Source organism: Podarcis pityusensis (assembly GCF_964106645.2).
Source record: "Podarcis pityusensis genome assembly, chromosome: 4".
NCBI classification, from domain to species: domain Eukaryota; kingdom Metazoa; phylum Chordata; class Lepidosauria; order Squamata; family Lacertidae; genus Podarcis; species Podarcis pityusensis.
In genome coordinates, this window is record NC_138027.1 from 9002774 (window position 1) to 9146023 (window position 143250).

The 143250-nt window shown below is 47.1% G+C and overlaps 2 protein-coding genes across 10 annotated transcripts; one reads left to right on the forward strand and one right to left on the reverse strand.

The window, feature by feature from the left end:
* Nucleotides 1-50540: 50540 nt before the first annotated feature.
* Nucleotides 50541-67427, reverse strand: THAP12 (THAP domain containing 12). The gene is made up of 5 exons (XM_081002020.1): nt 67242-67427; nt 60807-60927; nt 57842-57949; nt 55619-55655; nt 50541-53707 (listed from the first exon to the last, which is right to left on the reverse strand). Exons 1-5 carry the CDS (start codon nt 67328-67330, stop codon nt 51768-51770), a joined length of 2295 nt encoding a protein of 764 aa, XP_080858146.1. The 5' UTR covers nt 67331-67427; the 3' UTR covers nt 50541-51767.
* Nucleotides 67428-75522: 8095 nt separating this feature from the next.
* EMSY (EMSY transcriptional repressor, BRCA2 interacting) lies at nt 75523-121514 on the forward strand. Of its 9 annotated transcripts, XM_081001775.1 has the most exons (24): nt 75547-75672; nt 82036-82164; nt 83529-83637; nt 85090-85189; nt 86813-86887; nt 88168-88349; nt 89801-89953; nt 90994-91253; nt 92517-92811; nt 95642-95950; nt 97673-97822; nt 98758-98931; nt 100090-100125; nt 100689-100825; nt 101554-101727; nt 102945-103143; nt 105291-105455; nt 106739-106894; nt 108874-108933; nt 110400-110550; nt 111248-111398; nt 112830-113414; nt 117821-118327; nt 119725-121514. In XM_081001775.1, exons 3-24 carry the CDS (start codon nt 83568-83570, stop codon nt 119914-119916), a joined length of 4281 nt encoding a protein of 1426 aa, XP_080857901.1. In that variant the 5' UTR covers nt 75547-75672; nt 82036-82164; nt 83529-83567; the 3' UTR covers nt 119917-121514. The 9 variants fall into 9 exon arrangements, 8 of the variants coding, with proteins under 8 accessions (XP_080857900.1, XP_080857902.1, XP_080857904.1 ...); XR_013985099.1 differs by lacking the exons at nt 82036-82164; nt 119725-121514 and adding an exon at nt 116947-117044 and having other exon boundaries at nt 75523-75672; nt 117821-117960; XM_081001774.1 differs by lacking the exon at nt 82036-82164 and having other exon boundaries at nt 75523-75672.
* The last annotated feature ends 21736 nt before the right edge of the window (nt 121515-143250 follow it).

The following is a 143250-nucleotide window of genomic DNA, read 5'->3' on the forward strand; positions in this document are numbered from 1 at the left end:
CTTGTTCCGTTGATGCACGGAGACTAGGAGGTCACCACAGAACATGAAGGGAAAAGACTTGCCTTTGTGCTATCATTGGGGATGAGTAATAGAACACAGAGCTGCCCGTTTCTCTGCCAAAAAGAGCCCCTTAGGTGGAGGCAGGTTTATGGCAGGTGGGAGGGACAAGATTTAAGGGGAAGAAAGGTCCATTATGGGTCTGAAGCAAGAGAGAGAGATTTTGAGGAATGCTCCCAGCTCACGGAGAGAGGAAATGGCTTTTAAAAGAGAAGCAGTAAGCAAAGCTTCCAGCAGGCCGACTCCTAAGCCTTTGAAAACCTTCTCACCTGTGGGGAACAGCTTCAGGGTCCTCTGGCTTGGCAGGCTTCAGCTGTTCCTTCAGAATTCAGAAGGTTGAAGAGGTCTTCCTTCCCACCCCTTGCCCCTCCTGAGTTTTGTTTTTCTTTGCTTACATTTGCACAGGGTGGGGAGTTAATTCCTTGTTGCCGCTGCTCGTCTTCAACTGGCAACGGTCTTAAAGACTGCAGCGTGACTGATGAGCATCGCAACAGATTTTTGTGAAGTTCAGCTTCGTGTACAAAAGTACAGTGGTAACTTGGTTCTCAAACGCCTTGGTATTCAAACAACTTGCAACCAAAACACTGCAAACCCGGAAGTACCGTATTTTTTGCTCTATAAGACCCGCTTTTTCCCTCCTAAAAAGTAAGGGGAAATGTGTGTGCGTCTTATGGAGCAAATGCAGGCTGCGCAGCTGTTTCAGAAGCCAGAACAGCAAGAGGGATTGCTGCTTTCACTGCACAGCGATCCCTCTTGCCGTTCTGGCTTATGAGATTCAGAATATTTTTTTTCTTGTTTTCCTCCTCCCAAAACTAGGTGCGTCTTATGGTCTGGTGTATCTTATAGAGTGAAAAATACGATAAGTGTTCCGGTTTGCAAAGTTTCTTTGGAAGCCAAACGTGCTCCGTTTTGAGCGTTGCGCTTCCAATTTGAGTGCCGCACTCAAAGGAGAGAGAGACATGACAAACGAGGATCTGGTACAGAGGACAACAAAATTCCATGTGTTTCTTTTGGGGGGGGAAGCACCCCAAACTAATGTTTACCAAAAAAAAACCCATTTTGCTCAGCTATTGGAGATGGGTGGGCAAATACTGAGCATCCTGCCACCAGAAATGTGGCCATCTCCAACATCCCCAAATTCCTCCCAACCTTTTGCCTCGCAGACAAAAGAGTCTGAGGACAGGAATCACAGCCTGGTGGGGTGTGTGTTTATAATCACTAACGGCTTGCTTTGCCCTTTGGAAAGGACAAATGATATATACATTTAAAGGCACGCTGGGGCCAAGAGACTTTGGCGGAGTTATTTATATTCTGCCATACAGATGGCATCCCTCGCTGCGGCCTCAGGAATCTATCGGGGGGTCTGGCTGGTTCAGAGATCTGTTAGGTTTCCCCACCCCACCCCCCACCCTTCTAACGTCTGCATATTTCCAGGTGTTGGATATATGATTTTAGAATCTATTCCTGGCACTTCAAAGCCCACATCTTGGGGCTTTAAATGAGTCTCTACGGTTGATATTCTGCTGTAAGAAACCCCCAAATGTTTTAATATTTTTTTTGGTTCAAAGAAAGCACTTCATCCCACAGTTTAGGGAGGGGGGTGACCTCCCCTCCCCTCTCTGCCTACTTTGCATACAATAAAAGCAAGCAAGAAAAACCATCGATTGGGTACTGATTAAGACATTGCCAAAAGAGGGCGGGGATTCCAACCCCCTCAAAAAAGGACACAGGTTTACCGTACTTTTCTGTGTATAACACGCCCCATGTATAAGACGTCCCCTATTTTGGGGGACTCAAAATTAAGGAAATGGGGGAAGATTGCCCAGAGTTGTTGAGCCAATGCTGCCAATAACACATGTAGCAGAAGCCACAAATCGTCTGCTCACTCACCGCCACAAGCCGCCAATCGCCCATCCAATTGCAGCAACAACAGCCAATCAAGAGCAGCCCTCGCCACAGCCACCAGTCACACAGCCTGGAAGTCATTTTGGACTCTCAGCTGTCCACAGAGGTGCAGGTCAATTCTGTATCCAGGACAGCTGTCTACCAGCTCCATCTAGTATGCAGGTTGAGACCCTCCCTGCCCACAGACTGTCTCGCCAGAGTGGTGCATGCTCTGGTTATCTCCCGCTTGGACTACTGCAATGTGCTCTACATGGGGCTACCTTTGAAGGTGACCCAGAAATTACAACTAATCCAGAATGTGGCAGCTAGACTGGTGACTGGGAGCAGCCGCCGAGACCACATAACACTGGTCTTGAAAGACCTACATTGGCTCCCAGTACATTTCTGAGCACAATTCAAAGTGTTGGTGCTGACCTTGAAAGCTCTAAACGGCCTCGGCCCAGTAGACCTGAAGGAGCGTCTCCACCCCCATTGTTCAGCCCAGACACTGAGGTCCAGCTCCAAGGGCCTTCTGGCGGTTTCCTCTCTGTGAGAAGTAAAGCTACAGGGAATCAGGTAGAGGGCCTTCTCAGTGGTGGTGCCCGCCCTGTGGAATGTCATCCCACCAGATGTCATACACCTATAAATGGGACACAGGTGGCACTGTGGGTTAAACCACAGAGCCTAGGATTTGCCGATCAGAAGGTCGCGGTTCGAATCCCCGCGACGGGGTGAGCTCCCATTGCTCGGTCCCAGCTCCTGCCAACCTAGCGGTTCGAAAGCAAGCCAAAGTGCAAGTAGATAAATAGGTACCGCTCTGGCAGGAAGGTAAACGCCATTTCTGTGCGATGCTCTGGTTTGCGAGAAGCGGCTTAGTCATGCTGGCCACATGACCCGGAAGCTGTACACCGGCTCCCTCAGTCACTAAAGCGAGATGAGTGCAGCAACCCCAGAGTCGGTCACGGCTGGACCTAATGGTCAGGGGTCCCTTTACCTTTACCTTTACACCTATAAATTTGTCTAAGCCTCTTTTGAAACCCATCCCAGTTGGCGCCCATCACTGAGGGAGTTCCATAGCTTGACTGTCAGAATGAACACTCTAATCAAGACTGCCCGTAGTCTAACCTTCGTGTAAGGTTTGTGCAAGCAAAGCAAGATGGATGCTCAGGAGATAGGTCAGCGCTATCCTTCACCTGCAGTCTGCAGTGTCCCTTTGCATCCAACCTCCTCGGCTCTCTTCCACCTCCTTCCAGCTGCTCTTGCAGCACTGAGCTCAGTCATCAAGGCCGCTCACAAACCGGGCCCTGAAATCCACCAAACTTGTTTTGAGTTCTTGAAAACCCTCTTCCAAAAGCCTCTTTTCCTTCCCTTTGCAGCCTGGCCCGGGCAGCACTGCCAAATTCCAAGGGAGAAAGTTTGCTCTCGTAATTATTTGTTTACCTTTTTAAGGCCGGGGCCAATTCTCCTGCCAGCCCGTCCTCTGTATGTGTGTGTACTCTGGGCCTTCTCATGTTATGGGAACTCTCCGGTTTTTGGAAACGGTTTCGGAGGGACCTTGTAAAGCGATGCTTTCACATTTCTCCCCCTTTCACGGGGCTGACGCTGCCTCTTTGTGAACTAATCCGGGGGACCGCCTTAGATCTTCAGACCATCCCGTAATTGGGGAGGGGGGGTGTCGTGACCCCGCTGTAGCTTTCATTTCTTGTCCCGGTTCGCTTTGCATATTTGCCTTTTGTTCAGGCTGGGCACGGCTCGGGTGCGACCCCCTCACAAAATTCAACAAACTCGGGCTTTGTGGAGATCCTTTGGCTCGGAGATGTTAAAATGCACTAGCAGTGCATGCTGTTTATAAAGCATTCAAAGTGCTGCTTTTAAATTTTAAAAAAACCTTATAGTATTAAAAGGACAAGGAGGGGGTGGTGTTGGGGAGTGGAGGGGGGGCGGCGGTTAATACAGAAGCGACTAGAATTTGTTTGAAGAAGAAGCCAGCTTGGCTGTCCTTCGCAAACACACTGCCCTTGGCTATTAAAGGAGCCCACTGTTGCAGGTCCAGGCAGACTGGGTGGGGGCTGGATGAGGATGGGCTTTCATCTACCCACTTTGGAGCTGGCTGGGAGTCGCAAGGGGGGGGTGGAGAGAAAAGTTAAGTGTCAAAAGGACTTCTGTGGGAAGTTGCATCGAAAGTGCAGAGGCCCGTCTGGTTCCCAGCTTGGGGCAAGTCACCAGCTTTCGGTCTGCGGTTCCCAGTTTGCTTGGTGGAAACAGCAGAGGCGACAGGCTCTCTGGAAAACGGGTGACTTCTCAGCGTCCCCTTTTCAAAAGCTTCTGGGGTCTGCCCACGTTGTTAAAAGGGCTGCTGCTGGCATAAGAGGCCGTTTCAAGAGAGTCCGAGAAGGACAGAGAGAGAAGAACGATTTGGGCTGCCAAAGACATTCCCCGTGCCCAAATTTCCTAGAGAAATCCGAGACGTTAAGAAAATAAGAAGAGCATACCTTCCCACGTTACTCTAACAAAAATTGGGATGTGTGTCTTTTGATGTGTGTCTGGCGCTGGTTCATTTCCAGGACATTCCAGGATCAAATTAGAAGCCAAGATGGCTTCTGTAATTCCGTGAATGTCCTGGGCAAATAGGGTTGGTTGGAGGGTATGAGATGAGTCTGCTGGATCAGGCCAATGGCCCATCTAGTCCCATATCCTGTCCTCGCAGATCCGAGCAGGATCCGAGCACAAGAACCACTCTCTCCACCTGCACTCTCCAGAAACTGGTATTCAGAGGCACTGCTGTTGAGGCAGAGCATAGCTAAATTGCTTGCCCTCCTAGCATTTTTGAGATTCCATCTATTTCCCTGTATAGGGAAGCTTTTTAAGGTTGAATGTTCTGTTATGTTTTTATATATGCTGGAAGCTGCCCAGAGTGGCTGGGGCAACTCAGTCAGATGCGCAGGGTACAAATATATTATTATTATTATTATTATTATTATTATTATTATTATTAGCTACTGTAGCATGGTCAAGATCTTGTTGCTAATATAGAAAGCCCTGAACAACTCGGGACCAGCTTACCTGGCAGAGCACCTGACCCTGTATAGACCTATAAGATCACTTAGATCAGGGATGTCCAATTCCCAAGAGACTGTGATCTAGTCACAGAATAAAAAACTGGCAGAGATCTACACCTTTTGGTGGCTGGGGGGGAGGGTTTCAGGTCGAAGTTCAGCCTTTCCATTATTGTTTTGTAAGGAACAGTAGCGACGTCTTCAGGCGCAAGGAGAGCCCGGGCGATTTCGAACGTCTCCTCTCCGCAGACGCTGAAGAATATTGCCCTCTTCTTGGTGTCTTCTTCGTCGGTGACCCCTTTGGCTTCTAGGAGGAAGGTGAAATGGGAGGCGTACGCTTCCCAGTCTCCGGATGCTGGGTTGAAGGGAGAGAAGCTGCTGTCGGTTGCCATTCTGAGTTCCTTGGGTCCTGGAGCTGAAGCCTGGATACACGGTGCGAGGCAGCGGTGCGGCAGGTGGCGGTGCCGTGGTGCTGTGTGTGACGGTCAGCTCAGCGGGATCCCACCTTCGTCACCAGTGAAATATACTCAGAGTCGAGAGTGGATTTCATGCTCTTTATTCAGCTCATAGTGGTGAGGAAGAATGGAAGTTTCCCCACAATATCTGCTTTATATACATTATTTACACAATGGGTCACACGTGATTGGCTAATTCCGGGATTCTCCTGTGGGCCAATCAGGTTGTGGATTCACTTCCACCTTGAGCTGGATTGGGTGGCTGCTGCGGACCAATCATACTGCTGCATTTTGGATCCTATTGTTCTAGGACCAATCAGACTGCTGCATTTTGGATCCTATTCAACTCAGTACATAACAAAGTTGTTGAGCTTTTCTTAGGAGAAAACTCAAAGTTGTTGACTTTTTTTTAGAGCGGCAGGTAAAACATCTTTAGCTTTCTTTTGGGGGATAAGGGGGGAATCGCTCACCAAACGGTCAAACAGGATACAAACAGCCTCGCAGCAAAAACTCCGTCTTCCGTTCTAGCGAGCATGCGCAAATGGAGGACAGGGTGAAGGGGCGGATCCTCTTTTTCCTCCGCCCAGGGATCGACCAGTCAACCAGTTGGACATCCCTGACTTAGATTATCAGGGAAAACTCTACTCATGGCACCTGCCTTCTCTTTTGCTTCTCTCCCCAAACCTCATGCAAATCCAGTATTGTGATGAAATACTACAAATCTTCCAATGGGGGCTGCGTGACGACAGTGTTACATATATATATGTATATAGGGGGGAAAGATACATGTTGATATTGCATGTTCAAGTTACATGTCCAGGTTGGCAGCACTGAACAAAAACGTTGTATCAGACGCCAAAAATAGTGTTTGCCTTACCCTTAAAGGGCAGGGAGTCCCAGGGCGTAGGTCTATTTTCGATGGGCCAACATTCTTTCTGCGTACCTTAGAAAGAGCAGCGGGTGGGAGAGGAGGGACATCGATTTATTTAAAAGCATTTATAAATCACTTAGCATTGCAAAAACTCTCTAAAGGGTTTACAACACCAAATGATAAATAATGTCATTAAAAGAGCAACATAAAGACAGCGAAAACAAATGAAAAAGAGGACGTCGGGGAATTCAGAATTCAGGTAGGTCGCCTGACAGTAGGTAGGTCTGACACAGTCAAAATAAAATATTAAAAAATAGTCCAGTAGCACCTTAGAGACCAACTAGAAGATCAAACCTCTCCATTCTGAAGGAAATGAGCCCTGAGTGCTCACTGGAAGGACAGATCGTGAAGCTGAGGCTCCAGTACTTTGGCCACCTCATGAGAAGAGAAGACTCCCTGGAAAAGACCCTGATGTTGGGAAAGATGGAGGGCACAAGGAGAAGGGGACGACAGAGGACGAGATGGTGGGACAGTGTTCTCGAAGCTACCAACATGAGTTTGACCAAACTGCGGGAGGCAGTGGCAGACAGGAGTGCCTGGCGTGCTTTGGTCCAGGGGGTCCCGAAGAGGCGGACACGACTAAACAACAACAAGGTGCTACTGGAGTATTTTTTTAAAAAATTATTTAGAGGGAAATCAAACAAATGAAAACCAGGAGCCCATCCTAAGGGTCAGAAAAAGCTTGGGGAAAACAAGACATCTTTTTACAAGATGTCTGAAGCAACTGATGGTTGCAGCTTCAAGAATAGCAGAAGGAAGGACATTGCACAGTATGGGAACAATAGCAGAAGATGCTTAATTTAGGGTCAGGGAGCTATGATATTTTCAGGTGGGATTCAATCTCATGCCAGTAAATTCATGCTCAGTAATCGCTTATTGGGCGGTCCTGCGCAACAAACTGTTACAGGAGCAACATAACACCCATTCCACATTTGTGAGAACTCAACCTACCTGTATAGTGTGGCAGCAGCTACACTTTGGAACTCCCTGCCTATTGATACCTTCCCTGTACTCCTTTTGGCACCTGCCCAAAACATTCTTGGTTAGACATGCCTTACCCAGATGTTTAGAAAGCTGAAGGGATTTTTAATCTGTTTTTAGTTCATTTTAACTTTCTGAAAGTCTTGAATTATTGCTGTTAACTTTCTTTAGTGATAACTTGATCTCCTTTAAAAAAACAACTACAGTGGTGCCCCGCAAGACGAATGCCTCGCAAGACGGAAAACCCGCTAGATGAAAGGGTTTTCCGTTTTTGAGTTGCTTCGCAGGACGAATTTCCCTATGGGCTTGCTTCGCAAGACGAAAATGTCTTGCGAGTCTTGAGATTTTTTTTTCGCTTTCCCCCCCTTTTTCTAAGCTGCTAAGCCTTTAATAGCCTTTTAGCAGCTAAGCCGCTAAGCCTTTAATAGCCGCTAAACCGCTAATAGCGCTAATCCGCTAAGCCGCTAATAGGGTTGCTTCGCAAGACGAAAAAACCGCTAGACGAAGATACTCGCGGAACGGATTAATTTCGTCTTGCGAGGCACCACTGTATTTTGAGGGTTGTTGTCTTTTTCCAAACAAGCAGCATATAAATGTTATGAAATAAATACAGTGGAACCTTGGTTCTTGAACAGCTTAGTTGACGAACAAATCGGCTCCCGAATGCTGAAAACACAGAAGTAAGTGTCCCGGTTTGCGAATTACAGAAGCTCCTGCAGCCAATCAGATGCCGAGCCTTGGTTTTCGAACAGTTTCAGGAGTCCAATGGACTTCTGGAGCGGATTAAGTTCGAGAACCAAGGTTCCACTGTAAATGTGAGCGGAGCAACGAATCCGAATTTCACCTTTGTATTGCAGGCTAGTTTCTACACAGACTCCGCCCGAAATGACTCATTTCTTGCAGACATTTGTATCCGTCAGGCATGACATACGGAGACTCTGCTAGATGGTCCCTTGAGTTCCCAGCCATCTCTTTGGTTTCAGAAACCAACATGGCAGCGCTGATGTTCCATTTGAGCTTATATTGAGTTTGCCAGCCAGAACGATGTCCCGAGATGGCAATCTCTGGGGCTGCGTTTGATTATTCTCATTTTCAACCTCGGCAGGAGTGCCGAAGTTCACATTTAACTGGGTTGTTTTCCCCACGGAGACATTTGCTTTTAATTAAGGGACGATATGTGAGCGCTACCAGAAATCTAATCCGGAGTCCGGTAGAAAGGAGTTACTATATAAAATAGAGTTCTAAAGGAGTGATTCTCGCTCCTGATAACATTCAGCCTCTCTGTAATTATTTATAGGCCGGTAATGGAAGAAGGGAAGACTATTTCACATGGGTATGACCCTTGCCGCCTTCCCTCTCTCCATCCTCACAAAGGCAAGAGGAGCTGCCTTGGGTTCCTTCATCCCCACAAACAATGCGGAGAAAGGTAAAGTTGCCAGATCAGGCTCTGAGACTCCCCTTTGGAGGATGATTCTCAGGGCCTCAGGGCAGCAACGTAAGGACATAAGAGGCGCCTGCAGGATCAGGCCAATGGCCCATCTAGTCCAGCATCCTGTTCTCACAGTGGCCAATGCCCATGGGAAACCACCAAGCAGGACTCAATTGTTGGAGCATCTGTGGTTTCCTAGCATTTAGAAGCATTGCTGCCAACGATGGGGGGTGTACTGGGCCCGGGGGCAACCCGAGCAACGCGGTCCAGGTCCAGTCCCAAATCCGAAGGTTCCGTTAGGAGTCAGTCCAACAGGGCCAAGGCAGGACATGAGGCAGGAAACCAGGCAAGGACAGGTACAGGATCTCAGGCAGGATCTGGCATACAGCAATGTTGCTCCCGCAACCTGGGGTCTGACAGTCTTTTATCTTTGTCGGGGTAATGGCCGGTCCTGAAGGGGCTCCGTTCCTCCTCCCGCTTTGCTGAAGGGGCGCTGCGCAGCTCTCCCTCTCTGCGCAGCGCCATTCGCTCTGTAAGACGCACTCACATTTCCCCTTACTTTTTAGGAGGAAAAAAGTGCGTCTAATGAAGCGAAAAATACGGTAAATATCAATTCAAGGCAGCTCAGAGAACCCTTTTTTTTTGCTCTTAATTCAGCTTCAGCAGAACCTTCCAGTTAAACCCTTTCACCAGTATACCCGGGCGTTCCCCGTTTCAGTGTGAATTAAACCCATTTGCTGGGAATCACAGGATGGGAGTTCGCTGTTGCACTAGAGTCCTGCTTACAACAGACTTCCCACTGGGACATCTGCTTGGCCACTGTAAGAACCGGATGCTGGGCAAGATAGTCCATTTCACCTGATGCAACACCTGAGCTTTTCTTCCGTTCTCTCTCTCCCTCTCTCTCTGTCTCCGCCTCCCACACAACCTTCCCTAAAGCCCTCGTGAAACCCGGGACGCGGATAGCCTTTTGCCTCATTCCTGGCAGGGCTTCAAAGGCATCCCCCCCCCCCACCTTGAAGTCGAACATTAAGGACGGCTACAAATGGACTTGAAAGAACAGGAGCCTGAGGCGGGAACCAATTCCTGCGGCATCAATGACTTCTTTGAAGTCATCTAGATAATGTGCTCCTAGGTGGACTTAAAGGCGCTTTTCTGGGTGTGTGTGGTTTCTTTCTGTTATTATTGTTATTCCCGAAAGAAGTGGAGTGAAACTAATTGTTGAAGCTTGTAATAATTACCTGCTGTGCAAAAAAACAGGGACCGGGGGGGGGGGGAGAGGAAAGGGAAATGGGACAAAAGGTAAGATGGAGGCGAAGATGTGAATACGACAATCTCCTTTCCACCGTTCCCACAGAAAAAAATTCAGCACGGCATTTTCCTCCCCGCTGTTCAAAGTGGCAATTCAAGAGGTTGAAGAGGAGGATTATCACAAGGGGAGCAGTTTAGTGGGATAAGGCTGCTGGACCCGTCTAGAGAGAAACATTCATTCCGCATCTAATTTTAAACTGTCTTTACTCCACCCCCAGAATAACTCCAAAGATTATTAGGCCTTTGCGGAAGGTGGAATGTTTGAAGATTCAGCACAGGCAAAAGCAAGAACTTTTTTACACTCTGCATATCACTAGATTAGGTAAAGGTAAAGGGACCCCTGACCACCAGTTCCAGTCGTGGCCGATTCTGGGGTTGCGGCACTCATCTCGCTTTATTGGCCGAGGGAGCCGGCGTACAGCTTCCGGGTCATGTGGCCAGCATGACAAAGCCGCTTCTGGTGAACCAGAGCAGCGCACGGAAAAGCTGTTAACCTTCCCGCTGGAGCGGTACCTATTTATCTACTTGCACTTTGCTGTGCTTTCAATCTGCTAGATTGGCAGGAGCAGGGACCGAGCAATGAGAGCTCACCCCGTCACGGGGATTCGAACCGCCGACCTTCTGATCGGCAAGTCCTAGGCTCTGTGGTTTAACCCACAGCGCCACCCAAGTCCCTTATCACTAAGTTAGGGGTCCCCAAATTTTTGGCGGTTCCATAAACTCATCCCCAGGGCCCCCTATCCTATGCAATGTATTATTCAGAATAGCGGTTTGCGTGGTCTACTAAGGACAACAATACAGTGGTACCTCGGGTTACATATGCTTCAGGTTACATACGCCTCAGGTTACAGACTCTGCTAACCCAGAAATAGTGCTTCAGGTTAAGAACTTTGCTTCAGGATGAGAACAGAAATCGTGCTCCGGCGGCGCGGCGGCAGCAGGAGGCCCCATTAGCTAAAGTGGTGCTTCAGGTTAAGAACAGTTTCAGGTTAAGTACAGACCTCTGGAACGAATTAAATACTTAACCCGAGGTACCACTGTAAAACAAAGCAGGAACAATTAATTGCACATTTATTACAAATCCTGTTGGAATTATTTAGTTTAATTAATTCAACAAAACTAAGGCACCTGATCCAGTGATACCAGCGTTTCAAAGTCTGGTTGTCATTCACACTTCCAGCACCCTTCCTGCCACGCCTTTACCCTTAGATAATCCCACTGAGCTCCCTTAAGCATGTCAAAAGTTACATTTCCAGACACTCTTCAATCAAGCACGTGCATTTTGTGTCCACGCTACTTGGCTGGAGAATCGTGTTGCAAAATTCAGAGAAGTACAAATTTCAACAGATCACTGAGTTTCGGTTTGCACCTTCTTTCAAAACGTGCAAATTAGGAAGCGTCACCTTTGCATGCAAAAACTTTGTCAAATTTCTGCCCGGTCCCTACAAGAAGGACGGAAAGGGACGTCTTCCCTTCCGCTGTGAAATTTTCAAGACTCTCCCTTTCTCGTGGCGACTCGTGTTTCTTGCCGGGACCTGTCAGCCCAAAGAGCCTCCAAGTTACAAGTTTAACAACCTGCGAAAAAGTGCACGACAGAGGGCCAAATCGCTTCACACGTCATTGAAACACAACCTCTGTCTGGGGCTAGATAGAGGCAACTGTTTTAACAGCTACGCCGTGGTGATTAACGATGTGGGAGGAGATCGACAAGCACTATCACAAGTCTTTGGAAACGCCGAGGGGCTAATTTGCGTTATTTACTTATTTTGGCTCCTGCTTTCGTTCCCCAACGTGATGCTGCTTCTCTGGCAAAGGATTTAAGCGGGGCGGAAACACGTCGGGGATAAATACGAAGAGGAGAGGTGATATTTCAGGTCGTCAGAGCCCAGGTGAAACTTGACACGCCTCTGAAAGGGTTTGAAGTTTGGAAGCAGAATTTCGAATGGAGAAATCTGATGGTTCTGGTGGTTATATGGGGCTTTCAGGTTCAGAGACTGCATCTCATATATATATATATATATATATATATATATATATATATAGTAATTTTATATTGTGAACCATCCTGAGATCCACAGGTATAGGATAGAATAATCTTGGAGGATGGAGGATGGATGGCGGCTAACAGATTGAGGTAGAATCCTGACAAGACAGAAGTACTGTTTTGGGGAGACAGGGGGCAGCTGGGTGTGGGAGACTCCCTGGTCCTGAATGGGGTAACTGTGCCCCTGAAGGACCAGGTGCAAAGCCTGGGAGTCATTTTGGACTCACAGCTGTCCATGGAGGCGCAGGTCAGTTCTGTGTCCAGGGTGGCTGTCTACCAGCTCCACCTGGTACGCAGGCTGAGACCCTACCTGCACACAGACTGTCTCACATGGTGCATGCTCTGGTTGTCTCCTGCTTGGACTACTGCAATGCGCTCTATGTGGGGCTACCTCTGAAGGTGACCCGGAAACTACAACTAACCCAGAATGCGGCAGCTAGACTGGTGACTGGGAGCGGCCGTCGGGACCACATAACACTGAGAGATTTGCATTGGCTCCCAGTACGTTTCTGAGCACAATTCAAACTGTTGGTGCTGACCTTGAAAGCCCTAAATGGCCTCGGTCCAGGATACCTGAAGCAGCGTCTCCACCCCCATCATTTAGCCCAGACACTGAGATCCAGCGCTGAGGGCCTTCTGGCAGTTCCCTCATTGCGAGAAGTGAGGTTACAGGGAACAAGACAGAGGTCCTTCTCAGTAGTGGCGCCCACCCTGTGGAACTTCGGATTTTCCTTCAGATATGAAGGAAATAAGCAACTATCTTCTCTTTAAAAGACATCTGAAGGCAGCCCTGTTTAGGGAAGTTTTTAATATTTAATGCTGTGTTGTTTTTAAAACTCAATTGGAAGCCGCCCAGAGTGGCTGGGGAAACTCAGCCAGATGGGCGGGGTATAAATAAATTATTATTATTATTATTATTATTATTATTATTATTATTATTACATAACAATAACAGAAGAGTTCTGCTGGATGTCAGGGCCTGGTTGGATGAGGAGAGCTGGGAGCCACCAGCCCAAAAGCTCCCAGCTCAGAATGGCTGGATGAAGAAGAGTCGTGGAAATCTGCCTCCCACAGCCCACCAGGAAGGGCTCTCAAGATGACACCAAGGATGTTAATAAAAGACCAGTTGCCTTCCATGCCTTCCATGTGTGTGCCTGCCCTGTGGATGACCTGGCTTGTTGACAGCTCCTTGACACTGGAACAGGCCAATGGCCCATCTAGTCATGGAATTATAGAATTGTAGAATTCGAAGGGTCCCCAAGGGTCATCAAGTCCAACCTCTTGCATTGCACCCCACAACTGCAGACCTTCATCTGCCCCAGCTGCAACAAAACATGTCTCTTCCATATCAGTCTCCACAGTCACGGCTGGTGCTGTAACTCTCGAATGGTTTGACTTTGTTAACGGAGAAATCTGAGGGCTCCCTTGGACCAAAAACAAGGACACCAGCCAGGAATACCAGAGCAAAACAGCAGCCAGTAGGCTTGGTCTTTACTGAAGACTGTTGCGACAGGACTCCAACCAGCCACAAGGTGGAACAAGATGGAAGCCCCGAACAAAAGAGCCCCCAAACTTTTATTAGCTGCTAATCCCCATGTTACCCCCCCAAACTACATCACTCATACATCACGGTTACATCATGAGAAGGGGAGGTCTAGTGGCAGATCTGAGCATCCTGGACCCTGCCCCATGGTTCTCCTTGCCCTCCACCAAACACTCATCAAGTGTAACAAAAGAGATATTTACATTTCCCTGTTTCCCAGCCAAGTTAATCACGCCCTTTTGTCTTCATCTGGATTTGTTATTTCTGGAATGGCTACCTGTCTGGCACTCAGGTATCAGGATGCCAGGGATTATCACTCAGGCAGAGGGGCTGCTGAGTAGCTGAGCTCACATGTCTATATGAATTTCTGAAGTTTTCCCAGTGAGCCAGTACATAGATACATTTATCAGTGAATTCTTAAATTTGGTACCGTGCAGCAGAGGCCCTTTGAATAGATAGGAAGAAACTGTGATGAAGTGTTTTGTGGGGACAAATCACAAAAGTCACAAAAGTGATTGTGCTGATTTTGGTAGTGGGCTGCATGTGCACGATATCTGCTGGAGGGGCAAAACGCCCCACAACCTAGACATAAATTCCTGCAACAACTTCACCCCCAAAAGGCGCACTCTTCCACTGTCTCCTGAGACAGACGGATGCCAACAAACAAATGAAAATAATAATAAATAGTAATAGTAGCCACCAATAGTCCTCCCTCTATGAATTTTTTTTAAAAGCCATCTAGACTGGTGACGATCACTGCAAGCTCTGTGCTTTAACTCTGTGCTGCCTGAAGAGGCTGATCCCCAAAGAATTGATGCTTTTGAATTCTGGTGCTGAGGAGACTCTTGAGAGTCCCATGGACTGCAAGAAGATCAAACCTATCCATTCTGTAGGAAATCAGCCCTGAGAGCTCACTGGAAGGACAGATCCTGAAGCTGAGGCTCCAATACTTTGGCCACCTCAGGAGAAGAGAAGACTCCCTGGAAAAGACCCTGAAGTTGGGAAAGATGGAGGGCACAAGGAGAAGGGGACGACAGAGGACGAGATGGCTGGACAGTGTTCTCGAAGCTACCAACATGAGTCTGACCAAACTGCGGGAGGCAGTGGAAGACAGGAGTGCCTGGCGTGCTCTGGTCCAGGGGGTCACAAAGAGGCGGACACGACTAAACGACTAAACAACAACAACAGCCTGAAGAAGCCCTTTCTCTTATCCATCCCAAATCTTTTGCTTGAGGAACAAGGGCCTCCAAACAACTCCCAGTGCCCTCGACAAACTACACTTCCCAGAATTCTTTGGGGGAAGCTATGTGGCTGCTTAAAGTGCTATGATTCTGCTTCAGACCACCGTTGCTCTTTCGGTCTAACCCTGCATCAGAGTATCGGTTCAGCCCCTGTGAGAACAGGACATTGGGCCAAATGGACCCCTGGTCTGATCCTGCACGCGGTTCTTACATTCTCAAAGGTACAGAGCAGGTGGGCCCTGAAACAGAGGAAGCTGACAACCAGTGTCAGCCTCTGGATTATGTGGAGCTACCTTTGAAGGTGACCCGGAAACTACAACTAATCCAGAATGCGGCAGCTAGACTGGTGACTGGGAGCGGTCTCCGAGACCACATAACAGCGGTCCAGAAATACCGACACTGGCTCCCAGTACATTTCCAAGCACAATTCAAAGTGTTGGTGCTGACCTTGAAAGCCCTAAATGGCCTCGGTCCAGTATACCTGACAGAGCATCTCCACCCCCATCGTCCAGCACAGACACTGAGGTCCAACTCCAAGGGCCTTCTGGCGGTTCCCTCCCTGCGAGAAGTGAGGTTACAGGGAACCAGGCAGAGGACCTTCTCGGTAGTGGCGCCCTCCCTGTGGAACACCCTCCCATCAGATGTCAAGGAAATAAAGGACTATCTGACTTTTAGAAGACATCTGAAGGCAGCCCTGTTTAGGGAAGTTTTCAATGACTGGTGTTTTAATGTATTTTTAATATTTTGTTGGAAGCCGCCCAGAGTGGCTGGGGAAACCCTGCCATATGGGTGGCGTATAAGTAATGAATTATTACTATTATTATTATTATTATTATTATTATTTACTTGTTTTATAATTCTAGTGGTTTCATTTGTTTTGAGAATTACATGCTGTACTGTTGCAACCCATTCTAGATAGGACCAATGCTTAAGCCAATACTGCTCAATTCCTGTAATCAATAAAGTTGGGGCCTAATTTGACCCATTAACCAAAATTCTGGTGTCTCGTGTCTTTATTTCTGAGGGGGGAGGCGGGAACTCGCCACGCAACCCATCCTAGATTTGGGTAAGCAACGTTATAAAGAAAGAAAGAATAATAATCTGTGCTTCCTGAAACAGAACGCAAACCGAAAGGCAGCTATGCTTCAAAAATTCACACCTTGCGATGCCGTTTATTATTATCATGACTAACCGTGACTAAGAACGCAAGAAGGCTTGAAAGAACGGAGAAGGGGGTTGGTGGACCCAGTTGCCCCAATGGACCAGCCCTGCTCCTGTATGGAGAAGACGTCACCTTCCAGATGATTGTAAAGGGGGGGGGAAACCCTCCTCTCTCAGGATTCTGTCCCTTCACACCCAGTCACGGCTGCATGCAGTTAATTTCCTGATCTTCCAAGGTATCATCTCACATAACCACTGGGCAGCGCTGCCCGTCAACACCTCATTTGTCAGCGGCCAATCCTGCACACCCACCCATAGTTCAAGAAGGACACTGACAAACTGGAACGTGTCCAGAGGAGGGCAACCAAAATGGTCAAAGGCCTGGAAACGATGCCTTATGAGGAACGGCTAAGGGAGCTGGGCATGTTTAGCCTGGAGAAGAGGAGGTTAAGAGGTGATATGATAGCCATGTTCAAAGATATAAAAGGATGTCACATAGAGGAGGGAGAAAGGTTGTTTTCTGCTGCTCCAGAGAAGCGGACATGGAGCAATGGATCCAAACTACAAGAAAGAAGATTCCACCTAAACATTAGGAAGAACTTCCTGACAGTAAGAGCTGTTCGACAGTGGAATTTGCTGCCAAGGAGTGTGGTGGAGTCTCCTTCTTTGTAGGTCTTTAAGCAGAGGCTTGACAACCATATGTCAGGAGTGCTCTGATGGTGTTTCCTGCTTGGCAGGGGGTTGGACTCGATGGCCCTTGTGGTCTCTTCCAACTCTATGATTCTATGATTCTATGATCCTCATTAGCAAGCCTTCTCTCGCCTGCTTCCTCCTGATTTCCTTTGCGCTAGAGCGTCCAGACCTTTCGGAGGAGAAACTCTCATTTCCTTGCATCAATATAGGTCACTTCCTCAGTTCTTGGGGGATGCCTGGTTTCTGTGTGTGTGTGAAGTTTAAAAATGAAAAGGAAGAGAAAAACGAACAGAAGGGAAAATAGAAAAGGAGAGAGAGAGAGAGAGCGCAGAAAAACAAAGCATTCTGCAGCCTCAGGGCAAACATGGAACATATCTAAGTACAGCAAGGATGTCTATAGAAGGATTCGGGAAATGTTTCAGTTAATTTGCACTATTGGTACTTAAGGGTCTGGCAGAGACAGCCTTCTTAGAAAAAAAAACATCCCATAAACTGAAAGTAAAGGTCCATATAGTTAAAGCCATGGTTTTCCCGGTAGTGATGTATGGAAGTGAGAGCTGGACCATAAAGAAGGCTGATGGCCAAAGAATTGATACTTTTGAATTCTGGTGCTGGAGGAGACTCTTGAGAGTCCCATGGACTGCAAGAAGATCAAACGCATCCATTCTTAAGGAAATTAGCCCTGAGGGCTCACTGGAAGGACAGATCCTGAAGCTGAGGCTCCAATACTTTGGCCACCTCATGAGAAGAGAAGACTCCCTGGAAAAGACCCTGATGTTGGGAAAGATGGAGGGCACAAGGAGAAGGGGACGACAGAGGACGAGATGGTTGGACAGTGTTCTCGAAGCTACCAGCATGAGTTTGACCAAACTGCGAGAGGCAGTGGAAGACAGAAGTGCCTGGCGTGCCCTGGTCCATGGGGTCACGAAGAGTCGGACACGACTAAACGACTAAACAACAACAAACTGAAAGTCTCCAGGGGGGACAGGGATGGTCTACTGGAAAAAGATTGGGGCTTTTTGCAATATGCAATTTCGTATCTTTTATGAATAAGGCATATGGTTCTTCCAGTCTGGGTTACATGAAAACAAAGTTCACAAGATATAACACACCCATGCACACATGATAAGAGAGCAGAGGATTAAGATTAAGATTTTGGCATGCATGGTTCTCACCCATCCTCCTTTAATCCCCAACAACAAACTTGTGAGGTAGGTTAGGCTAAGAAGCAGCAAGTGTCCCAGGAGCACCCAGCAAGCTTTGTGGCCAAGCGGGATTTGAACCCAAGTTTCTCAGGTGCTAGATTAAGAGCCTCATGGCTCTGCAGCCTGAGCTGTCCCAGCTACCACACATAACGTTATGAAATAATAAACTAAATTTCCTCCAACTGTGATCTGAGAGGAATTTCAGAGCTAGGGCCGACTTAATATCTGGACAAGGGAACATCCAACTAGTGGATTCATATCCGGACAAGACTAGGACAGTGTTTGATCCTCTGAAGCCTCATAAGCACAATGAGGGAGTGGTAAATCCATTAGCACAGGAGGGGAACATGGCCCCTTGAGTTTGGCACTCCAAACCACAAAGACAAATTAAAAGAAGATTTTATTAAGAGTAAGAGGAGGAGTGAGGCTGGAAGGATCTGTCACTTACAGTGTCTCTCAGCTTCTCCTTTTTCCAATCTTAAATCGAGCTCATCCCATTTAGCCATGTGTGCAATTTCCCCTCCCCCACCCCACCAAAGGAAAAAATTCTACATAAAAATGTCTATGCGTTTTCATGCACATTTATCCAAAGACACATCTTTTTGTGTGCAATTTAGCCTGCTGTACACATTGGGAAAGGAGTACGACAAGGCTGTATATTGTCTCCCTGCTTATTTAACTTATATGCAGAATTCATCATGCGAAAGCCTGGGCTGGATGAATCCCTAGCCGGAATTAAGATTGTCGGAAGAAATATCTACAACCTCAGATATGCAGATGACACAACCTTGATGGCAGAAAGTGAGGAGGAATTAAAGAACCTTTTAATGAGGGTGAAAGAGGAGAGCGCAAAATATGGTCTGAAGCTCAACATCAAAAAAACTAAGATCATGGCCACTGGTCCCATCACCTCCTGGCAAATAGAAGGGGAAGAAATGGAGGCAGTGAGAGATTTTACTGTCTTGGGCTCCATGATCACTGCAGATGGTGACAGCAGTCACAAAATTAAAAGACGCCTGCTTCTTGGGAGAAAAACAATGACAAACCTAGACAGCATCTTAAAAAGTAGAGACATCACCTTGCCAACAAAGGTCCGTATAGTAAAAGCTATGGTTTTCCCAGTAGTGATGTATGGAAGTGAGAGCTGGACCATAAAGAAGGCTGATAACCGAATAATTGATGCTTTTGAATTATGGTGCTGAAGGAGACTCTTGAGAGTCCCATGGACTGCAAGAAGATCAAACCTCTCCATTCCGAAGGAAATCAGCCCTGAGTGCTCACTGGAAGGACAGATCGTGAAGCTGAGGCTCCAATACTTTGGCCACCTCATGAGAAGAGAAGACTCCCTGGAAAAGACCCTGATGTTGGGAAAGATGGAGGGCACAAGGAGAAGGGGATGGCAGAGGACGAGATGGTTGGATAGTGTTCTCGAAGCTACCAGCATGAGTTTGACCAAACTGTGGGAGACAGTGGAAGACAGGAGTGCCTGGCGTGCTCTGGTCCATGGGGTCACGAACAGTCGGACACGACTAAACTATTAAACAACAACAACACACATTTCCGATGCTCTTCTGCATGCTACTTTCCCTAATATATATAATCGCATGCAGTTTTTGTTGTGGTCGGTTGACAAACTGCATCACAAGGTGTGAATTTTCGAAGCATAGCTGCCTTTCACTTTGCGTTCTGTTTCAGGAAGCGCCAGTTATTCTTTCTTTCTTTATAACGTTGCTTACTCAAATCCAAGATGGGTTGCAACAATACACATGCAATTCTCAAAACAAATAAAACCGCTAGAATTATAATACAAGTAAATAATAATAATAAAAATAATTCATTACTTATACCACACCCATCTGACAGGGTTTTCACAGCCACTCTGGGCGGCTTCCAACAAAAGATTAAAAATACAGTGGTACCTCGGGTTAAGAACTTAATTTGTTCTAGAGGTCCGTACTTAACCTGAAACTGTTCTTAACCTGAAGCACCACTTTAGCTAATGGGGCCTCCCACTGCCGCCGACGTACCCGAGGTACCACTGTACATTAAAACATCAGTCATTAAAAACTTCCCTAAGCAGGGCTGCCTTCAGATGTCTTTTAAAAGTCAGATAGTTGCTTATTTCCTTGACATCTGATGGGAGGGTGTTCCACAGGGCAGGCACCACCACCGAGAAGGCCCTCTTCCTGGTTCCCTGTAACCTCATTTCTCGCAGGGAGGTAACTGCCAGAAGGCCCTCAGCGCTGGACCTCAGTGTCCGGGCTGAACAATGGGGATGGAGATGCTATATATAGGCCAAGGCCATTTAGGGCTTTCAAGGTCAGCACCAACACTTTGACGTATGCTCAGAAACGTACTCAAAAACCAACATGATATAATAAAGCAGCACAAATTCAGTAACAGTCTGCCAAGCAAGGGTGCTGGAGAAATTGGGACAGCCCGTTTTTTTTCATGCAACAGTATGGAGGCCATTTTTGTGCGAGATCTTGCCCTTAAAAAAGCATTTTTCGGGGTTGCAATCTTGCATGGTGCCCTGAAACACATGAAAAAGTGCGTCTTTTGGGCTCTGTGATCTCCGTGGGTCGGTTGACCTGTGCAGAAGCATAGACAGAAAGGCTCACATCCCAGTTTTGGGACTCAGTGTGTTGGAGGGTTTGAAACAGAGGTGGGTACCGCAAAACAGATCGCCTTAGCTGTCAAAGGCTCCTTAGGCGGGCTTGCATTAAAATTGCAAACCAAAATGAAATTCTCTCCATCCCCAAGACACAAACAGGAAATGCCGTGTGGCATGTTAAGAAATTTAAACATTAAAGATCTGGCTTTAATGAAAAAGCAAGTAAAAGACAACGTAATAGAAGTTTCTGCAATCCTGGGTGTTTTTGAGATAGTGAATCGAGAAGAGGTTTTCTTCCCTCTTTCATAACACCGGAACTCATGAACATCCAATAAAGGGAAATGTTGAGACACATTTTTAAAAAGGACTTATTCACACAGCACATAGTTAAACTAAGGAACTCATTGCCACAAGACGCAGTGATGGCTACCAATTTAGGTGGCGAATGTGAGGCCTTGGCTGGATTTATGCACACAGAGAATTTGTAAATAGTACCGAGGCAGTATATTTACTCCTGAGTAACTCTTCTGCATATTCCGCTCCTGAAAACCACTGATCCCTCTGGTGATTCATGAATCCTTGAGATATTAAAATCATTGAGGGATTGGAAGAATCAGGCTGGGTGCGAGGGGAGTGTTAAAATCTTGCTCAGTGGGGCATCAAGGCTGGATGATGCAAGAATCTCCTGGGCGAAATCCCCCCTCGCCTTTGGGTTCTGTGGAAGATCAGAGCAGAAGAATGTAACAGGCCCTTCTGGCCTTACAGAAAATAAATACGGCACTATTTTGAGAATGCGCTGGGAGTTTTGTCTCCCACTTCAGAGGCTCTTAATGCAGCACATTTGCTGCCGTCTTGAAGATAATTCCACATTTCCAAAGGTGTTTGCTTAGTGTGCGATAGAAGTTGCAGGACACAGTTTTGTGGCACACGCCCAGCGGATGACAAGGCCTTGCGGTCAGAGGAAAACCCAGACCATATTCACACGAAACACTGAAACACTACCATGGCACTTTAAACAGTCCTGGCCTTCTTCCCAAAAGAAATCTGGGAGCTGTAGTTTGCTGAGAGTTGCCAGGAGACCCTCATTTCCCCTCACAGAGCTACAATTCTCAGAAGGGTTTAACCATCATAGAATCGTACATTTGTAGAGTTGGGACCACTAGGGTCATCTAGTCCAACCCTCTGCAATACAGGAATCTCAACTAAGCATCCATGACAGAGGGCCACCCAACCGCTGTTTAAGAACATTTGATGAAGGATGTTTCAGATATCTAAAGGGCTGTCAGATGGAAGAAAATAATAATAATAATAAATATTTTTTTTATTTATACCCCGCCCTTCCTGGTTCAAAAAACCGGGCTCAGGGCTGCTAACAACAGATTTAAAACACTTATTTGATACAACAAAAAACAGCATAAAATACAGTATAAAACGTGAATAACAATAAATTCAGAATTCAAAAATCAGTTAAGGGGGGAAATCCATCCAATAAGCATTAGATGATCACCAGGGCTAGCTAAATTAGTCCTATTTGGGCCAGCGAGGAGACCAGGGGAGAATTAGCTGTGGGATCCCAGAGCGGGTAATCTTCATAAAAAGGGGAGGGGGAGGGAAGGGAAGGAAGGAAGGGGAATAAAAGATCAGGCTAAGTTCAAATTGAAAGCCAGGCGGAATAGCTCTGTCTTACAGGCCCTGTGGAAGGAAGTGAAATCCTGCAGGGCCCTGGTCTCATGGGACAGAGCATTCCACCAGGTCGGAGCCATCACTGAGAAGGCCCTGGCCCTGGTGGAGGATAATCTGACTTCTACTATGCTTATTCATGGACCTTAAGGTCCTCTGCGGAGCATACCAACTTTCTGATGGTAAGAGCTGTTCAACAGTGGAACGGTCTTTATCTGAGAGTCCTGTATTGCAAGAGGTTAAGACTAGAAGACCCTTGGGGTCCCTTCCAACTCTATGTTTCTATGAGATTTGGCAGTGGCTAGTGGATGCGGGTGGTGCTGTGGTCTAAACCGCAGAGCCTCTTGGGCTTGCCGATCAGAAGGTTGGCGGTTCGAATCCCCGCGACGGGTTGAGCTCCCGTTGCTCGGTCCTGGCTCCTGCCCACTTAGCAGTTCAAAAGCATGCCAGTGCAAGTAGATAAATAGGTACCGCTCCAGTGGGAAGGTAAACGGCATTTCCGTGTGCTGCTCTGGTTCACCAGAAGCAGCTTAGTCCTGCTAGCTACATGACCCAGAAAGCTGTCTGCAGACAAATGCCAGCTCGCTCGGCCTGTAAAGCGAGATGTGTGTGCAACCCCAGAGTCGTCTGTGACTGGAACTAATGATCAGGGGTACCTTTACCTTTACCGCAGTTTGCTAAGAGATTCATTTTGCTGGCAGAGGTACTTTCTGGCATAATAGGGCATTGGACTGATATTGATTTAGGATTGATATTGCCGACTTGCCCTGATCTACCCTAGCCAAATTCTGGAAGAACTTAATTTTCCTGATTTGAATTACTGGTACCCAAGGTGATGGCAGTGTGGCATTATTTGAAAACCTCACCTATAAGATGGGAGTAAAGGTAAAGGGACCCCTGACCATTAGGTCCAGTTGTGAAGCTCATCTGAAAGTCTTTTTCTCCAAAATCCAGTCCTACGTCAGTAGCAGAGACGGGGGAACCTGTAGCCCTCCTAATATTGCTAGACTTCAACTCCCATAATCATCATCATCATCATCATCATCATCATCATTTATTCAACGCATACCCTATACCCAAAGGTCTTAGGGCAGTTCACAACAAGACCCCAACATATAAAATCAAACCAAAAGCAGTAACCCAATAACCATCCCCCCCCAAAAGCCACATTCTAAAAGAGTGTTGGATGTCAATAAGATCAACCAAAAGGTAAAGATAAAGGGACCCCTGACCATTAGGTCCAGTCGCGGACGACTCTGGGGTTGTGGTGCTCATCTCGCTTTACTGGCCGAGGGAGCCGACATTTGTCTGCAGACAGTTTTTCCGGGTCATGTGGCCAGCACGACTAAGCCGCTTATGGCGAAACCAGAGCAGCGCACGGAAACGCCGTTTACCTTCCCGCCGGAGCGGTACCTATTTATCTACTTGCACTTCATGCTATCCAACTGCTAGGTTGGCAGGAGCAGGGACCGAGCAACAGGAGCTCACCCTGTCGTGGGGATTTGAACCGCCGGCCTTCTGATCGGCAAGTCCTAGGCTCTGTGGTTTAACCCACAGCGCTACTCGCGTCCCAAGATGGGAGTAGTTAAAGGTAAAAGAAAGTGAGATCCATTTGTGGGGACCTTCATGGAATATGTGAATACACAAGACAGTAATAGCCTCGTTCCAACCCTGTGCAAATCTGTTTGGCATGTATGTATATATTTAATTCCCTTTCTTTAATCTGACTTGCTGTAACCAAATATGCTTTGGATATGCTGATGACATTACGCTGTCTTGGAAAGGGGTGGTGGGAGAGACAGTGAATATTCAGGGGAAATGTTTTTTTTTTAGTTCTGGATACAGCATGATTTTACTCTGCAAATTCCGTGCGTTTGTTCTGAAACTCAATAAAATTATTTATTTCTGGTGGCCGGCTTGCGCCTTTTGCACATCATAGGTGCTGAGCCTCAGCATTCAGCAATACAGATTATTGTTGTGGGTTTCAGGACTTTTCCTCACCGGGAAGCAATACTTCTGCGGTGACCGTCAGAAAGTTCTGGACACCTTGGGAAAATGGAGATTGGGGAGCGTTATAAACTCCTCGTCACCCCGATCTACGCTAGGATGGATCTGAGCTGACGAAATCAAGAGAGGAGCGGAAAGTTGCTCTTCGCAGGCGGCTAAGTGCTAACAGTTGCTTGTTTTCTTTGGACCGGGCTGTTCAGGAATCGGCGAGCATTACAACAAGGAACAGGAACTGAGCTGAAGGCCTGGGGTGCTCATCAGGATTGGTTTATAATTATGGACCAACATCTTCCCTCTGACAAAACAGCACATGCAGAGGGAGGGGGGACCCCCTCCAGAGAGTGTGGGTTGGGGAACGCAAGGGGATGTTTGGACCTGATTGAGTTTTAATTTACGGAGGCTGGAAGGAATCCGGCTCGCTGCAGGCTGACCTTGCAAAATTCTGGCACGCCTCCACATCCGTGAAAACACACAATTTCCCGTGCACCATTTGCACCTTTGGGAGGGGCCATTCGACCCACCTAAGATGAGGGAGGAGGGCAAAAGGATGCCAGAGATGCTGTCTGCTTATCGGCAGACGGTTTAAACTCCCCTTGGCATCTGGGAGCGAGTGTTAGCGAGGGCCGCCGAGTGCCTGAGAACCATCCCGGCTGAAGAAGGTGCTGACAAGACTGTCCTACGCAGAAGGAAGCGATCTGTGTCTCAGTTTCCATGAGCTAATCGAAAGGGACCCATCAGGCATGATGAGGTTTGCGACGGAGGGAAGAGATCGCCCAAGGTCAGCGTCAGTCATCTGATGGGAAAGTTCTCTTGGTAGATTTAAACCTGGCTGAGATGGGGAAAGGAATGGCAGATTATCATGGGCTTGGATATGCAGTGGTACCTCGGGTTACATACTCTTCAGGTTACAGACGCTTCAGGTTACAGACTCCGCTAACCCAGAAATAATACCTCGGGTTAAGAACTTTGCTTCAGGATGAGAACACAAATCGTGCGGCGGCAGCAGCGGGAGGCCCCATTAGCTAAAGTGGTGCTTCAGGTTAAGAACAGTTTCAGGTAAAGAACGGACCTCCGGAACAAATTTAGTACTTAACCTGAGGTACCACTGTACAAGGTGTGACCGGAAGCTTCAGTGAATGGTCACAGAAATCGGACAGCGAAAAGTATTTGAACATATTTGCCTTACAAGCCTTCAAAGTAGGCCCCCTCTGATACAATGCACCGCTGACAACGTTCGTAGAACTGTTGGAAACTTCTGTAAAGGTAAAGGGACCCCTGACCATTAGGTCCAGTCGTGGTCGACTCTGGGGTTGTGGCGCTCATGTTGCTTTATTGGCCAAGGGAGCCGGCGTACAGCTTCCGGGTCATGTGGCCAGCATGACTAAGCCGCTTCTGGTGAACCAGAGCAGTGCACAGAAACGCCGTTTACGTTCCCGCCGGAGTGGTAACTATTTATCTACTTGCACTTTGACGTGCTTTCGAACTGCTAGGTTGGCAGGAGCAGGGACCGAGCAACGGGAGCTCACCCCGTCGCGGGGATTCGAACTGCCGGCCTTCTGATTGGCAAGTCCTAGGCTCTGTGGTTTAACCCACAGCGCCACCCGCGTCCCGGAAACTTCTGTAGAAGTCCTCTTTTTGTACTGCTTTCAGTTCCCTCGTCACAGCAGCTTGGATGTATGAAATGTTGGAAAATCTGTGCCCTTTCGGTGCAGATTTCAGTTTTGGAAAAAGAAAGAAATCCGGTGGGGCCAGATGGGGAGAATATGGAGGGTGGGACAACCAGTAACCTCAGGAATGATTTCACACGGAATATGCAATTCTTCCGCCATTATTCAGACAGACAAACGCCGATCCCACATGAGTAACTCACGAACTCTGTCGACATTTGCCGCCTTTCTGCTCATCGACAGTCTGCCAGACTGAGGGTCATCTTTGGTAGTTTTCCTTCATGGAAACTCTTAAACCACTCATACACTGTCTTTTGAGTTACAGCTTCATCTTTGTACACAATTGTGAGCATTTCGTGGGTTTCCGATGCTGGTTGTATGTTTGAATATTTCTCACTGTCTGATTTCTATGACCATTCGCTGAACTTTCTGGTCACACCTTGTATATGCGTTTGTAAGCTGGTCTCCTTGTGAAACCAGTAACTGACTAGGGTTTGTTCCATCTGCTTTAATCCTGAGTATGCAGTATACAGTGGTACCTGGGGTTACATATGCTTCAGGTTACATACGCTTCAGGTTACAGACTCCACTAACCCAGAAATATTACCTCAGGTTAAGAACTTTGCTTCAGGATGAGAACAGAAATCGTGCAGTGGTGGCACAGTGGCAGCAGCAGGAGGCCCCATTAGCTAAAGTGGTGCTTCAGGTTAAGAACAGTTTCAGGTTAAGAACAGACCCCCAGAACGAAGAATAATAATAATAATAATTTATTATTTATACCCCGCCCATCTGGCTGAGTTTCCCCAGCCACTCTGGACAGCTCCCAATCGAGTGTTAAAAACAATACAGCATTAAATATTAAAAACTTCCATAAACAGGGCCGCCTTCAAATGTCTTTTAAAGATAAGATAGCTACTTATTTCCTTCACATCTGAAGGGAGGGCATTCCATAGGGCAGGCGCCACCACCGAGAAGGCCCTCTGTCTGAATTAAGTTCTTAACCAGAGGTACCACTGTACCTTTAAAGCCCATTCAAGGTACATTCCTCGCCTCAAAGAAGTCTGGGTACTGTAGTTCATCAAGGGCTTCTGGGAACTGCAACGCTGCGACAGGTAAACTACAGTACCCAGAGGGGAAACAGCCCTCCAGTTGTTTGGGGACTACAATTCCCATCATCCCTGACCACTGGTCCTGTTAGCTAGGGATCATGGGAGTTGTAGTCCCAAAACATCTGGCGGGCCAAATTTGCCTATGCCACAGTCAATACCTTCCTACAGTTGTCCTTAAGGGTCAAAAAGCGGCTTGCCTGATTTTCCCTGCAAGGAGGGATGGGGCAGGAATTTGGTTTGGCTTTGCTTTTTAAGGCAGATCTAACCAATTCACAGTTCACAGAACAATAGGTGAGCCAAGACGCAGGTGCGCTTTGAAATTCACATTGCTGCAAATTTCGTGACCCAGTTCCCCCAGCCGAAAACAGCCAGCAGAAAGCAGGTTTGTGACAGGAAAGTGTGTGTGTGTGTGTGTGTGTGTGTGTGTGAAAATGCATTTATTAGTGAGCAGATAAACTGCGTTCGGTTAGGGGAAACAGCTTACAAAAATGTGGCTCTTAGGAGAAATGCTGGTGGTTTTTTTATGAAGCCTTTTTTGCTTTTGTTATTAAAGTGACAATTGAACTGTTGCAAAGCGATGTGGATTTTGTGAAAGCATGTTGAGGCAGACATGGGCTCTTTATATTTACATTGGACTATTAGTAATTGGGGAGAAAGGGAAACAATGATTTGGCAAGTCTGTATATGAATTCCTTACTTTAAGGAAATGCCCACTTGCAAGGAAAATATTGCAAATGTTTTGTCTTCTTAGGTTCCATGTGACTTTAGTGACTCTTGTTGCTTTCTTTCGTTTGCACGGAAAGTTTTCCCTTTCTTGTCATAATTTACAAATTTCAATAAAAACCTGAAAAGAACAAAAAGTGAATCTGCTGGCTGCAAAAACGAGGAACTGAAAGAAACCAGATTTTCTTTCCGTCCATCCCTACCGGCAAAGCATAAATAGGAAATACATACAAAAACCATCCTTCCATCAAACCCAGGGAGCAGTCAGCATGACCAGTGCCGGATTTACATATAAACTAAACAAGCTATAGCTTAGGGCCACACTCTCTTAGGGGCCCCCCAAAAAATAAAGGGGGAAAAACTGGATGTACATTTCCAAAATATAAGAAAAAAACAAATAAAATAAAACCTACATACAGCAACAGTGTTTTGTGTTGTGTAGTCTCCTATTTGCTATGTGCAAATATCTTTAGATACCTATTAGGTCCATAAATTACCATATAGCATATATTCAACACAAAAAAACAGTGACCATTTGTTGTTGGCAAAGGACAGCGGGACGTATAAAGGGCCCCAAGACCTTCAGTAGCTTAGAGCCTCATTAATAATAATAATAATAATAATAATAATAATAATTTATTATTTATACCCCACCCATCTGGCTGGGCTTCCCCTGCCACTCTGGGCGGCTTCTAACAAAATATTAAAATGCCGTAATACATCAAACATTAAAAGCTTCCCTAAACAGGACTGCCTTCAGATGTCTTCTAAAAGTCTGGTAGTTGTTGTTCTCTTTGACATCTGGTGGGAGAGCATTCCACAGGGCGGGTGCCACCACCGAGAAGGCCCTCTGCCTGGTTCCCTGTAACTTGGCTTCTCGCAGTGAGGGAACCGCCAGAAGGCCCTCAGCACTGGACCTCAGTGTCCGGGTAGAACGATGGGGGTGGAGACGCTCCTTCAAATCCGGCCCTGAACGTGACACCCTTCAGAAGTTGCTGGACTACAACTCCCATCATACCTGACCAAAAAACACACTCGCTGGGGCTGATGGGAGTTTGCCCATTTCTTCCATCTGGCCCGATATTTTGGGCACACCTGTAACTCACCTGAAAAGCAAACCCTTCCACTGTGTGCATTTTCCTGATGCCAGGGCAGTAGACACGGACCGGATGTTCAGGAGCTGGGAGACATAAACCCAGCTTCGATCTCCGAAACTTCAAAGCCCCCGGCGAGAGAGAGAGCAACTTTGAACTTGGCATCCTTACAGATTGTTGCTGCTTCTGCTGCTGCTGCATTCTGACAGAGCAACAACCCCAGAAGCCGGCAGGGGAGCCCAAAGTGGCGGAGAGATGCTTTTCAAAGTGATGGCTCCTTCTGCACAGCATGACACAGACACGGAGGAACGGCAAGATGAAAGCTCTGTGCGGTTATTGTCGACTCCTGCAGCGGCGCAAGGAGAGCTCTTAATGAACTCGTTGCTGGCGTCAGGGAACGTGGACTGTGAAGACCTCTGACAGCTTTATGGTTTGAGAAGATGAGATGCTGGGATATTATGATTTTATGGTGCAAACTCCCAAATGAATAAAATGCCCCTTGCCTTGGAGTGTTGGCCCTGATCATCTTCAGAACTGAAATGAGTCAGAGGGGAATTTTATTTTTTTTAAACCAAAAAAAGGAAAGAAATACTCATTTAAATCTGCTTGCAATACTTGACATTCTTGCTCTCGTCATTTCCTTACATATACGGGCGTATATGTATGAAACGGGAGTTGCTGTGCTCTGCAAACATGCCATTATATTAAAATACATGCTTATTCCCTCTTCAGACTGCAAAGAAAATATCAGTTCTGCAGGTTTGGGAGCACTGACGCTTTGCTGGCTGGTTGGCACAACGTTGATTGACTGACAACCTTATTATTATTATTATTATTATTATTATTATTCAAATTTTATTTTTTATTAATTTTCCAAGTTTATAACAAATACAACACAAAAAACAAAACGTATAAAAACAAAAACAAACACACATATAAAATTTCTTCCAAATTAATTTCCATTATTGACTTCCTCAAATCCTTCCTAACTGATTTTCATTAAATCTCATTTTAGCAATTTTCCAATATTCACTTTCTAACATAATTAACTAGTTCAAATTACTAACTTCCTTTCTTTTCATCATAATCTCCATCCAGAGTATTATACAATTCAACATACTTGAATCCTAAGCCAATTTAATACTTGCAAGTATTTCCACTTATGTTATATTATAATATTTAGCTAGATATTCCTTAAATTTCTTCCAATCTTCTTGATATTTCTCCTCTTTCTGATCGGGGATTCTTCCAGTCAGGTCAGCCAGCTCCAAAAAGTCCAACATCTTCATCTGCTAATCTTCCACTGTTGGTATTTCTTGTGATTTCCAATTTTTGGCTAATAAAATTCTCACTGCAGTTGTGGCATACAAAAACAATCTAACGTCTTTTTTGAGCAATTCCATTCCTGTTATCCCAAGTAAAAAGGCTTCTGGTTTCTTAATAAATGTATTTCAACATTTTTTTTCAGTTCATTATATATCTTTTCCCAGAAGTCTTTCACCTTTGGACGCGTCCACCACATATGGTAAAAGGTACCTTCTTTTTCTTTACATTTCCAACATAAATTTTATTATTATTATTATTTCATTTACACCCTACCTTTTTACCTGATGGCCACCCAAGGCCAGGAGGAATATACTGACAAAAACATGATTGTATGACATGCTCTTGTGGGACCCCAAATAGCTGCAGCTATTGCTGAAAAGTTTGCGTCAACAACCAAAGAAAGCCTGCACACTGCATTCATCAACTTTGAATCAGCCTTTGCTTCAATTCCCAGAAGCAGGTTATGGGAAACGTTTGAGGCTGCTAACATCGATAGGCGATTGCTCACACTCACGTGGAGTCTCTATGAAAACACGCATCTGAGAGTCAGATGCAGTCGTGCTGGTCATTCAACAGGATTTATACCCACTTATAAGACGGGGGGTGCGAGTGGCGCTGTGGGTTAAACCACAGAGCCTAGGACTTGCCAATCAAAAGGTCGGCGGTTCAAATCCCCGCAACAGGGTGAGCTCCCGTTGCTCGGTCCCTGCTCCTGCCAACCTAGCAGTTCGAAAGCACGTCAAAGTGCAAGTAGATAAATTGGTACCGCTCCGGCGGGAAGGTAAATGGCGTTTCCATGCGCTCAGGCCTCCGTCACAGTGTCCCATTGCGTCAGAAGCGGTTTAGTCATGCTGGCCACATGACCCACAAAGCTGTCTGTGGACAAACGCCGGCTCCCTTTGTTAGAGCCATCCGGAGTTATCTGTTTGTTTTTGCAATAAATCCTCCTTTTTAATTACCTACGCTTACTGTGTTGTCAAGCTGGGGACCTGGACTCCTGACACTCAGCTTCTACCAACCTAGCACTGCAAAAGCACACCAGTGCAAGTAGATAAATAGGTACCACTGCAGCAGGAAGATAAACGGCATTTTCCTGCACTCTGGTTTCCATCACGGTGTCCTGTTGCGCCAGAAGCAGTTCAGTCCTGCTGGCCACATGACCCGGAAAGCTGTCTGTGGACAAACGCCAGCTCCCTCAGCCTGAAAGCGAGACAAGCGCCACAACCCCATAGTAGCTTTTGACAGGACTTAACCGTCCAGGGGTCCTTTACTTATACCTTTTACTTATGCAGACAATGTAGTGCTCCTTTCATTGCCAAGCACAGGCCCAAGACGTCTTCTAAGTGCCCTAGCTTACTTATGCAACAATGAACTGCTGGCAATAAATTACACCCAAACTAAGGTCTTGGCTTTTAACAAAACGAGAACTGAGCATCGTTGGCAGATCAATGGTCTCTGCCAGTGAGAGCCAGTGTGGTGTAGTGGTTAAGAGTGGTAGACTCGTAATCTGGTGAAACGGGTTCGCTTCCCTGCTCCTCCACATGCAGCTGCTGGGTGACCTTGGGCTAGTCACACTTCTCTGGTCTCTCAGCCCCACTCACCTCACAGAGTGTTTGTTGTGGGGGAGGAAGGGAAAGGAGAATGTTAGCTGCTTTGAGACTCCTTAGGGTAGTGATAAAGTGGGATATCAAATCCAAACTCTTCTTCTTCATCTTCTCCTCCCCACCTAGCAGTTCGAAAGCACGTCAAAGTGCAAGTAGATAAATAGGTACCACTCCGGTGGGAAGATAAACGGCGTTTCCGTGCGCTGCTCTGGTTCGCCAGAAGCGGCTTAGTCATGCTGGCCACATGGCCCGGAAGCTGTACGCCGGCTCCCTCAGCCAGTAAAGCGAGATGAGCGCCGCAACCCCAGAGTCGGTCACGACTGGACCTTATGGTCAGGGGTCCCTTTACCTTTACGCAAGTATTTGCTGCTAACGTAATGGCTGCAGAAACCCAGGGCTCACTTGGAGGTGATGGGAGCAAGCAAGGCTCTGTTTGGGGGAGGTGGGCTGGTGGAGGAGCCAGGGCAAAATGTTAGAGCCCCCCCCCCCTTGAAGCTTAACGCCAAGCCCTCTGAGATAACCCCAATGTACCCAGTCGGGTCTCACGGAGCGAGAGGAACAGAAGTTTAGCATTATGGGCAATATTTCTATATTAAATCCCTCTCCCCCAGCCCATACAATAGCTCGGTTCAAGGATAATTCAATCCATAAATCTTATCTCTGCTGACCTCCATTTTCAGCCCCGCGCGCGGACTATTTTTTTTTTTTATAAGCTCCTCCACATCTGGTAGAAATCTACGCCCAGCCTAACAGCTGCTCAAAGGTCTGATCCAAAACTGGGATAATAACTCAGAAAGCTTTTTGTCGAGCTGTGATGGTGAAGTGCTCGTGGAGGGGAGATCTCTCCTGCCCTGGCTGCAATCGAGAGCAAGGCGCGGCAGGCCTGGATCGGGAGCCTGTGGCAGCCCAGAGGTGGTTGGACTCTGAGTCTTGTCAGCCCCAGCCGGCAGGGCTGGTGCTTAGGATCATCATTCAAGAACACATCCCAGCCAGGCAGATACACTGAAGGAGGGCGCCAAGCAAGGCCGGTGAGGGGTGTGGTCTAGGAAGGGGGCGTGGCCTGTGGGAGAAGCCTGAGGGCCAGGCAGAGAGGCATTGAGGGCCACCTTTGACCACACGGCCTGCAGTCCTCCACACCTGACATACATACCTCTCATTCTAGAGGGCTTTCCATCTGGTTGGCCATGGTGAGAGGGTTTGATCTGATCCAGCGGTCAGGCTCACCTTGTATTCTCCTAAAGCAAAAAGGACCATCTGAATAATCTAGCAGGAAGATTCCGGTCAAGATGTCTTGTGTCTTCTTCTTCTTCTTTGGTGATCACTCATAGCCGAGTAAGATGGTCTTCCATGAACACGGTTTTAACAATGAGTCCGTAAGTGACTGTGGAGGCCAATTCTGGATCCACACGTCCTTCCACAGTGGGGACACAGGTTTCCGGGCAGGAGTTGATCACGGTGAGGGTTTGCCAAGCGTGCCTTCCTCTTAGCACGTTTCTCCCTTGCGTCCTGAGTTCAAGCGTCTTCAAAGCCCATGACACCTTTGGTATAAAGGCTGTTCTCAATTGGAGCGTTTGCAGGCCAGTGTTTCCCAATTGTTGGTGTTTATACTACATTTTTTAAAATTTGCCGTGAGAAAGCCTTTGAACCTCTTTTGTTGACCACCAGCGTTACGCTTTCCATTTTTGAGTTCGGAATAGAGCAGTTGCTTTGGAAGACGATAATCAGGCATCCGCACAATATGACCAGTCCAACGAAGTCGATGTTGAAGAATCATTGTTTTGAGTAAGCAGGCTTTGGCATGGTAGCGACTTGACACCCTATTAATTACCTCAGCACACTCAATTCTCTTCGCAGGCTCTGAGAAAGGCAATAATGTTTGGATGGTGGGGGTTGGCATCCATCTGTCTCGAGAGACAATGGAGGAGTGAACCTTCTGGGATAGAGTCAAACAATGGGAGAGTTACAGCGCCTGCTGTGGCTGTAGAGACCGATGCAGGAGTGACATGTTTTGTTGCAGCTGGGGCAGAGGAAGGCGTCCAGTTGTGTTGCTGCAGATGCACCATGACATTTCTTCTCTCTGCTCTCCTCCCAGCAGCCATTCCTCCTTTGGTCATTTCTGTGGATATACGACTTGACTGTCTGTCTCCAGGCACTGCGGTCATCTGCAAGAGATTCCCACACAGAGGAGTGAATATTGTCAGCCTTCAAGTCACATTTGCGGGACGCGGGCGGCACTGTGGCTTAAACCACAGAGCCTAGGACTTGCCGATCAGAAGGTTGGTGGTTCGAATCCCCGCAACAGGGTGAGCTCCCGTTGCTCGGTCCCTGCTCCTGCCAACCTAGCAGTTCAAAAACATGTCAAAGTGCAAGTAGATAAATACGTACCACTCTGGCGGGAAGGTAAACGGCGTTTCTGTGCGCCACTCTGCTTCGCCAGAAGCGGCTTAGTCATGCTGGCCACATGACCCGGAAGCTGTACACCGGCTCCCTCGGCCAATAAAGCGAGATGAGCGCCGCAGCCCCAGAGTCGGCCACGACTGGACCTAATGGTCAGGGCTCCCTTTACCCTTTACCTTAAGTCACATTTGCAGACATCTGACTGGCCTTACAGGTAGATTCCCGGTTGAGATGTCTTGCGCGTTTCCTTCTGAGCAAGCAAGTTTTGGCATGGTAGCAACTTGACACCCAATTAATTACTTCAGCACGCTCCATTCTCCTCGCAGGCTCTGAGAGAGGTGATAATAGGCCCCAATTAAAAAGACTCCACACTCCTTTTTCCTCAGCCAATTTTCCCCAGGTAACTTTCCTCGGCGTGGCTGCAGTTTGACAGTTCCGCAGCCAAGGAGGTTGTACTTTTATTAGCATTTCTGGACAGAAATTGCCCCTCAGAAGCTGCGTCGAGAAATGTAAACACGTACGCCCACAGAGCACGTTTCTTTTTCTTCTGCTTAGAAAGAGCAAAAGTGTTTGGAAGTCGCAGTTGTCCCAGAAGGTTGGTGCAAGGGGAAAAAATAGAGAAGGAGAAAAGAGACTTCCTGGATGCCGAGATCCACATTTGGGGGAAGCCCTCTTTGGTGAGAGAAGCCTGGCAGAGATTTAAAATCACAAAATAGGCAGCAAAGTAAAGCCTGGAAATATAGGCTGCTAGATCTTTAAAATATACCCTTGTGAGTTCCAAAACTTCCCTCTTTCCTTAGCGTAGAAAAAGACCACACATTTGGTAAGTTTAAAATGGTTTACTTACAAAATCTCCAAAGGTCAGATTCATGTGCTTTTCCATACAGCATTCAGAAAACGTTGCACAGGCAGTAAAACTTGGCTTAGTTAGAGCAGTGAAAGTTCCTAAATTATTGGTCTAGGAACTACAAAATGGCTTGTGAAAGCTATGCAACTGGGCTGGAGCAACCGGCTTAGCCTCTTCACATGCTGAGCTTCACAAGTAGACTGGAAGGGGGAACAACAGCTTGATTACCCAGTTCCTCCAAAGGTGAGCCAAGCTTGGCAGGAGAGCTTACTCTGTGGTCTTAACCCCTTCGTGCATCAACTAGACTTAAGCATGATGGTTATATGAAGCTGGTTATCCCACACAGAGCACAGAGCTGGGCAGGTGAAGGATGCAGCCTGGGGAGGAGGCCTGTTCTTGGAAGGTCCTAAGAGCCAGGTGGAGAGGCCAGGAAGGTCAGTTTTGGCAGGTAGACCCAAGGTTGCAGGCTTTCTAGGAACATCTGATTGGTCACTGTGAGAGCAGGAGGCTGGACTAGATGGGCCATTGGTGCAATCCTATAGGGCTTCTCTCGTGTTCATAATCAAAGGAGGTGGTCATCAAACTCTGGCCAAGAAGTCCTGAACAGAGGTGTTCCTAGTCTCCTACCCAAAATATGTTCTTCCAAGGCAGGTATGTCATTAGCTCCACAATAATAATAATAATAATAATAATAATAATAATAATAATTTATTTATACCCCGCCCATCTAGCTGGGTTTCCCCAGCCACTCTGGGCAGCTTCCAACTGATTATTAAAAACAAAACAGCGTCAGACATTAAAAACTTCCCTAAACAGGGCCGCCTTCAGTTGTCTTTTAAAAGTAAAATACCGTATTTTTCCGTGTATAAGACTAGGTTTCCCCCCTAAAAAATAACGTCAAAAATTAGGGGGCGTCTTATACACAGATACATCTTCCCTCCATTTTCTTAAATCTGAGTCCCCCAAAATAGGGGGCATCTTATACATGGGGGCGTCTTATACACGAAAAAATACGGTAGTTGTTTATTGCCTTGACATCTGCTGGGAGGGCGTTCCACAAGGCAGGTGCCACTACCGAGAAGGCCCTCTGCCTGGTTCCCTGTAACTTGGCTTCTCTCAGGGAGGGAACTGCCAGAAGGCCCTCGGAGCTGGACCTCAGTGTCCAGGCTGAACGATGGGGCTGGAGACGCTCCTTCAGGTATACAGGACCCAGGCCGTTTAGGGCTTTAAAGGTCAGCCCCAACACTTTGAATTGTGCTCGGAAACATCTGCTCCAGTTGAGGGAGCCTTGCTGCTGATCTTCCCCTAATACCTCGCACCAAATGCTTCCCTTGCTGTTATTTTTCTAAGACAAAACAACATCCAGCCTAGCCGTCTGTCATCGCTGCAGATTTCTGGGCTTTCCACGACCCCGTTGCTAATCTCCCGAAGCCAGAGGTCTTGGATTTAAGTCGATCTCATCCCCTCCGAATTCCACAGCAATAAATTGGCTTAAAGCACAGCGCCTCGGGCTTCTCCGGGCTGAAGAACAGGCTGTCAGAGCCGGGGAAGAGAGTCACGGCCTCTCTGGTCCACAGTTCCCCCGCTGAGCCACCTCAGCTCCAGCAAAGGACGACGGACTGGAAATTTGCCTGGGAAACCTCTCTTGCTTCCAGCCAAGGCCGGAACCGGGGGGAACTCATAAATCATCGGCAAGTGAAGAGTTATGAGTTTCCTCAGACAAACACGGCTAATTGCCGGGGGTTCTGCCAGTGAGCGTGACGCCATTGAGGGCTCGGGTGCCCGAGGAGGCTGGGAATGGACGGGCTGAAACTCATGCTGACGTATGTTCCAACGTGTCCCTCATTTCGGCTCGTGCGCACCAGCCAAGGTCATCTTGTGAACGGAGCGTGCAAGGCTGGGTGGTCTCTGCTGCCCACAATGTCGCACGTCATGACACATCCATCTCGGATTGGGTGGCTTAGAAGCGGTCTTCTGCTCTGACTCCAAAGCTGGTGGCAGGAAGGACCTCAGAAATGCCCTGCAGGATCTGGCCAATGGTCAGTCTCGTCCAACATCCTGTTCTCACAGTGGTCAACCTGTGGGAAACCTGTGAGCAGGATCTGAGCACAAGAGCAACTCTGACCGCTTGTGTTTTCCAGCAACTGGGACTCAGAAGCACTGCTGCCCCCTACTGTGGAGTATGAGTATCACAATCCTGCCTATCATAAGGTTACCAGATTTTTTTCAAAGAATCCGGGGACACTTTTTTTTGGGAAATGAGAAAAAAAAGTTATTTAAAAATAATAATTAAGCTGTCACGAAATTAAAAGACACCTGCTTCTTGGGAGAAAAGCAATGACAAACCTAGACAGCATCTTAAAAAGCAGAGACATCACCTTGCCAACAAAGGCCCGTATAGTTAAAGCCATGGCTTTCCCAGTAGTGATGTATGGAAGTGAGAGCTGGACCCTAAAGAAGGCTGATCGCCAAAGAATGGATGCTTTTGAATTATGGTGCTGGAGGAGACTCTTGAGAGTCCCATGGACTGCAAGAAGATCAAACCTCTCCATTCCGAAGGAAATCAGCCCTGAGTGCTCACTGGAAGGACAGATTGTGAAGCTGAGGCTCCAATACTTTGGCCACCTCATGAGAAGAGAAGACTCCCTGGAAAAGACCCTGATGTTGGGAAAGATGGAGGGCACAAGGAGAAGGGGACGACAGAGGACGAGATGGTTGGACAGTGTTCTCGAAGCTACCAGCATGAGTCTGACCAAACTGCGGGAGGCAGTGGAAGACAGGAGTGCCTGGCGTGCTCTGGTCCAGGGGGTCACGAAGAGTCGGACACAACTAAACAACAATAGGTATCTCAAGCCATTTGCACATGTTGCCGTGCAACCTGTCCATGCAGAATGTAGGCACCCTATATATAGAAAAGAGCAAACCAGTGATATTTTTGGGAGCAGGCTAGCAGGTGGGGCCCATGACTTACATCATAGGAGCCTACACAACACAAAACACTGTTGCCTTATGTAGGTTTTATTTTGTTTTTTATCTTATATTTTGGAAATGTACATCCAGGGTTTTTTCCTTTTAATTTTTTGGGGGGGCCCCAAGAGAGTGGGGTCCCAAGCTATAGCTTGTTTAGCTTATACATATATCCGGCACTGCCTGTAAGGTCTCATCAACGCTTCAGCATGGACCAGAAATAATACAGTGGTGCCCCGCAAGACGAATGCCTCGCAAGACGGAAAACCCGCTAGACGAAAGGGTTTTCCGTTTTTGAGTTGCTTCGCAGGACGAATTTCCCTATGGGCTTGCTTCGCAAGACGAAAATGTCTTGCGAGTCTTGAGATTTTTTTTTCGCTTCCCCCCCCCTTTATCTAATCCGCTAAGCCTTTAATAGCCTTTAATAGCCTTTTAGCAGCTAATCCGCTAAGCCTTTAAGCCTTTAATAGCCGCTAAACCGCTAATAGCGCTAATCCGTTAAGCCGCTAATAGGGTTGCTTCGCAAGACGAAAAAACCGCTAGACGAAGACACTCGCGGAACGGATTAATTTCGTCTTGCGAGGCACCACTGTATATCTTTGACATGACTTAACCGTCCACGAGTCCTTTACCTTTTACCTTTTTTAACCCTAGGCTGCAGATCCTGTCTCCAAGACGTTTGCGGCAGCCATTGCTGCCACAATGCTTTCCTTGGAGGCCCCTGTGGCTCCTACCACAAAAGGCGGTTGCTTCCCCTTGCCCCATAGGTGAGCCAGCCATTACTCTTGTGATCTGAGGCAGAACTGAAAGCCGAAAGATGGAAATAAACCCTCAGGGACATTCTGGCTTGAAGCTTCTTGCAATGGCCATTATAGATTCCATTTTATTTCCAGCATTCCCACTTTGAGAGACTGTTTCGTTTTGGGATTTGAAGCAATCGGAGTTGGAGAGGAGGACACAAAACTCCGTAGGGAGAAATGTTGGGGTGTTTCCCCAGGATCAAGCAGGTATCTTGAGGTCTTTGCTTTGCTCCGTCATGAGCCAATTACTAGGAGTATTCTGCCACCTCATGGTTCTATGTGGGGAAAATCAATTTATGCACTCCACAACGCTTGCTGAAAAGGAGGAACAAAAGGTCCCGAGTTTCTCTTCCATTTATCTCTTTCAATAAGTGGAGATTATTATTGAGTTTATCCCAGCCAGGATCTGGACATTTTTCAAATTGTTCTAACACACACCAATGTTTTGAGATATGCGACGGGCATAATTTTATTCTTAGATGTGCAATTGTTTTCATATATGCATGCAATTGTTTTGTCAATAGGTTTTTTTTTACCGTATTGTGAAATTGCTTCAAGAGGCATCACAGAAAGCCGTTCATAAATGAAATATGTAAATAACAAGACGTTAATATTAATATCAGTCAAGCCCCCTCAACATATCATTTTTGACCCCTACGAAAAACTCCTCCGTCTAGGCACGCCTCACCAGACACGTAATTTTATTATGTCTGTTTGCCTTCAAAGTTCCTTGATTTTTATCTGCATTTTGATCATTTTATTATGTCTGCTTGTTTGGAGAGTCTGTCAGTTTTATCTACGGTTTGGTAACTTTATTATGTCTGCTTGTTTTGAAAGATTGTTATCGCCATTTTCTCGTGCATATTTTATATTATTCTTATGGAAACTGCGTTCGAGGGTTTGTGTGTGAGAGAGTTTGATGATGCAGCATAAAGATCGTGTTAAAACTACAAAATATTTGACCTTCCCTCTGAATTGTAATTCTGGGAGGAGTACCTAGAGATCTCTACTTCTTTGTTTATGGGTTTATACAGGTAGTTCTGAACCACCGAGTCATTCAAAAAAGAAAAAAAATCACGGTGTATAATAAAAACCATTAGCACATAATAAAATTATAAAAACCAAAAAGTGAAATGAAAAGGGAATGGGAGTGCCTAAATGAATACTTTAAAAGCCAAGGTTTGAGGACAGAAATCTGGCTAAGTCTGGAATAACCTTGTGAAGTGAAAGGGTAAGAAAGAGGGATTTATATCTGGATGCTAGGATAGAGATGATAAGGGAAACAGGGAAACAGGAAGATACAATGAGAGGTAAAGGAGGTGCTGTGGGATTGGTGGAAGTCAATGTTTGTTTTTCTTTTTAGTGTTTATATTATTAACTTGTAAGATTTGGATTAATTTTTCTGCATGCTTGGTTTTGTGTATTGTTATTTTCCGTTATTTGTTGTTGTTGTTGTTTGGAAAATACTAATAAAATGTATTTTTTTATAAAAAAAAATATAAAATCCTAAAATGCAGAATAACTATGGCTGTGCAAACACTCGAGCCAAATCCCAGATTCTAAACCAAATCAGCCTAATTCAGTTTGGCCCACGATTTGGACGCAGCAGCTTGAGGCAATTCCACTTCACCCTGGGAAGGATAAGGTCCGCACAGAGCAATCCAGGGCTGTCAATTGGGAATTGGGGAGGGGGGACAAAAAGGAGATGGAGGCACTCTGTCTGCACCCCTTTTCCCTCCCGCTCCTGACCACATGTTGAAGAATGGTTTTTGTTGGCATCCGTCTGTCTTGAGAGACAATGGAGTGCACTGCCAGGAGGGAGAAATGTTCAATAAAGACAGGGGTCTTCATCTTCTTTGGCGATCACTCGTAGCCAAATAAGATTGTCTTCCATGAACCTGGTCTTAACAGTGAGTCTGTGAGTGACTGTGGAGGCCATTTCTGGATCCACACATTCTACCACAGTGGGGACATATGTTTCCGGGCGGGAGTTGATCACGGTGAGGGTTTGCCAAGCGTGCCTTCCTCCTAGCACATTTCTCCCTTGTGTCCTGAGTTCGAGCGTCTTCAAAGCCCATGACACCTTTGGTAAAGGCTGTTCTCCAGTTGGAGCGCTCACAGGCCAGTGTTTATTGGAAGTTTTATTTACAACATAACATAAACCCCCCCCCCAATACAGAAATCCACCCTCATTAAACGTGAACATAACATAAAATAAGCATATGCAGAGAATACTTCACAAAACAGTGCCCTAAAATACATACCTGGACTTGTTTCGATTAATGTCTGCAGGAGACTTTGTGGATATTTAAGTTACAATTAGAAAAAATCTTAATAATTATTCATAAAGGAAACAGCTTATAAGAAGTAAATAAGGAGGCGAGATGCAGGATAAAGGCAGTCTTTTATGTGGTTGTTTGTATTGTCGTATGTTATGCTCACTGTCTTGAAACCCAGTCAGATGAACAGCACAGAATCATAGCACCTTAGAGTTGGAAGGGAACCAAAGGGTCATCTAGTCCAACCCTCTGCAATGCAGGAATCTCAGCTAAAGTATCCATGACAGATGGCCATCCAACATCTGCTTAAAAACCTCCAAGGAAGGAGCGTTCACCATATAGATTATAAAACAGATAACAGATAAGAAAATTATATAGATAATAAAAGTATATTGTATAATATTATGTAGATAATAAAAATATTAGTATTATTCTATTTCATGGGCCATGAGTTCTAGTGCTATGAGAGAAGGACTGTACAAGATGATGATGATGAAAAATAGTTCTCTTGCGTTTAAAGCTAAGATCAGTGAAACAAAGCAAACTTTCTCAATTGTGTCTTGCAATCTCTCCCTCCCTCCTCAAACTTCAGCTGCAAACAGCGCCAAAGAATTACTGCGCAATTCTGCCTGTATCAAGTTGACACTTCTGAACTTCGCAGCTGGCACGGAATCGATACTGGACATCTGCACCGTGGAAACCTGATCCAGGCAAACTGCAAAACCAGATTGTGGGTGCCCTGAAGGTGATTTAGGAGCAGGTAGGAGAGTCTGGATGGGATTGCCGCGGTGAAATGGATTTTGCTGCCTATGGAAATATGGATTAAGCATCCCTCGAGGCAGCCCAAGAGGCTACTCAGGGGTAAAATAAGCAGCAAACGAATATAAAAGCAATTTCACTGGTTCCTTTGGGATGGGGGAGGCAGTCCTCTATTTTGAAGGGCTGCCAGAGGACAGTTCTCTATTTAGAACCATAGAATTGTAGGGCTGAATGGGACCCCAGGGGTCATCTAATCCAACGCCCTGCAATGCAGGGATCTTTTGCCCAACATGGGGCTCGAACCCTCTGAGATTAAGAGTCTCATGTTCTATCAACTGAGCTGTCCTTGAAGACCAGGCCAATGAAGTCTGGTTTATTCCGACAGGGCTTTCGGTACGACTGTTTTTTAAGAAAATGAACTTTTAATAGTGCTGTGCTGCTTTTTTACCCATTCAGTGGTACCTCGGGTTACAGACGCTTCAGGTTACAGATGCTTCAGGTTACAGCTCTGCTAACCCAGAAATAGTACCTCAGGTTAAGAATTTTGCTTCAGGATGAGAACAGAAATCGTGCGGCAGCAGTGGGAGGCCCCATTAGCTAAAGTGGTACCTCAGGTTAAGAACAGTTTCAGGTTAAGAACGGACCTCCAGAAGGAATTAAGTTCTTAACCTGAGGTACCACTGTATTTTCAAAGATTTGCCATTTATACTGGAGTGTTTTCATTCCGTTAGAGTTCATTTGCCTTTTAACAATTATCTTTGATACGTTTTTATCTTTTTGTACTTTCTATGCATTGTTTTCAAGTTGTATATGATAGCCAGATATGAGAGCCGTCTTCAAATATTTCAAGGGCTGTCCAGTTGGAGATGGGGCAAGCTTGTTTTCTCCTGCTCTGGAGGGTAGGATTCAAACCAATGGCTTCAAGTCACAAGAAAACAGATTCCGACTAAACATACGGAAAAACGTTCTGACAGTCAGAGCTATTTGACAGTGGAACAGACTCCCATGAGAAGTGGTGGACTCTCCTTCCTCAGAGGTTTTTAGGCAGAGGCTACATGTCCACCTGTCATGGATGCTTTAGCTGAGATTCCTGGATCGCAAGGGGTTGGACTAGGATGGAGCACATAAAAGTGAATGTCATGCCCCCGTTTTTGGTGCCTGTTTCAATGCCTCCTATTAGCAAGTCCTCCCGGAAGATCGACGAAGAAAAGGATGACTTCATAGTGAAATTTATAGGGGCGATACCCCCCACCCCAGAACCGCTAAAGAATAAATACATTTTGCACAAGTTTATTAGGGAAGGGGAAGTGATCTTTCCAAAAGTGGAAGATATTTTTTTTACTGTACCGATTAATGGCTCAATTCCTTTCTTTTTTAAAAAAAGGAGGCTTCAGAACTCCGTTGAACAATTTTTATGGTCTCTGGAGGCGAATCGGACACAAGCTCAGCTCGGGAATAAAAACGGTGATTTCATTATTATGGCTCTGGAAAGTGCATTCGCGTTACCCGAGCCTGAATATATATACTTCCTCGTACAGGAGTTATCTGCATGAAGGATTTAATGGAAAACTTGTTTCTAAATGGGGATGAAAAGCCCCACCGGGCAGGTTTAAAGATTTTACGAAGAAAGGGTGGTTTATTATTTGCAGCAAAATATTGCTGGTATTGGTGTCTGCTAATGGAAACTAAATTGCCCTTTGCCAATATTTCCTGCTTAGCACCACTGTTATAGTTTCCCTAAAATTCCAAACTATGGACTTGAACTAGATGGGCCATCAGTATGATTATCAGTGGCGTGAGACGAAATTTTTCCTGGGGGTACAGTTTTGGCCAGAGGTGCAAGGTTGCAAGGCCAGAGGGTGGGCATCTCCCTTGTGATGTCTTGATGTCACTCATGTGAGCATCACGCCTTCCTAAGCTGGGCAGAAACTTCCTGGGCTTTGGGAAGGAGACGCCAGGCCTCTGAAAGGACTCTTCAGAAAGCCAGTGTGGTGTAGTGGTTAAGAGCGATGGACTCATAATCTGGTGAACCGGGTTCGCTTCCCTGCTCCTCCACATGCAGCTGCTGGGTGACTTTGGGCCAGTCACACTTCTTTGAAGTCTCTCAGCCCCACTCACCTCACAGAGTGTTTGTTGTGGGGGAGGAAGGGAAAGGAGAATGTTAGCCGCTTTGAGACTCCTTCGGGTAGTGATAAAGCGGGATATCAAATCCAAACTCTTCTTCCTCAAACTCTTCTTGCCTCCTTCCCAAAGACAGGTGGGCTTTGGGAATGTGGCGGAAGGGCTCTTGGACTCATCCACTTCATGCCTCCCCCCCCCCTCAACTGGGCAAAAGCTTCCCAGGCTTTGGGAAGGAAGCATCAGTAGAACATTTAGGGGGCTAGCCTAGTTCCCCTAGTCCACTGACAGCACGCCCCTGGAAATTATGATTAGGTAAAGGTAAAGGACCCCTGGATGGTCAAGTCCACTCATATAGGGTTGTGGCACTCATCTCGCTTTCAGGCCGAGGAAGCCGGCATTTGTCCACAGACAGCTTTCTGGGTCATGTGGCCAGCATGACCAAACCGCTTCCGACGTAACGGGACACCGTGACGTAAACCAAAGCGCACAGAAACGCTGTTTACCTTCCTGCCACAGTGGTACCTATTTATCTACTTGCGCTGGCGTGCTTTCGAACTGCTAGGTTGGCAGGAGCTGGGACAGAGCAACAGGAGCTCACCCCGTCATGGGGATTGGAACCGCCAACGTTCTGATTGGCAAGCCCAAGAGGCTCAGTAGTTTAGACCACAGGGCCACCCGCGTTCCTGCTGAGAACAATACCAACTGCACTAAGATAATGAACATGGAATACTTCCACCTGCTAGTTAGCAGATAAACGCCTGTGCTGCTGTAAGGTAAAAGGTAAAGGACCCCTGGACGGTTAAGTGCAGCCAAAGGCAATTATGGGGTTGCGTCGCTCATCTCGCTTTCAGGCCGAGGGAGCTGGCATTTGTCCACAGACAGCTTTCTGGGTCATGTGGCCAGCAGGACTAAACCGCTTCTGACGCAATGGGACACTGTGACGGAAACCAGAGCGCACGGAAACGCCGTTTACCTTCCCGCTGCAGTGGTACCTATTTATCTACTTGCACTGGCCTGCTTTCGAACTGCTAGGTTGGCAGGAGCTGGGGAGAGCAACGGGAGCTCACCCTGTTGCGGGGATTCGAACCGCCAACCTTCTGATCGGCAAGCCCAAGAGGCTCAGTGGTTTAGACCACATCACCACCCGCGTCTAAACTGAGCCAAGCTGTGGATAAATTGCAGACTGGCCAGATAGCCCACTTGTCCTCATAGTTTTAGTCAAAGCAAGCTGGCCAAAAGTACAGCAGAACCGAAGGTGAGATGTTGGCGACAAGTAGAGCAGGAGATAAATTATGGGTGGGGATAGATTGCTTAAACAAACCATGCACTAGCCGGGCCAAGAACCAGCAGAGGGCCAGAAAATATATACGCGCCCGAGGGGAGCTTTTAACATAGGTTTCTCCTGCACACTTTCTGCCCAGCAACTAAACCTATAAAATGCAAGGGCTGTTGGATTATCACAGTTAATTATCTTATAGGGAACCCTTGCTGGAGCTGGTGCATCTGGATCAAACGGTTTCCATTTCTGTTGGCCGAGATCCTCCGTCTTGGAGACCAAGTTATAATGCTGAGAGGTGTCTCTGGAGGCTCTGGGTTCAGCAGAGCCCAGCAGGAGAGCTGGCAAATCCATCCAGCACTTTCCGGCAGGCCAAGAAGTGTCCCGACAAAGGAGCAGCTCAACGGAGAGGTGAAAAGCAGGGATGATCGGGGAGAGGCAGAGGGGTGGGCTTCTTCCGATGCCAAAAGAATGCTTCCAAGATCCCCCCAGTTGGGGTGGACGGGAGGCTATTGTTAGGACTGAAATAGCACCCAACAGGTTTATGGTGGACTTGGGGAAGTTGTGGGGGGAGGTTAGATGATATTGCATCAAGCAAGCATTTCTCCATACCTTCCACATTGCAAACAAAAAACAAAAAATGATTGGCAAGGGGTAGTGGGTATCTTTCGCAAGAGCGCAGCATCAATTATAATTGTGCAACCTGAATGTGCAGGTATGTTTCTCTTTGCGTTGGGGAAACTGCCAAACTTGCCTGGTACTTGCAGGACATCTTCAAAAGAAGGAAAGGTTAAGGAGTGAACCCTGTACCAGGCATAGGCAAACTCAGCCCTCCAGATGTTTTGGGACTACAACTCCCATCATCCCTGACGACTGGTCCCGTTAGCTAGGGATAATAATAATAATAATAATAATAATAATAATAATAATAATATTTTAGTTATACCCCACCCTTCCCGGTTCAAAAACCGGGCTCGGAGCGGCTAACAACAAATTTAAATCACTTAATTGTAAAAGCAGCATAAAATACAGTATAAAAACATGAATAACAATAAAATTCAAAGTTCAGAAATCAATTTAGGGGAAATCCATCTAATAAGCATTAGATAGTCAGCAGGGCTAGCTTCCCATCAGCGTGGGCTATGGCCAAGGCTGATGGGATTTGTAGTCCGGTATCATCTAGTGCAGCCTTTCTCAACCTGTGAGTCCCCAGATGTTGTTGAACTACAACTCCCATCACCCCTAGCTAGCAAGGCCAGAGCTCAGGGATGATGGGAGTTGTAGTCCAACAATATCTGGGGACCAACAGGTTGAGAACCGCTGACCTAGTGGGTCACAGGCTTCCCATCCCGATCTTTATGGGATCTCATTATCGAGGTCTTTAGAGCTGCCTGTTTCAGGCCTGCTTCCACTTAGGTTTTGGCCACATGCATCTATTCCTTGTTGATTGATGGGCTATTCTTCTTCCACTCCAAAACAGGTTTTCCTCCCTCCTCAGCTGCCCTGTGCCAATATGGTTTTCGTTAGGAACTTTTCAGATCGCGCTTTGACGGTGCTTGGCACTCTTTGCTCCTTTTGCATTACCCGTTGCGCCAAAGGCAGCTGTTCCACTTTAATTTCTAACCCCCCACGTGTTGCTGGTTGCAAACCAGTTCACGGTGGGGTTTTGTTTTGTTTGAGGGGAAACGAGAGCTTACGAACTTAACAAAATGGCAAGAGCAATTAACCTCGCCTGCTGCAACACACTTCAACTGCCTGGAATATAACCCCAGTACCTTGGTGCTGCAAGCTACTGCGATTCGTCTCCAAGATTTATCCTAGCCTTCATTTCCTCCAGATGTTTTGGACTACAATTCCCATCAGCACCAACCCGTGCTTTATCCCGGCGTGTTTGTGCTCCCGTCTCAGTGACGTCTATTTTGGCTTGGTCACGTCCACAGAATGGAAGATGGCAGGATACCCAAGGATGTACTCTACGAGGAGCTGGCTTCAGGCACCAGCTGACCCAACTCTGTGCTACAAAGATGTCTGCAAATGAGACACAAAGGGTGGCAACATCAACCCCGTGTTGGAATCCCTTGCAGATGACCACAATGCCTGGAGACAGACAGTCAGGCCATCCATTCATAGCAGTGACCAGAGGAGGAATGACTGCTGGGCGGTGTGCAGAGAAGCAGCGCCATGGTGTACCTACAGCAGCACAACCGGACGCCTTCATCTGCCCCAACTGCAACAAAACATGTCTCTCCCATATCAGTCTCTACAGCCACAGCTGCTGCAACCTTCCAGCAATTTGACTTCACCTCCATTGTCCTTCACCTCCATTGTAAAGGCACCTCCATTGTCTCCTGAGACAGATGCCAATGACATATCTCTTATTTAGCTTTAAACTGCCAGATTTGGTCAATATGTTTTTATTGTTTTATGCAAAGCCTTGTGGCAGGTGTAGGGAGCCTTTGGCTCGCCAGATGTTCTTGGACTGGCTATGCTTGTAGGAGCTGATGGGAATTGTAGCCTGGCAACACCAGGAAGATCAAATGTTCCCCCAGTGTTCGAAATTAGCCAGGTGCTAGGCGCATTTTGAACCTGGCTATTGGCCACAAATTCATTATGTGAAAGGCTGGGCTGGATGAATCCCAAGCCGGAATTAAGATTGCCAAAAGACATATCAACAACCTCAGATATGCAGATGACACAACCTTGATGGCAGAAAGTGAGGAGGAATTAAAGAACCTTTTAATGAGGGTGAAAGAGGAGAGCACAAAATATGGTCTGAAGCTCAACATCAAAAAAACAAAGATCATGGCCACTGGTCCCATCACCTCCTGGCAAATAGAAGGGGAAGAAATGGAGGCAGTGAGAGATTTTACTGTCTTGGGCTCCATGATCACTGCAGATGGTGACAGCAGTCACAAAATTAAAAGACACCTGCTTCTTGGGAGAAAAGCAATGACAAACCTAGACAGCATCTTAAAAAGCAGAGACATCACCTTGCCAACAAAGGTCTGTCTAGTTAAAGCTATGGTTTTCCCAGTAGTGATGTATGGAAGTGAGAGCTGGACCCTAAAGAAGGCTGATCGCCGAAGAATGGATGCTTTTGAATTATGGTGCTGGAGGAGACTCTTGAGAGTCCCATGGACTGCAAGAAGATCCAACCTATCCATTCTGATGGAAATCAGCCCTGAGTGCTCACTGGAAGGACAGATCCTGAAGCTGAGGCTCCAATACTTTGGCCACCTCATGAGAAGAGAAGACTCCCTGGAAAAGATCCTGATGTTGGGAAAGATGGAGGGCGCAAGGAGAAGGGGACGACAGAGGACAAGATGGTTGGACAGTGTTCTCAAAGCTACCAGCATGAGTTTGACCAAACTGCGGGAGGCAGTGGAAGACAGGAGTGCCGGGCGTGCTCTGGTCCAGGGGGTCACGAAGAGTCGGACACGACTAAACGACTAAACAACAACAGGCAAACTAAGGCCTGGGGGCCGGATCCGGCCCAATCACCTCAATCTGGCCTGTGGACGGTCCGGGATTCAGTGTATTTTTACATGAGTAGAATGTGTCCTTTTATTTAAAATGCATCTGAGGGTTATTTGTGGGGCATAGGAATTTGTTCATCTCCCCCTCCCCTCAAAAAAATATAGTCCGGCTTCCCACAAGTTCTGAGGAACAGTGAACTGGCCCCCTGCTGACAGTGTTCTTCAAGCTACCAGCATGAGTTTGACCAAACTGCGGGAGGCAGTGGAAGACAGGAGTGTCTGGTGTGCTCTGGTCCAGGGGGTCACGAAGAGTCGGACACGACTAAATAACAATAAGCATTTGGAACACAAAAGATGGTCCACCCTACTAAATATACTGCACTCTTCTGATATTCCAGCTGTCTGTCCGCAACTCCATTTTTGGAGTCTCTCTCTACTGGAGGCTGTTCCATCCACGGAGCCACTTAGCAGAACTTTATCCCACAAGACCTCCATGTAAGCTCCAGAAATAGCTCAATTAATAAAACGTCACTTCTCGTCCACTGTACATATTTCTGCTCGAGAAAAGAGCCATGCCATTCAGCAGAACCTTACAAGATGATCACTCTCACTACAGCATCTGGAGAATCGGTTATGGCACTCAATTCGGCTCAGGAGCAGCAGGAAATTTGCACACAGAGCACATTAAGAAACTAATCCTCCGATTTATGCTAAGCACTTTCAAAACACAACAGCACCTGCACCGCTGAGAGCAACTCTTTCCAATCCCTCCGGGAATTTAAAAACGAAACAAAACAGGACGTCGCTGCCACTTTGGGGGTGCAAAACTTCATGTTACTATTCTTCTGCAACTGATTTAAAAATTAAATGTTTCTGGTTGTAATAATCTTATGCAAACCGCTTTGGGAGGTCCACCTGAAAAGCAATCTATAAATACTGTATTTATTTATTTTTAAGTGACACAAGCGTTCAGGTTGCTTTTGGATTTTATGCAGTGTTTTCCATGCCAAAGAAACTCTTTTAAAGTGTTTCCAAAGATCCCAGTGCCAGATTCCAGACTCTGGAGAAAGTTTTTAGATGCCTCTGACACCCTCTGGCAGCTTCTGACAAGCTGTTTATGGGAATCCCCATTTTCTGGGAATGCTTCTGTCAAAATCATATCTCCCAACCCTACCCCCTGAAGTCCAGAAGCTACTTCAGAATCACATTTTTTATTTTTACTGTCCAGTCGTACCTCGGCTTCCAAATGCCTTGGGAGCCGAACGTTTTGGCTTCCGAACGATCGGAAACCAGAAGTGAGTGTTCCAGTTTTTGAACGTTCTTTCGGAAGCCAAACGTCCGACAGCTTCCGCAACTTCCGATTGGCTGCAGGAGCTTCCTGCGGCCAATCAGAAGCTGCGCTTTGGTTTCCAAACGTTTCGGAAGTTGAACGGACTTCTAGTACGGATTCCGATCGACGTCCGAGGTACGACTGTACAATTCTACGATCTGGTCATAGATGCTGGACTAGACGGGCCATTGGCCTGATCCAGAAAGGCTCTTCTCAGGTTTTTAACAGGCCTTGCTAGTACCTCCCCATGAATCAAACGAACAACCTCAAGTACCAGAATCCTCTCTGCATACAAGATCTGTGGCAGACACTCAGGGTTTGCTTGGCAGGTGACCCAAAACACAAAGTGTTCCTGGATGGGAACAGCAGCAGAATCTCTTTCCTGGGCCCTGTAAAAAGACCAATCATTTGTGTACACACACACACACACACAGCCTGCCCTATGGCCACAGCACACAGATAATACCAAAATAGCAAATTCACATTTTATTCTGGATGGAAATAAAACTATACAAAAATGTTTCCTTTGTTTGCCCAAAAAATACCAGCAGGAAAAAAATCTTCATAGGACTTCTACATTTTTCTTTAAAAAAAACCAAACCAAAACAGAACATATCCTCCACTTTGCTCTTCTGCCTAACTAGGCTTGCAATTCATATTCTGGAGGCTAGTAAAAACCTATAGATGCAAGTCTGGCCGACGCACAGTTTTAAATGCTCTTGGAATATAGTTTTCTGTTGTTGTTCCTTTTACAAGATAGCTTCATTTCTGGGGGGTGGAGAGCTCTCTTCCAGTCCTAAAAGTAGAGGAGAGGTCAAAGAGGGCCATCAGTCAATGGAACAGAAGGGAAACAAGGGCAGCAAGATGAAACAAGATGAAGTTAGCACACCCCTTTGAAAAAAAGACACATTCCTCCGGAATGGCCGGACTAGGATCACCGAAATGAGAAGGGGCCAAAAGCCCTTATGTAAAATCCTCTGTGCAGAGTGTTGTGGGAAGTCCTGCAAGTCTCAGGGGAACTGAACTCCAGACACATAAAAGAATTTCGACAACAGATTAGTTTAGGGCAGGGGTAACCATCACAAGGTTCTCTTGGTACCACAGACTCCAATGCCTATCAGCCCCAGCCAGCAAGGATGATGGAAGCTGGAGTCCAGTAACATTAGGAAGGCATGGATTAGACCCAATTCAAACTGCTCTAAATAGTTCATTTAAATGTATACCATTTTAGAAGATTTTCCTGTCCGGGGTTCAGGGAGACCCATAAGCCGAAACAGCAACAACCCGGCACATTTTGTTCATTTTTAAAGGGCATTTTTTAGTTATCTGGGCAGAAGTATGGCAACCCATGAACTGGGTTTCCCAAAAGCGAAGAGATTAAACTGTGTCGTATTGTAAGGGATGGCAGGTGGGGAAGAGAGAGCAGGCGCACAGTCGTGGCAACTGCAGACTCTGTGCAGTTTTAAATAATAAAAGCTTTACAGAACGGTAAATCGGGGCAGGAGAGGGTGGGGAGGTCAAGAAGCAACAAAACCTGAGCAATTGCTCAGGGCTTGTTGAGGAAACACGCCGTAGAAACAGAAAGATGCTTGCTGTGACCCAGCTCCTCCTCTTTCAGTTAGGAACCCCCAACCCTGCCTTTTTTTAAGGCAAAACCCAAGTCTCCAAAACAGACAAGAGAGAACTGCCCCGTTCCTGTGTTAAGTCTCTTCCGTCGCTTCTGAACTGTTAGGGGGAAGGAAATCCTCCTCTACTTTCTCGGGGTACTGCTTGATGTAGGTGTCGACCATCATATCCAAGTCGTGCTTAATGTCAAAGTTGATGTTGAGCAGGGCCAGGTGGCTTGACCTCTGCTGGGTCAAGGTGTTCCTTAGGTAGGCCTTCAAGCGCCTCCGGCCCACCTCAAATTTCTCGTTCTCCACCTTCATTATGGGCAGGATGGAGAGGACCTTGAGCAAGGCGTACACGTTGGGGAAAAACTTGATGTCGGGCAAATGGAGGGCTTCGTAAATGGTGGTGGGGAGCTCAATGTCCTTCCCTCTGTGCTTCCACTTGATTCTCCAGCAATGAAGCTCCGCGGAGAGCGTGTCAGGATTGGGGAGGTCGTTTTTGTGCATGTCGGCGTGGTGCTCCTCGGACGTGTTGAATTTGAGCTGCCCCATGACCGAGGGCACCAGAGACAAGCACTTCAGAGCCCTCAGGTGCTGCTCGGAGAAGATGTCTTTCAGCTCCTGAATTATGTGCTCCATGGTCGGGATGCTAAGGGCTTCCTTGTAGTAGTTTTCCGGGGTGATTTCGGAGTCCAAGCTCCCTTGCTGGGCACGGCTGAATTTGCCGGGCAGTTTGACGGGCAGGTCCAGCTTGGTGGCCAAGGTGGTGGCTTCCTCAAACCAGAACTCGTGGTACACCTCGATGTTCTCCATCACCTCGTTCAGGGAATGCAAGACCGCCGTCAAACTGCTGGCCGCAAAGAAGACGTCCGAGGTCTGGCCTTGGAGGTTTTTGCCAAAGGCCCTGGTGAAAGAGAGAATGTTTTTGATGATCACGACGGTGACCACAAAGTCGAAATCCGACAGGGCGGTGGAAAGCGTGCAAGCCCGGCTGGCAACCGAGCTGTTCCACCGGACGGAGGTGTCGTTTATGGAGTCCAGGCACAGCACCAGGGCTTGCATGAGGTCCACGACAATCTCAAAGGTGTCGTGGCGGCCCGTCCAGTGGGAACGCACCACTTCCTTCAGCTCATTCCCCCGTTCTTCGCTGTTCGGAAAGAGAATGGAGATGACGTTGTCCAGATCGGCTAGCAACTGGGGCGACTGATGGAAAAACGTGCAAACCTCCTCTATCTTTCCGAGGGCGATGGAAATGCCCAGGACTGGAATAGATTTGGCTAGCCAAATGTTCAAGGCACAGGAAGACGACAGCGTATAAACAGCCTGAGGGTATTTCTCTAAGATCCTTGTAGCCACGGTCTTCATTTTCGAGGCAAAGCCGCTGGAGACGATGTAGGCTTGGCCTCGACAGTACTCCATGTTCAAGCCCCACTTTTCGGTAATGGTCGTGTGGAACTTAACGGACAGGATTTCAGGGTCCGCCTCGTACGGCAAGAACCCTATGAATTCCTCCTTCAGGTTGTGAGAATCGTCCACAAACCTCACCAGCACCGGCAAGTGTTCCTCGCCGGCGAGATCCACCACCTCTTCCGTGATGATGGAGAAGAAGTGAGAGTCCCTGACCTCGCGGAGGGTCTCTTCCCGCACGCAGCTTTCGCATATCTCCAGCATTTGCTTCTGCTGGGCTTTGGAGCAGTAGGCGAGGTTCACAGCCGTGGTCTCAAACCGCTTCCGCAGAACCTCATCTCCGGAATTTATCCTGAATTCCAAGAGAGACTGGAAGTTGTCTGGAGTAAAGATCCCCTCAGGGAGTTCGTCAGCGCTGTGGCCGTCCAAAGGGATGTTCTGCTTCCCCATCAGGATTAAAATCTCAAACAGAGATTTAAGGTAATCTTTGTTTTCCCTCTCCTCTTGCGTTAAAGGGACATCGTCTTCGACCGGCTCGTCGCCGCCTTCCTCAGAGGCTGGGTTCCGCATGTCGTTGTCGACAGATTCCTGGTTCATCTTTTCCTGCTCAAAAGCTTCATCAACTAGGAGAGGAGATAAAGATATATTTAATATGGAAACGCCAGCAACACCAACTCATCATCTGCGGCGCTCCAGAACTCTTTGACCATGGGTAATCAACAATGGTGCCCCCTCCAGATGACATAGACTACAACTCCCATCATTCCTAGCAACTGGCCAGGTTGACAGGGGCTGCTGGGAGTTGGAGATCAGGACACCGAAATTGCACTATGCTGGTGACCCCCTTGGATCGGTGTTTCTCAAACATGGGCCCCCAGATGTTGTTGGACTACAACTCCCATCATCCCTAGCTAGCAGGACCAGTGGTCAGGGATGATGGGAGCTGTAGCCCAACAATGGTTGAGAAAGATGTACTGCCTTAGCCAATAGACAGCACTGCATGTCTAACAATATTAACAGCTGCACATACTTTTCAATTACCGTATTTTTCGCTCTATAGGGCGCACCTGACTATAGGACGCACCTAGTTTTCAGAAGGGGAAATCAAGCCTGTGCACTTCTCCCAGACCTTCTCCCTGCTATTGCGGGAGGTGGGGGAATTCCCCCATCTCCCGCAAAAGCCCACAGGAGGGAGAAGGGGCTCCTGTGGGCTTTTCGACCGAGCCTGTGGGGCTGGTGGTGGGGGGAAGCGCTGCTTTCCCCCACCGCCAGCCTCAAAACCAGGTCGGGGAGCCGCGCAAAGGCGTCGCGTGCCTTCCCGCTGCCCCCTGAGCCTGTGGGGCTGGTGGTGGGGGGAAGCGCTGCTTTCCCCCACCGCCAGCCTCAAAGACCAGACTCTCCTGGCTTCAGCGAAAGCAACGCGAAGCCTCCGGAGCGCAGGCTTCAGAGGCTTCGTGTTGCTATCGCTGAAGCCAGGGAGCCTGCATTCGCTCCATAGGACGCACACACATTTCCCCTTAATTTTTGGAGGGGGAAAAGTGCATCCTATAGAGCGAAAAATACGGTAATATTGCAATGTGATTTTGGTATACACATACATGTAACTTGTTTCTTTTTATTTGCATGTTTAATGACTATTTTAGATTGCCAACTGTAAACCACTCAATGGTGGAGGGCATATTAACTTTCTAGGAAGAACACGATACACATGTAATAAATTTCTCTTATCCCAATGAAGGACTCAGGCCCATTGCACACTTTAGGACAGGGCTAACCTGACATCTCCACCATCTGGAGGTGTATGCCTGAGGATCATTGGATCTGGAACGTTTTCACATACTAACACAGCCTGTCGAATTCTACCCATTATATTTTTATCTGAACCATCAGACTGAATTTCAGGAACCCAAAAGTCATAGCTGAAAAATACGACTTTCAAGCCCCAAAATAGCAACTAGACATTCCGTTTTGGCTACTGTAACCCTGGTTTAAGGAGCCATTTGGTGCCTAGCTTATATATCTGAGTTTCTAACATTGCTGGTAAGTGTCTCTGTAGGCCAGCATATGTCAACCTGACACCCTCCATATGCTTTGGGGCTGTAGTCCCAAATATATGGTTTGCGAAGGCTGCATGTGTTTGCAACCACATGGTTGTCCAAGGACTACTTTTGGTGTATGGCTAAGAATGCAGTGTATGAAAGCTTTGGACCTCTTCACCGTTCACCACACAGCAGACACGATTCAGCCAAAGTCCCATTGATTTAAAGGGAGAGAAGAGACTTAAAAATCATATGCTAAATTCTTCCACTGATACCAATAGGGTTTGGCTGGATTGTGCACAAGTCGCAATCCCAGGAGTTAAGAGAGCGTTTAATACCATCGAGTCATTGTATTGATGTAGGACATTTGCATTCAGCCTTTTACGCAAGGAGAAAGAGGCTTCCTGGAGAAACAGGACCAAAATATGATATTTTCTAATCATAAGCTAATTGCCTCCAGAGGTTATCTCTCCTTCAATTGTCCGATCAACTTACTCTTTTGCTGCTTTAATGTTCTTATTTCTTCTTCACTCTGAAGAGAGAAAAAAACAAGGTATTCTATGAGCCACCGACAAGTCACTAGAAATCTACTAATTTTATAAGCAGGAGTCTTTTGAATCCAAACGTATATTCCGGTCCATTAGGGATAAAACTGTCTTTGCCTGTGTGGCTTTGGAAGCTTACAGAAAGAAATGGGGTTTTATTTCATAGTAGTACCTCCTGGAAGTGTTCAGAGAACTGCACAGAGGAGGAAGAATACAGTGGTACCTCGGGTTAAGTACTTAATTCGTTCCGGAGGTCTGTATTTAACCTGAAACTGTTCTTCACCTGAAGCACCACTTTAGCTAATGGGGCCTCCCGCTGCCGCCAGAGCACGATTTCTGTTCTCATCCTGAAGCAAAGTTCTTAACCCGAGGTACTATTTCTGGGTTAGCCGAGTCTGTAACCTGAAGCGTATGTAACCTGAAGCGTATGTAACTCAAGGTACCACTGTATTTCACACTGCAAGGCACAAAAACCAAACCCTCCTCACTTTCCAAGTCCACAGAGAGCTGGGGAATGCTGAGAGGGGGTCGTGCCTCATATTATGCTGGGTTTTGGAGAAACGGCAAGAGGGACTTGCTCCACTTCTGGCTTCCTTCCACAAACTAAGAAGCCAGTCTGCACTCTGCAAGCATACCTGAGAGTTTGGGGGATGGGACGTTGACAGTGCCAACCACAATAGTTTAAGGCAAGTCAGCAAAGTCTTGTGTGCCCCAGTATATCTGAAGGAGTGTCTCCACCCCCATCATTCTGCCCGGACACTGAGGTCCAGTGCCGAGGGCCTTCTGGCGGTTCCCTCACTGCAAGAAGCCAAGTTACAGGGAACCAGGCAGAGAGCCTTCTCGGTGGTGGCGCCCGCCCTGTGGAACGCCCTCCCAGCAGATGTCAAAGAGAACAACAAGTACCAGACTTTTACAAGACATCTGAAGGCAGCCCTCTTTAGGGAAGCTTTTAATGTTTGATGCATTACTGTATTTTAATATTTTGTTGGAAGCCGCCCAGAGTGGCTGGGGAAGCCCAGCCACATGGGCGGGGTATAAATAATAAATTATTATTATTATTACAGCATCATCAGCCCAGGTGGCAGTGGAGGAAATGAGTGCTTTCCTCTGTTGCCTTTATATATATATTCCAATAAATAAATAAATATTCAACCCCGCATTTGGAAGAGACCCATCAAACAGTCAATTTCACAGAAGACCGAGGATGCTAAAACAAACAAGAGATTTGTAATTGAAGACACGGCAAAACATACAGTTTAGAAGAAAACCTGGCCTATTCCCATTCCTCTTGTACTGAACTAGACCGTTTGGGCATAACTGTATTGCTAGCCTCTCTGAAACTACTTAACAGTGCTAACTTCTCTCAGGGTGTTAACAGGTGCCAAAACGCTTTACGACTTTAGACTCCGTCTTTGTGACTGTGGTTATGTAGAGGACGTACCTCATTTTTTCAATCTGTTGCCTTATTTTTCTTCTGCAAATTTCCACCATTTTTTTCAGACCCAGTTGTGGAAGTAAAAGCAAATTAATCTGAATTGCAAAACAAACAAACAAACAAACCCAAAACCAATTTCTGCTGCCTCTTCACAAAATAAAGGTAAAGTTACCCCTGACCATTAGGTCCAATTGCAGAGGACTCTGGGGTTGCGGCACTCATCTCGCTCTATAGGCCGAGGGAGCCGGCGTTTGTCCATAGACAGCTTCCAGGTCATGTGGCCAGCATGACTAAGCCGCTTCTGGCGAACCAGAGCAGCGCACGGAAACGCCGTTTACCTTCCCGCCAGAGCGGTACCTATTTATCTGCTAGGTTGGCAGGAGCTGGGACCAAACAATGGGAGCTCACCCCGTTGCGGGGATTCAAACCGCCCACCTTCTGATCAGCAAGCCCTAGGCTCTGTGGTTTAGACCACAGCGCCACACGTGTCCCTCTTTCACAAAATAGGGTGACGCTATTAGCAGTGGTGGGACTCGACTTGGCAGTTTCTGAAGTTTGAGCCAGTTTTCTGCCTCCTCAGTAGTATAGTAAATAAATTATATTTTTCTGCTACTGGGAGTATATTGTCTTGTTATAATTTCTTTCTTACTTCTTTATTGTTTTGACTTCAAGCCACAACAGAGAACAAAGACTGACTGGTTGGCTTAGTTGTAGCATCTCAGTCCAAGGCAAACCTACCAGCTCTTTAATTCTCTTCCTGTGTCTGCTATGTGGGTTGTTCAAATGGCTCGTGAGGTCGAAAATTGTTGGCACGGCGTTGTCTCGTAAAACAGTCCTGTAGGGACTCTGCAAAGAGAAAAGCAAAAGTCTTCATCTCTCATTGTTTTACAGCATGTTTCTTTAAGTGGGGAAAAACAAGTTCCCAGGGAAGGCGCAGAGGGATTTCTCACCCCAGGTTACTATCCTTCATTTAGAATCAGGAGGGAGCCCTCTGGAAAACAGCAAACCACCAAAAGAGCATGTGGCGAATCTGCTTTTATATACCTTAGCTTTTGGATTTATGTCAACTCTTATCCATCCCTGCCAAGTACAGTTAAGTATGATTCTGATCAACTCTCAGAACCAACACGATGGCCAGAAACAATAACAATGTGAAAAACTTTATGGAATAATTCAAAACATCAAAACTAACAAACTGAAGTCTCTGAAAGTCCTTAAATGAATCACGGTGCCAGACTTTCCCCGGCAGAGAGCAAGCTGTGAAGCTTTGTATAATCAGAAAATGTCCAATTCTGATGTCCAACTCTGAACTCTGCTGAACAGTGTTTCCGGATAACAACTATTGTTTCGTTGAATTCTTCATCAGCCAATTAATTCAACACTCGTTAAGTAGCACAGTGACTACATAATCGCATGAGCACTGTTCCAGAGTATTTTTCATTTTTCATTATATCTATTCTAAAAAAGATTGGTTAATGAAGAAATTACATATCGTTCTACTTACACCGGGTAAAGTCTGGCACCGTGATTCATTTAAGGACTTTCAGAGACTTCAGTTTGTTAGTTTTGATGTTCTGAATTATTCCATAAAGTTTTTCACATTGTTATTGTTTCTGGCCATCGTGTTGCTTTTGATATTGCGAACTCTCAGAACTGCCTGGCCACAGAGACAAATAAATTCATTTAGGGCATTTATACCCCACCCTGTAGACCAAATACTCTCAGGAGCGGCTTACAAAATCAGTATTAAATCGGCTCCTGCCCTCAGGCGTGCAAGCAAAAGGGACACAACACACAAGGAAAAAGGAGCTGGGGGGAAGAGAGACTACGATGCACGTTTTCCAAGTTAACAGTTCTTATAAATCCAGCTAAAAGTAGCAACTCCTCACAGATGTTGCTGACATTTCTGGGTGCATTGCACTTAACAGGGCAACAGGGTTCCTGTCCCCCCCATCCCACCCCAGAAGAACTCTTCCCACCTGCCCTGCCCCCAGGCAAGACCAAGGAACCAAATGATCTGGATAATGGGAGGCTATTGAAACCAAACTGCTCTTAGAAGAAAGTTCTGCAAGCTGCCTCCCTGCCAAGACACCAGCAGGGAGAAAGAGTATTTTTTATGTTGGGACCAACCAAGTTGAAGTTGCATAAGAGGCATACTTTTAATGCACCAGCTGCACTCCTACAAAGTGCAACCAATGAATGAGACAAACACATTTGTAAAATGCATACACAGTCGTACCTCGGGTTAGATGTGCTTCAGGTCGAGCATTTTCAAGTTACACTCCGCGGCAACCCGTAAGTAACGGAGTGTGTTACTTCCGGGTTTCGCCGCACGCACAGACGCTCAAAATGACATCACACGCATGCGCGGAAGCGGCAAAATGTGATCCGCGCACGCACAATCGCTTCTTACGTTTTACTTGGGATGCGAATGGGGCTCCGGAATGGATCCCGTTCGCATCCAGAGGTACCACTGTATTCTGTGGGTATACAGCTCTCTGTGGAGTATCCTTTTAATGGCAGACATGAGTTTGCAACCATGTTTGGAGGAGAGGATGAACACTGCTGGGTTATAGTCTAGGGTTCTCAGACGAGCAAGTGATGAACAGTTTCTGGTCCCAGTTTCATTTATGTGATTGTTATGCTGGAGTTCTGAGACAACAAGGAAGGTAGCCAGCAAAATGTTGCCATACTTATACAGTGGGTGCTTGGGTTGCGAACGTGATCCGTGCGGGAGGCACGTTCGCAACCCGCAGCGTTTGCAACCCACAGTGCCGTGTCTGCGCACACGCGGGCTGCGATTCAGCGCTTCTGCACAAAGCGCGATTTAGTGCTTCTGCACATGCACTGAAACCCGGAAGTAACCCAATTCCGGTACTTCTGGGTTCAGCGCAGTGCGCAACCCGAAAACGTACAACCTGAAGCGTCTGTAACCCGAGGTATGACTGTACTTTGAATCCCCTCCCAACATCCAGCACTCTTGGAGAGAGGATTTTAAAAGGCAACTAGTGGGGGTTTTTTTACATGGGGGGGAAACAGCTGCTTTCAGGGAATTATATTAATGCATATGTGATTCTCATGCAAGCCCTTCCTCAAAAGGCTACCTGCCAATCCGGGGGGGGGGGGGCAGGGGGAGGCACCTGATGTTTTAAAGCAAAATTCTACACCAACGTAGCAAAAGTGAAGCCAGCTGCTTCTGCATCCCATGTGCAAGTTAATCCACTTGGCTATTTAAAATATTATTCTAAAAACGTTTTTGAGGCCATAAAACGCAATTTGATTTTAGAGATGGAATTCTCCCCAGCAGAGTTTCAGGCAAGGCCTCTTCAAGGAAACCCGGTATTTTCAATGGGAGAGCCAAATAGCTGCTTTTCTCCGACACGTACAGTGCCGATTCCCAGAACACCAATACACCCCCCTGCATTTTTTCATATTTAAGTAATCCTGCAAGGCTTAAAAGCACTGAAAGCACACAGGTTAGGCACGCACAGGAGAGGGCAGAAGGCAACCCACACATTCCAGCTGGCGGGAAGAGCCAGTCAATTAGCAACAGGCAGTAAATCAAGTCGCGAAAAGCATTTTGTTTGATAAGACGTTCCTGGGACTCCTGCTTCCGACACGAGTTAACGCAGGAGGAAGGCGGAATCCAGTTGCATGTCGCATAGGAAGCAGGAGACAATTACTGCCGATTCCTTTTACTTACGCTCCTACATATCATCGAGGTTTCAAAGTGCTTCGCGCACAGCCTGTAGTGCTTGTTCAATTGGTCGGGCGTCTTATCTTCCAAATCGGCCCTTCGGCAGTTCTCAACCCAACGCTGACATCTGCAAAAGATAACAGGTCATTAGCTCCCAAAACAATAGTTGCCAGAGAAGGCGCTGCTCCTCCACCAAACAGATAAAGTCATTTAGAGGTGCCTGTGAGCCACGCTGCGTTTATGCAAGACGGCTCTGGGAAGAGAAAAAGTCCAACCAAGTCTCTGCAGGAACTAGGACTCTGCCACTCCTTTATATTGCTTTCTACACGTCTTAGTGAGTGCTGATCCTATGCTACTTGATGTACCCGTTAGGACCATTTAACTGCTGGTGAAGAGTTACTATCGAAACAGTTCATCATCCGGAAGAACTGTTCCGTTCTCCACGTTTTGGAGCATCCATTGTTGCACGGTCACAGGACTTTGACTGTTGAAAGGCTTGTTTGCCTCTTTGACGCTTATGGACTATACAGTAGTACCTCGGGTTAAGTACTTAATTCGTTCTGGAGGTCCGTTTTTAACCTGAAACTGTTCTTCACCTGAGGTACCACTTTAGCTAATGGGGCCTCCCGCTGCTGCTGCTGCACAATTTCTGTTCTCATCCTGAAGCAAAGTTCTTAACCTGAGGTACTATTTCTGGGTTAGCAGAGTATGTAACCTGAAGCGTCTGCAACCTAAAGCGTCTTTAACCTGAGGTACCACTGTATTGCCTTATGTTGGGCATGCAACAGTGATAGACTTTCAATATCTGTGATTCTATTACATACTTTCTGTTTAAGAATTACTACGCTTGGAGCTTCCATTATTGCACGACTACAGGATTGTGACTGTTGAATGGCCTGTTTGCCTCTGTGACTCCATTATATATTTTCTGTTTAAGAATTGTGAAATACAGTGGACACTCAGGCTGCGAACGTGATCCGTGCGGGATGCACATTCGCAAGCCGCAGCATTCGCAACCCGTGTCTGTGCACACGCGGGTTGTGATTTGGCGCTTCTGCGCATGCCTGACCACCGAAACCCAGAAGTAACCTGTTCCGGTACCTCTGGGTTTTGGGAGTCCATAACCCGAAGAAACACAACCTGAAGCGGCTGCAAATATACAAACAAATATATAAAAGGAGGTCACATAGAGGAGGGAGAAAGGTTGTTTTCTGCTGCTCCAGAGAAGCGGACACGGAGCAATGGATCCAAACTACAAGAAAGAAGATTCCACCTAAACATTAGGAAGAACTTCCTGACAGTAAGAGCTGTTCGACAGTGGAATTTGCTGCCAAGGAGTGTGGTGGAGTCTCCTTCTTTGGAGGTCTTTAAGCAGAGGCTTGACAACCATATGTCAGGAGTGCTCTGATGGTGTTTCCTGCTTGGCAGGGGGTTGGACACGATGGCCCTTGTGGTCTCTTCCAACTCTATGATTCTATGATTCTATGATTCTATGAACCCGAGGTATGACTTGGAGCTTCCGTTATTGCACAGTTACAGGATTGTGACTGTTGAAAGGCTTGTTTGCCTCTGTGACTCCATTATATATTTTCTGTTTAAGAAATGTGAAATAATACATGTTACAAAGATTTGGTTAAAACATTATTAGCCACGTGTTGCTTGTGATTTTTTAGAGTTACTCCTTTATATTGGGCATGACTGGACCATTCGGTGCAGGCAAGCAGTGGGATTACCTGGGCTCAGGTGAGGCTACCTGTTGCCTCTTCGCATAAATCAGGAGGCCAGGCCAGTGAATGGTGCAGAAACAAAGGCGTGGACTTCTCACAGGTCAGGTAGGTAATTCCTCCTCTAATACACTCAAGGGAATACCTCTGCCAGGCATAGGCAAACTTGGCCTTCCAGATGTTTGGGACTACAATTCCCACCATCCCTGACCACTGGTCCTGTTAGCTAGGGATGATGGGAATTGTAGTCCCAAACATCTAGAGGGCCAGAGTTTGCCTATGCCTGACCTATGCATTTACCTGGTAGTCAGAGGCAACAAGGAATTGCATGAAGGTAAGACAGAGGCAGTGACAGATTTTACTTTCTTGGGTTCCATGATCACTGCAGATGGTGACAGCAGTCACGAAATTAAAAGGCGCCTGCTTCTTGGGAGAAAAGCAATGACAAACCTAGACAGCATCTTAAAAAGCAGAGACATCACCTTGCCGACAAAGGTCTGTCTAGTTAAAGCTATGGTTTTCCCAGTAGTGATGTATGGAAGTGAGAGCTGGACCCTAATGAAGGCTGATCGCCAAAGAATTGATGCTTTTGAATTATGGCGCTGGAGGAGACTCTTGAGAGTCCCATGGACTGCAAGAAGATCAAACCTCTCCATTCTGTAGGAAATCAGCCCTGAGTGCTCACTGGAAGGACAGATCCTGAAGCTGAGGCTCCAGTACTTTGGCCACCTCATGAGAAGAGAAGACTCCCTGGAAAAGACCCTGATGTTGGGAAAGATGGAGGGCACAAGGAGAAGGGGATGACAGAGGACGAGATAGTTGGACAGTGTTCTCAAAGCAACGAGCATGAGTTTGACCAAACTGCGGGAGGCAGTGGAAGACAGGAGTGCCTGGTGTGCTCTGGTCCAGGGGGTCGGACACGACTAAACAACAAGACAGAGGAACCCCAGGCCCAAGGCAGAAATGCAGCAGGCTGCTGATGCGAACCTGCTAGTCCATTTTTTGGGACAGTAACTTTTGGCAGCTCGTTTACAAGGCTGATATAAATGTAAACCTTTTGGGAAGCATTAAAATTGGAGATTCACTTCACTGTTAATTCAGAAAGTAGTGCCACTGGTATCAGAAATTTAGGAAACACCAACTTTTTAATAAAAATCTCAGTTAAGACAGTCAGGGTAAAAGTGCACTTTCATAGTCAAGGTCTGGATTTAGCTCGGTTGTTCAGTCAGCTTTAACCATCTGACTTTCGTGAAACAGGAATGAAGCACAAACCAACCCTTGCTTAAAGGCTCACGCCACTGGGGCAAAAAGCTCTCACCAGAAGGAATGGTGGGATATATGTATGAATGAATAAACAAACAGGCTTCTGTCTGATTATTCATTGCCTCAAATAATGTTCCTTCCTCCTGTGAGAAAGGTATAGAAAAAGGAAAGCATCTCAAGAGAGAATTTATTTCCATCTTGCACCTGCTGATGAATGAGCAACGGCTTAATGGCAGGAAGGTATCCCAGAGAACTATGATGCTGACATGACATTTTCAATTATTTTCTTGTTGCCAGATGGCCCTCTAAGGAACAATTTTATAAATTCTGAACAGTAGATCCAATAACAAGAATGGTCACTATGTTTTTGGGGTGAGTGGGGGGTAAATCGGAAGAAGATCCAGGTGTATCCGTGCAGTTTTTCAAATCCTAATGAAGTCACACTTATCATGCTATTTCTGGATTGACAGATGTTGAAATTTTCAAGCAAAAGCCGTGATGAAGCATGCAAAATATATTCTAAGGAGCCACATCAGCACGTATGTTTTGGACGATCGCCCACATCTCGGAAAAGTTCAGCTGTGAAACTAAATCTGTGTAAAACAAACTACGTATATGATTTTCATACTAAACCACATCTGCTATTTTGTACAGCTGTGGAAATTCTTTTGACACTATAAGGCGGTTTGAGAAACCAAAGTGAAACAATTATTCAACCTCTAATTCATGAAGTGTCTCCCGATAAATGTGTTTAAACGGTTTCAAACTATTCTTGACTGGAAAGAGAACCAAAAATCGGTTTACGAACTCCACAAAACCGGAAGCGGTGTCCTGTCCCGGTTTGCGAACTTTACCTCATTCTAAGAACGGAATCTGAACGGTGGAAGGGCACCGGCAGCGGGAGGCCTCATTAGGGAAAGCACGCCTCGGTTTAAGAACCATTTCCGGAACGGATTAAGTTTGTAAACCGAGGTACCATTATAGGAAAACCAAGCTGCAATAGCACAGTAATCAAACTGTGTACACCCATATGTGTGAATGTGTCCCTGAAGCTATCCTCAACTGAACAGCAATATATCCATGTGTATTTTGGGATAGCTCAGTTGGTTAGAGGACGGGACTCTTAATCCCAGGGTTGTGGGTCTGAGTCAAAGGATGTTGGGCAAAGCGGTACAAAAAAGTAAATGCTTTTATTTTAACTGTAAGCCAAGCTGACTTTCTGTCAGGGAAAATGGTAGGGTATAAATAAATATAAATTTTAATACACACACACACACACACACACTCTTAATATTATTACTCAAGTGACAGCGCTATTGTAATGAGCAAAACGTGTCCCTAAGGCAGTGTTAGAAACTGAGATATGAAAGCTAGGAGCTAAATGCTACCTTAAACCGAGGTTACGGGCGCAACAACAGAATGCCTAGCTGAGCTTTTTTATAATATACAAAGCTGAAAATGAATGAACTGCAGCTAAAATACTATGTTCATTTTTCCCATGGTCTAGTCCTTCCTCTGCCCACCCCCCTAATCTTCCTAAGAGGATCTCTTCTCCACTCTTCAGAGAGTAGCTGGAAGTCGGGAGGCAGAAAAGGGTCCTCCTTTCCTTCCCCTCTGCAGTTTTAATCTGAAATCTTAGGTGCACAGAGCTGAGAAACTGCTCACGCCAATGAAATTCCCTGTCGCAAAATGCGCCTGGAACAATGGGAGTTTTGAATGCTTCGCTAAGGGGAACAGTAATCTAGCAGTGAATGCATTAAATGACCTTTTAAATGTGTTTTTGGGGGGTGAGGTTATTGGTCTATTTTCGATCTTCTGCCTTGTTTTTAATGTACAGTCATACCTCAGGTTACAGACGCTTCGGGTTGCGCGATTTCAGGTTGCACACTGTGCTGAACCCGGAAGTACCGGAATGGGTTACTTCTGAGTTTCGGCGCTTGCGCAGAAACGCTAAATTGCGGTTTGCGCATGCACAGAAGCGCCAAATCACGACCTGCGCATGCACAGACATGGCACTGCAGGTTGCAAACGTGTCTCCTGCACGGATCACATTCGCAACCCGAGCGTCCACTATATTCTTTTGTTCTCGTTTTGTGTGTGTGTGGCGAACTGCCCAGTGACACCGCCAAAGGGCAGCATACATGTGTGCAGCAGCAAATACAGTGGTACCTCTGGTTGCGAACGGGATCCGTTCCAGAGGCCCATTCGAAACATGAAAAGAATGCAACCTGCAGCAGCGCATCTGTGCACGCGCGGGTTGCGATTCGCCGCTTCTGCGCATGCGGCAAAACCCAGAAGTAACCCTTTCCAGTACTTCCGGGTCGCCGCAGGACATAACCTGAAAGAACATAACATGAAGCAGATGTAACATGAGAGATGTAACATGCTGAGCTGAGGGGGCATAAAGTAATAATGACAATAAAATCTACACATATATTTTCATCTTCTGAAAAGATCTGAAACAAAACAACTGCACCCAGAGGAATTATGGGAAAATAAGAAGTATGGGAGAAGGGGAGCTAAATTTCGCCTCTGCCCAACGCAAAAAAACATGTCCGCCACTGAATAACGCCCAAATGCATCCCCACCTTCAGGTTCGCGGCAAACACACGCATACGCCTAAAAATTCAAAAACATTTTAGAACCTTTTTATGCACGCAACCACGGCGGCTAGAATTTTAATAGCAAAAAACTGGAAAGGTGACTTAATCCCCTCAAAAATTGACTGGCAGGTGAAGTTGATAGAATATCTGGAACTTGCAAAAATGACTGGGAGAATAAAAGGAAACTCAAAACAGAAAGTGAGCAAAGATTGGACCATATTTAAAGAATATCTAAAGAAGTATTGTGATAATGCATATCTCCTTACAGGTCTAGACTGAATCTTGTATATTATGGAAGCTACAAAAGTATAAATCTCTCTTGATATGTAACAGATAAAAAAAGGAAATGCGTACATAAGACCAATAACGTGTAAAAAGCACAACAATGTGAATCGGAAGTCAAAAGTGTGTCTGATGTTAAATGATGTGTAGTTAGTTAGTGTCCAGTTGGTATGTTGGTTCTGTACTGGTTCGTTTGTGTTGTTTTTTATGTTCTATATGTAAATTGTTTTGCAATAAAGGAAATGGTATTCCCCCTTCTCGCACGCACGTGTTCCATGTCGAACACGGGTCCGCCGCTGCGTAACGTGTGAACCTGCCTCTGATGCCTAAACGCATCCCCACCTTCAGGCTCGCGGCACACACACGCATACGGCCAGAATGCGCGGGGCTCATCCGAGGTTTACCGTTCTCGCACGCACGTGTCCCATGTCGAACACGTGTCCGCCGCTGCGTAACGTGTGAACGCGCTTCCACGCCAACCCAGGCTCGGGCCCGCGGTTTCTTTCCTCTACACCCCCCCCAATAACCTCCATCCTCTTGCCCCCGCCCCCCCAAAAAAGGAAACTGACCGGGCGGGGTCCCGCGGGAAGCGAAAGAAGGCCAGGTCGCTCTGGGTGCTCTTGCGGGTGCAGTTCGGGGCGGCGCAGAAATTCGGCATCCTCGGCGGCGGCTCCTCGGGACGCCCCGCGAGCGCGGCCCTCGGCGCGGACTGAGGAGAGCGAGAGAACCCTGCCGCCGCCGCCGCCCGCCCTCCCGCCTCCTTCCCACCATGCACCGCGCCGCCCCCTCTGGAGAACCAACACCATCGAGGCGGCCGCGCAGGCGCGGTGAGGCGCGCGCGCCTGCGCACAGCGAAGAACCTACTCTTAAAGAACTCACCCTTTCCCCACGCAAGCCACGCCTCCGCTGCCCCGCACGACGTCGCCCTTTAGAGGGGTTAAGGCGAACCAGACTTCCGGATTCCTTTCGGAGCGCCGCCATGTGCGGGGCGCTGAATAATAATTACGAATAAATTTATACAGTAACGCGTATGGTTTTAATTCTGCCGCTGTTTGACTGGTTGGTTTTTGTTATGTACTGAGTTGAATAGGATCCAAAATGCAGCAGTCTGATTGGTCCCACAACAATAGGATCCAGAATGCAGCAGTCTGATTGGTCCTAGAACAATAGGATTCAGAATGCAGCAGTCTGATTGGTCCGCAGGAGCCACCCAATCCAGCTCCAGGTGGAAGTGAATCTGCAACCTGATTGGCCTACAGGAGGATCCCGGAATTAGCCAATCACGTGCGGCCCATTGTGTAAATAATGTATATAAAGCAGACATTTCGGGGGAACTTCCATTCCTCACTACTATGAGCTGAATAAAGAGCATGAAATCCACACTCGGCTCCTAGTATATTTCAGTTTTCTTTTTTAAAAAATGGATTTTCTGTGCTCGCTGAATGAGCTTGGTCCAGTCTAGCCTACCTCATAGGGTTGGTTGTGGGGATGAAATGGTTAGGAGGAGAGTCATGTACACCAGCCTTGAGACCCTCAGACGATAAAGGTTTTATGTAAATGAAATAAATAAATGAAAGTAAATAATAATGTTTATTTAAAATGGATTTTGTTGCCTTCCTCCCCCCACAACTCTGTGCCTTATCTTTTATCAGCAAGCCGCCATGAGTCCCTGTCAAGGCACAGAGCAGAAGGAGACAGGAGGGGTGGTTGGAATTGGCACTGATATTATTTATTATCGTATTTATTAGATATGATGATGATGCCTGGTGCTTTAGTTGAGATTCCTGCATTGCAGCCTTCCCTGTCCCTCCCACCAGACAATTATATTTCTTTAGCTCAGCAGAACTCGATGCTTTTATTTTATTTTTAAAGGCAAAGGAGAAAGGATGTGAAGGAACCTAAGAGACATCGCATAAAAGGAAAAACGAACGGGGAAGGAAGAGGAAAGCAAGTGGTACAGCCACTTGCGTTGTTTACTGGCAACCGGAATTATCTCACGATTCCCATAACCCCTGATGCCCTTTGCCTTTGGAGCTTTCCGCCTGTCTCTCTTTAACTGTGCGGACTCAGGTCTCCCGCGGGATACCCGGATGCAGATCTCCTGCGCCTGCGCGCTTTCTGCCATGCAAATAAGAAGGAATCCCACCCCTCTCTTCTGTCGCGAGACGTTCAAATGCGCCTGCGCCTTGGAGGAGCCTGAAGCGGGAAGGTTGTGCGCATGCGCAAGGAGAGGGTTGTGAGAGCTAGAAAATAACATGATTTTTAAAGGCAAACCAGACAAATGGATGGTCGGAGCAGGGGGAATAACACAATAGTAAGACGAGGTCGAGGACAGCAGAAAGGTGATGGACTTTTGCCGTGTCCTACTACCATATTTCAGAGGAGCAGTGGAATGTGCAAAAGCCCAACAGGCTCTCACCAATATTTTTAGTTTGAAAACTGCCTTGTGGTCCTTGGATGAAAGGCAGTATAGAAATTTAATTAATAATAATAAGAATAGGTTTGGGACACACCAAGCTCATCCTGGACTCTTAGGGGGCTGAGGAGCACATCAACATCTACATTGAGAAGTGAGAGAGGAAGGGATATTGATTTTGTGTTTCCATTTTGATAATTTGATTTTTATATTCTGATTTTATGTTGTAGCCGCCCCGAGACCTGCGGGTATAATAGGGTGGTATAGAAATTTAATAAATAATTATTGATTTTATTGATTTTTATATTTTTTTTAGAGGATGGTAAGAAAGGGGACTGCCTTGCCGTGGCGAAGGGGTCATAGTGGAGAGTTTTGACCAAACGCGATCCACCTGCAGCAGGAACCGGCAAGCCACTCCAGTATCCCTGCCAAGAAAACTCCTTGGACAAACCATAAAGAAGGCTGATCGCCGAAGAATTGATGCTGTTGAATTATGGTGCTGGAGGAGACTCTTGAGAGTCCCATGGACTGCAAGAAGATCAAACCTATCCATTCTGAAAGAAATCAGCCCGGAGTGCTCACTGGAAGGACAGATCCTGAAGCTGAGGCTCCAATACTTTGGCCACTTCATGAGAAGAGAAGACTCCCTGGAAAAGACCCTGATGTTGGGAAAGATGGAGGGCACAAGGAGAAGGGGATGACAGAGGACGAGATAGTTGGACAGTGTTCTCGAAGCTACCAGCATGAGTTTGACTGAATTGCGGGAGGCAGAGGAAGACAGGAGTGCCTGGCGTGCTCTGGTCCATGGGGTCACGAAGAGTCGGACACGACTGGAGAATGAAGCTGTTAGACTATGCTGAGTTGGACAAATTGACCGGGAAAATTAGATACTTAAGAGACCAAAAGTTCATCGAGGACTGGGGGAAATTTGTGGAATATCTGGAAAGTATAAGTGAGGGACAGATAACGCTAGAGGGGTTTAAAAAAGCACTGTGAAAAAACTGAGAAGTATTGTCTAAAGAGAAAGGAAATCAAGGGTATAAACAATGACAATATAAATTAGGAAATGCGTATCTAAAATAATGACTATGGATGATTTACGGAGAAGCTGAAGGAAGTCCAGAAAAGAAGCAATTTGTGAAAATTGGATGTGAAAATTTTATGTATGTTTTGTTTTGTTGTAAATTAATAAAAAAATTCAAAAAAAAAAAAAGAGTCGGACACGACTAAACAACAACAACAAAGAAAGGGGATTGCTTGTGATCTTATCTGTAAGCCACCTTGTCCCTGGACAGGGGAAAAGGCATATAAATAAATGTATTATTATAATAATCCACTGAACAATAACTCTTCGGCTAATTTGAGGGAAGTCAGAGCAGTCCTGCTTTTCCTGATGGAAGGCAATATTATTTTTTTGACATCCTCCTAACCGTGTTCACTCGAAAGCAAGCCCCACTGTCTTCAAGGAAGCTTATGCTGAATTAAACTTGCAGCCGTTTGTGTGTGCTGAAGAAGGCTTGGATGGAGGCTTCATTCACTGCCCTGGGTTGCAAGGAAGGAAGGTTCCTTCCTTTGAAAAATCCCACAGGGTATGCGATTCCTCTGAGGAATGCAGTTTGAAATATAGGTTTGATTACTGAGAGTGTGGCGAGCTGAACTCCTTCAGAAATCTGCTCTGGAGTTTATTGCCGCATATTTATTTATTCCCCTTTCACCCAGCCTGATTTTTTTTTTTTTAAGGATTTGTTCCATTACAGCCTCCATCCCATTGTTTTAGCAAAGAGACCAGGGCAAAACCCAACTTAAAAAACAAACAAAACTCCTTTGTGATAAAGCTTCCAGACATTCACACTCACCCCAAGTGTCCTGGAAATGGCTCTTGTATAATAAAATATCCAGAGCTGATCCATTAAAAAGACTTTTTCCTGTTTGGTAATGAGTTTTTAAGTAGATGCGTGCTTTAGATCAACTGAGAGAATTCCCCCTTTACATTTCAAAAAATCCCTCTATGTGCATACTGTTAATATTAGTACGTCTCTGTCTTTGAAACCATCAGCATTCAAATATGCATTTGCTGTATGTTTTTCTAAAGAGCTTTCCAGATGTACATTTACATTTAATTTTATGTTTTTGGTGTGTTGGAGGCTCAGCGCACAGTCCAAGGAACATTGTTGGTTTCTATCTTTCCTCTGGGGCAGGCGAGTAGGAATTTTGCTAGAGTTCCTTGTTGTGCGGATTAATTTTAAAATGGCCATGCAATGCCTAGCATGCTGACGGAGCCACATACAGGTGATATAGTGATAGATCAGTGGCCACAAGTAGATAATTTCCATTCCTGAATTTCTCCTGTGGACCTAAAGAAATAAGAACTGCATAGATTTATATGTGTGTACTGTATAACTTAATTTCTCTCTGTTCATTTTATCTCTTTGACACACGCATCCATTCACAAGCAATATATGACTATTCTTTTTTTTTTTGAGTTTTATTTATTTATTAACGTTTTTATGTCACATCGGTAAACGTTATCATATTACATTACAAGGCTTATTATAATACAATTTTCAGCATGTATACTGTCCCTGACTCTCTTACCACAATACGAAGTTTATATTACCTAAAGAAAAAAAAACAAGGACAAAAAACTATTCCAAAATCATATATGTACCAACACTTTGGACTTCCTGTCTGTCCCGTTGTACATTCCTTTTTTACAAGTGAATGTACTCTTATTATTGTATATTTCTTTACATTTTATCTAATACATTCCTATATCAACACGTACCCTTGGTCTTATTTCTCAACTCAGTCTCTCTCCAACAATACAGTGGTACCTCGGGTTACATGCGCTTCAGGTTACAGACGGTTCAGGTTACAGACTCCGCTAACCTAGAAATAGTGCTTTAGGTTAAGAACTTTGCTTAAGGATGAGAACAGAAATTGTGCTCCAGCAGCGTGTCGGCAGCAGGAGGCCCCATTAGCTAAAGTGGTGCTTCAGGTTAAGAACAGTTTCAGGTTAAGAACAGACCTCCGGAACGAATTAAGTACTTAACCCAAGGTACCACTGTATATGACTATTCAGCACCGGAACCAGTAACCACAGAAAGCTAAACCAGGGGTCAGCAAACTTTTTCAGCAGGGGGCTGGTCCACTGTCCCCCCAACCTTGTGGGGGGCCGGACTATAAGTTGCCATGATTATATGACCCACATTTTTGGCAAAAACCCTTCTTGGAACCTCAACGTTGCCCAGATGTGAATTTTTTTTGGGGGGTGGGTGGGTTTTCCTTCATGTCTTATATTGGATCTAGAAGGCAATTGGGCCTGATTTGGCCCGCAGGCTTTAGTCTGCCGACCCATGGGCTAAACTTATGCCAGAGAGCATATGCCATACATTTAAAGCACCTTGTTTTCTAACAAAGGATCCTGGGAACTGTAGTTTATCCCCTAACTGAGCTACAATTCTCAGCATGCTTAAGAAGCCACAGTTCTCAGGAATCTTTGGGGAAAATAAGGTGCTTCAAATTCATTGTTTAACAGCTGCATCCTGTTTTCAGCTCAAGGCTGAGTGGCGGTTTTTTTTTGTCAAGGTCACCCTATTATTTTTTTGGCGGGAGGAAAGAATAAATTGGTAAATCTGTCCTTCCTCTCTGTCTTTTGCAAACAGATGTCTTCTAAAGGTTGTATTTCCCTAGCTTGGGGGGCCACAAAACTCCATACCCTCCAACACTTTTCCAATGAAAATAGGGATGCCCTAAGGAAAACTTAAGGAAAACCCCACCCGGGACGCAGGTGGCGCTGTGGGTTAAACCACAGAGCCTATGACTTGCCGATCAGAAGGTTGGCAGTTCGAATCCCCGCGACGGGGTGAGCTCCCGTTCCTCGGTCCCTGCTCTTGCCAACCTAGCAGTTCGAAAGCACAAAGTCCAAGTAGATAAATAGGTACCACTCCGGCGGGAAGGTAAACGGCGTTTCCGTGTGCTGCTCTGGTTCGCCAGAAGCGGCTTAGTCATGCTGGCCACATGACCCGGAAGCTGTCTGTGGACAAATGCTGGCTCCCTCGGCCTATAGAGTGAGATGAGAGCACAACCCCAGAGTCGGTCACGACTGGACCTAATGGTCAGGGGCCCCTTTACCTTTTTAAGAAAAAGTGGGACATTTCAGGATCAACTCAGAAACTGGGACAGCTTCTGTAAATCCAGGACTGTCCCTGGAGAGTAGGGACATCTGCACAAGCACAACTTCCCAACAATCATCTGGGACACAAATACAAAAAGCTGGTATTGCAACACTGGTGGTCTTACCATTAAGAGGCTAAACCTAAACTTAAACAAGGACTGAATTTAAACCAGAGAAGAGGAACAGCATTCTCTCCCTGTGCTGTAGCTAAGCTATACGTTTTCTTCCCTGTACACGCAATCCAAGCGGAAAATTGCAGATAATTTCAACATGCTATTGGGAGCGATGCACACAGAGAAAAACCGGGGTGATGGGGGGGGGTAACGGATCCTCCACTGTTTTTCTAAGAAAGGAAAACCGGTTTGCCTGACGGCTTGATGACAGTCGTGAACCAAAGACTCGCCCCGTGGCAGGAATGAGAGGTTGCTGAGCTCCAGGATTCTGACAGGCGCTTCCTAATTTTATTGCTTTTTCCTCCAGGCTCCATTAGTGCCGAGGTCCCTGCAGCATTTGCAGGGAACCCCAACCTGGTAATTTCCGTGGAAAAAAATTGGCCTGAGTCAAGCCCGACACTGAGAAGCTGTCAGCGAGATGGGCTTCCCCCCTCTGCTTTAAATGAGCATTGTGCATTGCTCTCTGATCTGTGGCTTCCATGGCTAATGTCTGGTCCGTTGTGCCTGATGTCAGCACTTTGGACTGGGAGGGGAGAGAGGAACACATCTGGAACATAATCAAGGGGGGGGTCATAGCATTATCCGGAAGGAGCCCCCGGCTGCAGCCTGTGTGCACAGGGTGGACATAGCAAATCTGATGAAATAAAAAAAATTAATATATATATGAATTTAGAATTATTTTGAACTATGGTGCTGGAGGAGACTCGAGAGTCCCATGGACTGCAAGAAGATCAAACCTATCCATTCTGAAGGAAATCAGCCCTGATTGCTCACTGGAAGAACAGATCCTGAAGCTGAGGCTCCAGCACTTTGGCCACCTCATGAGAAGAGAAGACTCCCTGAAAAAGACCCTGATGTTGGGAAAGATGGAGGACACAAGGAGAAGGGGACGACAGAGGACGAGATGGTTGGACAGTGTTCTCGAAGCTACCAGCATGAGTTTGACTAAACTGCGGGAGGCAGTGGAAGACAGGAGTGCCTGGCGTGCTCTGGTCCATGGGGTCACAAAGAGTCAGACACGACTTAACAACTAAACAACAACAACAGCACACTGCACTCCGACATGAGTCTGACATGACTAAACGACTTTTCCAGGGAGTCTTCTTTTCTCATGAGGTGGCCAAAGTATCGGAGCCTCAGCTTCAGGATCTGTCCTTCCAGTGAGCACTCAAGGCTGATTTCCTTAGGAATGGATAAGTTTGATCTTCTTGCAGTCCATGGGACTCTCAAGAGTCTCCTCCAGCACCATAATTCAAAAGCATCCATTCTTCGGCGATCAGCCTTCTTTAGGGTCCAGCTCTCACTTCCATACATCACTACTGGGAAAACCATGGCTTTAACTATACAGACCTTTTTTGGCAAGGTGATGTCTCTGCTTTTTAAGATGCTGTCTAGGTGTGTCATTGCTTTTCTCCCAAGAAGCAGGCGTCTTTCAATTTCGTGACTGCTTTCACCATCTGCTGTGATCATGGAGCCCAAGAAAGTAAAATCTCTCACTGCCTCCATTTCTCCCCCTTCTATTTGCCAGGAGGTGATGGCACAACACAAAACACTGTTGCTGCATGTAGCTTTTATTTTATTTGTTTTTTATCTTATATTTTGGAAATGTACATCCACTGTTTTTAATCTTTAATTGGGGGGGGGGGCAAGAGAGTGGGAGCCTGAACTATAGCTTGTTTAGCTTATACGGACATCCGGCACCGCGTTCGACTGTGGAACAGCCCGCCACTGGAGGTGGTGGTGATGGTGTTGGATCCTCCTTCCTTGGAGGTTTCCAAAGCAGAGGTTGGACGGCCATCCAGCCACGGATGATCTTAGCCGAGACCCCCGCATTGGCAGGAGGTGGAGGGGGCTGGACTAGATGCCCCTGGGGCTCCCCCTCCAGCTCCACGACTCTATGATTTCCCAACCCCCCTCCTTTTCAGCCATCCTCAGCCAAAGCGCTGCGCTCGGGAGCCGGAAGCGCTTCATTGATTCCCACCCGCCGGCGTTCGAAGCAAAGGCTCGAGAAAACTACACCCCCCAGAATGCCTCGGGCGCCGGCCTCCTTTCCCCACCCCTCCCTTCTGCGCGTGTCCCCCGCGCCTGCGCGCGGCGCCCTTTTCTGCCCGCCATCTTGGCTCCCTTCAGCTGGCGCCGACGCCAAACAAACCCGCCGCCTCAGACGCCGAAGGGGCCCGCCGAGCTCGGGCGGCGCGGGAGGACCCATGGTTTCCCCGGGGGAGGAGCGGCAGGTGGGTCTCCCGGGGAGGAGGAGGAGGAGGAGGAGGGAATTGGGGGGGGGGGAGGGAAGAGAGCGAGGAAGAAGAGGAGGAAGATCAAGACCCTCCTCTTCCTCCTCCTTTGAAAGGGGGGGAAGGGCAGGCCTGTCGCAGGGAGTTCCTCAGGTCTCTCCTTCCCTGCTTGCCTCTCCTCACGTTTCTGAGTTTTCTTGGCGCAAACTCGGGAGATAAGCTATTTTTCGCTTACAGCATCTCTTCTTTTCTTTTTTTTGGCGGGGTGGTGGGAGACAAAATAATAATAATTACTATTATTATTATTATTATTATTATTATTCGTCGCCCTTTCCCTTCCCTCCAACCCCAGTGGGACAATAGGCAGCTACCTGTTTGTTATCTCAGGGAGATTTGATTTCCCTTCTTGTGTGTGAAATAAAGGATCGCCTCCCTCCTTCCATCCCATCCCCAGTTTGAATGGGAGCTGATTTGCCTCAGTTCCAGGACTGGTTGTGGCGGCTCCTCTGCAAGCCTCTCTTCATCCCCCTCCTTCCCTCGTCTATCTTTTTGTGTGTGTGGGAGAAATAATGGCCTCCTTCCTTCCTTCCTTCCTTCCTTCCTTCCACCTCTTGCATCTACATCTCCCGTTGTTTCCAGGTGGATGGGACTCCCTTCCTACATCGAAGGAGTTCATTACCCTCAATTATATAGGATCGCTCCTTTTCCGCCTGCCTCTCCTCAAACAACCCCCCCCCCTCAACTATTTGGGAAGAAGAGAAAATAGAGATACAATCACCATCGCCCATCTTTCCTTTCCATCTCTTCTACCTACTACCCCCCCATTGGCTGCTTTATTATTTTATTTCCTTTCCCCTCCCCCCTGAATTTTTTTTGGGTTGTGGGTGTGCTAATGGGGCACAGAAGAGAATATATGTGAGCTATCTGTAATTTCCTCATTCCTGCCTCCCACCCTCTGCTTTCGGAGGAGGGTCAAAAAAAGACGGAGAACTGTAATTTTCTCTATCTGCCCCCCATCTTTCTCTGTCTTCCAGCTGTTCAATTTGACTGATATTCTCCACCTCTCAAGACTCTCTCCCCCCCATTGCCTTCTTTTCCATATCATGTAATATTTGTGTATATTGTTGTTTGGCATCGCCTCTCATCGGATTCCACCGCTGATTGGTTGGTGCCTGCTTCTCAATTTATGTGCATTTGGGCTCTTGCTACCCTTGCTCTCCCTTCCTCCCAGCTTCCTTTTCCTCTTCCTTGATTTTGGATTATTTCTCCTCCTTTCCCATGTGTCTCCCTTCCCCATAAAAAAAAAAAGCAGGGTGGCGGGAAGTAATTTGGAGCTGTGACTGGTACATTTCTCCCTGCCTTTCTCCTCTTCAGCCTCCCCATCTGATGATCTTTACATGCATTCCTTTTCCCCAGCCCTTTCACTTCCCATATATATCTATACTCACACACACCTTTGTGTGGGGTGCAATAAGGAAATAACTGCCCCCCCTTGTTTAGCACTCCTTGGTTGGTGCTACTTTGCATGCCTGCCTCCCTCTTCCCCAATTCGTCTCTGTGGTTTTTATCTTGTTTTTAAGGGCAGGAAAGAAAGAGCTTTTCTGTGTCCCATCTCCCTCCTCCTTGCCCGCCGTTTGATTGATTTGCTTAGCTGCTTTTTCTGTTCCTGCCTCTGATTCTCTTCCCTTTCCTCCAAGGGGTTCTTGCCAAGTGGACCCATTTCTTTCTTTCCCACCAGAGATTCCTCTGTGGCACCCCCTCCTCCCTGCCCCCTTTTCCGGCCTGCCTTCTCTGGGGTCTGCTTTTGTTGGCCCCTTTCCTCCTCCCCTTAATCCTCATTGTCCACCATTGCAAACAGTAGTGGATAGTCTGTTGTTGCAGGCGAAAATGAAATATGCCCCTTCAGCCTTCTCTTTCCCGCTTTGACAGCTTCATTCTCAATGTGGCAGCCCATTTTGAACCCTTTTCCTCACCAAGCCTGCAGCCCTGAGTTTGCCAACTTGTGAGGAAGTTGTGTTGCTCTTGGTTGATTTGACTCTTGAGTAAAATAGGATCTGGTTCTGCAAGAATCAGCAGCATGCACACACAAAATCAGTGATTCATTTTCCATCTGGGGCGTCAGTTTTTATGGCCATCAAGTTTTAATGCCCCAGCGGCCAGTTTCTACATAGCATGATGGACCCACCAGGCCAGAGATGGAAAACTTGTGATCCTCCAGATGTTATTGGCTTGCAGCTTCCATCTTTCCTGACCCTTGACCTTCCAGGCAGGGCCTGATGGGAGTTGTAGTTCAGCAACATCAATCAGATGGCACATTTCCTGTCCTTGCCCTAAGTCTGCATGTACAGTTTGTGTGTTCCTCTTCCTCTTCTCATCAGAGTTTTTTTGTTTTGTTTTCTGGTTCTGTCCAGAACAGAACATGTATAAATTAGGGGCGGGGAAGAGTGGCAAACTCTTCTGAGATCCTTCAATTAAAAGTATTAATTAGGCTGCAATCCCGACCACACTTACCAGAGAGTAAGTCCCGTTGAACTCAGATGGGCTTAATGTTTGATATGCACAGAATTGCACTGTTAGTTAACTAATTGGTATACAGAGAGGTTAAACTTGAATCTGTGAGGCTTGGAATTAAGGGCACACAATTACTGTCCTTTTCCATCTATAAGACCAGGTTTTTTTACTTTAAAATTATGTGAAAAACTGTGGGTCGTCTTATGCACGGGGCAATCTCCCCCCTATTTTCTTAAATTGGAGTCCCTAAATTGGAGTCTTATACATGGGGGTGTCTTATACATGGAAAAATACGGTAATTTTTGACACTCGCTTTGGCTGTGGTTTATTACTTAAAAAAAAACAAAACGGGAAGAAGAAACGGCAAATACGAAAGCTGACCTTTTCTTTTGTGCACAAGTAGCGTCTTGTTCATTAAGTCATCTCTTCCTTCCACGTGTCATAAAGAAGGTTTGGATAACAGGCAAATGTATTCAAGTTTAATTGCTCAACTAGGTAAGATGTAGCTGATCTGTTTTAAAATCAAAATCCTTAGATCGGTTGACAAACCAGTTTGGCGTCACCTGCTTTCCTGGTGGTAACTGTTTTTGCGCTGCCAAATCCAGAACGTTTATCCGTGACCTGAGGGCCTTGCTGCCAGTGTGTGGGTGTGGATATGCTGTTTAGATAGCTCCAGGGGGGCTATTAAGGCCGAACTAGCCATTAATTCATTGCTTTGTGGAGGAGGGCCCCAGCCAGGTTTGCAGTGGCTTAACGAGGACTGTGATTGTACTATGTTAGTATCAAAAGGTAGGGTGTATGGGGTTTCAGGGGAGGGGGAGTATCTCCGGTGGGGGACATGTTCTGCTTCTCAGGGGTACCTTGTCCACTTTCGGTCCCCACCCTGCACTCAGCCTCTACCTGTGGCTCTTAGAGTAATAATAATAATAATAATAATAATAATTTATTGTTTATACCCCGCCCATCTGGCTGGGTTTCCCCAGCCACTCTGGGCAGCTTCCAACTGAATATTAAAAACAATACAGCATCAGACATTAAAAACTTCCCTAAACAGGGCCTCCTTCAGTTGTCTTTTAAAAGTAAAATAGTTATTTATTGCCTTGACATCTGCTGGGAGGGCGCTCCACAGGGCAGGCGTCACTACGAAGAAGGCCCTCTGCCTGGTTCCCTGTAACTTGGCTTCTTGCAATGAGGGAACTGCCAGAAGGCCCTCGGCGCTGGACCTCAGTGTCCGGGCTGGATGATGGGGGTAGAGACGCTCCTTCAGGTATACAGGACCGAGGCCGTTTAGAAGCTGTTAGCATGTGACATCGGCCACACCATGGGAAATAGATTTGACTGACCAGCTAAACCAAGTGAGGGTAGCTGATGGGTGTCAAACCCTCGGTATGTTGGGGACTTCCCCTGCATGTGAAGACAGGCTCTGGCAGATAGAGTGGACGAGGCCAGTAGTGGGTCCAGGTGTCAAGAAGGCAGTTTCTGCATGTGCTGTAGAGCAGGGGTAGTCAACCTTTTTATACCTACCGCCCACTAATGCATCTGTCTTGATGGTAAAATTTCCTTTCCGCTCACCAGTGCTCCATAGAAGTAGGATTCAGCTTGTGCCATAGAATCCCCTACCGCCCACCTAGAATCCTGAATCGCCCATTAGTGGGCAGTAGGGACCAGGTGGACAACCCCTTCTGTAGAGGGAAGTGAGGGGCAGATGGGGGCTTGTCTTCTTTGCTTACCCCAGCAAATTATTTGTCAAAATTACAAATACCTAAATACAGACGGTCATTTACCCTTGCTAGATTCAACGTGCAGGGCAGATTCGAGGGTAAACCATACACGGAACGAGTCTGCCCCTGCGGCTTGGTGAAGGTAGAAACTGTCTTTCATGCCTTGTTACGCTGCTGTTTCTACGGGGATATACGCTCGGTATTTATTACCTCTGCTATGCAAAAATCTCCAAATGAATCTGAACTTCAATGTCTAAAATCCATGGTAGAGGACAAGGATCCTGAGATCACGTTATGGGTAGCCAAATTCTGTGCGATTGCCATAAAACTTAGAGAACAAGCTGTGCTATCATAATGATTAAGGCCTTAAATGATAATTTTAGGTTCTATGTTAGTGACTAAGTTTTAATTTATGTATTTTTTTAACTGTTGCTATATTTGTAGTGTCCCTGTTACACCTAATTGCATATTCAAATGTACCCCATCGTGTTTTATGACTTCCTGGATATTGTATGTGGGCTGGAACTGGTCTGTGACCGAAATAATAAAATTCAATTCCCTTTACGCCCACCAGTGCTCGATGGAAGGAGGATTCAGCTTGTGCCATAGAACCCCCTACCGCCCACCTAGAATCCTGAATTGCCCACTAGTGGGCGGTAGGGACCAGGTTGACAACCCCTGCTGTAGAGGAAAGTGAGGGGCAGATGGGGCTTGTCTTCCTGGGAAGGGAGCCCATCTTGGAGAAGGAAGGAAAACTCTGATCCTAAACCTCTTCTGTCTTGCGGGATATCTTCAGGAGAAGAAAAGGCTAAGGAGTAAAAACCCTACACGAATCAGGAGTGGAGTCCCTAGGATGGTTGGATGGTACTTGTACTCTTCCTTCTGGCAACCCCTGCAGCCAAGCTGGTGCCTAACTGGTGCCTAACGAATGGCTTGCCTTTCCTTTGGACCACATCAGCGAGGCTGAGAGGGGTGCCCTGTCATCTGGGCGCCCCACTGCCCGATTTTCAGCTGTTTTACTATTGTATTGTATTTCGCCTCTATTGATGCATTCTATTTTTATATCTCGTGTGCTGCCTCGAGACTGCTGTCTTAATAAAATTAATGAACAGATCCTTCCCTGCCATGAGACACTTGGCACTGGCTTTCCTCAGAGTTTTGTAGGGCAACAGTCCTGATGTGGTCGTGTGTCCTGAAGACAGAGTCGTGTTAGGAGGGAGCGTGCCCAGAGGGGGAGACTAGGATGCTGCTGTATCTGGAAGCCAAAGTCCTAGGGGGAGCGGTTGAAAGAGCTGGGCATGGTTTTCATCTGGAGAACAAAAGTTTAAGGGGAGATCTGGTCAAGAGGTCCTTACCTGGAGGACCAGAGGGTGGAGCAAACTTGTTACTCCAGACCAGACCAAATGGGAGGAAGATAGCAGGGAATCCGATTTTGGCTAAGCATTAGGGGGAACCTGCTAATGGTATGAACTATTCAGCTGTGGAACGGTCATCTTCAGGAGGCGATGGGCTCTTTTTCACTTGCGGTTTTGAACCAGACAGAAGGTTGATGACAATCTGCCAGGGATGCCGCAGTTGCAGACTTCTGTCGTGAGCCAGGGCTTTGGGCTAGATGGCCTTAGATGACCTTTCCAGCTCTTACCATTCAGCATCGGTCCTGTTGCTGGCATTTCCTTCCTGCATTCCAGTGGCTAGTTTTGTGAGGGTTTTTTTTTCCTTTTTCTTTTGCCGTCTCGGGGGTCCAAGTAAGATGAGCGGACATGAGATGGGTCTCCTTGCTTCCCCAACACTTTGGGAGTCTGGTGCCATGTAAAACAGGTCTTTTAGGTTGACCCAACCTAAAGCACCATTGGAGCACCATTTCAAAAACAGCAATAGTCTCATCACCTCCATTTTCTCTCTCCGTGTTATATATGCCTTTAATTTGCTCTTAAGAAATATTATAACTCCCTAGTTCTCTCCCCCCTCCACCCCCTGAGTTTTGAGATAAAAGGCAGGCAAGGCCTGTTAAATCTCCTGCATCTCATTTGCACCAGTGTTTTATTTGCTTAACATTGTTGGCTGTAAATAATTGATTGTTTGGGGATTTGATTTCTTAATTGGTTTAGAATTGAGTCTTTTGGTGTTTCAGAGCAGCCCAGTTTTTCACTTCTGATAAACGAATGCACCGGCTGTTCCTGCTCCAATCTGACCCCTCTGACCTCCCGCCTCTGATTGAGCAGAAATAAGCATGATGATGGTACATGAACAAGAAGCAATGGTATATATATTTTCTACATGAAGTGTTTGTGTGGGAATTAAAGGAAAGAAAATTAGGGATGCGTGACCCTGCACAACAAAGCAGGACTGCAACTGCCATCATCACCACCTCCTGATCTGGGGCTGATGGAAGTTTGAGGCCCACTGATTTGCCATTCCGGCTTTACAATCTAATATATAATATAACCAACCCAATGAAAAGCTCTAAAGTAAAGAGACAAACGATCCCGCCCTCCTGCTCCATTATTTTTTGTTTAGTTTGTTTTAATTTGCTGCATTAATTTTTAATTCTTCATATTCATTTATTTTAAACAGTACGCTTCTTTTTACTGCTCTGCTAGCTGCCTTGGGAAAATAAACATAGGTTGAAGGCACAGCATTTAAACGGCACAAACAGATAAATCTCAGTACAAAGGACGGATCACAATTTCGGTTTGTGGGTGTAGCAGCCATTTGTGCCCTGAGTTTTTTACTTTATTTCTTCCTCTCATGTGCCTCTGTCCCCTTCCTGGCTTGGGACCTGGTGTATCATAGAAGCTGATAGACTGAGCCATGAATGATGAAGTCCCAGTTCAGATCTTGCCTCTATCATGAATTCACATGGTGGCCTTATTCAAGCCAGTTTCTCTCTGTCTCTGCCTATGTGCATCTCTGCCTCTGTCTTCCTATCTGCAGTTTGGAGGATAATGAAAGTGACTTATGTTACGTCTGTGCCCATTCTTGGATAGAGAGAATCTGCCCACAGTTGTCCATGTACAGTGGTACCTCAGGTTACATACGCTTCAGGTTACATACCTCGTTACATACGCTTCAGGTTACAGACTCCGCTAACCCAGAAATATTACCTCGGGTTAAGAACTTTGCTTCAGGATGAGAACAGAAATCATGATCCGGCGGCAGCAGGAGGCCCCATTAGCTAAAGTGGTGCTTCAGGTTAAGAACAGTTTCAGGTTAAGAACGGACCTCCAAAATGAATTAAGTATTTAACCCAAGGTACCACTGTATTGGTAACTGAGCTAGGCGGACCAATGGTCTGTCCCAGTATAAGGCCAACTTCCTGTGTTCTCTAACTCATGATTTTATGGAACATACCCCTTTTGAGGTGGTTCCACAGTTCCAAAGAGTCTACGCAGACCAGATTTCTGCACCCACTTCCTTCTGCTCCCAACATGCCCTTGGAGAAAGCGAGGCAGAGAGACTCTTTACCTTTGTACACCAGGGACTTTGTTAACCGCCGTTAAATTCTTCCAACTTTGGTCCCCCCTCCAAGTGGCACAGGCGCCTGGTATTGCTCTGGTGGGTTAGCGTTTGGAATCTGCAACGTCAGCCTGCTTTTCTCTTCCCTTGATTTGTGTCCATTTGCAGGGAGGCTGAGCTCCGTGGGAGCAAACCGACCGGGGAACAATGCCTGTGGTGTGGCCGACCCTGCTGGATCTCAGCAGGGATGAATGCAAAAGGATCCTTCGCAAACTCGGTATGCCTACGGAGTTCTTTGCTGGGGGGGCGGGTGGGTCATCTTCTTTACACTGACTTGACACTGGCTACACATGACTGAATGAGATCTGGGTCCCCATGATGGACTGTAGGAATAATAATAATAATAATTTTTTATTTATACCCCGCCCTCCCCAGCCAAGACCAGGCTCAGGGCGGCTAACAACCAATAATAAAAACAAGTTGATTAAAATACAATTTAAAAAAGATTAAAATACAACATTAAAACTTTAGGATGCAGCCTCTTCACAGGAGGAGAAAGGAAAAAGAAAGAGGGGGAGGGAATCAAACTGATTCTAAGCCAAAAGGCCAGGTGGAACAACTCTGTCTTACAGGCCCTGCAGAAAGAAATCAGATCCAGCAGGGCCCTGGTCTCATGAGACAGAGCCTTCTACCAGGCCGGAGCAAGTGTTGAAAAGGCCCTGGCTCTGGTTGAGGCTAATATGACTTCCTTAGGGCCCAGGACCTCTAAGGTGTTGCTATTTATGAACCTTAAGGTCCTCCGTTGAGCATACCAGGAGAGGCGGTCCCGTAGGTACGAGGGTCCTAGGCCGTGAAGGGCTTTAAAGGTCAAAACAAGCACCTTGAGCCTGACCCTGTACTCCACCGGGGGCCAGTGCAGCTGGAAAAGCACTGGGTGAATCTGCTCCCATGGCAGAGACTCCGTAAGGAGTCTCGCTGCAGCATTCTGCACCCGCTGGAGTTTCTGGGACAGCTTCAAGGGCAGCCCCGCGTAGAGCGAATTACAGTAGTCAAGCCTGGAGGTGACTGTCGCATGGATCACTGTGGCCAGGTCGGGGTGGGAAAGGTAAGGGACCAATTGCTTGATGTGGCGAAGGTGGAAAAATGTCGCCTTGGCTGTTGCTGTATGAATGAGGGAACCTAGGGTAATGCTAGAGGACCCCCAAAAATGTGTTTCATCTTCATCAATGTCAGTAGTAAGTCTCTGTATCATTACTCATCAGGGACTTTCCCCTGTGCTAGCTGACACTATGTTAATCAGCAAAGCTTTGAGGGTTGTTGTCCCCTTTTTGGTTATTATGTTGTGTTAGTGACAGTAAGCATGTGGTGAAAATTTCCCCACTACTGTATTTTCCCTTCATTAAAGGTTTCCAATCACAAGCTGGACAGCCACTTATCAGGGATGCCGGAGATCACGGGTAGTGAACCTATGGCCCTGCAGATGTTGGGGGACTCCTTCATCCCCGGCCAGCATGACCAGTGGTTAGAGGCAATGGTAATCATAGGCTGGTAACACCTTGTGGGCCATAGGCTCCCCACTGATGTTGCAGAGGCAGATTTTTCCGCACGTGGTTAGACTAGAAGGCTTTTGAGGTTCCTTACAACTCTATGGTTCTGTGATCTTTTTATTGATCTCTCTTTCCCCCTCCCATGTATTGTTCACTTTTAATCTTTCTCCTTTCTTTTATAGAATTGGAGGCATATGCCGGTGTCATCAGTGCCTTGCGCGCTCAGGGGGATCTCACAAAGGAAAAGAAAGACATCCTTGGAGAACTCTCCAAAGTGCTTAGGTAGATGGAACGTACTCATTTGTGCCCTGCCCATTCAGCCCCACAAGAAGTGGCTTGCAATACAGCAAAGTACTACAAACCTTAAATGCTTGCAGCCCATTAATTCATTCAAGTTTAAAAGCTGCAACGAACAGCACCAAAAAATAAGCACATATATCTAACAGCCAACGGAATAGCAGAATAGCTTAGTTTGCTCTGGATTGCTGTTCTTTTCAATAGGAAGTAGCAGAGAGTTCCGCAGAACAAGCGCCATCACCAAAAAGGCCCTGCTTTTCTTTTCTTTCCTATTTATTGATACAGTGCCTGACTTTGGCAGATGCCATATGAAAGCTTCTCTTTATTAAATTTAGAACCTCCCCTTTAAGTAATATATAGCGTTGCATGCACAATGGTCAATTAAAATATGATCATAAAATAACACACCACAGGAAAAAACAAAAACAGCAGCCAGTGCAGCACAAAGCCAATTCAGGGCAAAACACTTTTTAGAAGATATTAAGTGAAGCTGTCTGCTCCCAGCAGGTACTGTCTTTGTTGCTGACCTTGAGAAAATTAAACATGACCATCAGTTACAATATAAAGGAAGACAGTGTCCGTTAAGGATGGCGAATCCTTGGCAAACCATGGTGTCTATTTAGTTCCCAAACGCAGTCAGCAGTATCCAGTGGTTCTGTCAGTGCAAGGATTTATGCTTCTGCAGCGATAATTTCTCGCCTTCCTTTCCCCATGTGCACCCTGTGCCCTTTCCAGATCTGCTCCAGAGGGTTGGTGGAAACCCCAGAACAGATTTGGGGGTGCAAGCAGAAATCTTTACATTGACGGAATGCGATATTTTGCACTGTGTTGGATACAATCCACCGTCCGGCTGTTGATGCGTCCCAAAGGCAATGGCTGGTTGTTGATGGCGATGGAAACTTGCAGAAGTCCATTTGAGGAGAAAGGGACCACATGGTACTCAAGAAGACTAGATGGTCTCGATAAAGGTCCACAAAATGCATAGACTGAAATGTATTTTCAGAACTCCAGTTGAGCAATCTCAGGGAAGCTCTTTTGCTGCAGAAGGATGACTTCCAAGTTGGCCACAGAGTGCCCTGGGCTATTGAATGTTAGGTTTGTTCCGCTCGTTATTTTTGTGCAGAGACAAGCTTGTTTGTCTGATGAAACAGAAGGGCATTGGGGGATGATATATATCGCATTGAAGTCTGGGCAGATGAACCAGTCTCTGCTGGCAGGGCTAAGTACCATATTTTTCGCTCTGTAAGACGCACCAGACCACAAGACGTACCTAGTTTTTGGAGGAGGAAAACAAGAAAAAAAATATTCTGAATCTCAGAAGCCAGAACAGCAAGAGGGATCGCTGCGCAGTGAAAGCAGCAATCCCTCTTGCTGTTCTGGCTTCTGGGATAGCTGCGCAGCCTGCATTCGCTCCATAAGACGCACACACATTTCCCCTTACTTTTTAGGAGGGAAAAGGTGAGTCTTATAGAGCAAAAAATACGGTAAGTCCCATCATAGCATTGCTTTTGACAGCTGTCCATTTCACTTTGATTTTTAAGGCCTTCAAAGCCTTGTCTTGCTTCTGGCCTGTACCTCTGTGTCTAACACTTCCGTGTCTTTCAACAGCATTTCAACAGAAAGGCATCGAGCTGAAGTTCGAAGGGCGGTCAATGATGAGCGATTGACGACGATTGCTCACAAGTAAGGAATTTTTTTAAAATTAAGAAACGCAAACAAGTGATATACAAATGCCTGAAATGAACAAATAGAATACCACCTTTGGTTTTCAGAAGTTAAACCTGCAGCCGTGCATGAACGGGTAATATCACAAAAATAACACTGCATATTTAGGATTTGGAAAGAATGAGTTGCTACGCCATTGCTTTGTTGGTTTGTTTTTATAAGCCACGTTTTCATATAAAATATCACAAGGTGTAACAGTATTGCAATAAAAAAAGCAGGCACACCTGTGAGAGCTGGTGGACGAGGAATCTTAGGTTCGAAAGGCCCATCTGAATAACACAGTTTTTAGAAGGTGTCTGAAAATGAGCAAGGATGGTTCCTGCTGAACCTCTAGTGGCAAGGAGTTTCGCAGACCCAGCACTTGCCACACTAAAGGCTTTGCCCCTGGTAAAAGCCAGCTGAACCTTGGGAGCAGGTTTTAGGAGGGGTGAGAGCATAAGCTAAATACATACAGCTATGTCCTTCCAGAATGAGGTTTGAGTGATAGACGGTGACTTTTTTAGAGGAGAAATGATTGAGAACTGTCATTAGCATTACCATTGCTTGGCTCTACCTCTGGGCCAGTTTTTCTGCAAGAACACTGCTTCTGGTTCTTTCAAACCTACTCTCAATTATTAAAAAGGGACATCTCTAGATGTCTCTTTTCAGTGTATTTTGCCCCGTGGTAATTGACACTTGCAATCCGCTAAACGGTGCACTTTTAAACTATGGTGTATTCGCTGAAGTACTTGGACTAGGACCCAGGACATTTGGACTTGATCAATTCCCTCTCGGAATATCTCAAAAATAAAAAAATAAAGCGCTCAGGACCTGTGACCTTACCCTTTTAACCGGAAAAGCGAAGGACCTTCCACATGCAAAACAGGTGCCCTGCCTCTGAGCTATGGACCCTTCCCATCCCATGAAATGACCATATTCTGAATAAGCCCATTGGTCTCTTTCACCCAGTAAATTATACTTTGACCTCTCACCAAGGTTTCGGTCAGGCGCCTTGCTAATGGAGATCCATTTTGAGCGGAAGGTTCTAGGATCTGGGACTGTCAACAAAGTGTGTGCTCTACCCAGTAGCTAAATGTTTTCCATTTCTGGGTGAATTTACAGTCCACCCCACCTGGCGGTAGATTCGGGGAGGTTCACGATACCTGTCTGGAGAGAGATTTTCTGGTTTGAAAGACCTATTTAGCAATGGGAGAATGACTTGGAACGGACAGTTTACAGACCTGCGTGTTTCTCCTTAGTATGTCCGGGCCCAACAGCTCTTCTGAGTGGTCTATTGAAGGCCGCCGCCTTGTCCCTCTGATGCCCCGGCTGGTTCCCCAAACCGCTTTCACCGTCACGGCAAACGCTGTTGCCAACGCGGCGCTCCAGCACAACGCAGCTCTCCCTTCCCCAGCAGAGACAGGAAGCAAAGAAGGTGAGGGTAGGTGGCCTTCCTCTCTTTCAGATATTGGGAATGGGAGAAGGATGCCCTTAATGCTTCGAAAGGGACGCCATGCTTAGGCCTTCGACCGGGGATGGGGAACCTCTCTTCCTCAAGCTGTTGCTGGGATACAGGTCCCAGCAACCCTGATGATGGCCTCTGAGAACATCAGAGAAGCCTGCTGGGTCAAACTAATGGCCCATCTCGTTTGTTTTCCTGTTCTCACAAATGCCTGTGGGAAATCCACAAGTTTCCAGCAACTGGGCATTCAGAAGCTTTGCTGCCTCCAGCTGTGGAGGCAGGGCAGAGCCCTCATGGCCAGCAGCCACCAATAGCCCTCTCCTCCAGAAATTTGTCTCGCCAGAGTGGTGCATGCTCTAGTTATCTCTCGCTTGGACTACTGCAATGTGTTCTACATGGGGCTACCTTTGAAGGTGACCCGGAAACTGCAATTAATCCAGAATGTGGCAGCTAGACTGGTGACAGGGAGTGGCCCCCAGACCATATAACACCGGTTCTGAAAGATCTTCATTGGCTCCCAGTACTTTTCCGAGCACAATTCAAAGTGTTGAGGCTGACCTTGAAAGCCCTAAATGGCCTCGGCCCAGTAGACCTGAAGGAGCATCTCCACCCCCATCATCCAGCCCGGACACTGAGGTCCAGCACCTGGGGCCTTCTGGTGGTTCCCTCGCTGTGAGAGGTGAGGTTACAGGGAACCAGGCAGAGGGCCTTTTTGGTAGTGGTGCCTGCCCTGTGGAACGCCCTCCCAACAGATGTCAAGGCAATAAACAACTATTTTACTTTTAAAAGACAACTGAAGGCGGCCCTGTTTAGGGAAGTTTTTAATGTTTGATGCTGTATTGTTTTTAATATTCAGTTGGAAGCCACCCAGAGTGGCGGGGAAACCCAGCCAGGTGTGCGGGGTATAAATAAATTATTATTATTGTTTGTTTGTTTGTTTGTCTAATCCTCCTTTAACCCATCGTAACCATCACTGCCTCCCGTGGGGCTGATGGGAGCTGGACTCTCGCTCCTTAAACCTTTGCCACCTATATCAGGGCCCCTCTTACTACTTGTATAGAAGGCCCCAACCTCGACCCAACTGCACTGGCTGCCAATTAGTTTCCGGGCCCAGTTCGAAGTGGTAGTTTTGACCTGTATTGCCTTAAACGGCTCAGGGCTGCCTCACCCCATATGATCCAACCTGGACCCTGCGATCATCATCTCAGGCCCTTTATCGTTTGCTTCTTCCACAACATGTCTGATGGGTGGCAGTATCCTTGAGCCAGTCACTGCCTCTCAGCCTAAACATACCTCACAGGGTTATTGTGGAGGCAGAGTGTGTATGCCACCTCTCGTCCCTTGGAGTATAGGCTGGAGATGAATGAAGTAGACAGATGAAAACGCTTCGGTTTATGCATCATCCTATTCTTCTCTCTCGCTCTCTTCAGTGGTGGTTTGCTATTCCTACACAAGCACCACCTCAACCCCGACGTCCACCCCAGTCCCGAGCGGCAGCGTCGCGACCGTGAAATCCCCCAGACCCGCCAGCCCGGCTTCAAACGTCGTCGTCTTGCCAAGTGGGAGCGCCGTTTACGTCAAGAGTAAGTGACACCAAGGAAAAGGAGGGCCAGGCTCCTCCAGAGGCAGCCGAGGTCTCGAGCATGGCCTGACGGGTCTTTGATTTTGAACGCCATATGCCAGGCCTTCCCCACCACTGCTCACAATGTCCTGCAAGCCTTGGTAGCCGCCCTTTGGGCTTGGCAAAAATGAATGGATGAATGTAAGAATGTGTTTGAAACAGCCAGCAGTTTGAGCTGTGTAAATGGGTAAATTCAGAGATGCTGATTGGTAAGCATTGGTCAGTCTCCTGGTCTCCTGCAGCCAAAGTCCAGGGCCCCACAGCTCGGGGGGGGGGGGGTCTCCAAATGACCACCTAGAGAGTAGCAGTTTAAAAAAAAATTATTGAGTTTTCCATTTTAACAATCCAATCAAATCACATTAAATATTCCAAATTATACATATACATTTCAAATAATCCAAATATTCTGCCGACTTATAATTTTTTTGCTTGGGCTTCCCATGCTTCGAGTTCGGGGGGGGGGGGGGCTCTGATCATCTCATATTCCTGCTGCTTTTAATAGTCATTTGTAATTGTTCCTTTAATTCTTCCTGTCGTTTTCCTTCTTTCACTGCCTCTGAGTTGTTTCCACAAGCGAGCTGAAGTAAAATGATATGTTTCTGTGTGGATTTAATTGTATGATACCCCTCTGTCCATGCAACATCTCCTCACACTGTTGGCATTTCTGCCGAATCCATCCAAAAGTCTTTTCGCTACTGGCAGCCGCCGTTTTCTCTCAGTTCCGATGAAACAATTCTAGGCGTCTGCTCATTAATTTTCCCAGATCGGTCGCATCAAACATTAGCCTTTCCAGGGGAGATTTACCAAATCGAACTTGAAATACAAATATAGTGACATATTAAGAGCTCACCTCCCCCCTAGAGAATAGCAGTTGATGAGGTCAGTGGTCAATAGGTTGTGTCTTGGCATGTGGGTGAGCTTGGGCTGGGGAGGTTTGAGCAGTGCTCTGGGTGCATCAGTGCAGGGGAGGCTACCGGACTGAGGCATCTCTCTCGTTGGCAGGCGTGAGCTGCTCAGATGACGACGAGAAGCCCCGCAAACGGCGCCGCACCAACTCCTCCAGCTCCTCCCCAGTCCTCCTGAAGGAGGTCCCCAAGGCCGCCACGCCGGTCACCAAGACCATCACGGTGCCTGTCAGCGGCAGCCCCAAGATGAGCAGCATCATGCAGAGCATAGCCAACTCCTTGCCGCCCCACATGTCCCCTGTGAAGATCACCTTCACGAAGCCGTCGACACAGACGACCAACACCACAACCCAGAAGGTGGGTAGGGATGTTCGGTATGTGCGGCTGAGAACGAGAGGTTTCCTTAGCCTACAGCAGGCACCCCCAAACTCGGCCCTCCAATAAACATTCACAAACTGTTTATTGTAATATATAGATAGACAACTTGAGGATCTTTACAATTTTATAACATGCAGCTAGAAATAATGTGTTGAGAAACCAGAGAAAGGAGCTGAGGGAAGTCTGGGGGTGTGGTGGGAGGTTGGGTTTTTTTTGTTGAGGGGGGTGGGGGGAAAATGGAGGGAAATAATAATCATGTGGATGATGTATTTTTGATAAAACCATTGTGTTGAAATTTCCAATAAAACAACAACTCTGCCCTCCAGATGTTTTGGGACTACAACTCCCATCATCCCTAGCTAACAGGACCAGTGGTCAGGGATGATGGGAACTGTAGTCCCAAAAGATCTGTAGGGCTGAGTTTGGGGGTGCCTGGTCTACAGTCCCTGTGCAATCCCAGCCACTGTGAAATTGAGGAGCATATATTTCTGACAGGTGACTCTTCAGAGCTACCTGCTGTCACCATTTTGGCTTTCCCAGTCTGGGAAAGAATAGCGGGGGCCAGCTAGTCAGAAGTGTGAGGAGCTCCAGTAAGTTTGCCACTCGCATTGCAGTACGCTCACAAATGTGGGGAGGCTGTTTCACCCCGAAACCGGGGTAGAGGCTCAGCCCAGTCCCAGTCTACAGACTGGAAACTGCTATTGACACCGCCCTGCAACACCAATTCCGTTTTTTTCTCCCTGAGTTCCTCTGTTATGTGCTGATGTCTTCTCCACTTCAGTAAAACCCCATCCACCACATTTCAAAAGATAGTGCTGCCTGTGGACCAGCACACGATTGGTCCCAGAAATGGGGCAGAGTCACAGGCCGCCAACTCCCCTAACAGCCTGTCTCATAGGGTGGCTGTGCAGGGAAATGAGATAGCCTTGTCTGCGGGTGCAACCTCAAGCGCTGCTCCCAAGAGAAATGGCAGGCTGTAAGTAAGTCTTAGTGAACCTCAAGCCTCATCCATGTTTGGCTGCTGCGGCATCAATTTGGAGGTTGTCATTCAATCGCATATCGATAGCGAATGCAATAATAACCAGTCAGTTTGGGCTACACGATTTATTGTCACAGAGCCAGTTAAGAGCGATGGCAGCGTTACCCTTACTCTGAATGGACAAATGCTCCTTTGGGGAGCAGCGAGGGTCTGTCGGCACAAGGGGCGATGATCGAAACCTTTTTGTGTGCTCTCTTTTCCAGGTGATCATAGTCACCACGTCTCCCAGCTCCACCTTTGTCCCCAACATCCTCTCCAAGTCTCACAACTACGCGGCCGTCACCAAGCTCGTCCCGACGTCGGTCATTGCCTCCACCACCCAGAAGCAGCCGGTGGTCATCACCGCTTCCCAGTCCTCTTTGGTTAGCAGCTCCACCAGCACCTCTACCAGCGCCTCCACCGGGGGCTGCTCCACCCTTTCCTCCGCTCCCAGCACGGTCGCTGTGACCACCGTGGTCTCCTCGACGCCCTCCGTGGTTATGTCCACAGTTGCACAGGGTGAGACGTTGGCTTTGCATGGGGAAGGTTCTGAGATTGCGACCCCCACTGCCTCGGGTGAAAAGACAGGTGCAGCTGAAAACTGCGTGCTACATCTCATTAGGGTCTTCCAGGCTTCCTTTGTGTGCTGCACTTACCGTCTTTCCCCGAAAGTACCGTATTTTTCGCTCCATAAGGCACACCGGACCATAGGGCGCACCTATTTTTTTTGGGGGGGGGGGATCAAGAAAAAAAATATTATTTCCCCCTCCCAGCCCCAAAGAGCAAAGAAGCCAAGACAGCGTGCGGGATCCATCCCGCTGGCTGTCTTGGCTTCCTCTTTAGTCGCACGCAACCTTTCCAGCCGGGAGAGGCTGCGCGTGGCTTTGGCAGAAGCCAAGTCTTGGCTTTGTTTTTAGCCGCGGTGCTGGGGCAGGGGAAGCCCGAGCTTCCCCCGACCCCAGCCCCCAGAACAGGTCTGGGAGCAGCGGCAAGGTTGTGAAGCCTTTGGAGCGCAGCGCGAGTTCCTGCTGCGCTCCAGAGGCTTCAGGGATAGCCGCCTGAAGCCTTTGGAGTGCAGCGAGACCTCGCACTGTGCTCCAAAGGCTTCAGACGGCTATCCCTGAAGCCTGGAGAGCGAGAGAGGTGCTCACTGACCCCTCTCACTCTCCAGGCTTCAGCGAAAGCAACGCATAGCCTCCGGAGCGCGGAGGGAGCGCTCCCTCTGCGCTTTGGAGGCTTCGCGTTGCTATCACTGAAGCCAAGGAGCCTGCATTCGCTCCATAGGACACACACATATTTCCCCTTAATTTTTGGAGGGGAAAAAGTGCATCCTATAGAGCGAAAAATACGGTAAGACATCCCCCGAAAATAAGACCTACTTCCAGTTTTGCCTCTCGCTGTAATATAAGGCATCTCCCGAAAATAAGACCTCCCCGATAATAAGGCCTTCCCCGAACATAAGGCCTCCCCGGAATATAAGGCCCCCGAAACCACCTTAAGGCGTCTGACTCCTCTGGACCATAGCTGTGGGCGCCGCCACGCAGCTCACTGATTGGCCACAGTGCAGCCGGAGCTGTTCAGGCAGTGCGAGGTCTCTTTAAATCAGAGAGCCCGCGCCGCCGCCAGAACAAGCTGTTGCCTGCTGCTCGCTCTGCCCTGGCGGAGTCTGGCTGACTCGCAATGAGGCAATAAATGTGTACCGTATTCTTCTTCATGGAAAAAATAAGATATCCCCTGAAAATAAGACCTAGCGCATCTTTGGGAGCAAAAATTAATATAAGACACTGTCATATTTTCGGGGAAACAGGGTAATGATGAGTTGTACAGTGGTACCTCAGGTTAAGTACTTAATTGGTTCCGGAGGTCCACTCTTAACCTGAAACTGTTCTTAACCTGAAGCACCACTTTAGCTAATGGGGCCTCCTGCTGCCGCCGCGCCGCCGGAGCACAATTTCTGTTCTCATCCTGAAGCAAAGTTATTAACCTGAGGTACTATTTCTGGGTTAGCGGAGTCTGTAACCTGAAGCGTATGTAACCTGAGGCATATGTAACCTGAGGCGTATGTAACCCGAGGTACCACTGTACTTACTAATGTTGGTAATGGGGCAGTTAGAGACAACCCCACTTTCAGTGCTGCAAAAATCCTGGGGCAGCGCACTGCTTCATTTCCACTCTGCGCATGTCCCATAACTTCTGGCTGTTGCAGAAACGGTCAAGTGCCACGCTAGGTGCTGTATTCTTTCCAGTCGCATTTTTATTACTTCTTTTGTTTCTTCCATATTCTAACCTGCAATACGTTAAAAACAACAACATAAGATATAGAGGAAGTGGTGAAAACGCAAGTGAAGGCGACGACAGAGTTACATATGTCTAGTCAACATGCGACCGCCTCCATGTGCATCACTACAACCTGGAAGTGGCCGGGAAAGGGGGGGAAATTGGCTTATGCATGCTCTACCGTCGCATGCAATCCCCATGCAAATTGGGGGTTGCCTGTATAAATGGGTGCTGGATGCAACGGATGGGATGTCTTCAGCCACAAACCCCCAGGCATGCCGCGGGCCACGCGAGTGAAACTCAATGGCTGCAGTTTGGGAAGCCTCGGCCTGGTATACCTGAAGGAGTGTCTCCACTCTCATCATTCAGCCCGGACACTAAGGTCCAGCTCCGAGGGCCTTCTGGTGGTTCCCACATTGTGAGAAGTGAGGTTACAGGGAACCAGGCAGAGGGCCTTCTTGGTGGTGGTGCCCACCCTGTGGAACACCCTCCCATCAGATGTCAAGGAAATAAACAACTATCTGACTTTTAGAAGACATCTGAAGGCAGCCCTGTTTAGGGAAGCTTTTAATGTTTGCTGTTTTATCATGTTTTAAATATTGTGTTGGGAGCTGCCCAGAGTGGCTGGGGAAACCCAGCCAGATGGGCGGGGTATAAATAAATTATTATTATTATTATTATTATTATTATTATTATTACTACTACTACTACAGTGGTACCTCTGGATGTGAACAGGATCCGTTCCGGAGTCCTGTTCGCATCATGAGCAGAACGCAACCCGTGTCTGCGCGGGTTGCGATTTGCTGCGCATGTGCGTGACGTCATTCTAAGCGTCTGCGCATGTGCAAGCGGCGAAACCCGGAAGTAACCCGTTCCGTTACTTCCGGGTCGCCGCGGGATGCAACCTGAAAAGATTTAACCCGAAGCGACTAACCCAGGGTTTGACTGTATTATTATTACTCGGGTCACGTGAACTCAGTGTGGGAGTGGGCCTTGGCTGTGACTCAGAGGTTGGTAATGATCCAAAACAAAGGACAAAGCACCAAATGCTTGCCTTCCTCCTCTCTTCAAGGAGTCTGCACATCGGCCATTAAAGTCGCAGCGGCCCGGTTGCCTTCGCCCAAGACCCTGGTGGGGGCGCCGACCCAGATCTTGACACCGTTTCCTAAACAGCAGCAGCAGCAACAACAACAGCCGTCTCCCAAGCAGCAGCTTCAGCAAGCCCAGCCGCAGCAGCAGCTAACCCAGGCTTCCCCCGTGGCCGCCCAGCAGCAGCAACAACAGCAACAGCCTTCCCAGCAGCAGCAGCCAGGCCTGCACCCCCAGCAGTCTCCCCTTCCGCCAGGCATCAAGCCCACCATCCAGATCAAGCAGGAATCAGGTACCGATCAATGGGTTGCTCCGGGTGTTAACTCACTGCCGCCATGTCAGGGATTGAGGAAATGAACCTATGCTGCTAATTCTCGTAGTAGACCAGTATAAAGTAAGCAGCATGTAAGCGGCGCACAAAACGCTACCAAACCATTCTACGTTCTGAATCTCATATTAATAATCCAAAAATTGAGAGAGCTATGTACAAAATCTACTACAGAAGCCACAAACAGAAAACTCATTCAAATTGTGTCCAAAAGGAAGATTAAGTCTTTAAAGTTCCTTTAGCCAGGCTTCTGTAGATATCAACAAAGGTAAGTTTGATCAAACGAAGTGTCGGCGATGTTACGCACAAGAGTTAGACAGGGTGCCGGCATTTGTCACCTGTTTTGCCCATGAAGACGTCTCGGGCTTCAGTAATTCTCTCGGTTTTCATATATTTATAAACTTTCAAGTCCATATGTTACATTTCTTCTTAGATTAAGCTACAATATTTAATTTCTTTCTTCAGGAAATTCTCCCTCGAAATTTTGGTGTATTTACATACATTCAACTTCATATGCTCAGTTCTTTCTTGACATGCATTTATTCATTTGATCAAACTTCTCCTTGCTGATATCTAACCCTTGAGCGCAACATCGCTGACACTTCGTTTGATCAAACTTACCTTTGTTGATAAGTGAGCTGCTCTGGTTTCCGTGCGCTGCTCTGGTTCGCCAGAAGCAGCTTAGTCATGCTGGCCACACGACCTTGAAGCTGTACGCCGGCTCCCTCGGCCAATAAAGCGAGATGAGCGCCGCAGCCCCAGAGTCGGTCACGACTGGACCTAATGAGCAGGGGTCCCTTTACCTTTACCAAACTTTGTATGATGAAAGACAGGCTGTGAAGCTTTGTGTAATCAGCAAATACGATGTCCAACACTGAACATTGATTCCGGATATTGACTACTGTTTCATAGACTTCTTCATCAGCGTGGTGGGAGGATATAGAATTGCTTCATAAACCCATCTTATATCGAATGAATGTATGTCAATGAAAATGCAGTGACTACATTATTACATAAGCACTGTTCCACAGCATTTGATATTTTCATATCATTCAGAGACTTTGAGACTAAAGATTTCATTTTGTACTTGTTATGATCTGAAGGAATTCTATAAAGATTGTCAATTGCGTATGTACATGGTCATTGTGTTGCCTAGACATCGCTGAAGAGGAGGAAGAGGCAGGTCAGGCAAGTGAAGGGCCGAGGGGCAAGGAAGCAGCAGTGGGGTGATCAGTTCTAGGCAGTGGCCTCCTGGGTGACAGAGGAGGAGAGACGAACGCAGAAGGATGGGGCAGGTAGAGCTGCAGGCAGAAGAAAAAGACTAGAATTAATCTGGAATGGAGTTTCAGCCAAGCACATACTGTTGAATTTGCACGAGTTACCGTATTTTTCGCTCTATAACATGCACCCGACCATAACTCGCACGTAGTTTTTAGAGGAGGAAAATCCGTAGGCATGCCACCCGTAGGCATTCCGTCCATAACACGCACAGACATTTCCCCTTACTTTCTAGGAGGAAAAAAGTGAGTGTTATGGTGCAAAAAATACGGTAAATGCTCTTGTGATGTGGCTCCACTGTGTTGCGGGGAATGATTTGTTCTGTCTTTCTTTAGCTATTTGGCCTGCCTTTTTAATGTTTGCTTCTTACATCCACCTCCCACTCGTGATGCCTCTTTTCTTTCCTAGGGGTCAAAATAATCACCCAGCAAGTGCAGCCCAGCAAAATCCTCCCCAAGCCAGTCACAGCAACTTTGCCCAGCAGTAGCAATTCGCCTATTATGGTGGTGAGCAGTAATGGGACCATCATGACAACCAAACTGGTCACAGCCCCTGCTGGTGAGTGATTCTTTCCTATGCTCCGTAGAGGGTGGAAAGCATTTTAAACTTGGGAAACAAGCTTAAATGGTGATGTACCTAGGGCGCAGTGAAGACGATCATACAATACAGCTTGTTTGACATATTTGAATCATTTTTAGCCTACTTACATGAGAATACAAGTAAGTTTGTGTACTAAAAAACAACGATTCCTCCATTCTCCTCTTTGTTATGACGTGGGGTCCACACTTTGCCAAATCAACATGTCAGAGACAAGGATTCCTACCTAGTCTTCTCCCTGACCTGCTGATTTTCAATTTCCAAAGACTTGTGTGTTTGTGTTGAGGAGCATTCAGTCCTGTGGAACAGCCAAGACACCTCTCCACTTGCAAGGGGTGATGATGATGATTAATTGAATTTATATAGCGCCCTATACCCGCAGCTCTCAAGGTGGTTCACAGAATAAACGTGAGCATATAACGTGCACAGTTATAGCCTTCTCCCTGACATGCTGATTTTCTGTGTGCAGGGATTTGGCATTTGCACAGAGGGACATTGAAGTGCTGCGATCCCATGTCCGCCACGCCGAGACCCTAGGCTTGCCACCTGTCCGGGGTTTGTGTGTGCTTATGTGCATGCGCACAGTTTTGGCAGTGTTCACCTCCCATTGGTGTCTGTTCATTTAAAACATCTGTACCCTTGCTCTTCAGCCAAAAAGGCTCCCGGAGCAGCTTGGATACAATCAAAACAAAGCCGTCGCTCCCCACAGGCTTGCAGTCTAAAAAGCACAACACACAAGGGGAAAGCGACGGCGGGAGGAGAAGAATCGAAACTCAGGCACCACTTTCTGAACAGCGGCTCATACAATGGCTGAGCTCTGATTCTCAGCTCGCGGTATCGGTTCCTCTCGCTGATGCCTCTGCTGTCTTCCTTTCCCTTCCCCCCCTTTGAACCAGGAACTCAGGCGACCTACACTCGTCCGACGGTCAGCCCGTCCATTGGGACACGCATGACTGGCACGTCGGGCGCCGCCACTTACGTCAAAACCACCAGCGGCAGCATCATCACGGTCGTCCCCAAATCGCTTGCCACCCTGGGAGGCAAGATAATCAGCAGCAATATCGTTTCCGGTAGGTAGGCCTGTGTCTCGAAAAATGCAGGGACCAGATGGGTCAATGGAGCTTCGGCTGGGTTGTCTGTGTGTTGCTGCTGTATGTTTGAACAGTGGGCTCCAGCAGTAGGCTGCAAGAAAGAATTATCATTATAATTATTGATGAATTATATTTATTTGCTGCCTTATGCCCGCAGGTCTCAGGGCAGTTCACAAGGTAAAATTACAATATAAAAACCACAAAATACATAATCAAAATAGAAACAGAAACAGCTGAATAAACCACACACACTCCAACACATAAGATAGAGTTATATTGACATAGATATAGATAGATAGTCCCAGGATGGAAAGATAGAGGAATTCCAGGGAAAGTATCTGTTAGGAAATGGTACTTGTCACGGGTCAGAAACTAGACTTAAATCCTAGAATCGGGTTGTTATTACTACTCAAATTTGATGAGGGAAGTCACAATGTTACAAATAAGGACTTATTAAAAATTTTACCGTCAGCACGCTTGACAATAGCTAGTAGGTGGAAAGATTTAGGAGACAACTCGCTGTCTGAATAGTACCAGCAAACTTGAACATTGCATTGAGGGGGAAACTGACGCAATAGGTGAAGTACAAGGAACAGTTTAAGAATGACAAAGAAAAGCTGCAAGCCACGTTTATTAAATACATAGCACAAAAGGAATGTAACTGCCCACCACTGCCAGCAAGTGACCTTCTCTGAAATACGATTGTTTACAGTATCATCTTTGTTTACAAAGAAGAATTCCGGTCGTAAGTAAAGAAGAGCAAATGTATCACAGTACGACAGACTTAACCAATGCTCTTGACTATATGTTACTCATACATTTATGATGATATACGCTGTCTTGTTTTTGTCGCAAAACAAAATAAATTTTTAAAAAATAAAAATGGAGGAAGCCTTTCCCTGCTTCCTGTGCAATGCAACAATAAATCTTTGCAGTAACGGCAGTCGCTGGCACACGCATGGAAACTCCATTTTTCTTTGTAGTTGAAAAGACAAATGAATGCTGATCTGTAACAGTGGCATATTTTTAGTCTGTTTGCATTTTAATTCAAACCCCCTCCCCCTGGAAGCTGGTAATGTTCCGAGCAAATACCACTGCGTGTAGACCAAGCTGTTGTATTTTCGCTTTTTTTGAAAGGTAACTCCTTGATGAAGACCTATTTCCAACAAAAAGGTACCCAAAACTTGCAATGCTCTAGAAACCTTTGCATGATTCCCCAGCCCCAGCCCAGCCCCCTCCGTGAGGCGTCACAATACCCCTCACCCTGTGACTTTGCTGGTGTTTTACCGATGAGAAGCTGCAAAGCCACATGAGATGACACGGTCTCCTGTTTTTAACTGAGATCTGGTCTGGCAGGTAAAAAACAGCTTTGCCACTCAGTTTTTCCAGTTGGACCTGACCTGATATGAGGTTGTGCCCCTGGCCTAGCAAACTGTCCCCTTCCCAGGGTCCCTGTGCCCTCTGGTGCTGGAAGCCCCTGTAGCTACAGCTCCCCAGTGACTGCTGGCCAGCTTAGCTCCCTCCATTGCATTGAGTGGGGAAGTGGTTATGGGTCACTCTGCCTGGAATGGGGGGGCGTCATTGGTGTTTTTTGTACTTGGTGCCCCCTAAATGGTGGCTTGGATGAGGCCGTTTTAAATTGTAATGCCCTGGGGGAACTGCAGCAGTAATGGGGCAAGCACTGCTGCTTCTAACCGAACCTCCTTTCTGTTTCCCCTCCCACTCGGGCAACCAAGGAACTACGACCAAAATCACAACCATCCCCGTGACGTCCAAGCCCAACGTGATAGTCGTGCAGAAGACAACGGGGAAAGGAACCACCATCCAAGGGCTTCCGGGCAAAAACGTGGTCACGACGTTGCTAAATGCGGGGGTAAGAGAGAGGAAGTGTGATTATCGCTATTTCATCATTGTCATCAGTACCCACTGCCTTGCGGGAGACGCCTTTGGGAGAAGAAAAGGCTAAAGAGTAGACCCTCCTTCCGGCAACTTCTGCAGCCAAGCTGGTGCCAAATGTATTACTCAGATGGTCCAGCTTAAGTTTTGTGTATAGTTTGCTCTCCACTAAGCATGCAGTAGGGACGCGGGTGGCGCTGTGGGTTAAACCACAGAGCCTAGGACTTGCCGATCAGAAGGTCGGCGGTTTGAATCCCCGCGACGGGGTGAGCTCCCGTTGCTCGGTCCCTGCTCCTGCCAACCTAGCAGTTCGAAAGCACGTCAAAGAGCAAGTAGCTAAATAGGTCCCGCTCTGGCGGGAAGGTAAACGGCGTTTCCGTGCGATGCTATGGTTCGCCAGAAGCGGCTAAGTCATGCTGGCCACATGATGTGGAAGCGGTACGCAGGCTCCCTTGGCCAGTAAAGCGAGATGAGCGCCACAACCACAGAGTTGGCCACGACTGGACCTAATGGTCAGGGGTCCCTTTACCTTTAAGCATGCAGTTACAGGGCTTTTAACCCTTTACGTTGCATAGGGGGAAATTGCTTGGTCCCATGCAGGTGGAGTATGAGAGGAGAGCAAGTGAGTTAAGTCACATAATGGGTGTGATTTTTTAATTTTCTGGCCTAGTCTCACCAAGGCAAACCTGCAAGTTTTTTCCTCAGGGAGAGAAAACGATCCAAGCGGTGCCAGCTGGAGCGAAGCCAGCCATCATCACTGCCACCAGGCCCATTACCAAAATGATCGTCACGCAGCCAAAAGGGATCGGGTCTGCCGTCCAGCCAGCTACCAAAATCATCCCGACCAAAATTGTTTATGGGCAGCAGGGTAAAACGCAGGTATGCTTAGGAAGTTTTTTTGGGGGGCGGGGGGCAAACGTGTTTCACCACCAGCATAAAAATAGCTTTTTAACACTCTGCCTTGCTTTGGCGAGCAAGGCCTTCTCTGGTCTGGGTTGTGGCCACTAGATCTCGTGAGAGCGTCCCTGGGCTTCTGGAGCCAGTGTATAGAGAGAGTCTTGCTTCCCCAGTAACGTGGAGAGCTAAACAGCTGTTTTTTGCCCAGTTTTCCTGCTGCAAAAAGAACTTTCAAGCTCTCTACCTTGCTTGTAGGATATCAACCAGCATCTTTCAACTGCGTATGTTTGAAATCATATTGTGTAGTCCATGCATTTTGCAACCTCCAGTTTTGCAGGACACAATTGCATTTTGATGTTTGAGGCTTTGACTTAACTGTGGGGCCAGTTCAGCTGTGTAATAATAATAATAATAATAATAATAATAATAATAATAATAATTTTGATTTATACTCTGCCCTCCCCAGCCAAGACCGGGCTCAGGGCGGCTAACACCAGGTATAAAAACAGTTGAATAAAATACAACTTAAAAACAAGATTAAAGTACAACATTAAAATGCAGCCTCATTTCAGTAGAAACTCAAATCAAAAACTTTTTGGGGATGAAAATGTCAAATCTTCACCAAGGCCAACTATCCAGACTAGTCCTACGTGGGCCAGGAAAAAACCAGGGAAGTCCCCAAATAGGAGTTCCATCACAGAAGGAGAAAGGAAAGAGGGGAAGGGGATCAAGTTGATTCCAAGCCAAAGGCCAGGCGGAACAACTCTGTCTTACATGGAAAGAAATCAGATCCCTCAGGGCCCTGGTCTCATGGGTCAGAGCATTCCACCAGGCCGGAGCCAGTGTTGAGAAGGCCCTGGCTCTGGTTGAGGCTAATCTGACTTCCTTAGGGCCCAGGACCTCTAGGGTGTTGCTATTTATGGACTGTATTTATATTATTCCACTTTGATTGCTGAGTGCACAATCGGGAGAGATAAAGGGTGATGGAGAGCATTTCCCCCCCCCACAAAAAAGCCTTTTTAAAGAAAAGCCTGAAAAAACGAAAGCCGAATCTTTAGTGGAATTAAACATATGCCTCTGTTTCTGTGGGAAGAACTGGGTCTGGAATGTGGGCCCCAAGAACTTTGCATGGGGATAACGTTGCCCTTGGTGTCAACAAATGTCCACCCCTGCTGTAAACTGCCCCCCCTTCTTTTCAGGTCCTTATCAAGCCAAAGCCAGTGACCTTCCAGGCAACGGTTGTGAGTGAGCAGACAAGGCAACTGGTCACCGAAACCCTTCAGCAGGCTTCCCGGGTGGTGGAGGCGGGGAACGCTTTGCTGCCAGAGGTGAAAGAGGAGCCCCAGGCGTACACAGACAGCAGCTCCTCTTCAACAGAATCCTCGCAGGGTTCCCAAGGTTAAACCTGCATAGATCTCCTAGCGTAATACAGCTTGGGTTGGTTTTTATATTTTCCCTGAGGTTGCGTGATAGATTTGGGGACTTCCGAACTGAGACGAAACTGGGGATAGCTCAGTTGGTAGAGCGTGAGACTCTTAATCTCAGGGTCGTGGGTTCAAGCCCCACGTTGGGCAAAAGATTCCTGCATGTCAAGGGGTTGGACTAGATAATCCTAGTGGTTCCTTTGCAACTCAATGATTCTGTGGTTTGGACTTTGGGAGCAGAATGGCCTTGGCTGGCCTCATGAGCTCGGCTTCTGAGCTCTGCATCCCCAACTGTTCTGCGTGCTCATAAGATGGCCTTTGATCAGGTTGTTAGTGTGCATCTGTCCATGGAGTTAGAATCATAAAATTCTACGGCTTGGACAGTTCCCGTTGATGGCCAGCCCCTTAATCCCGGTTACGACGTTTCCTTAATCATAGCATGCAAGCACAGTGGCCTTAAAAGGACATGCAGCTCCATGTACACCCACAACAGAGCCCGCGCACCAGCTAATGCTTAGAGAGCCAGTGTGGTGTAGTGGTTAAGAGCGGTAGACTTGTAATCTGGTGAACCAGGTTTGATTCCCCACTCCTCCACATGCAGCTGCTGGGTGACCTTGGGCTAGTCACACTTCTCTGAAGTCTCTCAGCCCCACTCACCTCACAGAATGTTTGTTGTGGGGGAGGAAGGGAAAGGAGAATGTTAGCCGCTTTGAGACTCCTTAGGGTTGTGATAAAGCGGGATATCAAATCCAAACTCTTCTTCTTCTACTACTTGGTTTCCTCCTATTTCCATCTTTGTCTGTGATCATTTTTGTAAGAAAACACTGCCTCCTAGATTGATGGCCAACAGGGAGGAGCAAAGTGCAAATTGGAGGAGGTGGGAAGAACAGCAGCTTTGACATCCCTGAAGTTACATGAAATTGGTTTTGAAGAGTTGGCATCCAACAAACTCCCAAGAGTTGGCATCCAACAAACTCCCAAGCTGTAAAATGGGCCTGCGGCTTAGCTAGGGGAAAGATCAAAAGCAATTCATTAGAGATGCCCCCCTTCTCTAAGTGCTGTCCAGACTGCAGAGAGAATAATTGGGTACACTCTTCCCATCTTGGATCAAATCTATGCTTCCAAGTGCCATAAGAAAGCTCCAGAGATAGCGCAGGATAGTGCGCACCCCGGAAATGATCTCTTTCAGCTTCTGCCTCTGGAAGACGGTACAGGGTTATAAAGACTAGGACTAGCTGCCTGAGAAACAGCTTCTATCCAAATGTGGTTTTGGTTTTAAATGCAGTGTAAGGAGTCCCTAGGGGAGTATATTGTATTTAAAAATGGAGTATCAGAGTTTTTAGGGGGCTAGCAAGGTTGCGATAGCTGGGATAGCAGGCTTGTTGGTTTCTGAATGTCTTATGTAGATTTTTTCAGTTTCGTTGTTCTGTATAGGACAATGACAATAGAGATAATTTTTTCATCCAATGAAGCTGAACGTTGGAAGATTCAGGGCAGATAAAATAATAGAACACACAGTGATGGCCACCACCTTGGGTGGCTTTAAAAAACGATTAGACAGATTCATGGAGGAGAGGGCTATTGATGGCTGGAATACCAGTTGCTGGAAACTGCAGGAGCATAGACTGCACTTAAAGGGTGGCGCTGTGGGTTAAACCACAGAGCCTAGGACTTGCCGATCAGAAGGTTGGCGGTTCGAATCCCCGCGACGAGGTGAGCGCCCGTTGCTCGGTCCCTGCTCCTGCCAACCTAGCAGTTGAAAGCACGTCAAAGTGCAAGTAGATAAACAGGTACCGCTCCGGTGGGAAGGTAAATGGCGTTTCCGTGCGCTGCTGCGGTTCGCCAGAAGCGGCTTAGTCATGCTGGCCACATGACCCGGAAGCTGTACGCCGGCTCCCTCGGCTGATAAAGCGAGATGAGCGCCGCAACCCCAGAGTTGGCCACGACTGGACCTAATGGTCAGGGGTCCCTTTACCTTTACTTAGACTGCACTTATCCTGCTCGAATCCTGCTCACAGGTTTTCCACAGGCATCTGTTTGGCCGTTGTGAAAACCGGATGCTGGACCGTTGGCCTGATCCAGCAGGATCTCCTTACGATCTTACGTTCCTTTGTGTCTCAGATTCCCAGCCTGTGGTTCACGTCATTGCCTCCCGAAGCCAGGATTGGTCAGAACACGAGATTGCTGTGGACTCCAGCCCTACCATAATCTACCAGGACGTCTCCAGTGAATCCCAGTCGGCCACTTCGACAATTAAAGCGCTGTTGGAGCTGCAGCAAACAACAGGTGGGCGCTCTTGATTCCGGAGCGTCTGTGGCTCCCTTGCGTCAACTAGCTTGCGTTTTTATTTCAGTGGCAGAAAAGGACTTGGTCCTGTCTGTGTGTGCCGCTCACCCCCTTTCCCTAGAGAGCCAGTGTGGCGTGGTGGTTAGATTGTCTGACTGGATTCTGAGGGACCAGGGTTCAAATCCCTACTCGGCCATGCAGCTCACTGAGTGACCTTGGGAAAGTCGCTACCTCTCAGCCTAACCTAGCCCACAGGGTTGTTGTGGGGATTAAATGAGGAGAGCCGAGAACCACGTACAGGCAACTCCCCATTTACGCGGGGGTTATGTACTGAGGCACCGCATGTTTAAGTGAAATTGCGTATGTTTGGAATACGGTTGCAAAAGCCTGAAAGCAGCCCATTCGCTCCCTCCAAACCTCCTTGCTCAAGCTCCAACTCTCCACAGGCCTCAAGCGTCGGTGCAAAGGCTCCTGGGATTGCCTTTGCAAAGGCTTATGGGATTGCTAGATGCCGTTTAAGAGCTCTGCTCTTAAAAAGCAGAGACATCACCTTGCTGACAAAGGTTCGTATAGTTAAAGCTATGGTTTTCCCAGTAGTGGTGTATGGAAGTGAGAGCTGGACCATAAAGAAGGCTGATCGCCGAAGAATTGATGCTTTTGAATTATGGTGCTGGAGGAGACTCTTGAGAGTCCCATGGACTGCAAGAAGATCCAATCGATCCATTCTGAAGGAAATCAGCCCTGAGTGCTCACTGGAAGGACAGATCCTGAAGCTGAGGCTCCAAGACTTTGGCCACCTCATGAAAAGAGAAGACTCCCTGGAAAAGACCCTGATGTTGGGAAAGATGGAGGGCACAAGGAGAAGGGGATGACAGAGGACGAGATGGTTGGATAGTGTTCTTGAAGCTACCAGCATGAGTTTGACCAAACTGCAGGAGGCAGTGGAAGACAGGAGTGCCTGGCGTGCTCTGGCCCAGGGGTCATGAAGAGTCGGACACGACTAAACGACTAAACAACAGATGCTGTTTTTGCACAATTTTCGCCCTTTTTGTGCTCTTTTAGGCCCGCTTTTCCCCTGCATGTGTGTGCAGTTGCGCATAAAAATGGGGAGTTGCCTGTACATCTCCTTGAATTACAAAGTGGCAAAGAAATGCAATAAATAAATGAATAATTTTTTTGGCATGCGTCATTGGGGGCTTATGTGCTTAACTTAGTCTTGAGACCAAAACAAAAAGCAACAACAGTGTTCTCTGCTCTTTTTTCTCTCCTTTATGGCGGAGCAGTGAAGGAGAAATTGGAATCCAAGCCAAGGCAGCCAACGATTGATCTGAGCCAAATGGCCGTTCCCATCCAGATGACCCAAGAGAAGCGACATTCTCCAGAAAGCCCCTCTATCGCCGTGGTGGAGTCAGAACTGGTTGCAGAATACATCACCACTGGTGAGTCACGTAGGAGACATGCGAGGGGAAGAACTTCAAAATATATACGGTATATTGCAAGCAGGATGTGGAAAACTTCACAGACTTTTGGGACCTCCCAACGACCAGTTTATTGAGCATCCATCCTGATTTAGAAGGTGTGCTATCCCTTGCTTTCCTTTGCATTCCCATCACTTTCCTTACTGCAAAAAACAACAACAATCTTTTGGGGAAGCGGGTTTGATGCAGTAGAGCTCTGAATGAATGAACAGGGCAGAGAGAGTAGATCAGGCACCCCCAAACTCAGCCCTCCAGATGTTTTGGGACTACAATTCCCATCATCCCTGACCACTGGTCCTGTTAGCTATGGATCATGGGAGTTGTAGTCCCAAAACATCTGGAGGGCCGAGTTTGGGGGTGCCTGGAGTAGATTGTCACTGAAGAGTGCATGATTAGCATGGAACTTGCTGCCACAGGTTGTGGTTGTGGCACTTGGTTTGGAGGGGGGATTAGAGAAATCCTTGGAGGAAGAGAAGTCGCATCAATTGCTAGTAATCATGATAGCTAAATGGAACTTCCATGTTTAGAGGCAACCTGCCTGAGGTGGCGCTGTGGGTTAAACCGCAGAGCCTATGACTTGCCGATCAGAAGGTCGGTGGTTCGAATCCCCGCAACAGAGTGAGCTCCCATTGCTCGGTCCCTGCTCCTGCCAACCTAGCAGTTTGAAAGCACGTCAAGTGCAAGTAGATAAATAGGTACCGCTCCGGCGGGAAGGTAAACGGCGTTTCCGTGCGCTGCTCTGGTTCACCAGAAGTGGCTTAGTCATACAGCCACGTGACCCAGAAGCTGTACACCGGCTCCCTCGGCCAGTAAAGCGAGATGAGCGCCGCAACCCCAGAGTTGGTCACGACTGGACCTAATGGTCAGGGGTCCCTTTACCTTTACCTTTTTACCTGGGGACAAACGGTGGAAAGAGGACTGTTGCTTTAATGCTTTGCTTGTGGGCTGGTTATCCACTTTGGGGCAGAGAATGAAGGTCTTCCTAGGCCTTGTGGTCTGATCAGCAGGGCTGCAGTTAAATTCTTACTTTTGAGCATTGACAGATCTTGGGAAGAAGAAAGTACCAACTCTGGGGAGTGGCTAGAGAGAATAGTTGGGGTGTAATTTGTACCATGGCTCCATTTTGGAGCCTGCAGCTGAACCACTTTCAGGAATTAGTGGAGCTTCTGAGTAAATGCAGAGTGCCTCTCTCACTACCCCTCCAAGAAAAATGGGGACAACCAACTCCCAACTCCAGGATTTGGAAGTACTGTGAAGGCCTCTACATTTCTCATCCCTTCTTCATGCCTAGCAGGTCCTGTTTTTGCCTGGCTTTATGGATTGTATTTAGGAAGGAGGCAGTCTCCAAGGTGTGTATCTGGAAAGATTGTATGTGGCTGCTTTTCTCAGCTGCTGTTTGCCTCCCGTCTTGCCCACTCTCCCTCTCACACACCCCCCGGCCCAAATAATGGAGCCTGTGGAATAGCTTGCCACAGATTATTGTCAAGCAGAACCATAGAACTGTAGAGTTGGGTGGGAGCCAAAGTGTCCGTGAGCCCAACCCCCTGCAATGCAGAGCAGTTGATGTCTGCCTCCCTAACACTTGAAAATTTCCTTGGTGGCTGTATAGCCTACCCTTCCTCTCCACTTCATGGCTTGACTCCTGCAGAACGTGCGCCGAAGCTGAGATTGGATGTTAGATGAGATGTAGGTTAGTCTTTGTTCTGATCTAGCCGGCGCTCTGTTTGCATTTGAGGAACATTTTGCAACACGCTGGTTGGAGCACTTGCTCTGCGTGCAGAAGGTCCCAGGTTCAAGCCCCAGCGTCTACAGCTGGGAAAGACTCCTGTCCTGGACAGATCACGACAAATAGTTGGTTTTGCTTTAGAGCAAGCGCTGGCTGGAGATGAGCAGAGCAAATCGCCTCTTCTCGTATCTCTAACATCTTTGTCTATCTGCAGACTCAGGAAGACAGCACTGTATTCCTTCACATTCGGAAGAATACCTCCAAAGCCACATAGGTTAGATGTTTTATTTCTAAAAGACATTAAAAAAATTTATAGACTGTTCTGGAGGCCCTTGGAGTGACCTTATACAGCATGGAAGTGCTGGTGTGCGTCTGCATTGGGATCCGTTATTTTATCTGGATCAGTACATTTCCAATTTATTTTATTTTTTACACTGGAAAGCTTTGCCCAAGTGCTTATAGATTAGCAGTTTGAAGTCTCCAGTTGATTGTATTGGCTGTTGGTTATGACAGCTGCTACTGTCAACCATGGGCACTTTGTTTTAGCCTTTCTGTGGTAGCAGAGAGAACTAGAACGTTGCCATGACTACTTGTTCCTCTGCACCATTGCAAAAAGTGAAGAAAAGCCCGGCAAGGAGTGGGCAAGCATGTGACTGATGGCTCTAGGGCAGCGGTTCTCAACCTGTGGGTCCCCAGATGTTGTTGAACTACAACTCCCATCACCCCAGCTAGCAAGGCCAGAGCTCAGGGATGATGGGATTTGTAGTCCAACAACATCTGGGGACCCACAGGTTGAGAAAGGCTGCTCTAGGGTCTGGAAGGAGGCTTTCTGTGGGTGACTGTAGCAGTTGTCAGAATTGACAGCTTCAATAGTCATATGGAGGCTTCTGACCACATAGAGGCTTGTTCACAAGGCATCTATGTAAACTATGTAACTGGGGAAGAGGCGTGGAGATGGTTTGGATCTTAGCCTGGGCAAATTCCTAGGTAACGGTTCCTGGATTTTAATGAGCCTATTGATTTCCCACACTTCCTTTGAAGATTTAGGACTGCCTTTTTTTCTCTCTCACTGGAGTGTGCCAACAAATTACTCGTTGGTTGTTGTTGTTTTTTTAAAGCATAACATTGCTGGGCCTTTGCCTGCTCACAATGATTAACCAGGATTCCTTGTGAGTTTCTTGGTGTACAGAATTTTCTGCGAGGGCAGAGCTATTGAAAGCAATTACTCAAGAGCGAGTTTCACTTGTGCCATTGCAGTGATGCAGAAGATGATAGAAAAGACCCAAAACTTGGCACCTTTAACCAGGACAAGTCCACAGGGTTCCTGGTAGGCGTCTGGTTGGCCACTGTGAGAACAGAATGCTCAGTTAGTTGGACCTTTGGCCTGACCCAGCTGCCAGGCCTTTCTTAACATTGTGTTATCCACTTGTGTGTATTTGCACAGGGTGTTAAGAATGTGGTTTTGTTCCTAACCCTTACTAGTGCGTAGGCTTTTGGAAGACACCTTGTGTGTTCACTTGAACTGCAAAGGACTGGGAAACGAGACATTCTGACGGGGACTTGGTTTTCCTGAGCCTTCAGAAGCCTCCACCTGTTTTGGAGGTAGCTGTGGAAAACCAGCTTGCAACCTTTCTGTCAAGCTCCACTGTGACTCAAAAGACGTGGCAGGAGGAGACTTGGAATCCTAGGGCAGGGAGCGGATTTGGCCCCATTCCACCCACCCTTTGCTTTTCTCCGTAGGAATGAACAAATGGCCAAGAACAATTGGCCATAAGAACATAAGAAGAGCCTGCTGGATCAGGCCAATGACCCAAGTAGTACCGCACTCTGCTCTTACAGTGGCCAACCAGATGCTCGTTATGGGAAACGCGCAAGCAGGATTCAAACGCAAGTGCCCCCTCTCCCCTTCTGTGGTTTACAGCAACTGGCATTCAGAAGCATCCCTGCCTCCCAGCCGTGGTGGCAGAGCAATAAGCATCATGGCTAGTAGCTGTCGACAACCCTCTTTTCCATTTATAGTGGGTGAAGTTAAAGCTCCGCAGGTGGGGTCAACAATGCATCAAGGACAGTCTCTGCTCTTTCCCCCGGAAACTTGCTGACGGAGATCCTGTGTGTGTGTGTGTCTGTGCACGTAGGAGAAAGGTGCAGGCTGGGATCCTTGCAGTGTACAACCCCACTCCGTGCTGTACCCTTTGGCATTCTTGAGCAAGTTTTGGAACATGGTGGCCGCTTAGAAGCGGTCCTCTCTGTTCCTTCCTGCCCCACCCACCCCTCCCAGATCTACACCGTCACTTTAGGGGACATTCCCCACCTGCCTGTAGCTGTACATCAGCCTTCACCAGCCCTAGGGCTGTGGGGAGTTGTAGTTCAAAGCACTTAGAGGCAAAGGCTGATCCACACCCCTTTGACCCCAGCATGTAAGACTAGCGCACTGAACACACTTACTTTAAATCTCACCAATTTGTCCATGGCTTCATGAGAATTCCAGTGGAGCAGGCAGCTTTGCGACACACCCTGAGAGGCTACCGTTGACCTTTTTCTTCCTTCCTTCCTTCCTGTCCTTCCTTCCCTTTCTCACTTCCAGTTAGCCACCGGTCCCAGCCTCACCAGCAGTCCTCCCAGCCCCAGCGGACTCTGCTGCAGCACGTGGCCCAGTCCCAGACAGCAACGCAAACGTCGGTCGTGGTGAAATCCATCCCAGCTTCCTCCACGGGTGCCATTACCCACATCATGCAGCAGGTTGGTAACTGTCTCTCCAGCGCGGCCTTTTTTCACTCCAGGGAGGTTCCGGCGATTGGGCCTCTGGTGTCTAGCTGTGTTTCCCCTCTTGAGGTGGTGATGCTAGAGATTTGGAAACTCCCTCCCCAGAGAATCTAATACAGTGGTACCTTGGTTCTCAAACGCCTTGGTACTCAAACAACTTGGAATCCAAACACTGCAAACCCGGATGTAAGTGTACCGGTTTGCAAACTTTTTTTTGGAAGCCGAATGTGCTCCATTTTGAGTGTTATGCTTCCGATTTGAGTGCCACACTTCTGTTTTGAGTGTTACGCTGAGGTCTGTCTGGTTTTGCTATTTATTTTGCGTTTTTCTGGCTGTTTTTGTTTTGTTTTTATGACTGTGTGGAACTCAGTTCTGCTACTGATTGATTGATCGTGCAACTGCAGTACATTGTTTATTGCTTTCATTTTATGGATCAACGGTCTCGTTAGATAGTAAAAGTCATGCCAAATTGCCATTTTAGGGGTTGTTTTTAAAAGTCTGGAAAGGATTAATCCATTTTGCATTACTTTCTGTGGAAAAGCTCACCTTGGTTTTGGAAGGCTTTGGTTTTGGAACGGACTTCTGGAACGGATTAAGTTTGAGAACGAAGTTACCACTGTAGTAATAATAATAATACCCCATACATACACATTTAAAAGACCACAGATTTTTCAATCAGCCAAAACTTTAGGAGAAAAGGAATGTTTTTGCCTGGTACCTAGGGATATGTAAGGATGGCACCAGGCAGGCATCCCTTGGGAGAGCATTTCACAGGCAGGGAGCCAGCTCAGAAAAGATCCATTCTTGTGTTGCCACCCTCCGGACTTCTCATGGAGGATGCACGTGAAGAAGAACCTCAATATCAGGAGTTCAGCCTACACTTGAGTAGGACCCTGGCAAAGACACATGCCCGACTGGCATGTTCCCTCCCTCCTGGTCGATTGTTCGGGAACTTCAAAAGCCTTTTTCTGCCCAAACATCACAGTGGCCGATGCCAACAGACATCGGCACACTTAGGGATCTGCAGAGTCTTCACAGCTTTGCATAACAGACCTCAGCAACTCAGCATTTTGGCTAATCTACTTTATTTACACATAAACACACACGGAGCACTGCAACACGGCTCCTTCTCTCTCTAGCATCAGGCAGCAAAGAGAAAAAGAACAAAGGACAATAGTCCCACTTCACGGAACACAGTAACACAAACATCCTGTCTCCGTCAATTCCCACTCTGTGGAGTCAGTACATACACCGTCATGTGAAAGACAACAATCCCATGACTGCAATCACGGAGCAGGAATTCTAACACTCAGATCATGATTGCAGGGTCCAGGCTGGTTCATATGGGCAGTGGTATCCCGTAGGAATGCATTGAACGCTGACGTCTTTTTGCTCCCTCTCCTCAAGGCCCTGAGCAGCCACACGGCCTTTACCAAGCACAGCGAGCAGCTGGGGACAGAGGAAGGGGAGGTAGAGGAGATGGACACCTTGGACCCCCAGACGGGCCTCTTCTACCGCTCAGCGCTGGTGCAGGCGCAGAAGCAGCAGAAGCTGAGCCAGCCGCCCCAGCTGGAGCAGACGCAGCTTCAGGTCAAGACCCTCCAGTGCTTCCAGGCCAAGCAGAAGCAGACCATCCACCTCCAGGCAGAACAGCTGCCCCACAAACTGCCCCAGATGCCCCAGCTCTCCATCCGGCACCAGAAGCTCGCCCCGCTGCCGCAGGAGCTGGCCCAGCCCAAGCTGGATGCCCCGCAGGCGGCGGCGCCGCCTCCTCCTCCTCCTCCCCACCACCCCATAGCCCGCGAGAGGCAGCTGCCCACCTTGGTGGCCCAGCCCCAGCAGACGGTGGTCCAGGTCCTGGCTGTCAAGACCACCCAGCAGCTGCCTAAACTTCAGCAGGCGCCCACCGCCCAAAAGATCTACGTCCAGCCCCAGCCGCCCCAGGGACAGATGCAGCTCTCGACTCCTCCTGAGAAGCAGCCGGCGAGCCAGGTAAAGGAGTCAGGTGCTGGGGGTGCTATGAGGGGTTGGTGGGGGGGAGAATTCCACTTGCCTTGAGGGCCCCATGGAAGCTGCCATGTTGAACAGTCATGGAACCAAGAAATTACACAAAACAAAAGAAATTACCGTGAAAATCCCTGAAACGAGAAGTAATTGACTATAGAATAACAAAAACTCAAAAAATAAACTAGAATTAAACAAAGACTTTATGAGATGCCGGCTACAAAACTCGTTTCACTGAACTAATCCGTTTCCTCAGAAGGGAATAAAGAAATTATAAGATTTTAAGTGGGATCGAACAAGCTCAAGAGCAGGGCTGAAAATGCTTCCTCGAGTTTACAAAAAAGGTATGAAAACCTCAGTGACAAGTTTTAAACATAGCCCTATTTAAGAGAATCCAGCAGTAGTGATAAGAAATTGAGGTTTTAAAGTTTCAAACAAACTCAGAAAACAGGGCAGAAACTCAAAAAAGTTTTAAACATGAACCTTATTTAAAAGAACCAAAGCACTAGTAATAAGAAATTCAGTTTGTTTCTTTATTTCCTTCTGAGGAAACTGATTAGTTCGGTGAAACGAGTTTTGTAGCTGGCATCTCGTAAAGTCTTTGTTTAATTCTAGTTTATTTTTTTGATTTTTGTTATTCTATAGTCGATTACTTCTCGTTTCAGGGATTTTCACGATAATTTCTTTGGTTTTATGTAATGCCGTGTTGAACAGAGCAGCCACCGTCTCCTCCTGTCGATGGACACCACTTGGTAGCACTCATATGATTTGCCTGTGAGGAGGTTGAGGCTTTGGCGAGGACAGAGCTAAGGGGGCAGAGAACCAGTGGCAAATATATAGGGCCTTTGGGGCTTTCCGTGCTTGTGCTCCTGTTCCCAAGCACCCTTCCCTCTGCTCTTACAATTTTTATTACAATACAGTCGCATCTTTCGCAGGGGGTTGGGTCCAAGGGTTCCAACTAAACCCCAAAACCGCCTGAACTCAGACCCTTTGAGCCGTCTCATGTCTGGCAAGTTGGGGCGGGTGGGAGACAGAGAGTGTGCCCAGCACTGCCAGAGCCCACGCCTTTCAATCAAGTCTTGCCCTCCAAGCAAAGCAGAGAGGCTAAACACTCTTTTCGTTCCATGCAAAACCAGGGCAATACTAATAATAATAATTTATTATTTATACCCCGCCCCTCTGGCTGGGTCCCCCCAGCCACTCTGGGCGGCTTCCAATGAAACACTAAAATACAATAACCTATTAAATATTAAAAGCTTCCCTAAACAGGGCTGCCTTTAGATGTCTTCTAAAAGTTTGGTAGTTATTTTTCTCTTTGACATCTGGTTGGGAGGGCGTTCCACAGGGCAGGTGCCACTACTGAGAAGGCCCTCTGCCTGGTTCCCTGTAACTTGGCTTCTCGGAGCGAGGGAGCCGCCAGAAGGCCCTCGGTGCTGGACCTCAGAGTCCGGGCAGAACAATGGAGGTCCTTCAAGTATACTGGACCAAGGCCGTTTAGGAGCTTTTAAGCTCTCCACCTTGCTTCAGATATCCGCCATCTTCAAATAGCTAAAGGGTTGTCACATGGAAGAGAGAACAAGCTTGTTTTCTCCTGCCCTGGATGGTAGGACTCGAACCAATGGCTTCATGTTACAAGAAAGGAGATTCCGACTAAACATCAGAAAGAACTGTTGTAACAGTCAGAGCTGTTAGACAGTGGAACGGTCTCTCTTGGGAGGTTGTGGACTCTCCTTCCTTGGAGGTTTTTAAGCAAAGGTTAGATGGCCATCTGCCATGGATGCCTTAGCTGAGATTCCTGCATTGCAGGGGGTTGGACTAGATGACCCTTGGGTTCCCTTCCAACTCTACGATTCTGTGTTTGGGGGGCAAGGCCTATTCGGTGTGCCCACTGTGGAATGCTGGCGATAATAATAATAATATTTTATTTATATCCAGCCCTCCCCAGCCGAAGCCGGACTCAGAGCGGCTAACAACAATAAAAGTAACACAGCGATGCTCATTTGAGATCTTGCCGGATCTCAGATAGCTTTACAGGACATTGAGAGCCTCCCACAAGCAGTGCTCCAAGAGGGTTTTGCCCTCCCTCCACCCCAAAAGCAAGGCGGAGAGCTTCACATCCCTTTCTGTGCCAGGGAAGCCCAAAAGAACTTTTAAATGCTCCACCCTTGCTTGGATTTAAGTTGCACGGTTGTGCAGGTTAAATGCACATAACTTGTAATCGTTCTGTATGTACGATGACTTCTCTCCTCCAAGGAGCACAAGGTAGCGTTCTTGGTTCTCCTTGTCCCCATTTTATCCTCTCTACAGCCCTGTGAGGGAGCATAGGAAGAAAATAATAATAATAATAATTTTTATTTATACCCTGCCCTTCCCAGCCAAGGCTGGGCTCAGGGCGGCTAACAAGCAATAATAAAAACAAATCGAATGAATACAACTTAAAAACAAAATTAAAATGCAACATTAAAATATTGAAACCGCATCGCAGGAGGAGAAAGGAAAAGAAAAAAGAAAGAGGGGGAGGGAATCAAATTGGCTCCAAGCCAAAGGCCAGGCAGAACTACTCTGTCTTACAGGCCCTGCGGAAAGAAATCAGATCCTGCAGGGCCCTGGTCTCATGAGGCAGAGCCTTCCGCCAGGCTGGAGCAAGTGTTGAAAAGGCCCTGGCTCTGGTTGAAGTTAATCTAACTTCCTTAGGGCCCGGGACCACTAGGGTGTTGCTATTTATGGACTTTAAGGTCCTCCATGGGGCATACCAGGAGAGGCGGTCCCGTAGGTACGAGGGTCCTAGGCCATGAAGGGCTTTAAAGGTCAAAACCAGCACCTTAAATCTGACCCTGTACTCCACCGGGAGCCAGTGCAGCTGCAAAAGCACTGGGTGAATATGCTCCCATGGCAGGGACCCCGTGAGGAGCCTCACTGCAGCATTCTGTACCCGCTGGAGTTTCTGGGACAGCTTCAAGGGCAGCCCCGCGTAGAGCGAATTACAGTAGTCAAGCCTGGAGGTGACCGTCGCATGAATCACTGTGGCCAGGTCGGGGCGGGAAAGGTAAGGGAACAACATAGAAAGCTGTCTTATATGCTGTCAGACCGTGAGTCTCCCTAGCTCAGCATTATCTACCCTGACTGACAGAGGCTCTCCATGGTTTCAGAGGTCTCTCCCAGCCCTACCTGCTGCTGGGGATACAAATTGGGAGCTTTGACATACAAGGCAGCTGATCTGAGCTGTGACCCTTAGGCTGAGGGAGTGTCTGGCTCCAAGGCCACCCATTTAGCTTCATAGTTGCGCGGTGATTAAGCTCACGTTTAAGCTATGCTGTGCCAGGAGTGTATTTTTTGAAAGTCAGAGCTGGGTGCAAGGAAGGAGCGACCGCTCTCTGTGCTAGGAAGAGAAGCCCCGCCAGGCTGGTGATTTCTGTTAGTTTCAGACGCTTTCTAAATACAGATCTTTTGCAACTGCCATTGCGTGGACCGATTTCCTGATTTTATTTCATTTTCACTTTTGTTTTGTTCTTCTTTTTAGGTATAAAGTTATTGATTTCTGTCCCCGTAATACCTTTTTTTGTTAATTTCTGTGGAACGTAAAGACGAAGGCCCGGCGGCACTCTAAGGACCTCCATTGTACGTCTTCCTTTGTCGTTTTACATCACCCTCAGCTTAGTAAAAACTGCTTTCTCTGAGAAGAGCAAACCTCCTTTTCCTTGGGGAAGGGCGCAAAACCATGAAGGGGAAACCAAGGAAAAATGAATCAGTAGACAAAAACATGTATCGATTGCCATAGATGCTTAGAGGCAAAAAGTCACTCCTCTCTTCTAAAAACTGGCTCTCTGAGCCTTTTGAGGTGGGGGCAGGGGTGGAATTGAGCAGGGAAATGCTTTGGGGGGTGTAAATCCCAAAGGAATACGGGACTGCTGGTTGTAGATGCCTAAGCAAGGCACCTCGCAGTCTGAAAACCTCTCCTGCCTCATAACTTATTATCCCCCTTACGTTGCTATGGATTATTCTGTCTCACAGCACTTTGACTTTCAAAATCACGCCCCTGTTGCTGTTGTTTATTACTGTCATTTACCGTATTTTTCGCTCTATAAGAAGCACCAGACCACATGACACACCTAGTTTTTGGAGGAGGAAAGCAAGGAAAAAAATATTCTGAATCTCAGAAGCCAGAACGGCAAGAGGGATCACTGCGCAGTGAAAGCAGCAATCCCTCTTGCTGTTCTGGCTTCTGGGTTAGCTGCGCAGCCTGCATTCGCTCCATAAGACGCACACACATTTCCCCTTACTTTTTAGGAGGGAAACAGTGAGTCTTATAGAGCAAAAAATACGGTAGGTTTAAGTAGCGCCATGCGTCCAGCCAACCTGCCTGTAACGTGCATAAACCCCCTTTTAATTTCCAGGTGCACCAGCCCATTATAACCCAAGGATCCTCTGTTACAAAGATAACCTTTGAAGGCCACCAGCCGCCCACCGTCTCCAAGGTGACCAGCATCAGCGCGGTGCCCAAGCTGTCGCCGCCCCTTCCAAACCTCTTTCCCGCCCAGGTGTCCGCAAAGACGGCAGTGGCGGACATTTTGAGAATGTCCATGATGGAAGCTCAGATCGACACCAGCGTGGACCGCGTGGCGGCGGACCCGCCAAACAGCAAGGCCTCCCCCGCCGCCAGCGGGCCGCCCGGCGAAGCGGAATCGGTGCCCGCCTCGGTGCTGAGAGTGGCCACGGTCGGGATGGCAGCATCGGTCCTCCAGCAGCCCAAGCGCCTGGACACTGCCTCGAGCCCCCCTGCCGTCAGGCTGCCCTTGCCAGAGAGAAAGCAGGGCACCCCGGCTGCCGGCAACCACTTCATTCGCATCCAGAACATCGCCCCAAAGAAAGTGGAGGAGATTCCTGCGGAGATCTTGATCCAGGTAAACTCTGGGGAAAGATAAATTTAAGGAACCGCAGAAGGAGGAGGAAGGAAGTCACGTTTTAAAATGTCAGAATGATTGTAAAATCAGTGGAATGTATACAGTGGTACCTCGGGTTACGTACGCTTCAGGTTACAGACGCTTCAGGTTACAGATTCCGCTAACCCAGAAATAGTACCTCGGGTTAAGAACTTTGCTTCAGGATGAGAATAGAAATCGTGTGGCGGCAGCGGGAGGCCCCCTTAGCTAAAGTGGTGCTTCAGGTTAAGAATAGTTTCAGGTTAAGAACGGACCTCCGGAACGAATTAAGTACTTAACCCTAGGTGCCACTGTACAGTGGTTCCTCAGGTTACAAACGCTTCAGGTTACAAACTCTGCTAACCTGGAAGAGTTATCTCGAGTTGAGAATTTTGCCCCAGGAAGAGAACGGAAATTGTGTGCCAGCGGCAGCAAGAGGCCCCATTAGCGAAAGCACGCCTCTAGTTAAGAACAGTTTCAGGTTAAGAACGGACCTCCGGAACGAATTAAGTTCATAACTAGAGGTACCACTGTGTATCTGAGAAGTATATATTTTTTAAAAAATTAAAAAAAGAAAGCTGCCTTTAAGCTCTTTGCCTTGCTCCTCTTTAGTTTTCCTGCGCTTTTAATTTTGTAATTTTTTTTATTAAAGATTTTCTTGTTTTACAGAAGTATATGTAATGTCTCTCGTATTTTTTCCATGTAACATTTTTACAAATCAGTTTCATTTATTGAGACATTAGGAAGAAAAAGGGTGGGGGGGGGAAGATGGGTGGGGGTGGGGTGGCGATGTTTCTATTTTGCTTAATGTATGTAGGGTTTGGTGTCAGCGTTCTCGCAGGTTCTCTGCTGTTCACTTGTGTTTCTTTGGTGGTGAGAGAGGTTGGGGTTGGCCTAGGGTGTGGCTGTTCATTTGTGGTTGGCTGTGGTGGTCTTTGTTTTCATGTGTGAGTGGGGTGGGTGGGTGTTTTGGATCAGGTTAGCCATATTGATTTGTATGCTGTTGGTGGATGATTGTCATTGTCTTGTTGGGCTGTGTATGTGATAAAGGGGAGCCATACTTGGGTGAAGGCGTCTTCTTGTATTTGTCCCCGTGTCAGTTCCAGTTTATTGGTTAATTTTTCTAGTAGGGCTGTTTCCCATACTATTTAGTACCATTGGTCCATTCTTACTCCTGACAGGTCTCTCCAGTGCCTGGTTATGGTGTTTCTGGCTGCTGAAAGTAGGTGGGTTATGAGTTCTTTGTGGTGTAAATGGGCATTGTTGTCTTAGAAGATGTTTAGTAAGGCCAATTCTGGGGTGATGTCTAATACTTGCTTAGTTATTTTACATATTTCTCGTATGGCTGTTAATGCACAGTTTCCCTCCTCCTCTTCCAGACGATCCCTCAGTTTTCCGTGGCCTGCCATTCCACCTCCAACGTGGTCGTGGAGCCCAGCGGCCTCCTTGAGCTCAACAACTTCACCAGCCAGCGCCTCGACGAGGAGGAGACCGCGATGGAGCAGGACCTCGACAGTGGCAACGAGGACGGGACCGAGCCCAGCCCAATGCGGAGCTCCGAACACTCGTAGCGTGCCTGTGATGCCGGCGTGCACTTTAAAAGGATGACGGTCCCTGGAAGGCGAAGCAAAGACTCGGCTGCTGGTGTCGAAGACTCCCTTGTAGTATTCTCCAGAAGCACTTTTTTGGGGGGGTCGCCAAGCATCGGGGTGCTGGCGGAGAACAGCAGTGGTCGCGAAACGATTTCGGAGGTAGATTGTGTTGCCGCGCCGGTTTAGCCGTACAACAGTGGGAATGTATTTTTTTTTCAAGCAAAGAAGACAAACACACGGCGGTTTTTATTTCTTAAAGGTGTCACCGAAGTTTTTGTTTGCTACGACGTTCTGGACCGGCTGCTAAAAACGTTCTTAGTTGAAAACAGCAGCAGCGCTCTCCGTTTGTAGTTGAATGAAACTCCCATCACAAGATGTTTGTGATTTTACTTTATTTTTTTAAAACGTAGCATGCCTAGGTCCTTTGGTGCTGGGAAAGCACTTAAGAAACTTTGTCTGGTGTGTGTTGTGGCTTCCCTGCACTGATGTGCCATTTTATTTTCAAGTAAGCTTAAGAAGATTGTCCGCTTCTAAACACAAAGCAGTATTGTCCAGGAACACTCAGGATCACAGGGAAAACACGCTGCGAGGAGATCCTCTTACTGGATCAGACACCAAGAAATCACATTTCTTCCGGGCATAGATGAAATCGTCCCACATTCAAAGTTATTTTTATTTATTCAAAATAGGAAAACCTGAAGACAGAATTCCAGCTTCACGCTCCTTGGTCCTGTTAAACAGGCCCAGCAACCTCAATACTTTCTTTCTTTCTTTTTTGTAAAGCGAAACGGTTTGATCTTTAAGCTGCAGGGTGGGAGAAATACGTCTCAAAAACAGAACAAAGGGCATTGATAATCCGAGAGAGGAACTGTGTTGTGGGTTGTGACATTCAGACATTTCTTTTGTTCTTATGTGCTTTTTTTTTTCTTTTTTAAAAAGAGGAAATTTAATTATGACTGTTAAGAGACTTTACAAAGAAAGAAAAAAACACCTTAAAATTACTGACCTTCTGTTGTTTCCGAGACGATCCTTTTCCAAGCCTTACCATTTTTGTTTGCACAACGAATAATAACAATTTTTTTAAAGGTGTGTGTGTTGCGTCGACTGAATCAACCGTAGTAAAAAGTAAGAAACGGTCTGTACAACTTAGTAATGAAGACGTTGCTTTTTTTAAAAAAAGAAAAAGAAAAGAAAGAACTGTATATAGGAACTGGTTTTTTAACGTGATTTTTTTTTTGTATAGATCTCATTATAAATAAGCATTTTTGATGTATCCTGTATATACATATCAGTTGAACTGCCCTGGGTTTTTTTTGGTGCTGAAATACTACTTCAAGTAGATATCCTCTGAAGGCTCTAATACAACTTGTGTCAAATATTTTCTAAATGGTGATTTTAGTGTTTTGTAATTAAATGGCCACTTGAGAGAACACTCCGGGAAGTGAAGTATGATAACCGAAAACGCTCTGTTGTCCATTTAAGCATCTTGTATCTGTGTGCGTTGCTTGGCTCTCCCCTCCAGGTGGCACTGTTGACCATTCTTTATTAACATCTCTATAAAAAAGTCAACCACGCTCTCCCCTGTTGCGATAATCCTCCTTATTGCTCTAGGACCGGTGAAGAACACAGAGGGAGAAGGCCGTTGATGTCTACTAGGCATGAGGGCTACATTCTGCATCCACATCCGCTGGAAACCACAGGAGGGGAAAGGGCTCGTGTTCGAATCGTGCTTGCGACTTTCCCCCTAGTCATCTGGTTGGCCGCTGTAAGAACAAGATGCTGGAACAGATGGGCTATTGGCCGGATCCTGCAGGGGTCTTCTCATGTTCTTATGCAGGGTCCAACAAACTTTTTCAGCAGGGGGCCAGTCGACTGTCCCTCAAACCTTGTGGGGAGCCAAACTATATTTTGGGAGGGAAATGAACGAATTCCTATGCCCCACAAACAACCCAGAAGTGCATTTTAAATAAAAGCACACATTCTACTCAGGTAAAAACAGACAGGCCCCACAAATAACCCAGAGATGCATTTTAAATAAAAGGACACATTCTACTCATGTAAAAACATGCTGATTCCCGGACCATCCACGGGCTGGATTGAGAAGGCTATTGGGCCGGATCCGGCCCCCGGGCCTTAGTTTCCCTACCCATGTTGTTCTGAAAGAGAGATTGGTCAGTGCTCCTTGTGAGTCTGGGTGTGCTTCTTTCAATAAGAAACCGCAGCTTCTCCTTCAGATGCTGTTGAGGCTTCCCCTAAAACCCACGGAGGCTCTTAGCACCCACACATGCACATACGCTCGCTGCCCCCTTGGTCATGAGAGCAGCTACCTTTGTTCTCCCCCTGAAAGTACGTAGAGATGAAAGAGGAAGTTTGGAGAGAGTGGCCCTCCTTCCCACTTCCTCTTTCAGCTCTATTCACTTTTTGAGGCTCACATCGGTTCTGCCGGAATCCACTTCTGCGGAGATCCCTCGGAAAATCGAAGCCCATGCATCTACCCAGCATGGTCTCTTGGGGGAGGGTGGCCGATCGGGCAGGGTTTGGGGGACGGACTCTGAAACCCCAAATTGGCCCGTAAGCCTAAAAAGGATGGCAACCCAATGTAAAGAATTGGACAGATTGGGCTGGAGAGGGAGGGATGAGATAAAAGCAAAGTGAAAGCTTTGCGAAATGTACGGGCAGGGAAAGGTTATTGGCGAAAGGAAATAGAGATGTGATGGACCTTTTCAAATAGGAGGCTAGTTCAGTCTATGGACGCAGGTGGCGCTGTAGTCTAAACTACAGAGCCTAGGGCTTGCTAGTCAGAAGATTGGCGGTTCGAATCCCTGCGACGGGGTGAGATCCTATTGCTCGGTCCCTGCTCCTGCCAACCTAGCAGTTTGAAAGCACACCAGTGCTAGTAGATAAATAGGTACCGCTCCGGTGGGAAGGTAAACGGCGTTTCCGTGCGCTGCTCTAGTTCGCCAGAAGTGGCTTAGTCATGCTGGCCACATGACTCGGAAGCTGTACGCCAGCTCCATCGGCCAGTAAAGCGAGATGAGCACCGCAACCCCAGAGTCGTCTGCGACTGGACCTAATGGTCAGGGGTCCCTTTACCTTTAGTTCAGTCTAAAGTGTAGATCAGTTGATTCCACAATGTAGGACCTGGTGTCCTCAAGCAGAAGCCAGGGCCCCACTGTCTTGGTGGAACCCACTGCTGATGCTTGTGTCTCGTCCTGATCCCTTTTCCAAGTCGGTCTCCCAACCCCTTTCTTCCAGTGCCCCACTCCTCAGTATCTGGCCATTACTTCTCAGTGCCCAGCCAATCCCCTGACAGCAGATTTTATGTATTCTGTATTCTGCTAATACATCATCATCATTTTGGCACTGTGTTTGTTGTGGCCACCTCTCCCTAAAATAACACGATCGTGTTGGTGCAGGTACTTTTCTCTGAGACTGAAATTCTTTCATTGTCCTACAGGGTGTGCCAAAGACACTCCAGTTTTCCTACCTCTGTTTAAATCAGTGTCTTCTCTCAACACCACCCACACTGTTCACCGCAGGGCCCCTCGCGATGAGTGGGTTGGGTGGACTTTTGTCTTCTGTCTCTCCCCCGGTTGCAGCCTTTCTCAGGAAACCGGAATCAGCATAGCCAAAAGCAAAACAAAAACCCCTCCACTCTTGCAACTGCTAAACCCGAGTTGTGTAGGCAGGCTTGAAAAGAAGAGGTGTCTTCTTAAGGAAGAACAGCTGCCTTATCTGCTGGCTGCAAAACAGCGTCTATTTTATTTTTAAAAGGCTGGCTCCGAAATCACTTAGCACTTCGCCTTGCATGCAGAGTTATGAGAAGATCATTTGCGCCCTGTGTGGACGCAGTTCCATAAGCTGTACAGTGGTACTTCGGGTTACATACGCTTCAAGTTACATACGCTTCAGGTTACAGACTCCGCTAACTCAGAAATAGTGCTTCAGGTTAAGAACTTTGCTTCAGGATGAGAACAGAAATCGTGCTCTGGCGGCGCGGCGGCAGCAGGATGCCCCATTAGCTAAAGTGGTGCTTCAGGTTAAGAACAGTTTTAGGTTAAGTACAGACCTCCGGAACGAATTAAGTACTTAACCCGAGGTACCACTGTAATTGTTTTCTGCTGCTGAGTGTTCAATAGGTTTGCAGGAGTCTCCAACCTTTCTCGGGCCTGGGAGCTGTGGTATGTTTGGAAATTTAAAACTCGCGGGCACCACAGAATAACCGTTTTGCCGAAGAGGAACCGGTGACTATCACAATCTTCCCCACCTCACAAAGAGGCAGTGGAGTCTGGCCCATAGTGTGGCACAGCCTTGCCAAATTAAGTCTCTCTTAGCTAGTGCATATTTGCCCTGCCTTCTTACTTTCAACCAATCTAGGGGGTAGTGCTGACTGTCCACACTTCACATCCTCCGACACGACGTGGCCCAAATCTGGGAAGCCATCTTCCGGGTCTGAAATGCCATGTGAGTCACGTGACCTGTTCAAGATCATGGACCCGGAAATAATCACGCTTTTTTCAGGACAAGATGTTGCTCCAAAATCGCGCTAGAGCAAGGCACCCAAGAATGGTTGTTGTTCTCTCGCAGGGAAAAATGGGATGTCCCAACTTTTCCGGGCAGTTGACAGGGATGCGCTTATGTTTATCTAAAGCCTGGAAAGCACGGGTCTGGGTGGTTTTTTGCTTTTACCATGTTTCTAGGCAGTTCGCTCTCTGTACCCAGGAAAACCCGCTCTCTAGTGATAAAAAGCAGAGACACCACCTTGTCAACAAAGGTCCGTATAGTTAAAGCTAGGGTTTTCCCAGTAGTGATGTATGGAAGTGAGAGCTGGACCATAAAGAAGGCTGATCACCGAAGAACGGATGCTTTTGAATTCTGGTGCTGGAGGAGACTCTTGAGAGTCCCGTGGACTGCAAGAAGATCAAACCTCTCCATTCTGAAGGAAATCAGCCCTGAGTGCTCACTGGAAGGACAGGTCCTGAAGCTGAGGCTCCAATACTTTGGCCACCTCATGAGAAGAGAAGACTCCCTGGAAAAGACCCTGATGTTGGGAAAGATGGAGGGCACAAGGAGAAGGGGACGACAGAGCACGAGATGGTTGGACAGTGTTCTCGAAGCTACCAGCGTGAGTTTGACCAAACTGGGAGGCAGTGGAAGACAGGAGTGCCTGGCGTGCCCTGGTCCAGGAGGTCACGAAGAGTCGGACATGACTAAACGACTAAACAACAACAACAGTGATAAATCTGAGCAAATGTCAACCTGGAGGAAAAAACCCATTGACGTTTGCTCCGATTCAGCAATAAAGATCAGTTTTCTTTGGAGGGAAACAGCGGGGCAAGGGCAAATCTGGGTGAGCTCTCAGCGTTGCCCTTGCAGAACTCTGCAGGGGGGCAAAGCTCAATTTAGTTTTCTCTGCCTGCCATTGGCTCTGGCTGCATGCACCTAGCGTGGTTGAACCGTTCGGGGAATTGTAGCTCTTTGAGGAGAATAGGAGCCTTCCTAACAACTCTCAGCGTCCTTAATGAACTACAGCTCCCATAATTCCAAGGGAGAAGGGGAGCCATGGCTGTTTAAAGTAGCTTTAAAAGGGTGATGTGAACGTGGCCATAAAAACATAGGAAGCCGAGGCAGACCATTGATCCAGCTACCTTAGTATTGGCTACACCGATTGGCAACAACTGTCCAGGATTTTAAGCATTCCCAAGGGGCGCTGGAGGATTGAACCTTCTGCATGCAAATTGTTTATCCCTGATCTATAGCCCTTCTCCACATTGTGGCTGTGGTTTGGAGCAAATGCATTTTGTCATTTGCGTTTTGCAATTCTGTGCACATGAACTTAGATGCTCATGTTTAAATAGCCATCCTATTCTGTATCATTTCATAGTTGCTTCGGTTCCTGAAACCTTTGTCTTGTGTTACTTATATTTGCAGAGCCCCATCTCTGTTGGTTTGTTTTGCCCTAGAACAACCCCACCAGATTCCTGCAAAGAAATCAGACCGGCGGTGCTTTTCCACTACGGTGGTTAAAAAGTGAGGAAGGAAAAGCTTTGCATTAGATTTCTGGCTGTCTGGCCACTGTTACAGGGCCAGCAGGAAAGGTGGCAAACCCTTAACTGCGGGGAATTTCTGCCACATGGAACCGTCGGTCCCTTTGGGGGGAAATCCAACATTCCCCCGCCACTGAGAGCTTTCAGTCGCGTGGTTCCTAATTAGAGAAATTGCATCCCCTCCGCAGCATCTAATCATAGCTGCCAACGTTTCCCTTTTTCAAAGGGAAAGTCCCTTATTCTGAATAGGATTCCTCGTGAGAAAAGGGAAAAGTTGACAGCTATGCATCTAATTATAGCAGCCGCTGCAATTTCCTCCCTGGGCCTTATCACGTCACATTTTAGAGGTCCATATCTGGCTGACAGCATGGGCCGCTTCCACTTTCTCCAGGCCTTCCTTGAACACCTCGCCTCCACTGAAGTAGCCCCATAAGCTCGCCTGGCTTTCATTTCTGCTCTTCCTCTCAGCCTCTTGACTGTGCAGCGGGGCTGTCACAGGTTTGACACCCCCGGGGTGGGGAATTCTGTTTGCTTAACATTTAGAAGCGAGCCTGCCTCGATCACATTTCCCCAAATGATCCAGAACTTTAAATCTCCCTCCTCCTCTTCCTATTTTTTCACATTTCAAAAAGTAAAAGACAGGACATCCCCAAAGTTGTTGAACTTTTTTTTTAGGAAGCCCCCGAAATTGTTGAACTTTTTAAAGGAACCCCCAAAATAGTTGAGTTTTTTTTTAAGGAAAACATGAGAGCTGTTGAGCTGGGTTTTTTTTACAAAAACGCCAGGGGGAAAAAATAGATCCAGGACAGAGCGCCACCTTTTGGAAACCCCCCAGACATCAATTCCGCCTTTGAAATCCTGGAAATGTATGGCGAACCTAGTTTATTTATACCCTGGCCTTCTCCCCAGAATCCGGACTCGAGGAGGCTTGCAAAAATTGAAGCAAACTTGGGTAGAACACAGAGTACAGACATCCTTCAAATTTTGCAGTACGGTTCTGCAACCCGGTGATGTGTACAAACCGGCATATTCTAGGGTGAGGTGTGCTTTTTAAAAGGCATACTGTCATACGTTGGTGAAAGTAACGTGGAAATACATTACGAAAAAATGGTTTGCAAAAACGTATATGTTAGGAGAAATTCACACTTAAACTCTGATGGACTTCTGCGAGGGCTTTGAAATAAATTTTAAGGAAACACACAAAATGACGTGGAAATGTGGAGACCTGAACTTTGTGGTTGCAAAAATGTAGAACCTGAGAAACCGAAGTTGAGAGGTTCACCCACCCTGATTCTCATGTTAGACCCATGACATCCAGACTTGCACCTTCCGTGCTGCAGTTTGAGTTCACCCCTAGAAACACACTCCATTGTCTCTCAAGACAGACAGGTGCCAACAACATACAACCCATCCTCATGTTTGCAGCTTTGATCCATTTACACCTGGAAAACTCCTTCCTCCCCTCCCCATGCCTTTTGAATATATATTGAAGTTGATTGTAACACTTAGGGGAGAGTCTGTCATCAAAACAGCACTTCGTTTCTTGTTTGCGAAAATTGCACATCTGGGAGAATTTTGCATCAGCTGTTCTGTTTGGGAAAAGTGATGTTTAAGTCATGCTTCTTCTTTTCTTAAAGAGCCTTAAAATAACCATCTGGGAAAATGGAATCTCAGAAGCTTTTTGATCTACTTAATGGGGGTGCTCTTGGAGAAACCTTAGCAAGTACATGTCCAAGCTTAGCTAAAAATCGCATCTTTTTTTTGCAAAGACTGCGGGTCTTGCAGCGCACAGAGATTAGAAGTGGAGCAGGGGGGATGCTTCACCCTGGTTAACAAACAGGAGGATCACATGCCTGGAACAAATGGTTTGCATTTATATGGAGTCTAAACAATCTCTTTGGCTTGGTCGTTTTTATGGGCTTTGCAGCTCGAAGGCTTGGATGGGATTTCAAAAGCGAAGACAACCCAATTAACCTCATGACAACAACAAACTAAAGGAAGGAGTGTGGTTATCAACAAGATTATTCTACACTTTTATGTGTCTGCACCCTCACTTTAGCCCAGAGGCAGACATCTGCTTTGCATGCAGAGGGTCTTGAGTTCCAGTCCTGCCTTCTCTGCTTAGCACTGGGAAAGGCCCCGGACAGCTGCTGTCGTTCGGTGTACTGTAGACCAGGGGCAGGCAGATCCCAGGCTTGCAGAATGCACTGTGGCTGCATTCCCACGACAGTTTATTCCATTTCCCTGACATTTCCCTAATGGTTAATTCCCATATTTTGTTTGAGCTCATTTTCGTGTCAATTGGTTCCAGAAATAATCCGTTTGCAAACAATCCGTTTTCTTGCAGCAGTAAAATTTGGGGCACTGTCCCAGCACATAGTGGGACGTGGGTGGCGCTGTGGGTTAAACCACAGAGCATAGGACTTGCCGATCAGAAGGTCAGTGGTTCGAATCCCCGCGACTGGGTGAGCTCCCGTTGCTCGGTCCCTGCTCCTGCCAACCTAGCAGTTCGAAAGCACCTCAAAGTGCAAGTAGATAAATAGGTACAGCTCCGGCGGGAAGGTAAACGGCGTTTCCGTGCACTGCTCTGGCTCGCCAGAAGTGGCTTAGTCATCCTGGCCACATGACCAGGAAGCTGTATGCCAGCTCCCTCAGCCAATAAAGCAAGATGAGCGCCGCAACCCCAGAGTCAGCCACGACTGGACCTAATGGTCAGGGGTCCCTTTACCTTTTTACCAGCACATAGTACTTTCTTGCCATTTTCACAGGCTGTAGCTCAGTGGCAGAGCTCCTGCTTTTGCAGAAGGTTGCGGATTCAATTCCTGCATCTCCAGTTAGGCCTGGCAATGCCCCCTGCCTGAAACCATGGAAAGCTGTGTGGTGTAGTGGTTAAGAGCGGTAGTCTCGTAATCTGGTGAACCGGGTTCGCGTCTCCGCTCCTCCACATGCAGCTGCTGGGTGACCTTGGGCCAGTCACACTTCTCTGAAGTCTCTCAGCCCCACTCACCTCACAGAGTGTTTGTTGTGGGGGAGGAAGGGAAAGGAGAATGTGAGCCGCTTTGAGACTCCTTCAGGTAGTGATAAAGCGGGATATCAAATCCAAACTCTTCTAGACAGTACTGAGCTTAAAGGACCAGTTGTCTGACCAATTAGACACCTTCCTAGGTTCCGGTAAATACATTGTTTTCAGTATCAAGCACTGTTCTTTTTACAGCAAACCATGGTTTCTTGTGACACCTGAAAACAGCCTTGCTTATCTAGAACTTCCTGCCATGCTTCTCATTTGGGTTGAAGCTAAGGATCAGGTGAATCTGTCGATTTTGGTTCCTCTCTGTTTTGCATTTTCCCATTTTCACGTTTATTTCTCTGGATTGAGAATGTCTCCTGTTACATACATTTTTGTGTGCAAGTTTCCCTAACACGATTAATTTTTGCTGGTATAGGTGTGTTTTAATGCATGCCTTTCCCTAGCCTGTGCATATCAGAACACGTTACTAGCTGTGCAAAATTCAGAGGAGTGCAATTTTCAAGGGGTTTCAGTTTGTGTCTCGTTCTGGGAAGGGCAAATGAAGCAGGTTCTCTGTTCAATGGAGACTGAACTGCATTTCTCCCCCGTCCCCTCCTTGAAGGATTATGTCCAAAATAGGTTGCAGAAATAGCTCCAGCAGCCTCTCCACAGCCAATAAATAAACTGTGCTTCTTGTCTTCAAAGCAGACGACAAGCATTGCGATGAGAAGCCGAATTCCTGTTTTGATGTCCAATTTCCCAGGCTGACTGTGTTTATTTTGAGAGACGTTTGCTGTTCTCAGATCTTGCAATTCCAAAAGGGATGTGTGTGTTTACTTTTCTCTCTTAACGCACATGCAAGCCTATTGGGCTTCCATGCCTGGGATGTTAATTTCATTTTTTGTTCTAATGATTCATTTCATGGGCTTCATGCATGAAGGAAGACTCCAAAAAGACAACTCCTGGTTCTTGGATTGCCCTCTCCATTTTAACTAACTGTTGCTGTGTTCACATTCCTATTTACTGTGCAGTCACTGGGTTTCCAGTGCTGGTTTTAAATCTTTGCTCACATGACGTTCTCAAAGATGCATATAGAATCATAGAGTTGGAAGGGACCTCAAGGGTCATCTAGTCCAACCCCCTGCAATGCTAGAATCTAAGGAAAGCATCCATGACAGATGGCCATTCCAACCTCTGCTTGGAAACCTCCAAGGAAGGAGAGTCCACCACCTCTTGTGGGAATCTGTTCCACTGCCGAACAGCTCTTACTGTCAGAAAGTTCTTCCAAATGTTTAGTCGGAATCTTCTTTCTTGCAACTTGAAGCCATTTGTTCGAATCCTGCCTTCCAGAGCAGGAGAAAACAAGCATCCTCCCTCCTCCATGTGACAGCTCTTAAGATATTTGAAGATGGCTATCATATCTCCGACAAACCTAGACAGCATCTTAAAAAGCAGAGACATCACCTTGCCGACAAAGGTCCGTATAGTTAAAGCTATGGTTTTCCCAGTAGTAATGTATGGAAGTGAGAACTGGACCATAAAGAAGACTGATCGCCGAAGAATGGATGCTTTTGAATTCTGGTGCTGGAGGAGACTCTTGAGAGTCCCATGGACTGCAAGAAGATCAAACCAATCCATTCTGAAGGAAATCAGCCCTGAGTGCTCACTGGAAGGACAGATCCTGAAGCTGAGGCTCCAAGACTTTGGTCACCTCATGAGAAGAGAAGACTCCCTGGAAAAGACCCTGATGTTGGGAAAGATGGAGGGCACAAGGAGAAGGGACGGCAGAGGACGAGATGGTGGGACAGTGTTCTTGAAGCTACCAGCATGAGTTTGACCAAACTGCGGGAGGCAGTGGAAGACAGGAGTGCCTGGCATGCTCTGGTCCATGGGGTCACAAAGAATCGGACACGACTAAACGACTAAACAACAACAAGAATCATATCTCCTCTCAGTCTCCTCTTTTCCAGGCTAAACATACCCGGCTCCTTCAACCGTTCCTCATAAGGCTTGGTTTCCAGACCCTTGATCATCTTGATTGCTCTCCTCTGCACCTGTTCCAGCTTGCCAACATCCGTCTTAAATTGTGGTGTCCAGAATTGGACACAGTATTCCAGGTGTGGTCTGATCAAGGCAGAATAGAGTAGGACTATTACTTCCCTTGATCAGGACACCAGACTTCCGTTGATGCAGCCTATAATAGCATTAGCCTTTTTTGCTGCTGCATCATACTGTTTTGATGTTAAGCTTGTGGTCCACCAAGACCCCTAGATCCTTTTCACATGTACTGCTAGCAAGCAAGGTGTCCCCCATCCTATATTTGTGCATCTGGTTCTTCCTGCCTAAGTGCAGAACCTAACATTAAAAAAGTTGGAGTTCTTGTTATTAAATATACCAAGAAAAAAGCACACCAAGAACTCAGGCCAATAAAAGTTTCAATAGTGGGAGTGGTCCCTACTCACAAGTCAATAGTCAATGGTATATAATACTGTTTTATAATTTATGATTGTTGTATAATTTATGATAATTTAGAATCTAAATGTATTTTCATGTAATATTTGATACTTCCAACTGATGAAGGTGAATAGATCAAAACAGGGCCCTATCCTGGCTTCTAATCCATAATTGACTTCTGACTTCTCTTTGATTGAAACTGAGTCTCCATCTGCAAGCTGATAAATTATAAGGATCAACATTATTGTCAAGTGAAAAAGAGAAAATCAAATTATTGTGTTATACATATCTTTATGTGTTTGAGTTTGTAATCTCTACTCGAGTTTGTAATTCTTGTCAGAATACATACTTTTGAATGGATTAGTTTTTGTTACTATTGACTATTGACTTGTGAGTAGGGACCACTCCCACTATTGAAACTTACATTGGCCTGAGTTCTTGGTTCTTGGTGTGCTTTTTTCTAAGTGCAGAACCTTACATTTGTCCCTATTGAACTTCATTTTGTTAGCTTGCGCCCAGTTCTCCAATCTGTTCAGGTCATTCTGAATTCTGATTCTGTCTTCTGCGACATTAGCTACCTCTCCCTGTTTGGTGTCACCTGCAAATTTGATGAGCACCCCCTCAATTCCTTCATCCAAGTCATTTATAAAGACACTGAACAACAACAGGCCTAGGTCAGAACCCTGTGGCACCCCACTTGTCACTTTTTCCCAGGATAACGAGGAACCATTAATGAGTACTCTTTGGGTTCAGTCACTCAACCAGCTACAAATCCACCTAAATTATCGGTGTGTAAATATTTTTAATAGATTGATTTCAGAGGAACCCATGACGTTTGCATTGTCACGTGAAGTTGGTGCTTGGATTCGCTTTTGGCTGTTGCAAAACGTGGACACAAACCCCCCCCCCAAAGACCATCCAAGTGATTTCTTGATCCTGATAGATGACAGAAAAGCAGACTTTCCTGCTCTTGCTGAAAAGTGAATTGTGGGTAAGCTAAATAGAGGCAGATGGCTGGATTTGATGCACGGAGGCTGCGCTTAGCTCTTGCGCCTGATGCACGTTGCAAATGTCACAGCCGGACTGTGCAAATAGGTGTGTGGGTGTATATATGTATTTTTTTTTCTTTAATGGGGTCACCCCACAGCATCGCTGTAATGTTTAAAGGCCCATCTCCACCAGTGTTTGGTTGAAGAGGATGGAGCGACTCCCCAAAGGTTGCAGCATTCAGGACGTTTTCGTGGCATGATACAAGTTTATAAAATTTTTCATGGCATGGAGGAAGTGGAGAGATAAAAGTCTGTCTCCCCCATAGCACTCATCTCCTCCATGCATTTGTCTCGTATCCTTCCAAAACCATCTAGTTTGGTGGCCGGTGCTGCCTCCTGTGGCGGTGAGTTCCGTAGATTAACACCACGCTGTGTGAAGGATGACTTTCCTTTATCTGACCTGAACATACCTGTCAACTTACAGATTTGAAAATAACGGACCGGCAGTCTCCAAAATAAGGGATCAGCAGCCAAAATAAGGGATTTTGCAGACACAGGTGTGTTCAACTTCTGAGCCCCTCCGAGCCAAAGGCAGAAAGCCCAGCCAGCAGCCAAACGAAGCCTCAAGCGGTGGTTCCCACAGCGCAGCAACCGGGCAAAGGGGATGCAGCAAGGAAAACCACCGTCACCTCTCCGCTGGGAAGCGCTGAGCAAAGGCGAGTCCCCAGGCAACGTGGCCGATTTGATCGGCACAAGGCATGCAAGCTCCACCCCCCAGTCGTTCTTAGACTCCTTATTGGGTGAGCAACGCAGCCAAGCAACACAGTTGGAGCCTCCCTCCTCCCTGGCCGGCAGGGAGGGAGAGGAGCTGCTTCCTTTGAAACCCGGGAAATTTAAGGGACATCATCAATAAGGGACAGCAGTGGAACACAGCGCTGGGATAAGGGACTTTCCCGCCAAATAAGGGACACTTGACAGTGATGGACCTGAATCTTGCAATGTTCCGCTTTGTGAGAGGTCAACGAGTTCTAGCATCGAGAGAGGAGGAGGAATTTTATGAGCTTGTATCATGTAGCCTCTTAGTCGCTTTTTGGCTGGAGTGACTGCGCTTTCTCTGAGCCCTCCGCAGCCTTTCCCTGTCCCTGCTATCTCGCTGAGTCATCTGCTGACTCACGCGTCCTGCTCCCGAGTACCATCTTTTTCCATTACTAGAACCAGATGTGCCCCCACAGGATGTGAGCTGCGCCTCTCTCTCTATTGCTCGCCGACGAGTTTTGCCAATGGAGAAGTGCCTCTCGCCCGACCCTGAAGGGTCTGCCTTTTCTGGAAAGCGAAAGGATTTGTGCAGAACGACGGTTTGTTTTAACAACGTGTCCCTTTCCGATGAGGTGGGGATGCTGTCTGAAATCCCCCCCCCTTTTCCAAATCCTTTATTGTTTTATTCACATAATATACATTCTTTACGGGACGCGGGTGGCGCTGTGGGTTAAACCACAGAGCCTAGGACTTGCTGATCAGATGGTCAGTGGTTCGAATCCCGGCAACGGGGTGAGCTCCCGTTGGAAGCAGTTAGAAGGGCACCAAGCTAATTCAAGCGAGAGCATGTTGCACAGTGTGGGGGCTGGAGAGGCTGTAGCTGGGCATGTGGCATTTTGATGCCACCTACGCAGACTCCGGGGATGCGGGTGCCGCTGTGGGTTAAACCACAGAGCCTAGGACTTGCCAATCAGAAGGTTAGCGGTTCGAATCCCCACGATGGGGTGAGCTCCCGTTGCTCAGTCCCAGCTCCTGCCAACCTAGCAGTTCGAAAACACGTCAAAGTGCAAGTAGATAAATAGGTACCACACCGGTGGGAAGGTAAACGCCGTTTCTGTGCGCTGCTCTGGTTCGCCAGAAACGGCTTAGTCATGCTGGCCACGTGACCCGGAAGCTGTACGCCGGCTCCCTCGGCCAATAAAGCAAGATGAGCGCCGCAACCCCAGAGTCGGCCACGACTGGACCTAATGGTCAGGGGTCCCTTTACCTTTATACATTCTTTACAACAAACAACTCCAAAATAAACAGACAACTCCAAAATAAAATCGTATGTAACAAAACCTTAAGTCTCATGTTTTCGTTTACACTGATCTCCTCTCCGATACCTTTACTTGATATTTCTTGCTGTTTTTTCTGCTTTCCTTATAGAATCTTTATAAAAATTTAAATCTCTTAAATCCTACACCATTCTTTAACAATTTCAATTAATCGCTTCACCTCTCTCCCGCACAACCCAATACTTCCCTCCACCTGTGTGTGATCTTCTTTACCTGCCATTATTTTTGTTATTTTTGCGTTATTCACTTTATTTGTTATTCCATCCTTATATATTATTATCCTATCTCCTTGCTCCTTTTAAACTTTTGCATATTAATTTTTAAGCTCCAGCACCGACTTTTTTCATGTATTCTTTAACCCATTCTTACTCTGTATTAATTTTTTGATTAGAGTAGCCTCTGATTGATGCTGTTAATTTTGCCATCTCCGCGAATTCAAGAAATTTGGTTCTCCGTTCTAATAATCCTGGTATTTTATCAGTTTTCCCATTTTTTTGCCACTACGATTCTGGCTGCTGCGGTTGCGTAAAGGAATACATTCCTTTCTTCCCTTAGGGTTTAGTATCGAGTATTGCTGGGTTTAGTATCGAGTGACATCCCTAAGGATGCCATCTGAGATCTTATCTCTCATTTCCTACAAACTCGCTCGCCCCTCTTGGGAAAACATTGCAAGAGTCTCATCTCTTTGGCAGGGTTTCGTAATATATCCATTTATCCTTTTTCCTGGGCCTACAAGAGAGGGGAAGCATGCACAGATCCTGGTTACTGACCTCCCCTGCGAGCTCAAACAGCAGACTAAACCAGGCATAGGCAAACCCGGCCCTCCAGATGTTTTGAGATTACAATTCCCATCATCCCTGGCCACTCGTCCTGTTAGCTAGAGATGATGGGAATTGTAGTCCCAAAATATCTGGAAGGCCGAGTTTGCCTATGCCTGGACTAAACTGTTCTCAGCCATTGCATTGGGACTGAGGCCCAGTTCATGCTGTTGGACTCACGGGACTTAGATGATGGCGTGACCCCTTTAAGAGTCTGCAGGATCCGGCCAATGGCCCATCTAGTCCAGCATCACAGTAGCCAACCTGATGCTTGTAGGAATCCTGCAAGCAGGACCTGAGCACAACGCTATTCTGTCCTCTTGAAATTTCAACTTTAGCTGAGATCCCTGCATTGCAGGGGGTTGGTCTAGATGACTCTATGGGTCCCTTCCAACTCTATGATTCTGTGATCTCCCAAATGGCAGCCGCTCCCCTCCAGGGAAGAATGGAGGGAAGATCTACACCGGGAACGAGGGGGAAGGAAGATCAACACTGGGATCTGTTGCTCCAGGAAATCCTGCTGCCCCAGGAAGCTGACTCCCCTTGATCATTTGAGTGGACTGGCCCAGTCTACAATGTCTCTTTTGAGGTGCAGGGATCAGAACCCTACATTTTATTCCAAGTGTGGTCGCACCATAGATTTACCATACTTTTCCGTCTATAGGACGCCCTCATGTATAAAAGGTAAAGGGACCCCTGACCATTAGGTCCAGTCGTGGCCGACTCTGGTGTTGCGGTGCTCATCTCGCTTTACTGGCCGAGGGAGCCGGTGTACAGCTTCCGGGTCATGTGGCCAGCATGACTAAGCCGCTTCTGGTAAACCAGAACAGTGCATGGAAACACCGTTTACCTTCCCGCCGGAGCGGTACCTATTTATCTACTTGCACTTTGAGGTGCTTTCGAACTGCTAGGTTGGCAGGAGCTGGGACCGAGCAATGGGAGCTCACCCCATCACGGGGATTCGAACCACCGACCATCTGATCAGCAAGTCCTAGGCTCTGTGGTTTAACCCACAGCGCCACCCGCGTCCCTTTCCCCATGTATAAGATGACCCCTATTTTGGAGGGCCTCAAAATTTAGAAAATAGGGGGGATTGAGCTTTGGGGGAGTGTTATTTGGGGGGAATGCCGAAAATTGCTCACCCGCTGGAACGAAGCGCGTGCCTGTGATTTTAAGCGGCGACTTGCCGCTCGATTTTTGGGGGTGGGATACCGAAAATCGCTTACCCACCGGAACGAAGTACTAGCCCGAGATTGTAAGTGGCGATTGTAAGCAACGCGAGCAGTTGTGTGCTGCGTTCTGGCAGGTGAGCAATTTTGGCATTCCCCCCAACAATCAAGCAGCCAATCGCCACTTACGGGCTCATGCCAAAAAACATCCACCCGTCCCCTCTCAGCGCTTCCCATGTATAAGATGACCCTAAATTTTGATCCTCATTTTTGGGTCAAAAAAGTTCGTCTTATACATGGAAAAATACGGTATATTTATATTATAGATATTGGCTGTTTTATTTTCAGTCCTTTTTCAAACTGTCCCTGCCACACACTGAGTCGACATTTTCAGTAGCATCTGCTTTGCTTCCTGAAGGGCCTTGGTTCAATCCTGGACAAGGAAAAGCTGGGAATGTCTGCTTTCTGAAACACGGGAGAACTTCTACCGCTGTCAATCAGTGTAGGTAGCACTGGTCTAAGTGGGGAAATTGTCAGACTCCATGGAAGGCAGGAATCCAAGGTATTTTTCCTGGTTTTCCTGTTAAGGATGCTCGGGACTGCGGCTTTTAAAATCCTGCGATTACATGCCAATGTATCTCAGAGAGGTGCGTCTCGGATTTGATGCAACTGACAATAAATCTCTTGTTCATTTTTCCAAGCAACACCTCGGAGCTGAGTGTCTGCTGGAATTCCTTGAATTCTGACCGGCTTAAAAGCAAGAAGGAAAATGCTCAAGGGTTAGACCACCGGTCACTTCTCAAGCACCCTGTAAATCATCCCTCAGACTCGCTTGTGCATTCCTGTAAGCAAAGCAGGGTCTCTCCTTCCAAGAAAAAAACATAAGCAGCAACTGGAAAAAATCGTGGCTCCCCGCTAATCGCTTTTGGGAAAGATAAGGCCGGGTTTTTATCTTTTGGAGCACGCTAACAGATAAAACTGAGTATTACAGGATTTGTTGTGCTCTTCTACCTGCTAGTTAACCTCTTGTGCCACGTCAAGGTCCTAGAATTGTAGAGTTGGAAGGGACCGTGAGGGTCATCTAGTCCAACCCTCTGCAATGCTGGAATCTTTTGCCCAGTGCAGAACTCGAACCCACAACCCTGGGATTAAGAGCATGGATAGGCAAACTAAGGCCCGGGGTTCAGATCTGGCCCAATTGCCTTCTCAATCTGGCCTGCGGACGGTCAGCGTGTTTTTACATGAGTAGAATGTGTCCTTTTATTTAAAATGCATCTCTGGGTTATTTGTGGGGCACAGGAATTCGTTCTTTTTCCAAAATATAGTCCGGCCTCCCACAAGGTCTGAGGGACAGTGGACCGGCCCCCTGCTGAAAAAGTTTGCTGACCCCTGATTAAGAATCTCTACCGACTGAGCTATGAAGGGCCTTCCTTGGGGGATAGAGACACGATAATCCATTTATTCATGGCAGCTCTTATGGCAATTAGCCATAAGTAATTGGAAAGCACCAATATTGGAAGATTGGGTAGCTGCAATATGGGAAGTGGTCAAAAGGATGAAACTGACAGACGCAATGAGGAGAAGGAATTCCTTCTTCAAGAGTCACTGGGATGGTTTGTTTGCTTTACATAAGGGTTGGGACAACAGAAAGGGCTCTGAGTTCAAGCCACTGTCTCTTGTGTGACAGAGACACAGAGCAATGAAAGACTAACCAACAGCCCTCATAAATTTCCCTGCAAACTAATGTCCTGGTTTGCTGCGCATCCACAGCATCTTGTTAAGGACCAATTTGTCATTGTTTTTGGATCACTGAACCCCCCGAAGACATGAGTACTTGCCTTCAACTAGCCACAGGCCCCATGTACACAGAGCACCAAAACCACAATGTCAGCCTGCTGGTATAATGAGAGAGGCATCCGATCTCTACTTCACGTAATTCCCAAAACTGGGATGACTCGCAATTCATAAGTTCATGGCGAGATGGCTCATTATTATTTTTCTTGTGAAACTGATTCCTTCTCCACAAATGCACTGGGACAGACTTGTGTGGTCTATATTACTCCATATCCTGTCTGAGGGGGTGGCAGTTCTTTCTCATCAGAAGATAGGGTTAGGTGGTTCAGGGAAATAATAATAATAATAATAATAATAATAATAATAATAATTTACTTGTACCCCGCCCATCTGGCTGGGTTTCCCCAGCCACTCTGGGCGGCTTCCAACAAGAGATTAAAAATACAGTGATACCTCTGGTTACAAACTTAATTAGTTCCGGAGGTCCGTTCTTAACCTGAAACCGTTCTTAACCTGAGCTACCGTTTTAGCTAATGGGGCCTCCTGCTGCCGCTGGTGCGCGATTTCTGATCTCATCCTGAGGTAAAGTTCTTAACCCGAGGCACTACTTCTGGGTTAGTGGAGTGTGTAACCTGAAGTGTTTGTAACCTGAGGTACCACTGTATATTAAAACATCAGTCATTAAAAACTTCCCTAAACAGGGCTGCCTTCAGATGTCTTCTAAAAGTCAGATAGTTGTTTATTTCCTTGATATCTGGTGGGAAGGTGTTCCACAGGGCGGGTGCCACCACCGAGAAGGCCCTCTGCCTGGTTCCCTGTAACTTGGCTTCTCGCAGTGAGGGAACTGCCAGAAGGCCCTCAGCGCTGGACCTCAGTGTCTGGGCAGTGGAGACGCTCCTTGAGATAAAACCAGGCTAATGGGCAGGGGCCCCATCTAGGGGTGGGTGGGGAATGAGGTCCCTCCCAATATTTTCAAGGAGGTGGCCAAACCCCCCCCCCCAATTCCACCTCAGTCCTCAAAAGGATGTGCCAGGATGAAGCATCCTTGCCCAGGCATGTCCCTGTGACGATCGCCAGGGTGCCTTCTGGGAATGTTTTAAATCATTATAGTTTCTTCTGATACATGACCAGCTGATGGAAATTCAGAAGCCTCTCTTTTGTAGTTTTTTTCTAACGTTTCTCTGTTTCTGCTTTCTTTGGTCCCCCCCCTTTTCTCTCTTTATCTCTATTGTCCCTTTTCCTTTTCTTTCTTTATCTTGTTTTGTATCTTAGACAGCTGTAATATCATTGTATTATGGGGAGAGCTCCATAAAATTCAAGAAAGAAAGAAAGAAAGAAAGAAAGAAAGAAAGAAAGAAAGAAAGAAATTTGCCTTGTCCAGGATTCTAGCCAGCCAGCCAGATATGCCCTTCCTCCTGTTGTAAACAAAAATTGCCCTTCTTCTGTTATGGGGTATCCAAGAGCCCATATAGAATCATGGAATCATAGAATCATAGAGTTGGAAGAGACCACAAGGGCCATCGAGTCCAACCCCCTGCCAAGCAGGAAACACCATCAGAGCACTCCTGACATATGGTTGTCAAGCCTCTGCTTAAAGACCTCCAAAGAAGGAGACTCCACCACACTCCTTGGCAGCAAATTCCACTGTCAAACAGCTCTTACTGTCAGGAAGTTCTTCCTAATGTTTGGGTGGAATCTTCTTTCTTGTAATTTGGATCCATTGCTCCGTGTCCGCTTCTCTGGAACAGCAGAAAACAACCTTTCTCCCTCCTCTATGTGACATCCTTTTATATATTTGGACATGGCTATCATATCACCCCTTAACCTCCTCTTCTCCAGGCTAAGCATGCCCAGCTCCCTTAGCCGTTCCTCATAAGGCATCGTTTCCAGGCCTTTGACCATTTTGGTTGCCCTCCTCTGGACACGTTCCAGTTTGTCAGTGTCCTTCTTGAACTGTGGTGCCCAGAACTGGACACAGTACTCCAGGTGAGGTCTGACCAGAGCAGAATACAGTGGCACTATTACTTCCCTTGATCTAGACGCTATACTCCTATTGATGCAGCCCAGAATTGCATTGGCTTTTTTAGCTGCCGCGTCACACTGTTGGCTCATGTCAAGTTTGTGGTCAACCAAGACTCCTAGATCCTTTTCACATGTACTGCTCTCAAGCCAGGTGTCATCCATCTTGTATTTGTGCCTCTCATTTTTTTTGCCCAAGTGCAATACTTTACATTTCTCCCTGTTAAAATTCATCTTGTTTGTTTTGGCCCAGTTCTCTAATCTGTCAAGGTTGTTTTGAAGTGTGATCCTGTCCTCTGGGGTCCTTACATAGAGTCCTTACATAGGTTCCCTATTGGTAGGAGAAGATAACAGAGGCCAACCAGAGAATATGGAGAAGCAAAGCAGCTAGTAAGCCTGATCTTTATTGATTTGTTGCAACAGGGTGCTCCCCTCACCTGCAGGAGAAGAGGAGGAACCCAGAAAAATGGCGCACAAGGCCTTATAAAGACTTTTGAAATTGCCACCCTGTAGATCAAGACCACCCCCAGAAACATCATACATACATCACAGAAGGGGTGTAACCTGAGGCCACCCCTCAGATACATCATACCTACATCACAAAAAAGGCGGTCTAAAACAGAAATTTTGAATGTTGTTTTTCTCCTGTCATTGTTTATCTCCTGTCTGACAGGTTACTTGATTGGATTTCCTGGGGAGCCTGGCTAGTTTTTTGTAAGGATAAATACTTAGTTCCTGGGCCAGGTCACAGGCTCACACCCTATTCATATCTTAAATGTGCCCTTAAGACGGGATTTGTGAGGAAAGAGACAATGAGGAGGTCTCCCACTTTGACCTTGCAGAGAAAACATTTGCTCAGTTTAGGAATCAAAATGGTTCCAGGTTGGCCTTCCTGTGCTGATCTATGTACGTGCTTGGTTGGTACGCTTGTGAACATTACCATATATCTAAGACCATAAAATTCCTATCACACTCCGAATACTCCATTCCATTCTCCCTCCCACTGAGGTTTCTGGTTCCCCCAGCTGTGGTTTTTGTGTGCTGTTTTGTCTCTCCCACTTAACCTCCCCCACCTACTTGATCATGTGCACTTTTGCAAACTTTGGGGTTTCCCCAGGCCCTGCTGGCACCTGCCCTTTGGGGTGTGGGCATTGCTGTTTTGGATACATTAGAGACATCACTCCCCTCTGTTGCAGGAATTTATGTATAGGTTGGGGGGGGGGTTGCCCTTCTAGTAGTTATCATGCACATGCAACCCACTACCAAAACCAGCACAATCGCTTTTGTGACGTTTGTGATTTGTCCCCACAAAACACTTCATCACAGTTTCTTCCTATCTATTCAAAGGGCCTTTGCCGCACAATACCAAATGTAAGAATTCCCTGATAAATGTATCTCTGTACTGGCTCACTGGGAAAACTTCAGAAATTCATATAGACATGTGAGCTCAGCTACTCAGCAGCCCCTCTGCCTGAGTGATAATCCCTGGCATCCTGATACCTGAGTGCCAGACAGGTAGCCATTCCAGAAATAACAAACCCAGATTAAGACAAAAGGGTGTGATTAACTTGGCTGGGAAACAGGGAAATGTAAATATCTCTTTTGTTACACTTGATGGGTGTTTGGTGGAGGGCAAGGAGAACCATGGGGCAGGGTCCAGGATGCTCAGATTACTGCCACCAGACCTCCCCTTTCATGATGTAACCATGATGTATTAGTGATGTAGTTGGGGGGGGATATAGCATGGGGATTAGCAGCTAATAAAAGTTTGGGGGACTCTCTTGTTCGGGGCTTCCATCTTGTTCCACCTTGTGGCAGGTGAGAGTCCTGTCGCGACAGTCTTCAATAAAGACCAAGCCTACTGGCTGCTGTTTTGCTCTGGTATTCCTGGCTGGTGTCCTTGTTTTTTGTCCAAGGGAGCCCACAGATTTCTCCGTTAACACCTCTAAACATTGTCACCTGAGTGAATGGTTTCGCAGACCCATCCTGTACGAAGGAGTGGGTTTGGCTTGAAGAGTCCTTCTTGCCCTCCTCGCTCCCACCTCTTCCACAGTTTCCTGGTGCTGTGAAACTGCTTTGGGACCCTCAATGATTAACTTGCCCAGCTGATTGCTTCACTTAGTTTTTAAATAGCCCTGTTATTAAAAGGAGCATGGAAAGTAGATAAAGGGATAAGTTTCTAGAATTCCGATACCAGATAAAAATCTCGCTCTTGGAAGGGTGAGTTTCTTTGAGAAGTGCAGCCAGTGAGACAATACTTTTTATGAGATTTATTAGTCCCATAAATCAGATACGCTTGAGATCCGTGCCCTCTGTTAAGCCGGTTCAACTGTGATTAGACCACAATGACTAACTTTCTGCACCAAACGAAAGGTCTGTCTAATGCAACTTTCTGTTCCTGACTCGATAGCTGACAAATAAGACATGTTGGGGATAGATGTCCACTGTTACGCCCAGTGTGGAGAAAAGCGAAGCTTTTGCTCCCTCTGTTATCATTCCAGGACCCAATGAAGGGAATCTTGGAAGATTCAGGACAGGAGGAAGTGAGTAGTTCTTAACGCAGCACCTAGTTCGACTGTGGAACTCACTGCCACTAGAAGCGGTGAAGGCCACCATATTAGATTGCTCTAAAAGAGGATTAGACAATCCAAGGCTATAGAATGTTATTAGCCATGATGGCTATGCTCTAACTCAGTATGCTGCTGAGTGCCAATGGCTGGGGATCCCAAATGGGGAGACGTCTGGGTCAGATGCTGTTTGAGGGTTTCCCAAAAGAAAAATCTAGTTGACAACTGTGGGAAGAGGATGCAGGAAAAGATGGGCCTCTGGTTTGATTCAGCAGGAGGCTCTTCTTAAAATAATACTAATACTAATACTAATACTAATACTAATACTAATACTAATAATATTTATATTCTGCCCA

What these genes read in the sequence shown, in the direction of transcription:
- EMSY (XM_081001774.1), top strand. Translation starts at nt 83,568, where the DNA reads ATGCCTGTGGTGTGGCCGACCCTGCTGGATCTCAGCAGGGATGAATGC. An exon ending in CGACGTTGCTAAATGCGGGG is followed by an intron (nt 100,826 to 101,553) that starts GTAAGAGAGAGG and finishes TTTTTTCCTCAG; the next exon opens with GGAGAGAAAACGATCCAAGC. An exon ending in TGCAGAATACATCACCACTG is followed by an intron (nt 106,895 to 108,873) that starts GTGAGTCACGTA and finishes GTCTATCTGCAG; the next exon opens with ACTCAGGAAGACAGCACTGT.
- THAP12 (XM_081002020.1), bottom strand. Translation starts at nt 67,330, where the DNA reads ATGCCGAATTTCTGCGCCGCCCCGAACTGCACCCGCAAGAGCACCCAG. An exon ending in CCTCGATGATATGTAGGAGC is followed by an intron (nt 57,950 to 60,806) that starts GTAAGTAAAAGG and finishes TTCTCTTTGCAG; the next exon opens with AGTCCCTACAGGACTGTTTT. An exon ending in AACATTAAAGCAGCAAAAGA is followed by an intron (nt 53,708 to 55,618) that starts GTAAGTTGATCG and finishes CTCCTCTCCTAG; the next exon opens with TTGATGAAGCTTTTGAGCAG.